The sequence below is a fragment of the Pelobates fuscus genome, chromosome 3, assembly GCF_036172605.1.
Source record: "Pelobates fuscus isolate aPelFus1 chromosome 3, aPelFus1.pri, whole genome shotgun sequence".
Taxonomy (NCBI): Eukaryota; Metazoa; Chordata; class Amphibia; order Anura; family Pelobatidae; genus Pelobates; species Pelobates fuscus.
Window position 1 is genome coordinate 316,560,184 of NC_086319.1, and position 124,609 is coordinate 316,684,792.

Here is a 124,609-nt window from a genome sequence, read left to right on the forward strand (position 1 = left end):
GAAACTAGTCGATCATTTTCAACTGGGTTTTGCCAATGGTTTGGAATTGAAGCTAGCGAGAGAAGATAGCTCTCTTCTAAGTTCCAAGCCTCCCTCTCATACATGATTATTGTGAAAGGGTGTCTTGGAGTGCAATGTACACAAAGTTTCTAACACTGTGTGTTTGCTTAGAGTTTCCAGGCATGTGATTTAGTGGATAAATGTCATGTAAGGGACTGATACTAATGCTACTGGAGCAGCCAGTATCAACATTTCCTTATTTGCATTCACTGACTTGACAGGGCTATTACTCATCCTTTTAGGACTATTCCAGCATAGCCCACATAGTGACTGGGTTATGGGGAGTACAGTAAATCATTCATACCACCAGTATAAGAGGTATAGAGGACTGTGCCCAAATCCTAGCTCACAAACACTATTACACATGAAGGTAAGCACCACAACAATGATATCACACCTAAAAGGAAATAATGAGGTCCAACACAAAATGTATAAGGAAGGAAATTAATCTGATGGCTGAAAAGCTCAGATCAGGTCAGATGTAGTGTGGAATTTGTAAAGTTACCCTTGGCCACATTTTGTCCGAGTGGTCTTCCATTCTTTTTTTTTTGAGTGGCAAAATAGATACAGTAAGGGTTGCAGTAAACGGGGTAGTCATAAATACAAGTCAAGATCAGGAAACCAGAGGTTATGTTGGCCAGAATTCATATTGCAGATGGTCAATACTGCAATGCAATATGTAGCAGGCCTGAATCTATCCAGGTTGAGACAAAATACAAGTGTGCGATCAGTAAATGTAAGCTCAGGGATTGGCTGAGATATCTCCTCTGTTTTCTTAGACTAGGTATTTGCTGCAGAATAAATAACTTTATTGCCCAATATCCTCCATATACATACATATGTACAGAAATATATATGTAACCCATACAGAACCTCAGATTTCAGTGGCAGGAGCAGTAGTGACAGTACTGTTATTAAGAATAGCATTTGTGAGGAAGCACACATCATCTCTGGTGGGATGATCTAGACAACCCTGCAGATCTTCAACTGGGTAATGTGTACATTTCCAGTGACGAATGGTTTAGTATACTCTGAGGTGAAGAAGAACATCATGGGGTCTCATGTTTTAATCCAATAGCTGTAACTTCATCAGGTGTATACTCTAAGATTCGTAGAGATCCATAACTCCCTCTTCTGCCATGCCTTGTTTTGGTATTTACTATTTTCTTTTGTTACAATGCATGCATATTACAAATGCCATAGATTAAGTAGATACTTAATTTCTTATGAGTTGTATGTGGAGCAGGGATATGGGACGATAGTTGGAAGGGTAGCTGGGTCAAGACAATGTGTACCATTGGTGCACTGGCGATGCTCTATGAGATATTGGTGCCATGCATTTGCTATCTGTTATGTAGGTGATGTCTGCGATGTGTATACTATATGGGTGCTGTTTGCTATATTGTTATCAGGTGGATCACACAAGCAAGCTAGGCAGAGCCCAGTCTTACACTAGAGCCTCAGAATAAAGAAAAAACACAAAATAAAAACAATTATATAAGAGGTCCCATTCATTTACCTACCAGTTTCCTGAGAGGAGGACCTTGGTCCTTAGTGGTCTGGTGGATTTCTTGCTCGGTGTGCATATTTATTTGGTACACTCACGTCTCTCTCTCTAAGACAATGATACTCTATACCTGTCTTCACCCTGTGCCAACCATCATTCCAGCACACTGCAGTACTGAAAGAAAGGTGAGCGGACCACAGAAATGCATTTATTCATCTTCAACCATTATACCATCCAATAATACACAACCCCTTGATATAGAAACTCACAAGGAGATGTATAATACAAAAAAATGTAAAGCCTAAGGTGGCTGTCCTACTTGCTTCTCCGAATTTAAAAGCTATGCAAAGGCATATAACAGGTCATACTGAAATTTGTCTCTCTCCCTCTGACACAGCTATTAATTAATTAATTAATTAATTCTCCCACACATGTAACTGGCAATTAATTTTTCCTGTGGAACCCTTTGACATAGTGTATCAACATTGATGAACCGCCACTCCCCCCAGTGTGTGTATCTGTGTGTCAAAGTTGTGTATCTGTGTGTCAAAGTGTGTGCATCTGTGTTTGTATGTGCCAGTGTGTGTATCTGTGTGTCAAAGTGTGTGTATCTGTGTTTTTATGTGCCAATGTGTGTGTGTGTGTGTATCTGTGTTTGTATGTTCCACTGTGTGTATTTGTGTGTCAGTGTGTATGAATCTGACACACAGATACACACACACACACACACACACACAGGCACATAGTGGCACACAGATACACACACACACACCTTGACACACAGTGTGCAACTATGTGTGTGTATATATCTGTGTGTCAAAGTGTGTGTATCTGTGTTTGTATGTGCAAGTGTGTGTATCTGTGTATCTGTGTGTGTGTATGTATGTGTGTGTATGTGTGTATGTATCTGACACACAGATACACACACTGGCACATAGTGGCACACTTGCACACAGACACACACTCAGATACACATACACACACACTCACACATACACACACACTTGACTCACAAATACACACACACTCGGATACACCCACTTGCACCCACAGATACACACACTGGCACATACATACACTCACATACACACATTAACACATATACACAGTGTCATATACACACACTGACATATACACATAGGCATGTGTGAATGGAGAGAAACAACATTGTATTTGTATACCATAAAACCAGCATTATGTTTAGGGGACTTAACCTATTGTGGAAGAAAGTCTGTTTTCCCAAACAGGAGTATGCAGGAGAGCTCTTACAGCAAGTATAACACCCACTGAAAACAAGACTGATGCTTTCAGCAGGAGAAAACAGTAATGGAAATAAATTAAAATATTAACATTTAATAGTATCAAGGGAAGAAACACTTAATTGTAGTTAGTTAGAAAACTGTAAACTTATCTGTCATGACCGGTTTGCGTTAATTACCCATGTAGGACATTAACCCTGCAATTCAATTACTTCCAGTAGAAATCAATCTCCATAATAAGATTCTCATATAATTATTAGTAATTTGTAGAAATGTTATGTTGAACATAATATTATCTTTTACTTCTGTAAAGTGAGCGTGATGAAATTACCTCTCTAAATGGTGAATTCAAAGACATAATGGAGTTCCTACCGTCTGCCATAAAAGAAGTGTGATTGATTTGATAAGGAGCACAAAGGACCCCATTAAGGTTCCATTTGGGGTATTACTCCTACAGTAACTCCCTGTGTAACCGTGGGAAGTAGAAATTCACCCATGGTACATATTCTATGGGCGCCCCCAGACTTGCAGTGAAAAAAAGGCCTGGCTAGGAGCACAGGATTTGAAATTTTAAGTCCTGTGCTCAAACTCCCATCGCTCCTGGGTGGCAGCAACGATCATAGTACACATCAGCCCCAATAAATACAGTAAAAACAAACTAAAAAAGTTACCAGCGCTCTTCACAAATCCCTATGAATATTTAAACAAGTGGAGGTTATTTAGCTTCTCCAATGGCCATAAGAGAGTTTAGCCCACCTGCCACGTCAAGGCAAACCTTCAGGTGGGTCCTACACTAACCTTTGACCTTGCTTCCTTGAGCTTCTGGCAAAAATATCTCTAATGAGGCAGAAAGGGGTATTTTTTATTTCCACCTCTACATGCTTATTAAACCATCATGGCCATTGGAGAAACGAAATAACCTCCATTTTTTAAAAATATGCATAGGGATTTGGGAAGAGCACAGGTAACTTTTTTCTTTGGTTTTGACTGTTTGAAATTTTAAGGCCTGATTACAATTATTCATGTAGTACCAACATACTCCACAGAACAGTACAATAGGTAAAACGAGAGAAACAATTTAACAAAACACGTTTCACAAACAGAAACAGCTGGTAAAGAGGGCCCAAACAAGCTTATCATCTAACGCTTCATTGCTGAGGCTCTGCAGAAGGGGTTCATACACAAATCCTGTTCTCCTGTCTTCTTTATTTGAACATATCTTTTATGTAGCTAAACTCTACCGTAGAAGCCTGAAACATAGTACAGCATATCCTCTGCCTCATATTATTGAACTATTTAACAAGTTGCAAGGTTCCACATGTTGCAGGGTTACTATATGGATTTCACAGAGGATTATTATAAAGCTTTGAGACATGAGAGGGATTAAATGTAAAGACACTGTCATCTTCCAGGGTATTATCGATGACGTGTTTTGACACATGCTGCATACCTTGATGACATTGTAATCCATTCCTACTGTAACTGCCTATAGCTAGCGTCTTAACTGTCTTATTTTTCTAATAGAGTCTCTGAGGAAGAGACAAATTATGTCAACTTTGACAACTGGTAGCTTCTTATATTAGTTTCAAAGCCACATTCCCATGTTTTCAACTTCAGAGTACCGTACATATTTTGCCACATTTATCAGAAGCTAAGACAGAACCCTTGACAAGAGCTCAGGGCAATGTTTAATTACTGTGAAGGAATGCCCCATCACTGTTGTGCTATTTCCCTTCGTTTCTAATCATGTTCCAGCTGGTTCGTTATTTTGTTCGGTTCCCGAACCGAGACCACCCAAGAGACTAATTAGAACATATAATGTTATGTATCTTGTTCGAAAACCACAGAGGAAATCATTAATAGAATGCTTCACTGGGTGGCCGCCATTTCGTACATACGAATACACGTGGTTGGAACAATGGATGGCGGCCATCATGTCTCCCAAACGCTGTCAGCAGGACCTGGTCATCGAGTGCCTGGAACTCATTTTGGCCAGGCATTCTCACGAACACCAGTCTCTATGGATCTACTCCTCGTTCTCATTCTCATTCACCTAGACGAATGGCATTCGGGAGTTGCAGAATACCGAATACAGGGAGCATTCCCCATGAACCAGCTTGACTATATCTTATGTGGTTTTCATGCAAAACCTCACAAACGGAGACCGGCTCTTGCCACCCTTTTCATGGAACTATTTCTGGGCTTCAACCTCGTGGCAGACCGGTCAGATCTTCCCTGTGGTGCCGATCGCAAACTACCAAACAGATCTGGGTGATTTTCGGATATATTGTTAACTGCCTATGAACTGCCTATGAACTGGTGCTTTGTTCCCCAGTCTGGCTCTAAAACCTCATTAGTATGAATATCATAAAATTCTATGTTTAATATCTTACTGTGTGTATCGACAATTCGTTATATGTATTCTATATCTTTTAAGTGTGTAACCAGACTGTGGCTTATTACAGTGGCGTCGCTAGGGGGGCCAGAGGGGACCACGGCCCCCCTACATCATGCAGTACCCCCTCCCACTTGTGCCCCCCCAATTGAAATTGAAGCAGGAGCACTGAGTCTTCCTTCACAAGCTGCAGCAGCAGTGCTGTCAGTTCCCACTTGCCTGATGGGCCCTGCGCACTGTTGGCAGTGTAAAGAGGTGGCAGGTCCATCGGGGCCCCTACCTCCATCTTTCTTTGAAGGATCAAATCATAGATGGAAGTTCCCACGTGCGGCCAGTGGGGGCACTGTGCTGTGAGGACTTCCTCCTGGGTCACAGAGAGCAGCGCAGGGGAGAGAGAGGGAGAGGAAGCTCAGCTCTGCACAGAGGCATCCAGGCAACTGGTAAGTGTGAGTCAGTGTGTGTGTGGTTCACTAGATGCTATGTAACATCACAGGGAGTGACATAAGAGAAAAAAAAATGTGTTTGAAAGACGAAGGTTCCCTAAATCGCTAAAATACTAGTTACAATGTGTACTATGTCTGACTGTGTGTGTAGCATTGTGTATGTGTAGCAGTGAGTGTAAGTGTGCATACTGTGTTAGAGTGTAGGTGTAGTATTGTGTGTGTATACCATATCTGATTGTGTATGATGTGTGTGTGTTTGTGGCAGTCTGTCATTATGTGTATACCGTGTCTGATTGCAGGTGTAATCATACAGACACAAAGACACAGTGATGCAGACAGTCATACAGTGACATACAGACACTGTCATACCGTGACATACAGACACTGTCCTACACAAGCATACACTCATACAATGACATACAGACACACAGTCATAAAGACACAGGCATACACAGACTGTCGTACACATACATGAAGGGAAATACAGACAGTCATAAAGATACAGATATACAATCATGCACAGAAATAAACCAGGTCCAGGCACTCAAGGATCTCAAAATAGCCATTTTATGGGAGCAAAAAAAGAGCAAACCTGTATAAGAAGGAAAAGTTGCTGCTCTTTTTTGCCCCAATAAAACTACTATTTTGAGATCATTGAGTGCCTGGATCTGGTTTATTTATACTACACTGGGGTTTGCCAACCCGGGCTCTGGAGCAACGGGATCTTGAGGCAAGACACTGTCATACACAGCCATACATACACTGTCATGCAGAGACATACAGACTCAGGCATACAGAGACATACGGACACTGTCATACAGAGACATACTGCCATACCCAAACATACATACATATCCATAGATACATACAGACTCAGACAGACACTGTCAAAAAGAGACATACAGTCCTACACAGACATTCAGACTCAGGCATACAGAGACACACAGACACTGCAATACACAGACATACAGACACTGCCATACTCAGGCATCCAGACACAGACATTCAGATACAGATATACAGACACTGCCATTCTCAGGCATACATACACAGACATACAGATACTGACATTCACAGTCATACGGACACTGTCTTACAGAAGCATACAGACACTGCCATAAACAGACATACAGAAACTGCCATACTCGGGCATACAGAGACAGATATACAGACACTGTCATACAGAGACATACTGCCATACACAAGCAGTCTGTGTGTGTGTGTATTCAGCAACCTGTGTGCATTCAGCAGTCTGCGTATATATTCAGCATTCTGTGTGTATTCAGCAGTCTCTGTCTGTGTGTGTTTGTGTGTGTATTCAGTGTACTGTGTGTACACTCAGCAGTCTGTGTGTGCGTGTATTTGGCAGTCGGTGTGTGCGTGTATTCAGCAGTCTGCGTGTTAATGTGTCAAGCAGTCTGTGTGTATGTATGTATGTATTGCATTTGTTTGAGGTACCAATAAATATAAGCTTAATTTTATCGATAATTTATCAACAATACAGGTCTGTGTGCATAATATCCCGGTACAGTCAGTGCTCCCTGTATAGGGTTCCTTTCTGTATAATACAGGTCTCTGTATAATATCATGGGACAGTCAGCGCTTCCTGTATAGTGCTGCTCTCAGTATAATACAGGTCTATGTGTGTATAATATCACGGGACAGTCAGTGCTCCCTGAATAGTGCTGCTCTCTGTATAGTACACGTCTGTGTGTATAATATGCGGGGACAGTCAGTGCTCCCTGAATAGTGCTGCTCTCTGTATAGTACACGCAGGCCCGTCGCTAGCGGGCAGGCAAACCAAGCAATTGCTTGGGGCTCCGAGCTGGCCCGGGTCCCAAGCAGAGCTGGTGCTTCCTAGCAGCCGCCTGAGCACTCTATAGAGAGCCTGAGGCAACTGCAGCACTCCTCTCTCGTCACCTCCGTCCTCCCCCTCCCTGTAGCGTGGCCGACCTCCTCTTCCTCCTGGCTGTCAGTCCGGCCGGGTACCGCGCGGTACAGGAGATTCAGTTTCCTGTTTCCAGCCGGACTGACAGGAAGTGCACACTGAGTGCTCCTGGCCTTTCAGTCCGGCCAGGAACAGGAAACTGAATCTCCTGTACCGCGTGGTACCCGGCCGGACTGACAGCCAGGAGGAAGAGGAGCTCGGCCACGCTACAGGGAAGGGGAGGTTAGAAGAACATGGGGGGGGGGGGGGGAGTAAAAGAAAACATGTCCATTTTGCTTGGGGCCCCCAAATTCCTTCAAACGGCCCTGAGTACACGTCTGTGTATATAATATACTGGTACAGTCAGTGCTCTCTGTATAGTGTATAGTGCTGCTCTCTGTATAACACAGGTATGTGTATAATATCCTGGGACAGTCAGTGCTCCCTGTTTAGGGCTGCTCTCTGTATAATACAGGTCTGTGTATAATATCCTGGGTCAGTCAGTGCTCCCAGTATAGTGCTGCTCTCTGTAGAATACAGGTCTGTGTTTAAAATACAAAATATAAAAAAGTGTAGAGGATTAGCACCACTCTAAAAAGACACTGGTGAGGATAACATAACCAGCATAAGATGCCTTAAAGCCAAATAAATATAAAATGAGATATATAGAAAATTAAATATAAAATATTAAATACATGTCCAATATAGAAAGTCCAATAAAAGATAAAGGTATAGAAGGTATAAATATACCTTCTGGAGGAGCAATCACAAACTTGTTAAAGGAACATTTTCTTGTTGGGATATCAGATGTGGTCCGTGTGTGGAGAGAAGGAGAGGATAATGGTGCAGTATATCCAGAAACTATACAAATAAGAATAAAAATATATATGGTCCTACTCACGTTTTTTAGAGCATTTAACAAGCTCCAGTATGAAAAGCGTACAGTGGTACAATCCCCACTTATAGGATACATGAAGAATGGTTTCAATGATGTGTGGACCAAAAAATAAAAAGAAACAACAATAGTGCTCACTGTATAAAATCAACCAGAAGAATAAATAGGAGAATATTACTCACATTTACCAGAGCTGACAAACTGCTCTATGGATTGGGGCAGGTGGAATAATCCCCACCTAAGGATTTCTTGAATCGTTCTTACTAGGAGTAAAATCATGATACAAGGCAATAAAATAATAAAAGAATAATAACAGAGTAAAAAGAGTAAAATGGCACACTCAATGTAAAAGTAGCCAAAATACCTTTATTAACACAGTAGTAAAACAAATTAAAAGTCCACAACCATGCTGGCATGCATGGTTCCTTCAATGAACTGTAGCTCCCCAGTGCTGGCAGCACTCATGTAGGCCCAGACCTTGACACTCCCACCCCCATGCTTGACTGTAGGCAAGACACACTTGCCTTTGTACTCCTTACCTGGTTGCCACCACACACGCTTAACACCATCTGAACCAAATAAGTTTATCGTGGTCTCATTGGACCACAGGACATGGTTCCAGTAATCCATGTCCTTGGTCTGCTTGTCTTCAGAAAACTGTTTGCGAGTTTTCTTGTGCATCATCTTTAGAAGAGGCTTCCTTCTGGGACGACAGCCATGCAGACTGATTTGATGCTGTGTGCGGCATATGGTCTGAGCACTGACAGGCTGACCTCCCACCCCTTCAACCTCTGCAGCAATGCTGGCAGCACTCATACGTCTATTTCCCAAAGACAACCTCTGCATATGACGCTGAGCATGTGCACACAACTTCTTTGGTCAACCATCGCGAGGCCTGTTCTGAGTGGAACCTGTCATGTGAACATATCAACATATCCAAAAATCACCCAGAACAATGAAGATTTAGACTGGAAACGAATCCCGAAAGGAGGGTTTTCGTAGAGTGTGAAGATGATCCCATAAATTGATCAATGAAGTTGAATCAAACAGAAAAGAAACAAAAAGACATGAAAGATACTTGGAAATTAACTGTTTGCCTTATATATATAGAGAGAGATATATTCAAAATATATCTAAAATGTCATCTTAACAAGTAAAAGTAACTGAAAATCTCAATATGTGTGATAGTAATTAAAATCACATAATATCACAATAAACACACTTACAATGTACTCAAATCTTTATTGAAGTTAAAATAATGAACAATAGAAACAGGGAGGGGAGAAAAAGAGGGTGGGAAAATATTTGCCTCCTGTCTTTAATAAAATTAAGATTATAGGTACACCGCCTTAGAATAATCTACAATTTTATAACGTGACAGGAGGCTTCATATTTAGCATTAATTAAAGCTGTGGAAGAAAAGAAAGAGAAGCATGAGAAACCTGACGAAAAAAAAACATGGAATGTACTTTCTCTAGTCCAGTCCGCAGACCGCAATATGTCGCCAAAAAAGCCCTCGCCGCTGCTGCACCCCGGACCGAGTGTGCTCCAAAATAAGAGTCTACACTGTCTAAAGACAACAACCAGCGAACCCATCTTGCTAGAGTGGTGGATGTGACTGGATGATGAAGAGTAGCAAATGAAACTGATGTAGATTAATTTAGAAATAAACAAATATGTTTAAATGTCTATCTGTTCCTGTCCAAATCTGAGATGATTAAATTGCGTATACGCAGAAGTTCACACTGACACACAGAGTTCAGGTTAAAAGCACTTCGAGAAAATTTAATGGCATCTGATTAAAAACGGGCTCGCAGACCCTTATAAGAGCGAAATTACATCATCATTGAATATCAAGATTACAGTAAATAAACATCATTAGGGGGCGGAGCCTGACCTGCAAGCGAGCCAGAAGCAGAAAGCGGGAGCTCCCGACTTCATCGCTAAATTAAGCTACATAACTCGGCGGGCACGGCTTTTAATCGAACCCGACAGGGTAATTAAGGTCAGGGGGACCCAGGGAAGCTAAACAACACCTCACCCGTGCGCTTACCCTGCCCAAACCCTGTGTTCCTTGCTGCGGCCTACCTGGAACGGAGCTGAGGGGAAGCGGCCGATCCCCTTGGGCTACGAGAAGGGACTCGGAACAGTGGCACTCCAACCCCCCCCCTCTGGACCGGCGGGGGTCATCCCGGTCCCCCACAGAGACAGTACGCTGTACTCACGCTCACCATACAGCAAGAAGACTCTGCATCAACCCCGACACTCAAAGATGGCGGAGGTCGGACGCCCACGAGGCAAGGATCTGGAGCAGGGGCGGCCATACGACTATGCCGCAGATACCCAAGCGAAGCTAGAGAAAATATTTGATCGCTTCTGGCGGAGACTGCAGCAGCGATGCACCGCACACACGGTCAGTCCCCAGCCGGGAGGCGAGACCGCTCAATCACAAGCGGTGAAAGGGCCTGCCAAGAGCCGGGCAGAGAAGGGGACGCCTGCACGCAACACGCCACACCCGATACCAGGGTCGCCGCAGTCCGCAGGTCCCAGCACACGCCACCAATGGATGAGGGGTCCCAGGCCCCCCAGGGGACTACCCCCAAGGGACACACAGAGAGCTGTAAAGCACCAACCTAAACCCACGCGACGGATCTACAGTGCCTATCAGTCGAACTCACCGGGCTCAACCCAGAAACCCACCAGACCACAGACCTTTGACAAGCCGATGCAGAACCTCTCCCAAGCACGAGACAGGGCTGACTACTCCACCAAACTCCACGATGTGACCTTGGCAGCCAACGAGTCAAGTTACCAGGTCTGGGTCAGGAGGGGAGCCTTACTGGGGACTTTGGGACTCTTAACTCTCCTCTGCCAGGGCTGCCAAGCACCCCTAACTGTGTTCCCTGTGCTGGGCATAGGCTGACAGGGCACACACATGCCAGGACTCACAGAGGCTCATACTCATAACCTCTGCCATAAGGGACACTGTCCAGGCCACACTGCAGCCTCATATACAGTGAATCACCAAAGTGAAGAACTTTATAAAAAAAACTCATGGTTTGACCGCTCTTACTTAATTGGCAATCTCACAACACTATTGACAGGGGTAATATCTCACTACATATGACACACATGCTCTCAAAAGGCCTGTCACTCACTCACTTAACGAGACCAAGCCTGTCTGCCTGCCTGGCAGTTTTTCATGAATATCTCACCCTATATACACTTCAGACATCCACACTGCCTGCATGTTTCTCCTTCTCTTTTAGACTTAGCACCCTTATAACAATGCTCTTCCAATCACATAATGCTGCGCTACACACATGGGTCATGTCACCTGACGGCCTTCCACATGCCACTCATGTTAATAAGCCTGTCTGCCTGGCACCATCCTGAGATACACAACCTTTATTACACTCTTGTATTATAAGCATGTAACATTAACCACGCAGTAACGCCTGACTTACTAATGTTAAACCTGTTTTTGCTTAAACCTATACTATAAAAATGTGCATGTTCTTCATATGTCACTCAATGCTTTAAACATGTTTTATTGATGCTTGATCAAGCTAATGTGATATATAGTAAGCCTGTCTGTATTTTTTCCTATATGCACAACCAAAATAAAGAATTAAAAAAAAAAAAAAAAAAAAAAAAACATCATTAATTGGATTAACCCCTTCAGGACGGAGTCAATAGTGCACGTTCTGATCAAAACAAAACGTAAACAAAAACTGGAATTTGCGCTATATGTCTGTTCACCCGTAGTTCCCCTCTTTCAAATTATATGCACCCACACTTATTATATATCATTTTGTTCAGGAGAAACAGGGCTTTAATCTATCATTAACTATTCATATATGGAACATAATTTATTATGAATAAAATTAAAAAAAATGTGAGAAAATTAGATTTTTTTTTAAAATGTGCATTTCCGTCTGACATTTTAACTGTGAATGTCATAACACTGTTAGGTTTTACTGCAAAAAAATGCACAGATTTGTAATCAGCAATGTCTCACGAGTACAACAGTACCCCCCATTAACAGGTTTTATGTTGTTTTGGAAAGTTACAGGGTCAAATATAGAACATTCCATTTTTAAATTGAAATTTTCCAGATTAGTAATGTTACCTTTGAGACGGTGTGGTAGCCAGGAATGAGCATTACCCCCATAATGGCATAGCATTTGAAAAAGTAGACAAGCCAAGGTATTGAAAGTGGGGTATGTTTAGTCTTTTTTAGTAGCCACTTAGTCACAAACACTGGCCAAAGTTAGCGTTCATATTTGTTTTTGTGTGAAAAAAGCAAAAAACGAATATTTGGCCAGTGTTTGTGACTAAGTGGCTACTAAGAAAGACTGGACATACCCCACTTGCAATACCTCGGGTTGTCTACTTTTGCAAATGGTATGCCATCATGGGGGTAATTCTCATTCCTGGGCTACCATACGCTCTCAAAGGCAACATAACCAATCTGGCAAATTTCAATGTGAAAAAAATGAAATGCAAGCCTTATATGTGACTCTCTAGCTTTCCAAAACACCATAAAACCTGTACATGGGGGGTACTGTTATTCTCGGGAGACTTCACTAAACACAAATATTAGTGTTTTAAAACAGTAAAAAATATTACAACAATAATATAGACCATAAAAGTGCCGTTCGCTTGTAAAAAATGCGAAAAACTTCACTTTTACTTAAAATATCATCGTTGTAATACAATTTACCAGTTTGAAACACTAATATTTGAGTTCAGCGAAGTCTCCCGAGTAAAACAGTACCCCCTATGTACAGGTTTTATGGTGTCTTGGAGAGTTACAGGGTCAAATATAGTGCTTGCGAATTAAATTCTCTGCACTTTCTCCCTGTGTTGTCAGGCATGTCAATCAAATTTTAATTAATCAAATCACATAATTACATTAAAAGATTATTTAAATATACACGTAGAATTTTAATATATATGCATTTATAGGTATTTAAATTCTACGCGTATACTAATGTAATCTTTTATGTAATTATATGTATTTATCTATATATATATATTTGCGTTTTTTTGTATTTTATATATAGATAGATATATATAGAATGTCATTCTAAGTGTATTTTGTTACCGATATATATATATTAATAACAAAATACAGTTAGAATGAAATTACATATGCATATATAATTTATATTAAATTTTGTTTCAATATTTTATTTATTTATTTTATCATTTTATTTATTTATTATTTTAATTAGACGTATTTATATATCATATATATATGTACATATATTATATATATAATATATATACATATATAATATATATATATATATATATATATATGTAACATCATTCTAAGTGTATTTTAATATTAATATATGTACTTATATTAATATTAAAATACACTTTGTATGACGTTACATATATATAATATGTATATATATTATATATATATAATATATATACATATTATATATATATATAAATATATTTATTTTATTTTTACACATGTCTAATTTATTTTTTTTACACCTCCTACCAGCAGGGGGACTGTCTGATATTTCAGACAGTCCCCCTGCTGGCAGATCCACAGCCAGCTATAGGAGGCCATGTGATCGCTCTTTGAGAGCGATCACATGGCCCCCGGGGGCCTCATTTGCCGGAAGGGGACTGCCTGGGCTCTCAGGCAGCCCCCAGAAGAGGATCGCGGCGGAGGTAAGTACACCTCTCTTCTTGGGGGCTTAAGCCGTTACGGCGTACCATGCCGTCGCAACGGCTTTAAAGCCCATTTAATGCGTGACGGCATGGTACGCCATAACGGCGTTAAGGGGTTAAGTGTTAAGTGGTTATGTCAATGTCCACCCATCAATATTATTAATTGGCTCAAGAACTAAGTGGTTAGCTAGGTGTCCTCCCACCAGGAGGTGGCGTCATTCTAGACACGGGTGTGGATAGATGGTTCAAGCGCCATCTTACCCAGCACGAGGCTTACTCGGTGGGAAGGGGGGCTTGGGCGTCATTTTGGGTAGTTAGTGATGTCAGACTCGTGATCAGGCTCAGGGTTCTTTTTTATAAAAGAACATTTCATTAGTACAGCGTTCTCATGGCCTTGGCTATACTTTGTTGCATGTTACAGGAGCTCAATAATTCCGGGGTTAGTCATATCCTTCTAGAAAATACAGTCTCTATTCATTATGCTAAATGCTGTTAGGAAATTCTGTCATGTAATGTAGTTAAAATGGAGGATCTGTCATAAAAAGAAGTTAAAATGGAGTTAGTACAAAAATTCAATACAGGTTTTTTAATAATTCTACATCAGTACAAGATGTTGCCCTGACAGAGATGCCCATAGAGGAGCGGTACAGTCTACATATCTCTGTAACGTGTTCACCACACAGAAAGAAGGACAACCCGAAAAAAGGGATACGAAACGTCCAGCGCAAGATAGAAAACGACACTCCTTCTGGAGTGAAGGAAAAACCGTCCAAATCAAACACTCGAACAACCGCAATCTATCAAAAAGAAATGAGGCACAACAAAAGTGTATGCTTCACTGAGAGTTGGTGCAGAGACAATTCTGTACAAAAATTCAATACAGGTTTTTTAATAATTCTACATCAGTCCCCCCTATGAAATGTTAGATTCTAAAAAATATAAACTTTATTTGTTAATACCAGAAGACGTGTTAGCCCAAAGGCACAGAAACCCCGTGGCCGCTAGCTAGGTGTTATTGCAAAGTGCAATTCTGTCCCTTCCTTTCCCTGACAGGCTGCAGCACATCCGTCAATACGGTCAGGAAATCTCTTCACTCCGCTGGTGGCCCATGGTGGCTAGTCCACCACTTCTCCGCACGGCAGTCAGTTCCATAGAGACGGACGCTGTCCCTAAGCTGGTTCCCTACCTAAAACTCTTGCACTTTATCAGTGAAAGGGATAGTTTGCAGCGGTATACAGGGTGAGTTGATATCTTGGAAATCTTGGTCATCAACTGTCAGATGTGCAAAAGTTGGTGTTGCTTGGTCTACAGTCTTCTGTAGGAATTTTCTCAGACAAGGGAGGACACAACAAACGAGAAGAGCAAAAATAAAAAGAGAAATTAGTATTGCCATACCAATATGCATTAAAGCTTTTTGCCATCCTGTCATCCAACCAAACCATCTTTCCCAGGGATCTTTTATCCCAGAATTCATTTTTAACTCTTCAGAGAGCTCATTTAATTTCTCTATGGCCAAAGTGACTTTACCATTAGGACCTGTGTTTTATGGGATGTAAGTACAACAGGTCATGGTGTCCGGCAATATTTTACATACACCCACTTTTTCAGCTAGAATCATGTCTAAGGCCATTCTGTTCTGGAACGACATTTGAGATGTAGCCTGCAGCTGTTCGGCTAAACCCTGGAGGGCATCCCTGGTGTAGTTAACAAAGCGTTGTTGGTTGTAATAAATGTAATTTATCCAATTTAAATTCTTGTTTGCAGTGACTATGGTAAAAAGTGATTCAAACCCCGCAGCAACCTCATCTCTTGCTTTAAATTCATTAGGCACCCCCCTAGGCACCCCAATGGCATCAATGTAAATGTGGGGGTCAAAACTGCCCCTTACTGGGGCTTCACGCTTAACCTTGGCTGGTGTGTGTATGGACTCATGTATGTCAGGGTGTGTGTCAGAGATAATATGTATAGGCATAATGGCTTTAGCCAGAGTACACTCCCCCCACCATTCCTTGTCCATCCTGGATCTTAGCTGTAAATCCCCACACAACCAGTAAATATCCCCCAATGACCTAGTATGGAATTGTAACAGGTGCATAGGGACAGTTCTGTAGGTGGCACAATACCCTTTGGAGAAGTTACCCAAGAATTTACCAATTCCATCATAATTAGCATAACAGTTGTAGTTACCTTTATAAACTGTAACACCATCTGGGGGTTTGACATCCTTGGTTAGAAGAGGGTATTCTACTGTCCATGCCTTGCAGAGGGACCTATTGAAGTTGTAGTGGTAGGCAAAAAGACTCAAAACACATTCTTCTATGCAGTGGCGTACTAAGGGGGGTGCGGGGGGGGCGGCCCGCCCCGGGTGCCACTGACTAGGGGGGTGCCATGACTTCCAGTGTCATGTGTCACCCCCCATCATTACGCTGTGCACAGCCGCAGCACCTTTGCGGCCAAACACCGGCGGGACTTCCTTCTTTATGAGGAGGAGGGGGAGGAGCGTTGCGGGCCGCGGCGTCGCGCAACGTGATGACGACGTGCGCAGCGCCGTCAGTCCGCCTTCACGGATCTTCAGCGGAAGGATCCATTTCCGGGCGGTGAGGCACCCAGTGGTCGGATTCGGCGGGCAAGCAAGGCATCATCAAAATATAAGTATAAAGTAGTTATTTTATGTCTGGGGCTGAATTAATTAAAGGGGGGGGTGTATTAATTAGAGGGGGGGTGGATTCATTAAAGGGGGGGTGTATTAATTAGAGGGGGTGGATTCATTAAAGGGGGGTGTATTAATTAGAGGGGGTGGATTCATTAAAGGGGGGTGTATTAATTAGAGGGGGGTGGATTAATTAAAGGGGGGGTGTATTAATTAGAGGGGGGTGGATTAGAGGGGGTGGATTAATTAGAGGGGGGTGTATTAATTAGAGGGGGGTGTATTAATTAGAGGGGGGGTGTATTAATTAGAGGGGGGTGGATTAATTAGAGGGGGTGGATTAATTAGAGGGGGTGGATTAATTAGAACGGGTGGATTAATTATAGGGGGGTGTATTAATTAAAGGGGGGTGGGTGTATTAATTAGAGGGGGTGGATTAATTAGAGGGGGTGGATTAATTAAAGGGAGGTGTATTAATTAGAGGGAGGTGTATTCATTAAAGGGGGGTGTATTAATTAAAGGGGGGTGTATTAATTAGAGGGGGTGTATTAATTAGAGGGGGTGGATTAATTAGAGGGGTGTATTAATTAGAGGGGGTGTATTAATTAGAGGGGGTGTATTAATTAGAGGGGGTGTATTAATTAGAGGGGGTGTATTAATTAGAGGGGTGTATTAATTAGAGGGGGGTGTATTAATTAGAGGGGGTGGATTAATTATAGGGGGTGTATTAATTAAAGGGGGGTGTATTAATTAGAGGGGGTGGATTAATTAAAGGGGGGTGTATTAATTAGAGGGGGTGGATTCATTAAAGGGGGGTGTATTAATTAGAGGGGGGTGGATTAATTAAAGGGGGGTGTATTAATTAGAGGGGGTGGATTAATTAGAGGGGTGTATTAATTAGAGGGGGGTGTATTAATTAGAGGGGTGTATTAATTAGAGGGGGTGGATTAATTAGAGGGGTGGATTAATTAGAGGGGTGTATTAATTAGAGGGGGTGTATTAATTAGAGGGGGCTGAATTAATTAAAGGGGGGTGTATTAATTAGAGGGGGTGGATTCATTAAAGGGGGGTGTATTAATTAGAGGGGGGTGGATTAATTAGAGGGGGGTGTATTAATTAGAGGGGGTGGATTAATTAGAGGGGTGTATTAATTAGAGGGGGGTGTATTAATTAGAGGGGTGTATTAATTAGAGGGGGGTGTATTAATTAGAGGGGGTGTATTAGAGGGGGTGTATTAATTAGAGGGGGTGGATTAATTAGAGGGGGTGTATTAATTAGAGGGGGGTGTATTAATTAGAGGGGGGTGTATTAATTAGAGGGGGTGGATTAATTAGAGGGGTGTATTAATTAGAGGGGGTGTATTAATTAGAGGGGGTGGATTAATTAGAGGGGTGTATTAATTAAAGGGGGGTGTATTAATTAAAGGGGGGTGGATTAATTAGAGGGGGGTGTATTAATTAGAGGGGGTGTATTAATTAGAGGGGGTGGATTAATTAAGGGGGGTGTATTAATTAGAGGGGGTGGATTAATTAGAGGGGGTGGATTAATTAGAGGGGTGTATTAATTAGAGGGGTGTATTAATTAGAGGGGGTGTATTAATTATAGGGGGTGTATTAATTAAAGGGGGGTGTATTAATTAGAGGGGGTGGATTAATTAAAGGGGGGTGTATTAATTAGAGGGGGTGGATTCATTAAAGGGGGGTGTATTAATTAGAGGGGGGTGGATTAATTAAAGGGGGGTGTATTAATTAGAGGGGGTGGATTAATTAGAGGGGTGTATTAATTAGAGGGGGGTGTATTAATTAGAGGGGTGTATTAATTAGAGGGGGTGGATTAATTAGAGGGGTGGATTAATTAGAGGGGTGTATTAATTAGAGGGGGTGTATTAATTAGAGGGGGCTGAATTAATTAAAGGGGGGTGTATTAATTAGAGGGGGTGGATTCATTAAAGGGGGGTGTATTAATTAGAGGGGGGTGGATTAATTAGAGGGGGGTGTATTAATTAGAGGGGGTGGATTAATTAGAGGGGTGTATTAATTAGAGGGGGGTGTATTAATTAGAGGGGTGTATTAATTAGAGGGGGGTGTATTAATTAGAGGGGGTGTATTAGAGGGGGTGTATTAATTAGAGGGGGTGGATTAATTAGAGGGGGTGTATTAATTAGAGGGGGGTGTATTAATTAGAGGGGGGGTGTATTAATTAGAGGGGGTGGATTAATTAGAGGGGTGTATTAATTAGAGGGGGTGTATTAATTAGAGGGGGTGGATTAATTAGAGGGGTGTATTAATTAAAGGGGGGTGTATTAATTAAAGGGGGGTGGATTAATTAGAGGGGGGTGTATTAATTAGAGGGGGTGTATTAATTAGAGGGGGTGGATTAATTAAGGGGGGTGTATTAATTAGAGGGGGTGGATTAATTAGAGGGGGTGGATTAATTAGAGGGGTGTATTAATTAGAGGGGTGTATTAATTAGAGGGGGTGTATTAATTAGAGGGGGTGTATTAATTAGAGGGGGCTGAATTAATTAAAGGGGGGTGTATTAATTAGAGGGGTTGGATTCATTAGAGGGGGGTGTATTAATTAGAGGGGGGTGTATTAATTAGAGGGGGGTGTATTAATTAGAGGGGTGTATTAATTAGAGGGGGGTGTATTAATTAGAGGGGGTGGATTAATTAGAGGGGGTGGATTAATTAGAGGGGGTGGATTAATTAAGGGGGGTGTATTATTTAGAGGGGGGTGTATTAATTAGAGGGGGTGGATTAATTAGAGGGGTGGATTAATTAGAGGGGGTGGATTAATTAGAGGGGTGTATTAATTAAAGGGGGGTGTATTAATTAAAGGGGGGTGTTTTAATTAGAGGGGGTGTATTAATTAGAGGGGGTGGATTAATTAGAGGGGGTGGATTAATTAGAGGGGGTGGATTAATTAAGGGGGGTGTATTAATTAGAGGGGGGTGTATTAATTAGAGGGGGTGGATTAATTAGAGGGGTGTATTAATTAGAGGGGTGTATTAATTAGAGGGGGTGGATTAATTAGAGGGGTGTATTAATTAAAGGGGGGTGTATTAATTAAAGGGGGGTGTATTAATTAGAGGGGGGTGTATTAATTAGAGGGGGTGTATTAATTAGAGGGGGTGGATTAATTAGAGGGTGGTGGATTAATTAAGGGGGGTGGATTAATTAGAGGGGGGTGGATTAATTAGAGGGGGTGTATTAATTAGAGGGGGTGGATTAATTAGAGGGGGTGGATTAATTAAGGGGGGTGTATTATTTAGAGGGGGGTGTATTAATTAGAGGGGGTGGATTAATTAGAGGGGTGTATTAATTAGAGGGGGTGGATTAATTAGAGGGGTGTATTAATTAAAGGGGGGGTGTATTAATTAATGGGGGGTGGATTAATTAGAGGGGGTGGATTAATTAGAGGGGGTGTATTAATTAGAGGGGGTGGATTAATTAGAGGGTGGTGGATTAATTAAGGGGGGTGTATTAATTAGAGGGGGGTGTATTAATTAGAGGGGGTGTATTAATTAGAGGGGGTGGATTAATTAGAGGGGGTGGATTAATTAAAGGGGGGTGGATTAATTAAAGGGGGGTGGATTAATTAGAGGGGGGTGTATTAATTAGAGGGGGTGTATTAATTAGAGGGGGTGGATTAATTAGAGGGGGGTGGATTAATTAGAGGGGGTGGATTAATTAGAGGGGGTGGATTAATTAAGGGGGGTGTATTAATTAAAGGGGGGTGTATTAATTAGAGGGGGTGTATTAATTAGAGGGGGTGTATTAATTAGAGGGGGTGTATTAATTAGAGGGGGTGGATTAATTAGAGGGGAGTGCATTAATTAGAGGGGGGTGGATTAATTAGAGGGGAGTGTATTAATTAGAGGGGGGTGCATTAATTAGAGGGGGGTGCATTAATTAGAGGGGGGTGTATTATTTAGAGGGGGGTGTATTATTTAGAGGGGGGTGTATTAATTAGAGGGGGTGGATTAATTAGAGGGGGTGGATTAATTAGAGGGGGTGGATTAATTAAAGAGGGGTTGTGTATTAATTAAAGGGGATGTGGATTAATTAAAGGGGGTGCAGCACGGGGGAAGTTTATTTAGAGGGGGTATGTTTAATTAAAGGGGGGTGCAGGTTGTTTTTTTAATTAAGGGGGTTGCAGTATTTTATTTATTAAGGGAGGATGTGCACTGCAGATTTTTGTTTTTTATTAAGGGGGTGTGCAGGGTTTTTATTAAGGGGGGGGGCATGTTTTTTTGTTAGGGGGTTGTGAAAGTTTTTGTTTTTTATTAAGGGGGTGTGCAGGGTTTTTATTAAGGGTTTGCATGATTTTTTTAATTAAGGTGGGTTGTGCAGGTTTTTGGTTTTTTTAAGGGGGTGTGCAGCTTTTTTTTTTAATTAAGGGGGATGTGCAGGGTTTTTTATGTGTAGGGAGTGTATGAAATTTATGTGATCAGTGTGCAGGGTTTTTATATGAAGGGCGAAGGGCAGGGGTTTTCTAGAAGGGGCGAGACCAGGGGCTTTGTAGAAAGGGGCAGGGAAGGAGTTTTCTAGAAGTTTCTCACCAGCCCCTTTCTACAAAAGCACTGGTCTTCCCCCTTCTACAAAAATGGCGCATTTATACAAAACCCCTGCCCTGGCCCCCTTCTACAAAACCTCTGCCCTAGCCGCTACATCTTTTGAACTCAAATCCCTTTCCTATGCTATTTCTAAGGATCCGCTCAATAAAGTGGTATGGGTGCCAGGTCCCTCTAGTTTTAACCCTGCAGCTGAAAACATATGTTTCACTGAGGGTTAATCCAGCCTCTAGTGGCTGTCTCACTGACAGCCGCTAGAGGCGCTTCCGCAATTCTCACTGTAAAACTTACCGTGAGAAGACGCTGGACGTCCATAGGAAAGCATTGAGTAATGCTTTCCTATGGGCAGTTTGAATGCACTTGCCGCGCATGCGCATTCGGATCTAACGTCGGCAGGGGGAGGGAGGGAGCCCGACGTTGGAGAAAGGTAAGTGGCTGAATGGGTTTTAAGGGGTGACCTCTTCTCCCCCGCCGATGTCAGCTCCCGAGTGGAGCCGAATGCACATGCGCGGCAAGAGGTGCGCGCACATTCAAACAGTCAATAGGAAAGCAAAAAATTGTGGGTGTTTTCTTACATTTTTATTAGGGGGGGGGGGGTGCCACACTCAGGGTCCGCCCCGGGTGCCAAATGCTCTAGGTACGCCCCTGCTTCTATGTCTACTGGCAAGGTTAAAGGTACAGTGCCGAGGTGAGGCCGGGCACCACCACACACATAGCATGCAGTTCTGTTATGTTTGTTGGCATTATATTTCATCCATTCTAACCATAAATTAACATCATTAAAACCTGTTTCAGCGGCCATGGTATCTTCAAAGGTGGGGTTAGCAATGGCCATCATGTCTTTAAAGGACTGGATGTGTGGTTTTAATGGATTTGAGACCATATGGGTGGCCCCTTGCCACTCTGGGGAGTGGCACATATCTTTCAGGTAGAAGTGCCCTAACTTGTTATAGGAACCTTTCTTCCAATACATTCCCATAACATACTGATCTGCATCTGTTGGGCTGGGATGCTCAATATTTAGAATTAATTTCATGGGTGTACCTCCTCCAGGCTTCCTTAGGGTCATTCTTTGGAGGAGGGATCTACCATGGTCATCTACCTTAGATAGGGCACTTCTGGGTTTGTAACCCCAGGCAGGCCCAGCATTCCACCCTGCAGCCCCCCAATGGTTACAGTTATGCCCCCATTGTTTATCAACTACACAAACATAGGGGTCTTTTACATGTGGGATATCTCTATAGATATTTTGAATTTGTGTCGTAGGGAATTGGCAGTCTACAATGTCACAGTAATCAAAAGTGTAAGTAGCCACACGGGTACATGAAGAATTGTACCAGAAGGTATACCCATTGGCATCTTTAGTAATGGCTACTTGTTGGGCCTTAATTAAGCTAATTAAGGAGATGATGTACCAGAGGCACATGGTTGTGCGGTATCTGCTTCCTCTGGGGCAGGAGTCTTCTTGCAATGGGAAGCGTGGATCCAATGTGGCCTGCCGGCCAACTTGACGGAGGTTGAGGTGATCAGGAGGACTTGGAATGGTCCGTCAAATCTTGGTTCCAGGGTATGTTTCCGCACAAATTTCTTGACCAGAACCCAATCTCCGGGAAGCAGGTTGTGGGTACCTGTGTCAAAATCGGGATCTGGAATTGAAGAGAAAACTTGGGCATGTATTTTGTTCAAGGCACTTGCAAGTTCAGTTACATAGTCTACTAAAACATCAGTTTGAAGCTGTAACTGTTGCGGGTAATAACAACCTAGTCTGGGTGCAGTCCCAAATAGAATCTCATATGGGGATAATGAGTGCTTCCCTCTAGGTGTGTGCCTAACGCTGAATAAAGCTATTGACAAGCTTTCTGGCCAGGGCATCTTTGTTTCTTGTGACATTTTTAACATTCTGGCTTTTAGGGTGCCATTCATGCGTTCCCCTTTGCCACTACTTTGTGGGTGGTAAGGGGTGTGAAAAGCTAGGGTCACTCCCAGAGCAGTCCAAATCTCTTTAGTCACTGTTGCTGTAAAGGCTGGGCCCTGGTCACTTTCAATAACTTCTGGAAGTCCAAATCTACATACAATATCTGTAAGTAGGCGTCTTGCTGTTGTTTTTGCAGTGATATTGGTTACTGGGTAGGCTTCAGGCCAGCCTGAAAACATGTCCACTATTACTAGTGCATATTCATGGGGCCCACTCTTGGGCATTTGTATGTGATCAATCTGAATTCTCTGGAATGGGTACATAGGCTTAGCCAGATGTTTCAAGGGCACTTTAGTTGGTTTTCCTGGGTTGCATTTTGCGCAAATGACACAGGCCCTACAGAAGCTGTTGATCAATGTTGTGATTCCAGGCGCTTCATAATACTTCTGTATAAGGGCAGCCATTAAGTCTTTTGACAGATGTGCAGGTCCATGTGCCCATTGGACAACTGCTGGATATAAATTCTTAGGAAGGCAGAATCTAAAGTTGTTGTAGTATACTCCATCCTTTAGGACTGCTCCTTTCTTCTTCCATTTCTGTATTTCTTCGGGGGCAGTTGTAGCTTGCTGTTCCTGTAAGATTCTTAGGTCAGTAGGAAGAGTCTGCAAGGTAAAAATAGGAATTTCTTCGTGTCCGGACACTTCTTCATCCACTTCCTGCAATTTTCTTGCTGCTTGCTTAACAGCCTGATCAGCTAAGTGGTTGCCCTTTGCTTCATCTGTATCCAACTTCCCATGTGCCTTCACTTTCAAAATGGCCACTTCTTCAGGGAGTAGGAGGGCGTCCATTAGTTCCTTGATTGCAGAGCTGTGTTTGACTGGTGTACCGGCAGTGGTAAGAAATCCTCTTGTTTTCCAAATTAGTCCGAAGTCATGTGCCACACCCAGAGCGTATCTTGAATCTGTGTAGATGTTGGCACGTTTTCCCTCGGAGATCTTGCATGCTGAAGTCAGGGCTTGCAATTCAGCTTCTTGTGCAGACATTGCTGGTGGTAAAGATGATGATTTGATAACTTCATCTGTTGTGGTTACGGCATATCCTGTGTGGTATTTTCCTTCTTCATCAGCATACCTTGAACCGTCCACAAACAGAGTAAGATCAGGATTTGTTAATGGATTCTCATGTACAGTTGGTAGATGTATTGTCTCCATTTTCATTTGTTCAAAACAGTCATGAGGTGTCTCTGGGTCATATTCATTCACCATGACTAGATCTTGAAATTCATTTTCCAGGAAGTGGCGTGGCCATGCTTCAAGATGGTCAGTTGTTGGGTATTTGGCAATGCCATTTTCCAGTAGCTGTGGTTCATCCATGGTGGCCCACAATTTTGCCATGGGCCCAAGATCATGCCATGATTTTGTTTTCAACTTGGTGACAGGGACATGTGGAAAAGCAGTATCCCAATGATGGTACAAGTATTTGAGTTCTGAAGGCAGTTGAATCAAGACCATGCTGTTGCCTTCAGAGTCACAGTAGAAGTCTTGTGCAGTGAGTTTCACCTCCACCAGATGATAGAGTTCATCATCATAGCAAGGTTCAGGAGTGATGTTTGGCTTGTACCACATGGTACAGAAGGCATATCCTGCTCCCTCGCAGAGAGGTGTTTGTCCATCATGAAAGGATAAATCAGGATGCATTTTCTTAATGGTACCAGTAAGAAGGTAGATGTAGGTTTCATCCATGATAAACCCATAGTGGATACCTCCCTCAGGTAGTGGGAGAAGAGTGGACGGATTGAGAACTTGACATCTTTGTATGGTAATATTGTCAGGTAACAGGAGATGACATTGAAGACGTAGGTGCCTTGCAGGAGACACATGTTTGAGTTGTACTTGGTTGATGATGGCAGAAATATCATGAGGGGCCAAGACAACTAAAGGGTGGCCAAGGACCAGGTCTGCAGTTCTTTCAATAAGTTCTCTTGCTGCAAAAACGGCCCGGAGGCAAGAAGGGGTCCCTCTGGCCACGATATCCAGCTGGCAGGAGAAAAATCCAATAGGCCTTTGACGGCCTCTTAAGTCATTTGTTTGAGTAAGGACTCCTGTAGCATGGCCTTGTCTTTCAGAGACAAATAACTTGAAGGGTTTGGAATAGTCTGGTAGGCCTAGAGCAGGAGCAGATGCAATGGCACGTTTTAGTGTACCGAAATTGTCTAGTGCCTCATTGGTCAGGCAGAATGGGTCTGACTTGAGAGCATCATAGAGTGGTTGCATGAGCAGAGAGGCTTCTGGGATCCATGCTCGGCAGTAAGAAATGAGGCCTAAGAAGGCATGTAGAGATTTTGATGTCCTTGGGGGTGGAATATCCAGTACTGCTCTAACTCGGTCACGGGTGAGATGTCTAGTACCTTGGGATAGACAATGGCCAAGGAAGATGACAGTAGGTTGACAAAATTGAAGCTTGAGAAGTGAAGCTTTGCATCCTTGTTCTGCTAAATAGCAAAGGAGACTAATTGAACATTCTTCTGTTGTGGGGAATGTCATCTCCACAGAGCAGCATATCATCCACATACTGGAGTAGGACAACTTTTGGATGGTCTGCTTGCCATGGGTCCAGGATGGAGCACATGGCCTTTGCAAATTGACTTGGAGAGTTTTGTGCCCCTTGGGGCATGACAGTCCATGTATACTGTTGCATTTCATGGGTGAAGGCAAACAGGTATTGGCAAATTGGATCCAGTGGAACACTGAAGAAGGCATTAGCCAGATCAATGACTGTGAAGTATTTTGCAGATGGTGGGACTCCAGAGAGCAGAGTGTGAGGGTTTGGCACAATAGGGGTGTCCAGGACAGTTGCTTCATTCACTGCACGGAGATCCTGGACCATTCTGTACTTCTCTGGTTCACCTTTTGGAGTCTTCTTCTTCACAGGAAACAATGGGGTGTTGCACTTTGATTCACATTTCACGAGAGCACCCTTCTCCAAGAGTGCTTTGATTTGAATTGAAATAGCTGCAGCTTGAGCTGGTTTTAAAGGATATTGTGGTTTCCTTGGTAGCTTTGCTCCTGGAATGAGTTTCACCACCACAGGTGGAACCTTTAGGTGACCAATGTCCTCTGGGCCTGAGGACCACAGTTTTGCAGGTACTTGTGTCTTCAGTGAATCAGGGAAATTGGACCTCAGTTCCTTTGCTTCCCCATGGGGTTCTTCTAAATGGAGCATCAAAGGCAGGGAGCACAAGGCTGAGGTGTCTGACACACACAGAGGGGTAGATAACTCTACTTGTCCATCTGGGGTGAAAATGAGAGATGCCTGCAGGCGTGAGAGGACATCAGCGCCTAACAGGTTAATGGGGCATGTGGAGGATACCACAAAACGAGCAAGCAAACTAGGGTAGTTGCCAACTCGTAATGGAGTTGTTAAAGGACTGTGTCTTGGTAGGCCATCCACTCCTACACAAGAGACATCAATATTTGACAGAAATGATGGGTCTGGCAGATCTTGTTCTCACAGAACACTTCGGGCTGCACCTATGTCAACAAGAAATGTAGTAGGTTGTCCTTCAATGGGTAGAGTCACAGTGGCAAGTGGCCCCCCTTTATCCCCTGAAGACACTGCCATGACAGGGGTTAATGACACAGGCTTGCCAATTTCCTAATCATCTGGTTCCTCAACAATTGGAACTGTTTTTGGGGCTTTGGGGACATGTGCAGCCTTTGTCACTTTCTTGGGCTCCGGGCATTCACCTCTGAAATGTCCTTTAGCACCACAATTAAAGCAATGTCCATCCTCGGGTTTGGTGCCTTTTGGGACAGGTCCGGTGCGGGACACCATGAGAGGAGCTGAATTTGGCCTTCTAGGAGTCTGGGCAGATTCCAGACCTCTAGCAACTAAGAGTAAGGTATCCAGAGGGACTACCTTATATTCAGGGCGTGCAGCAATGATTCCCTTGCGTATGGAGTCTTTGACACCTTGGACAAATGCACCAGACAGCATTTGAGAATGGATCTTGTCTGTGAGATCAAATCCCAAATCTGTAAACAGTTGAAACAGTCTTGCATGAAACCTTTCCACTGATTCTCCTTTGTCTTGTACAATATCAGTAAGGCCAGCAGCTTGATCTGCAAGTTTGTCCTTAGCCCATTCCTTTAGCTGGTTGCAGAATGCTACTCCGGAGGGGTAATCAATATCACTTATGAGCAAATCTGTGCTGAGGTGGCGGGCTATGCTGGGCCAGTATGCATCTCCGGCTTTAATAGCACAAATGCTCAACAAATCACGCCATGCAGCGGAATAAGTCTTTTGGATTTGAACTATCCCTCGGTAAAAAGGCATAGGTTGCTTTTCTGGGTCAGGGAGTGATTTCATCAGAGTACTAGCCTGGGTAGGATTAAAAGCGACATATTTAGGAGGGGCCCGATCCCCCCGGCCCGTATGTCCGAAAGGATCATCGAGGGAACGGCGAGGCAGAGGCCCCGTGGCATCCTGTGAACCCTGGGATCCCTCCTCATACTCATCTTCGTCTGTGACCTGGACCCCTCTGAGTAATGGGGCCATTTGAGGTGGGGGAAATGAGGGAATCCCAGATGCTGGGGTGGCCAGTGGATTATGAGCTTGGGTTGAGTAGTCACCGGGAAGCACCGGCATTAGGGGTGCTAGATGACTGGGGGCCGCCATATTGGAGGCGTGAAAGGAAGCTGCGTTAGGGTTAAGGGAGGTAGTGGCGGCCATGTTGGATGTGGGCACATCCGGGGCAGACTGTACCGGATTGGGCGTGACCGGGGTCTGGGGAGTGGCTTGGGAAAGGAAGTAGGCTTGGTTTGGATAGGGCAGGGCCATGGGGTAGGGGAAGGTGGGATTGACAGCAGCAGGTGAGGCGGGGTTAGAGAGCTGGGTGGATGCAAGTGGGAGGGTAGGATTATTGACGGAGAGAGAGCGCAGGGAAGGAATGGCGGATGAAATGTTAGGATTAGGCAGAGAAGGTAGTGCAGGGATGGATGAGGATGATGGGAATGTTAGGGATGATGATGGGGAAAATAATGATCCATCAGAATTCAGGACCGGACAAACAGGGGAAATGACGGGATGGGTGTTGGGAGGATTGGGAGTGGGGAACATGGTCAGTTGGCTGTCACTTATTGCTGACTGAACCTTGGGAATGGACATCCCCTGGGCGCCATTTTGGGGCGCTGGCTGAGGGAATGCCCCAGCAACACAATTATTATGATACACAAACAATTTCACACCTTTGTGATCTATTTCTTCCTCAACCCAACCTTCCTGCTGAATAGCCTTTGCTACTCTATACCATGCTTCTGCAGTACGTAATAAATCATTATCTGTAAGCTTGCCTTTCTTCTCTGTCAGTAATCTACGCCAGCTTTCTGGCTGCAATCTACCACATGAAGGCACAGCAATTTTACACACTTTAGCAATCTTTTCAACTCCCTTAACCATCTCTTCACCCTCTCTATCTTCAACTAGATCACACGCTAACCAGCCCTTACCGGGCTTACCCAATCCCTGTCCCATATCCCCCTATAAAAGGCATCCCAGATATAGGGAAAGGAAGATGAAACAGAGTGTCTACAATGCTCGACTGCCACTGGGAAGGGTGGGTCCCCCCAAGTGCGTCTTCCCAAAACGTAGACTAGTCACTAATTTCCGCCTACCCAAGGTAGCCACGGATTGAAACGAGGTGAGAAGTGTGTGACCAATCACTTCTCTCACAAGAGAAATAGGAGTGTAAAGTGTAAATAACACAGGAAGTAGAGTAAAAAGTAAAAGTAAAGTGAAAGTAGAGACAGACACAGGAGTTTGAATGACTCCCAATTAAGACAACAATTCAATTGAAATACAGTGCATGCATCACAGTTCAAATAAATTCAACAGTAATCCCTTTCCTTTACTCATGTGACCAAAGCCACCTCCCTCAACCTCGTAGTGTCCCCGCTCGGAGAATGACTTCCTCAAGTCTCACTACCAGCGGCCACAGGAAACAGCAACCATCTCCGACCCGAATCCTGTATAGCCTCCCTTGTTACAGCAGTCCACTAAGTGTGGCCACCACTATCCTCACCCCCGTAGCGCCCCTACGGACCCACCCGTAAGTCTCACTACCACGTGGTGCTGGAGACAGCAATGCCTGCTTGAATCCACCCGCCACAAATAAAATTGGAATTCCACCAGCCTCAGCGCTCGAAGCTGGAGGGTACCACCTCTCTGCAAGCAGAGTTATGTGCACAATGAGGCTAGCTAGGCTATCAAAGTGACACCATGGGGAATCCCCAGGAAGCAATGAGTCTACACCCCTCCACAGATTCCCCCTCCTCTTTTTCCTTACTGCTGCAGCTACCCAGCACCTAAAAGAGGTAAACAGGCAAAGAAGACCCCCAGGAAAACTTCCACAGGTCCATCCCCTTTTTCCCTACAGCCACAGCCACGTGGCTCCTAAAAGGAGTAAACAGGCAACAAAGGACCCCCAGGCAAACACCCACAGGTCCACCCCCCTTTATCCCAAAAGGGGTAAACAGACAAACAGAGGACCCCCAGGCAAACTACCACAGGTCCACCCCCCCTTTATCCCAAAAGGGGTACACAGATAAGCACTCTACCCGGGCACTTAAGCTAAAGACAGGCCAATACAAACACACCCAGGCAACAGATAGACTAAATGCAGGTAAACAAGTGGGTAACAACAATAAGACACCGGGCAAGATATTACCTGTCTTTGATGTCCTCCCGGTAGCAGTCACAGACACTTGGACGGGTCAATCAAAGGGGCCGGGACATACCGGATAGGCTCTGCAGTAGACTCTACCGTGTATTCAGAGGTGATCAGTCTCTTATCCTTCCCCCAGGATTCCTCCGTCCAACAGCGTCTTCCTTAGGACAGAGGCCATAGCCCGGTGCCCCACGTTGGGCGCCAAATTGATGTAGATTAATTTAGAAATAAACAAATATGTTTAAATGTCTATCTGTTCCTGTCCAAATCTGAGATGATTAAATTGCGTATACACAGAAGTAAGTTCACACTGACACACGGAGTTCAGGTTAAAAGCACTTCGAGAAAATTTAATGGCATCTGATTAAAAACGGGCTCGCAGACCCTTATAAGAGTTTCTTACATCATCATTGAATATCAAGATTACAGTAAATAAACATCATTAATTGGATTAAGTGTTAAGTGGTTATGTCAATATCCACCCATCAATATTATTAATTGGCTCAAGAACTAAGTGGTTAGCTAGGTGTCCTCCCACCAGGAGGTGGCGTCATTCTAGACACGGGTGTGGATAGATGGTTCAAGCGCCATCTTACCCAGCACGAGGCTTACTCGGTGGGAAGGGGGGCTTGGGCGTCATTTTGGGTAGTTAGTGATGTCAGACTCGTGATCAGGCTCAGGGTTCTTTTTTATAAAAGAACATTTCATTAGTACAGCGTTCTCATGGCCTTGGCTATACTTTGTTGCATGTTACAGGAGCTCAATAATTCCGGGGTTAGTCATATCCTTCTAGAAAATACAGTCTCTATTCATTATGCTAAATGCTGTTAGGAAATTCTGTCATGTAATGTAGTTAAAATGGAGGATCTGTCATAAAAATAAGTTAAAATGGAGTTAGTACAAAAATTCAATACAGGTTTTTTAATAATTCTACATCAGTACAAGATGTTGCCCTGACAGAGATGCCCATAGAGGAGCGGTACAGTCTACATATCTCTGTAACGTGTTCACCACACAGAAAGAAGGACAACCCGAAAAAAGGGATACGAAACGTCCAGCGCAAGATAGAAAACGACACTCCTTCTGGAGTGAAGGAAAAACCGTCCAAATCAAACACTCGAACAACCGCAATCTATCAAAAAGAAATGAGGCACAACAAAAGTGTATGCTTCACTGAGAGTTGGTGCAGAGACAATTCTGTATTGTCTGGCCACTCTCAAAGAGAACTTGAAGCTAGATCCACGTCCCACCTCCCAGTCCCACTCCCTCCCCTGCACCCTTACAGACCCCATGTCTGTGCAACCCCCTGTCTCCCTGAACAGATTTCCTCTCTACCTCCCAGACCCTCTCACTCCATGCACTTCCTTCCTCCCTCTCCCTGCACAGTCCCCCCTTTCTTCACAGATCCCCTCTCTCTGTGCACAATCCCCCTCCCTCTCTGCACTGTCCCCCTCCCTCCCATGCACAGACCCCCTCTCTGCATGCACCCACAGACACCCTATTAGATACCATGTGTAGCTCCCCATTGGTCTTTAATTAGGGGTGTTATTGCCCTAGAGGACCAACAAGTGTAACATCCTTCCAGCTATTGTGTAGCACCCTGACTTTAGTGATGATTATGGTAAACAGTAAAAAATTAAACGGGGTCCATAGGTATATGACGCTTGATATGCTTCACTTAACTATTCCTCTTTATATCTAAGTTATTATGGGATTTGGTTTACGTCAGTTGACCCCTCTTTAACTACTACAACAGAAGTGCTATTGATGCAATAAGTGCATAGTCTCAGTTATTATTGACCTTGATCAACTTTTCATTGTAATGATAATGAATATACTTCATGAATGCTTTTCTGCACTCTAAAAATTTCAATAAAAAGAGGATTATATATATATATTATTTTAGAACTATAAAATTGCCAAAAAAAACTTACGTGACACACTAATCTTCTAAACCCAATTTATTACATTGTCATGGCACACTCATCTTCTAAGCCCGATCCTCTTCTGATGAAGAAATTGTCAATTCTCATAGAGAAGCAATGAAGACACATAGTGCCTGCACAGAATTTGCCAAAAAATTTAAAATCCATTGCTATTCATAGTAAAATCTTATTGAATGATTCTCTATGACAGTGGTTCCCAACCCAGTCCTCAAGTACCCCCTACCAGTCCAGGATTTAGGGATTACCCTGTTGTGTTTAAAGTGTTTTTTGTTTTTTTTCTAAAAACACCTTACACACAACAGAGTAATCCCTAAATCCTGGACTGGTAGGGGGTACCTGAGGACTGGGTTGGGAACCACTGCTCTATGAGAATAATTAGCTGTGTTCAGAGATATCATCATGCGGTGCGTGATGACATCAAAAGTGAAGACTTTTGAAAGATGAAAATAATCAAAAGGAAAACCCTCTTGCGGCTGTCTGTTTGACAGTCACTTGAGGCATTTGTTTGGACAAATGCAGAAATTTTCTTTCAAAAATTGCAATATTTAACATTGTCCAGGAAAAGGATTATCATTGATGCACCAAAGAATTACACAAAGAATAGGGGTTTAGTATTTAGAGTGTCCCTTTAAGCTCCTAAGTGCTATTTCACTTAGTGTCTCTTTCACATATTCTTAGCTGTAGACAGCAGGCAATGACACATTTGGGGTTTATTCACTAAACAGTATATTGTGCTGAACTGAAAGTTTAATTGCAAAATGTAGTGTCAAATTGGTCTCTAACTCATCTAGAGTCACTGTTTTGCTATTTCAGCCTGAATTGTGCAATTGAATTTCCTATGCACTTCAATTTGATGTTTACTAAATATGCCATATTGCCTTTCCTTTTGTTTCCCCTCCTTGAGAGGTGTGTGTGGTTCCGAAGGATAGTTACTGCAGACACACAGACACACCTCCTGAACTCCGCTATATAGAATGGAGCAATTTGTTTCAAATGTCACTGTGAAGCTTTGGAATTTTCATCACATTTACCTGTGAGACTAGAGCAGGGCTTAAAGGTGAATGCAGCCTGCATCTCAGTTTACATTGTCTTAGGAGCTAGTAGAAAGCAGCCAAGATGATGAAAAATACCTTAATGCGAATTAAACTACCTATAATTTGCTTCATATGGGAAATTGCTATGATCATTCTATTTGGAGTTTTTGTACGGTACAAGAAGGAAGCTGATCCTCACTGGGCAGCATTTTTGAAGCAAGAAAATCTAACAAGTGACATAGAAAATGACTTTTACTTCAGATATCCAAGTAAGTATATTTATTTGTCATGATTAACACACTGTACTAACACGCTGTATATGTCAAAATGTCACTTACACTTTCATATTTACTGAGAATAGAAATACTGTTTTAGAAGATCTTTATCTTGAAACTGCGCCAAACCACCTGCAGAATTCTTTATCTTTGTAGAATTTGTTACCGAACACTGGCCTTGATTTTACATTGTTAGATTAGCTCTGTGAATTATTTAATATTTTTGGATAGACTTTTAAAATGATTTAATATTATCAATATATACGCAGTATATATTTACAGTTTTTTAAGATTTTGATATCTTCTGATATATTGATTGTTTATATATATATATATATTTATATATATATATGATATATGTTTTTATATTTTAATGTGTTGAAAAGGTAATTTGAAAAGTTTTTTCAAAAATATCAAATAATTTGGAGTAACGAACTACGGTATATGTGATGTTTAGGGAGAAAAGACTTGTTAGGACTAAAGGTTTTGTCTATTAAAGGGATTTGTCCATCAGAGATAAAAGTAGACACATAGGAAAGTATCATATATATATATATATATATATATATAGACCCATAAGTGTATTTGCGATACATAGATTTTTTAAAACTATTATTTCATGTAGGTAAATAATGTTAACATTAAGAGAAAATAAAATGTTATTTTGGGGTTCCGTATACATTTATAAATCACATGACCTTTAGTTTTGTCGTGTGTTTTGATGTCTCCAGAGACCCTTAATTTAGTTTTTGTTCCATGATACACAGCTCACTTTTATCATATGGAATATCCTGCCTACCGCCATCAGACTCTCCCCTAGTCTTCAATCATTTAAGAAGTGCCTTAAAACCCACCTCTTTAGGGTTATGGCCTCCTAGAGTAACCTCTACCTCACATACCTGTCTCTTGCTCTCTCCTAAAGGGCAGCACTCTATTATCTCCTCCAGCTCTGCCTCACTCCACCTTATTTGATTGCTATTTCCTGTCCTGATATGTTTTATACTCCACCTCCTAGAGACTGTATGCTCCTTTGAGCCCACTTCAACCTATCGTTCCTGTAAGTTTGAGCATAGCAGACTGCTTGAGCATAGCAGAAAAGTTTGTTTAGACCAGAACACTTTGTCAAAAAAAAAATATATATATATATATATATATATATATATATATATATTGTTTTTTTCCGGTAAGACCGAACATCATGCATGTGGTGGTTTGACTTTTCAGAGTATTGACCACAAAAAAGGATTCTGGGAAATAATTCATATGAAAAAAAAGGGTGCAAAAATTGGCAAATCAATGTATTGTAAAAGATATATAATATAAATATTATAGTTCCATCTTCCTTGCACCCCAGCTTCAGTTTCCCAATATTTTAATGCTGGGTGCTAGACTGTGGTATATAATATAAATATTATGTATATATTTTGCGGTACACTGATAGGTCCATTTTCCTGGCATTTGGCTTACAGATCAAGTGAGAAAAAGTAATTAATAGATGGAAAAAGAAGAGGAGCAGTAAAAGTTTGTATATTTTATTTGTGACGTAGCTTCCATACTTTGGCTAAGTACCTCTGCCAGAGGTCTATGAGGACCTCTTCCACCGGACCAGGCTGCAGTGATTACAGCTCAGGAGACCTTCTCTAATGTGTGGGGGAAAAACAGAGACTATGGCATTTTCCCCACACATTAGACTGAATATACAGGGTAGAATGATTTTACGCAATGCCCTTACGCAGTGCGCCCAGTTATACCAGGTATCTGTGCTATACTGGGTGTTGCAATCTCCTATTGAAGTCAACAAAGAGTGTCCTACCTTCTCCCTGGGTTAGGAGTAGGTAACATTTGGCATTCCAGTGTATGGACTACATCACCCCTAATGCTTTGCCGGCACTACGGCATTATGAGAGATGTAGTCCATATAGCGTGCTTAAGGATTCCTACTCCTGACCTAGGGAGGACACTTTTTGTTGACTACAATATCAGACTGCAACACCCTGTATAGCACAGATACCTGGTATAACTGTACTGGTGCTAGAAGGAAGTCAGTTGCTTTGAAGTTTCAGATTCAGGAGGGGAGATCTTGGTTTATAGCATTATAGTCCCTCTGCATAGATGCACGAGATCAGAGCCCAGGAAGAGAAATGCATATTTGGAGGCAAGTGGCTAATGTGGAAACATTTCCTTGAAACACAAGCAAATCTGGTTGTTCTGGTATTCCGTATAAAACTTTTGTCACTCATTACAATGATAATAATACTAATCTCTTTTAAAGCACATGTATTAAAATGTGCATTATCAGCAAGTTAATGCAGAAAAAAACTTATTTTTTTTGTTTTTTATAAGCAACATGACCCATGATTATGTACATCATGGGCGATACTTTGTGTAATTCATTATTTCAATAGTACCATGCTACGGTAGCAGTAAATAGAGGAGGACTGGCTACTTTTGGCCCGGGGGCATAACCAGTGGATGGCCTTTTTTGCACAAAGCTAAAAAATCTCGGCATGGATCGTCCTGTATCTGACACATATAGATTGTACAGATGGAGGCTGCTGGAGTTGCGAGATGTTTTGTCATATGTCTATACATCATCCATCAGTTTAACCTGCACAGCATGAAGGAGCCTTCACAGAGAACAACCTCTGATCTCACTGACTCCATTACTACCAATGACAACACGCGTGTGTTATAAATGTTGTGTTCACTGTCAAATCTCTCCCTGTGGTTACTAGTAAACATTTCCAGCCATATCGCACTTATTTATTGTAGTCTGACGTTGTAGTGATGCATTGTAGTCTGTGTACAAAGACATTCCAACACACCTCCCACTATTCTATTTTTCGGGGATGGTTTGAGGCTGCAGCCCACAATCCCCTTTGCCTGTTCTCTAATGCACCCTGCACCCATTGTCAGCTCTCCCTTGGCAGTAATGCTGGGGTTTGTCAAATAGGTAGCTTTACTGCAGCTTCAACTGCTGGTATTTATTCATCTGAGCTCGGGTACATTGCTCCTGAGGATCATGGCTGTTATATATGTATGTGTTTATAAAATACATTTTATGAGGTTTTCATGACACTGGAAAAGCAAAGGGCTAGAAAGTAAAACAAATAAAACAGCTGGTATATTTAGTAAATTCCTCCCTACAATGTAAAGGACTGTGGAAGCTACAAACAATCCTGTGACAGATGACCTGTAGAAAGAAGTTGTTTATTTTTTAATGTTTTACAATAGTCTTACTGTGAAAATTATTTGATGTTTTATAGATTTGTTTTGTTCCTTTTGTTATAGCTGCTGGTTTGTCTGGTTTTCTTTAAATTGTACAAATATAGTTTGTTGGATAGATATTCCAAGAACGTCCAATACCCAAGTCAATAGTAATTGTTTGAAAAGCAGCAAGCAGATCACCATCTAGATAAAACTTGGGGATCACAATATTTAGATTCGTAATGGAATCAGCGTAGCTCTCTATGAAGAGAACTAAGTGAGTGGAAATCCTTCTTAATGGGAGCTTTTTCTATACATTGTCACAGCAACTGCAGTGCATGTTTTATAGAAAATGAGTTAGGGGGTGATTAGGATTAAGGTGGATTTATACGGTACCAACATTTAAACGGTGGTGGACTTTAACTCAGAACACAATCAACAAGGCAAAGTTACAGTCCGGTCCAGCCCAGTCAGGAGCATGTTCTCGGTCAGTTATGAATCTTGCTCTAGCATTCTTGTCTTGTGTTGGAAAATGATGCATAACATTGCAGAGTGAATTTCCAAACAACCGGGGCTCACAGCATCTACCCAAGTGACCAAAATGTTCCCTGGAGGTAGTATACATCTATACAAGTGACATAAAAATAGAATTTTTTTATTTGTATTTTTTTTTTTTTTTTTAATACTCGTAAAATGTGTATTCTGGGTAAAATACATTCTTATATTCCACTTCTTAATAGGCATAGCCATCAACAAAATAAAATGATACTACAGGTTTTTCCCTCTATTTACGGGTTAAGTATGTTGTTAGGAGTAACCTGGCACTGTTCCCCAGTAACAGGGCAAACCATTTAGCAATGGTTTGACTCTTATGTGGGTAGCTCTGGGTAAGCCTCTTCTGATGGCGACTTAATGAAATCAGACTTCTTGCCAGTCTTGGATTAACTGAGTGCTGTCAGTCAATGAGCGAAGGTTTGTTCTGTGCAAAATGCACCGAAATGACATTAGTCAGCCTGTAACTCTCATTCTGGGCTGATTTATGATAATGCCAGAAGAGTTACACCTGCAGCAGCAAAGCTAAATATATCAGTATGCACAGTGCTTCATTCTAAAACATTGTACATGCATACAGGCTGCAAGCACCATGACCACTTCAAATCACTGCTTGGAGTAACCCTTTAATTTAAAGGGACACCTTTTGTTGGTTTGTGATCATTTAAAAGTGCAAAAACAACTAAAAACAACAGTTACGTTTTCACCATTTACTTTTCAGTGGGTACTGCCTACAAGTGTCTCAGCCAATGTTTCCATTATTATTTCCAGGGAGCTGAGTATGTACATATTGTAGCACTTGGTGGCAATTCCATTGAATAGAGAGCTATAGTCTTTAATTATTCTTAACATGGGAAATAAATATGCCGAATACAATACTTACTGCTTAGACAACTTGCAGAGGTTCTCCTCAAAATCATGTTTTCCTGTGCTCCCTTGAAAAGGACACATGAAAGTAGCATACTTTTTTGGATGCGCTACTCCGCCCAATCACCTTTTATCTTTGTATATTTAGAATACAAACCAAATAAATTTTGGGTTGAGCACCAAACCCCTCCACTCAAAGTGCCCCTTTGGAGGTGAAAGCATACATTTAAGGAGTGTCTCTGAAGCAGTTTAAGCAGTAAATGTGTATATTCCAGGTTAAAGGGAACCCATCAACCCCTAAATCACTCATGCTATTTGGGAAGCGCATGAAATTTAATTTCTACATTGTGCTAGCAGGTTTGCTAGAAAATGTATAGTTTGGAAGAAAAACCTTTTTACCCCTAAAGGACGGAGGCAATTGTACACGTTCTGACCAAAACAAAACCTGGAATTTGAGCTGCATGTCTGTTTGATCATAATGTGCTACCACTTTCATATTAAGTGAACATCATTTTGTTAATTTTTATAATTTACCAGGATTCAGGGTTTGTGATTAGTGAGACAGAGGAGATGATTGCTGTGGGGGTAAGATGGACAGATAGATTTGGTTAAGAGATGAAAATGAACATTAACATAGAGTGATTCTTATAAATGCATCCTGTAAATTTTCCTCTGGCACCACGTCCACCAGATACAAGATACTTAGGAGGTATGATTGTATAGAGTTTTCTGTCTATAATATTATGTAATTAGACCCATCATGTTAGTTAGCACCAGTCCCAATAATCTCTTAATCTAGCCCCAGTTGGAGCACCAACCAGCAAACTCAATCACTGATTTGTTCTCCAGTGTCCTGATAATTCAAGAATCTGAAGGGTGGCAGTGGGACATCTCAGGGTTGGCCAAAGGTAGATGCCTACAGGGCTATCCACTAAAGTGAGAAATGCCAGGAATTTGGAGTGTTCTAAATAGCTCAGCTGGAAGCATTGTTGATTTGGAGAAAATTTCCAATTTGGTTAATTTGTCCTTAAATTTTAAATTCACTTAGAATTTCTGACAATTTCCACTTTAGTGAATTACCCTGCCATTTCTTGTGGAACTACACCTTATTACGATGCTTCGCCACAATTAAGGAAAAAAGTTTAATGAGAGGTGTAGTTCAAGAATAATATCTGAGGATCTACAATTGGTCATGCCTTTTCTAAATAAAGCTTTACTTGCCATCTTAGTCTGCTGGTTTATGAAAACATTATCTCAGTGGGGCTCAGGATGGAAGAAACAATGTTTACTTATGTTAAAAAGAAATACATTTGTACGGATGTACTAAATGACTGCTGGTGGGGGATTATATGCTAACAATAAAAATTTACACAGTAGCAGCATACCATGTTCACAAAGGTCAATATTATAATTGGGCTCATGTGTCCCACAGGTTTAGTGGTGGGGGGGAGCCAAGACTGGGGCTCCCTTGCAAAATCATAACGTGGAATTGCTAATTCGGCAATATACTAAGTAAATTACCACAGGGAGCACTTTAAGTCAACTCCACACTCAATCACACTCAGCCAAACACCCACACATTCAATCACACTCAGCTAGACCTGACACACCTGCACACTCAGCCAAACACCCACACAATCACACTTAGACAGCTCCACACACAATCACACTCAGTCAGACCTGACACACCAGCACACTCAGCCAAATCCCCACACAATCACACTCAGACAGCTCCAAACACAATCACAGTCAACCAGTCCTCACACACAATCACAACATTCAGCCAGTCCCATAAACAGCATCTGACTCAGCTAGCTCTCACACACAATTATATTCAGCCAGACCCTCCTACACAACCACACTCAGTCAACTCCACACATATATATCACACTTAGCCACCATGCACATCATACTCAGGTGTAATGCTTAGGGGGAGCCCCTGGTACACAGTATAACAGGGTGTGAGTAAAGATGTTTTAAAGTGCATATAGACATAGTAAATGATTTATTAGATTGCATAGTTTATTCCTAAAACAAGCTCTCCACTCCTGCATGTGTCATAATATGCACATAAACATAACCATTATATAATTAAGAACAAAAAAAAATCAACAATGTTAAACAGCCCTCATATGAGAAATGTAATTGCAATATGTAAATAATAGCTTACACAAACATTTAGCAAACAACCCAGTGTCCCTAATTTGTGCATCTGCTCTTGTTGATGCTGTGGGATTTGTTGCGATTATAGGTGAGGCTTCCCACTGTACATTGGGTCAACATTTGCTGGCTTACATTTAGCATACTCTAAATGGTATTATACTATATATGGACACCTGTACTAATTTATTGAGTTCAGATGCTTCGACCTCACTCATTGCAAACAGGTGCAGAAAACCCAACACATAACCATGGCTTCTCCATAGCCAAAACATTGGCAGTACAACGGGTCACATTGAAAAGATCTAAATGACTATAACCGTGGTCAATGGGTACCATCTTTTGCCACAAGTCAGTTCATGACATTTTTGATTTACTAAATCTGTCCTAGACTCCCAGTGCTATTTTTGTAAATGAAATCATCTAAAAGCATCAGCACAAATAGTCGACCACACATACGCACAGAGCAGGGACTTCTAGTGCTGATTTATGTAGCACGGAAAAATCTATTGCATCACTTACGACAGTGTTCCAAACAGCCTCTGGAAGCAACATCAGCACACAAACATTGCAGCAGGAGCTTATTAAAACGGGTTTCTATGACCGAACTTTTAAACAAAAAAAAATAAAAAAAAATCCAGATACTAAAATGAATGGGTTCTCCAAATGTAATGCAACTTTTAGGACATTAGTACATAACAGCCGTGAAAGTTCCAGCTTAATTGTGTAAACAAAACAAAAAGCAGTTTTATTGGAAAAAATACTAATAGTAAAGCACAAATGGGGTGGGCAGGTGCAAAATCATGGCTGAACATTTGGACACGAGCTTCACATCAAAATGTGTTATTATCAAGCATGCTACCACCAGACTCTGGAGTTAAGAGAAACTAGGGGTGAAGTAGTAAGAAAGAAGAGACACACAAGAATTAAGGGAGTTCATAGAAAACACATAAGGGGTGAGATGGTGCAGAGACAATTTTTTAAAATCCGGGGGGAGCGGGTACCAACAAACAATTACCCTGATTACATCTCAAGTTTCTCTCTATTATTTGTGTGAGGATGGATGTTTTTTCTTCTATTTCATATTTGTTGTGTCTGAGTCTTTATGGTTGTTTTTTTTTTTTTTTTATTTGTATTTATTTTATTGTCTGTTTTACTGGGTTCAAGAAAATTAAGACTTCAAATGTTTGTATTTTAACTTCAGTTTTACCAGCCTACTCCATAATAATATGATATTAGACGAACGGGGTTGGTAGGGTAAGCATTGTTATAATTGGAGGTTTGGGTAATCACTGATTCCCTGGAATTCATTTTGGGAAGGGAGTATCCCAAGAGGGCTTGGTGACTCCCTAGCTGACAAGTAAATATTCCTCTCCATCCCACAAGCCGCAGGAATAGGGGAAGGAGGAGGACCAATCGTCAGGCCATTACTAGCTTTCATTATCTTCCACCACATTTGGCTCCAGGAAGGAGATCAGTTTCGTAATTAGGACTTGATTACTTAAAATCTATATGGGAAGAACTTTTCATTTGCTATCTATCGTGTGTCAAGGGAAACATAATGGATATGTCACTCAAGCCTATACAATGATTGACAAAAAAAAACACAAAACAAATACAAGACATATCAATTTACAAACATCACAAAGCTTTTTTGACCTAATAGCTGCAATAAATAACAAAAAAACATCACAGAGTGCATTTCAAGTGATCTTAGAAAAAAAGTGAAGTTTCAGGTCAATACAAGACCTTTCAATTAATAAGCCTGTAGAACTTGTAGAACGAGTTGTATGCTCAGCTGAATAAAAAAAATAAAAAAAGTAAAATTAATTACACGTGTTTTATCATCTCCTCCCTTCTAAGTTAAGTTTTGGAAATGGACAAAATTCCATAAGTCACACCCTTAATATCCACCTATATATATATATATATGTAAAGACACAACAGCATTTGTAAGCAGTTTTCTTATATGTTTATATACGTAGATAACTGCCCCGTGTTGGATTTCCAAATAGTTTAGATAACTCAACTTTAAAAAAATGTCAAGAAACACTGATATGCGATGGAAACTACCATTGATATGCTTTGTGTGGCAGATTGCCATGATTGTTTTGTTTGGTGTATTTGTACGCTATGATGCTGAAGCAAGCCCATATTGGGACATTTACAAAAAAGAAAAAAAAATCATCAGTGACAGTGAAAATGAATATTACTTCAGATATCCAAGTAAGTACTTGTTTCTAAAGCAATAACTAGCATTTTCTAATTTATTTTGATTATTGTAGAACATGAATTAATGAGTTCTTAAGTAAATAAATTTAAAGTTGTCTATATTAATTTCAACTTAGCATTTGCAACATTTTAGCAGATTTAGTTTATGCACGGTTTAATTTCAAATTAATAGTGTGCTATGGCAGCAAAGTGTATGTAAAAAAAAAAAGCAAAAAGTATATTTACTAGAATTATTTACTAAATCCTGTTTATTTATCTAACTCTGACCCCAACACTGAGTTATTCACTAAACTGAGAATTGTGTAAAATTGAGAAGAGAATTAGAAATAGTTAAATTTACCTTTTTGGAGATTACAAGTGTGTTTGTTGATGTGCAAATGTGTTTCTCTTCCTGAATATCAATCAGTTCATTCTAATCTTCATAAGATGAATGACGTGTATTTTAAGAAATGTGATATGTTGATGTCATATATAGTATATAGTGTGTACTTTTGTATCACAAGAATTTCATCTTTTAGTTTATTTTTGTCAATGTAAAGTTTAGAGAACAATCTGTTGCAAATAAAGTAATTAGATTGCATTAACTATATATTGGCATATATCTGCTTGGGCCGCAGAGTTTTTAGTAAATCATGACTTGTCAGGAATTCATTGAAGATTTAAAGATTTAGCTGAATTAGGAAAATCTTTCTCAAATCACAATATTTAGGCAGCAGAAGCTAATTAGGAAAAAAATTATACTCCGCAATAGTCACAGCTTGACTGTTTCAGCCTGAATTTTGAAACTTGTTTTAAAATAAACTTGTGCATGGTGGAAAAATTTGGTTTGGCTAAAAAATTATTTTCTGAAAATTACGTAAGTAGCGGGTTGGCTAGTCCAAATATATTTATGAAAACAAATTGGGCAAAACAAATGCACATGGGAACAGGCCAATCGGTGTAATGCAAAATATATACATAAAACAAATATTATGTAAATATTTTGCAGTACACTGATAGGCCAAATAAAGATGATTGATGGGAAAAAGTTAATGGATGATGGTTAGGGGGCAGTCACTAAGCTGATTTTAGTATCAGATCTAGTGAGAAAAAAACATTAGAGGGGAAAAAGAGGAAAACAGTCAAAAAGATCTATATTTACACATTATTAATGCTCCTCATTTTTCCCCTTGATTGTTCATTTCTCACTTGACCTGTTAATACAATTACATTTCAGTGTCTGTCCCCTAGGTATTAATAATGTTCCCCCATCAATTATCTAATTTTTTCTCTCCACGAGAGGACTCTGTCACAGAACTCCTATTCTCCGTCCTTGGAGTACCTCCAAGTCAGATTCCTAGCTGCTATTAGGGATGCTGGATTGCTTCAGCCCCAGAAACCGCAGCTTGAATGGGTTTGCAGAGGACTTCTTCCACACTGGACCAGGCTGTAGCTCTCTCCTTCCAGTCAGCATGGGTGTAGGAACCCAAAAAAATCTGGGGGGATAGCATTTTTACTCGCCGGGTATATTCTTATTCCGTAAACTAGAAGTTGTTTATCCCATTGTACCGCGCTACGGAATTTGCAGTCGCTATATAAATGATTAAATAATAACATTAAAGGGTCACTACAGGGAAGGGGTTTTACTTACCTGGATACAGCGCCAGGATCCTCCTGATTAGAACCACCCCTACCCTTCCCATGAATATTAGAACCACCCCTACCCCTTCCATGCACAAAAGAACCCCACCTACCCCTTCCACGCATATTAACCCCCTACCCCTTCCATGCCTATTAGTACCCCCCTAACCCCTTCCATGCATATTAGAACCCACCCTACCCCTTCCATTCATATAAGTACTCCCCTAATCCCTTCCAATAATTTTTCTACCTCTCCCATCCATATTAGTAGCCCCCCAAACCCTTCCAATTATTTTTCTACCTACCCCTCTCCCCCTATCCTTATTAGTAGCCCCCCTAACCCTTTCCAATTATTTTTCTGCCATTTTAACTAACACCAGTGCTGGAGTGCCGCCGTGTTTACATTAAAAGGCCTATAGACACCAGAACCACTACATTAAGCTGCAGTGGTTCTGGGGACTATAATGTTTCTTTAATGTGAGGTAAATTAGAGATTAGTGCCACGAATAATATGCTAGATTGCCTACTTACAACCAGATGAGGATGATGATGGGCTCTAGCTGCAGTCTGGCTCCACAGGTGTAGGCTCTCTGGAGGCTGTTTGTAACTGTGGTCACAAAAATCAATGTTCTGGGAGAACGGGAATCAGCTCCATTTTTGGGGGGCCCTTTACACAGCTCAAGGTCTGGGTCCCAGGGTCCACCTTCATGTTCCACCAATGCGTTTGTTCACAGGGGGTGGAGTGTGTAGGGGATGTCCTGATATGTGTGTAAGGAATGCATTGTGTGAATCTGTGCTTGTATGTGTAAGGGCTGCAAGGTGTGTTTCTGTGTATGTACGGGATGCAGTGTGTGTGTCTGTAAAGGGTGCATTGAGTGTCTGTAAAGGGTGCATTGAGTGTGTGTACAGGGTGCATTGAGTGTGTGTACAGGGTGCATTGTGTGTTTCTGTGTGTGTAAGGGTTGCATGATTGTGTGAGTGTGTGTGTGTGTGCGCGCACAGGGTGCATTGAGTGTGTGTAAGGAATGCATTGTGTGTTTCTGTGTGTGTAAGGGTTGCATGATTGTGTGTGTTATGAATGTCAATCTCTCTCCCTCCTTCTCCCCCTCCCTCCCTCCCTTGTCACTCTTTCTCCCCCTCCCTCCCTCCCTTGTCACTCTCTTTCTCCCCCTCCCTCCCTCCCTCCCTCCCTTGTCACTCTCTTTCTCCCCCTCCCTCCCTTGTCACTCTCTTTCTCCCCCTCCCTCCCTTGTCACTCTCTTTCTCCCCCTCCCTCCCTTGTCACTCTCTTTCTCCCCTCCCTCCCTTGTCACTTTCTTTATCCCCCTCCCTCCCTTGTCACTCTTTCTCTCCTCCCTCCCTTCCTTGTCACTCTCTCCCCCTCCCTTGTCACTCTTTCTCCCCCTCCCTTGTCACTCTTTCTCCCCCTCCCTTGTCACTCTTTCTCCCCCTCCCTTGTCACTCTTTCTCCCCCTCCCTTGTCACTCTTTCTCCCCCCTCCCTCCCTTGTCACTCTTTCTCCCCCCTCCCTCCCTTGTCACTCTTTCTCCCCCCTCCCTCCCTTGTCACTCTTTCTCCCCCCTCCCTCCCTTGTCACTCTTTCTCCCCCCTCCCTCCCTTGTCACTCTTTCTCCCCCCTCCCTCCCTTGTCACTCTTTCTCCCCCCTCCCTCCCTTGTCACTCTTTCTCCCCCCCTCCCTCCCTTGTCACTCTTTCTCCCCCTCCCTCCCTTGTCACTCTCTCTCCCCCTACGTCCCCCCTTGTCACTCTCTTTCTCCCCCTCCCTCCCTTGTCACTCTTTTTCCCCCTCCCTTGTCACTCTTTTCCCCCCTCCCTTGTCACTCTTTTCCCCCCTCCCTCGTCACTCTCTTTCTCCCCCTCCCTTGTCACTCTTTTCCCCCTCCCTTGTCACTCTCTTTTTTATCCCCCTCCCTCCCTTGTCACTCTCTTTATTCTCCCCCTCCCTCCCTCCATTGTCACTCTCTTTATTCTCCCCCTCCCTCCCTCCCTTGTCACTCTTTCTCCCCCACCCTCCCTCCCTTGTCACTCTTTCTCCCCCACCCTCCCTCCCTTGTCACTCTTTCTCCCCCACCCTCCCTCCCTTGTCACTCTTTCTCCCCCACCCTCCCTCCCTTGTCACTCTTTCTCCCCCACCCTCCCTCCCTTGTCACTCTTTCTCCCCCACCCTCCCTCCCTTGTCACTCTTTCTCCCCCACCCTCCCTCCCTTGTCACTCTTTCTCCCCCACCCTCCCTCCCTTGTCACTCTCTTTTTTTTCTCCCCCCTCCCTCCCTTGTCACTCTCTTTTTTTTCTCCCCCCTCCCTCCCTTGTCACTCTCTTTTTTTTCTCCCCCCTCCCTCCCTTGTCACTCTCTTTTTTTCTCCCCCCTCCCTCCCTCCCTACTCTCTTTCCCCCCTCCCTGTTTCTTCCCCCCTCCCTGTTTCTTCCCCCCCTCCCTCCCTCCCTCCCTGTTTCTTCCCCCCCTCCCTCCCTCCCTGTTTCTTCCCCCCTCCCTCCCTCCCTGTTTCTTCCCCCCTCCCCCCCCTACCTATGATGTAGCGTGGCCTAGCTCTGTATGGTCCGCGGGTACAGGGAGCTTTTGTTTCCTGTACCCGGCCAGACTAAAAGGAAGTGCACACTCAGTGTGCACTTCCTGTTAGTCCGGCCGGGTACAGGAGACAGATGCTCCCTGTACCCGGCCGGACCATACAGCGCTCGGCCACGCTACAGTGAGGGAGTGACAGGAGGGAGCGCTGAGCGCTTCCCTCCTGTCAGCCCCTCTCCTCATGCTGCACCCGGGCGGTGCGCCCTCATGGACGCACCAGCCCGGGCAAAGCTGCAGCCGCCTGAGGCTCTTTACAGAGCGCTCGGGCGGCTGCAGCATGAGGGGGGCCGGCGGAGCTGGGGGGGATTTCCCCATAACCAGTCCCCCCCGCATGATTTGCTGGGGGGGATGCATCCACCCCATCCCCCCGGTTCCTACGCCCATGCCGGTCAGGTATTATCCCTTCTACCTTTGCCTCTTCGGCTTCTATCCCAGGCAGGTATCAACACCTCTGCCTACACTTTGACCAGCTATGCCTTTACAAATGCACTTGTGGCTCTCAGGCCTAACTCTTTTTAACTTCTCCCAGAATCCATATGGTACTGGAACATATCCTGAAGCAATCCACATAGGACACACTTTTCAAATTAACTCAGGACAAGCCCATATGCGCATTACATCAAACATGATCTATTCTAAGGAAAAGTGTCCCTGGGGTTTGAGGACAACTTTGATAAGATAAATATATTGACTATATAATGTGCTTTCACAAAAACCATGCAATTCCTTTTCTTGATCCTAAAAGCTTCTCAACATTTATTCAAGGGGAAGGATTGACGTTACAGCTTTATTGAAAACTGAACATTAAATTGTAGCATTGCACCATCCATTGCTTGCTGGAGGATACTGGTTCCATAGGCAAGTACAGAAACTCCAGAATTAGTTTTTTCTACTGCACCTGCACTGTGAGCATGAATCTCTTTTGCCACTTCTCTACCTTCACAAGAGTTTCTAGATAGATGATATTTATATGTACATCATCATAGTAACAGTTCTTGATTTTTTTATGTTCGTTCTAATTTTTTTCAGTTTAATAGAAACATGGAATGTGACGGCAGATAAGAACCATTCGGCCCATCTAGTCTGCCCAATTTTCTAAATACTTTCATTAATCCCTGGCCTTATCTTATAGTTAGGATAGCCTTATGCCTATCCCACGCATGCTTAAACTCCTTTACTGTGTTAACCTCTACCACTTCAGCTGGAAGGCTATTCCATGCATCCACTGCCCTCTCAGTAAAGTAATATTATTAAACCTTTTAAACTTTACCCTCTCAGTAAAGTAATATTTTTAAACCTTTGCCCCTCTAATTTAAGACAATGTCCTCTTGATGTGGTAGTTTTTCTTCTTTTAAATATATTCTCCTCCTTTACTGTGCTACATAGAAACATAGAATGTGACGGCAGATAAGAACCATTCGGCCAATCTAGTCTGCCCAATTTTCTAAATACTTTCATTAGTCCCTGGCCTTATCTTATAGTTAGGATAGCCTTATGCCTATCCCACGCATGCTTAAACTCCTTTACTGTGGTAACCTCTACCACTTCAGCTGGAAGACTATTCCATGCATCCACTACCCTCTCAGTAAAGTAATACTTCCTGTTATTATTTTTAAACCTTTGCCCCTCTAATTTAAGACTATGTCCTCTTATTGTGGTAGTTTTTCTTCTTTTAAATATGTTCTCCTCCTTTACTGTGTTGATTCCCTTTATGTATTTAAATGTTTCTATCATTTCCCCCCTGTCTCGTCTTTCCTCCAAGCTGTACATGTTAAGATCCTTTAACCTTTCCTGGTAAGTTTTATCCTGCAATCCATGAACCAGTTTAGTAGCCCTTCTCTGAACTCTCTCTAAGGTATCAATATCCTTCTGAAGATATGGTCTCCAGCAGGGCCGGATTAAGAGCCCAGTGGGCCTGGTGCTGATAATTATGATGGGCCTAATTACAAAATCTTATTGACCAAAAACACTAAAACAGTTCTACCTCCTAAGCGTCATGTATCTGATGGAGATGATGCTGTAGGGAAACTTATAGGATGAGAAAACACATACCCTTTGCTAATCTCATGCTTTCACAGCATTTTCATTTAGATAAAGTTGTTATGGTGACCAGAATGTTCTTGTAATTTGATGAAAGGAATACTATAGTGTCAGGAATACAAACATATATTCCTGACACCATAGTTGTGAAAACGCTATTCATCCTTGCTTTATGTGAAAATGACTATGCTCCTTCCCTTTCATGACACTGTCAAAAGGGGGCCAAGCATGGATGTCATTACAATTATGCCCCCCCCCCCCCCGGAAAAATTCCTGCGGACGTCCATGCTCAGGGTCCCCATGTTCCCCAGTGTCACAATGTCTCAGGCGTCCCCATGTCTCGGAGCTGCTGTCTGGACTCTCTGTGCAGAGCTGCTCCCCCGCGGATCAGTGAGTAGAGAGAGGCAGGGAGGGAGATGCCGTAACTTCTTATCACTGCCTCTCTCCACACAAACAGCGACCCCTACTGGCCGGCGCTGGTATTGCAGAATAATCTATGTTTATACTGAGACAGACATTTGTATTGCCGGTATTACTACAATTCCCGGCACCGGCTAGGCAGCCTCAAATACCTGAGAAATACTTCTGAGATATACCTGGCAACCCTAAGAAATACATGAGAAATACCTGGCAACCCTAAAAGTAGTGTGTAAAAAAAAAAAAAAAAAAATTTTTTTTTTTTTTTAAACCAATGGGCCTATTCTATGGGCCTGGGCCTGGAGCTGCAGCTCCATCAGCCCCTATGTTAATCCGGCCCTGGTCTCCAGTACTGCGTACAATACTCCAAGTGAGGTCTCACCAGTGTTCTGTACAATGGCATGAGCACTTCCCTCTTTCTACTGCTAATACATCTCCCTATACAACCAAGCTTTCTGCTAGCATTTCCTGCTGCTCTATTACCATTTTTCTAGTTTACCTAAAATCATTCGCCATTTGGATTATCCCTCCTGTTATGTATTCTTTGTGTGCACGTAAATGTAAAGAATTGCAAATGATGTTTGAGAGACACAATGTTGCCTTTATAGTGTTGCAATAAATGTCATTAAGATGAACCATGGCTGCCTGGTTTCCTCTAAACATGATATCCCTGCTGTAAGGCATCAAACCATCTTTCTCCTGTTATATATGCCCTTTCCCTTATCAATGTCTGTGTTTTTTTGTCTTTCTAAATCTTGCAATCATGTTCTCCTTGTTTTGGTGATGTCTATGTGCTATACCAGTGCTATTGCATTATCTTTCATTCAAGCTTTTCATGGCCACATAGATAGAGGAAACCGCACTCACCAGGCTGCCAAGGTACACCGGATCGAGGAAGACCAGACCCCACGTTAGATATATGAAATAAAGTATTGGTCCGGGCACTCAAGGTAATGGCAAAAAAGCAGCTTTATTGGAGCAAAAATACCATAAGGTTGAAACATTGCTGTTTTTGCTCAAATAAAGCTGCTTTTTGGCTATTACCTTGAGTGCTTGGACCAATACTTTATTTCAACACTCTACCTTTAGACACTTATAGGGCATTACCCACACCTTTGCCAATAAACCGAAAGACTAAAAGCAACAACAACATTAAAAAAAAAAGAGGGAAAATCAAGGAGTGAGATACAAAAAACGCTCGAAAAAGGACAGGTTCAGGTAAGTAAACTCCCTTTACTTTCCTCCAGTCCCCGGCCACTGGACCACCAGCAGTAATGTCACCAGCAGCGGACTTTGCAAATTTGGCAAAGTCCCCAAACGGTGATGGCGCTGCTTTAAGTTGTATTGGGTAGATTTCTCCATGTTCAGCGAGATGCGATTAAACGGAGCACAACTGACTGGAGTCAAACTATTCCCATAACAGAGTAACTGGTAGTATGGGTCTCACCCCCTACTTCCTTTAGATATGAAACAGAAACACTTTTCTGTAGTTTCCCGCACTTCTTCTCTTCTCTTTTTTTTTTTTAATTCATTTTTTCTCCAGGCTTTTTTTCCACTCCTTACCCAGAAACGTGGACTATGATCTTATTACTCAGTTAACAATGGTATGCTGTAATGGATAATAGTAGATTGTAGATTTACTTATACCGAACAAACATGATGTGATATCCACGCTGTCACTTTGTCTCAATCTTGTCTCGTACCTATTGTACTCTGTTTATACATCTAAGTCTACTTAAATAATGATTGTCAAAACAAAAAGAGGGCAAACCATTGTGAACAGTTTGCCGATATCAGGGCTGAGTGTCGGAATACTCTTGGCATCATAACCACTGCAGGGGATTGTACTGGTTATGACGTTGGGAGTAACCCTGTGAGACAGCCATGAAGATGTAAGCAGAAAACGTAGACATTTACAGGTTTATTCACTAAGTCCAAAAGGCCCTGTACTGACATCAGGCTGTGTACTGAGCCATTCAGACTGCAACATACCAATATTGTTAACACAATTTTAAAATGTCCAGATTTTGCGAACCAGGTTCTGAGCAAGCCCGAATTTGGTCTGGAATATATCCAGACAGAATACTGCAGGACAGTTTAAATTACCCAAATCCTTAAAATCCAAACCATTTGCTGGCTTGCAACATTAGCAGTCAGTGTGCAAATAGTAAAAAAATTACATTCAAATGTTGGAAAATGAGCCAATGGGGGTCAATATGACCCACAATATTACTATAATGGGGGTTTGGGTGGGGGCATATCTACTAAACAGCAAAAGCAACCAACAACTGCACACGGTAACTAAACACTAGAAACTTGGCAGCCAATGTAAAGTTCTCATCCAATGGGGATAGAGCCTGCAAAATAACAGGGGGGGGGCATGATCCCACCATCGTACACCTTCCCATGGATGGGGCCTTGAAATAAAATAATGGATGGAGGACAGCACACCCCCTGTCCCCAACCATGGCTAGTGGGTGAGAGGTAAAAAATATGGAAATTGGGGGGGGAGGGACATCTTAGTGAGAAGCCGCTGACTTCTCAATGTTGAGCATGGCAGGAGGGGGCATAATGGAGATTTAAAATCTCACATGTACATGCTCATTGAGATAACCATACTCAGAAAAGCAGAGGCGGCTCTATTTGGCTGTGTGTATTTCTGAGTGTCTCTGGCATTGCCTACCTGTATGTGCTTGAGAGTGTGTGTTTGGCAGTTAGTGTTTGTGTATGTGAATGTGAATGTATGTTTCTGTGAGCATGTCTAGCATGACAGTGTGTGTGTGTATATGGGGGTGACAGTGGGCGTGGGGATGGAAGGGGTTATAGTGTGTGTGTGTGTGTGTGTGCGCGCGCGCGTGCCCCGCTTGTGTGCAAGCAGGCAAATAGTTTTTAAATTATCATTTGTTTGCAAAATGTAAGTGAATGATAATTATCACAAAGAGTTCAGTTTTTCTCTATTTAGCTTTTTAAAATAAGTAGTAGTCCTTTATTCAACTGAAATTTTTTTTTGGTATCTTTATAAATGTTGTTACTGTTGGCCTAACAGCAGGGTCACAAATAAAGTGATTTTTTTAATGATTTAATATCTAACTAACTCAACCCAAATATGCTTGATCACTATCAGATGCAAGAGCAAAATACAATTAAGATGCAAGATGACCTTCAATTAGTCATTATGTGTACAGTCATTCCTGAGAACGTTTTAAGTTATCTGAACAAGCTGTGGAATTAAGTGGACAATTTTAAAAAGTTGGAGGCTGTAAGTGTAAAATTAGTTCTGCAAAAGGGTAGTAGCCCCTCTCATATTTGTAATGTTGTATCTTACTTAATTTTCCATTTACTAGTTAGTTGCTTGCTAAATTTGTTAGTTTGTTTAATTGTTTTTTTAATTAGTGTGTCCATTTAGAGATAGAATTGGTTGCAAAATTCTTGACCCCCCCTCCCCCCAACCATTGTGATGGGTACTGTGAGAGCACATGCATGCCAATGACATAGCTACCTAATCCTGAATTCCAGTCTGTGCCCTCAAACCTTGTTTTTTTTTTGTGTGTGTGTTTTTTTAATGTCCGACAGGGACACAAGAAAAAAAAGCAAATGAAAGCAAAATGCAATAGCATTATTAACATTTATTTTGCTCCATGATTATTTGCAAAGCCTTCCTACCCAGACAACCACATTTTAGCACCGCCCTGAGAATGGGCAGCCGAGGATGACATACCTTTCACAAGAACTCAAGTGTCACCAAGGAACGCAGGCTATGTTGATGTCCCCCTCAGTCCTGGGTTAATTTTTGAAAATGTTGTCAAGAAAGATATGAGGACTTGGAAAACAAATTCTGCCCTTAAATAACACTTTATAAGAAGCTACATAAGTGTATTTGAACGTACTCAGAGGATCAAGTAAAGATAAACATAAACAGAGAAATGCAGCAATACGGGTGGCGGGGCCTGACCTCGAAGCAGAAAGGACACAAATCATAGCAGCTCCTGCTAAATAAAGCAATTACAGCAAATTTTAAGGGCCAACACGGCTAATAAGCGAGACAGAAAAGCTACCCAGAGTGCGGGGACATCGGGGTGCATAAGTAGACACCAAACAAGCGACGAACAAAGCCCCATACACCCCATGGTGAGGCCTACAAGCATGGCGGGCGCAGGAGGGACGGACGCTTTCCTGCAGCCACGACCGGCCAAGAATCAGGCTTTGGGCCCTCGTCCCCCGCCCTCTGGACCGGCCGGGGTTTATCCTGGTATACCCCTACAAAGCGGTGGACAAACGACCACGATACAGAGACCCGCACCTACCATTACAAAGGCCCCCAAAATGGCGGATGCCGTCCATACAGCCTACCCACAAGATGCATGGCTCACAACAGAGCTCCGGCTAAACCTAATCTTTTCCTCCTTCTGGAAGCAATTGAAGGCTCGCATGCGGACTCCGAAACACAAGCCACTGACGGCATGCACTGCATCACGAGGCACCCGACGGAGTGAAGCAGAAGCTCCCCCTAACCCTGTACCCGCAACATTTCATCTCCGGCAAGAGACCACCTCGGGACCACACCTGAGCACCAGGGTGGGCAGCAAAATAAAACGGGGCCTGGAGCCCTGGGGATACCCAAGAGAGGACCCCCACGGCACCCTCATCGAAGACCTGCACCAAGACTCAAGCCTCAACGGGGCAAGACCGGCCCGACAAAGTGACTGAAATGGAGGGGCACAACACTCAGAGAGGTGAATGCGCTGAGAACGCACACAGGGAGCTGTCACAGCCCAAGACAGGTGAACCCAGCCGGCACACATATTGGAGGGCACTATACTCACTAGCCAACACACCCCCACATGGCTCAGGGGCTCTAAGCTGCCTCGCACCAGCTGCAACTATCAACACTGGGGGCATGCATCCAGCCCTGACTAGGCATCGGCTGACCCCAACGGGACTTGGACTCCAAGTCAGGCAAAATGCCCATTTTCACTCCGTTTCCTATGCCCCAACTGAACTTCCACGTATGTCGGCTGGCATCTCTATTTTATGTATGACTTTGTTTTTTGGTCTGCTCGCACGGGGGATCACAGGGGGTATTATCCGTAGTCCATCGATTAAACGCTAAGTATACCTATGCTTAGACTAGCCCATGTTCAAGCGAATATTATACTCTTATGTTATATATATTTTTTTTTTTTAGTGCGATCTTATCAATATGCTGTTTAGCAGTTAGGTTTCCAGGGTTATGTTTAATCTTTTCCCCACAAGCACTGCTAGAGCACTATTACAGTCTTGATCATAGAATGATTGCATTTGTCATGTTTCACCACTGTCACTATGTCACTCCTCTGAATAATCTTCTCTAACATGACCATACGTTTTACCAGCATGAATACTCTAATGTTAAATGCAAATCTTTAAACAAAAAGAAAAAAGTGCTGTGAAGCTGACATATTATGTGCGCTATTAGATAATCTTTCGTGATGCCCAGCGCAATGTCTCTGTTAATGTGTATATCCTGCAAAGCACTACAAAAATAAAGAATTAAAAAAAAAAAAAGAAATGCTGCAACACCAAGTCTCTCATCTGCCAGATTTTAGGGGGACAGTCCAGATTTTAGGGTCCTGTCCTGTCATCCCTCTTTTGGGGACCCCAGGGAATTGTCGCCAAAAGTGTAGCACAAGCGCATCACTAGACGGTCTCACGCTATATTCAGGCCACTAGGAACATGCAGTGATTGCTGAAACAGTGCTCCTTGAATGACCTGCCCTTGGTGGCCTGGCCTGCTTGATTGGTAGGCAGCCTGGCGTGCATTTATGTCAGGATGACTTGTCAGTTCTTTAGGCAGAAGCGACCGCTTTCAAGATGGGTCCTTCCCATTGGGCAGCAAAACTGATTCACATCACTGGCCAAATGAAGGCAGGCAAGGGGATGCAGAAGAGCTACAGCTTCACACACTTATTCTGTAGGTTAAAATATCAGGAGGTGTGCTGTGATGTCTGTTGACCCAGTACTGCAGGAGTAAGGCAGCAGGCAGTTGAGTAGGCTGCCAAATTATGATGACTAAGTATGGTACCCCTGTAGGTGTTTGCAAGTGACTGCAGCATGAGATGAGACAGTGCTCGTATCCTCTGCACAAACAGCCAACATGTCATCATTCATAAATATCAAGTTCATGGCATCTGATTGGGTTTGTACCTCCTCGATTGATCATAAAACCTATACTCGAAAAACTCATAGAGTCCATGTGATTACATTGGTAGCATCATCTAATTATTGATTTATTAATATTTTACTAAAAAAAAGAGAGCAAAAGTCTTTGCATATTATTAGTCTAAGTTGCTGAGGCAATCAATAAAAAAAATTAGGCATATAACATTATTGATTGACGTGGGTTGCTGACCTGATTTCTACAGAAATGAGTCAGGTAGTTAAGTCCTTAGTAAGTTACAGTATGCAATGAATAATTTAACTCGAGATAATCCATATCTGTGTATTTGCACTGTCTTCGTCTTTGACTTTGCTCTGTGGATTTAGAAAGATCAAATGTTGGATAGAGTTCTAAAAGTGGTGCAATCGCCATAGAAACTAATGGAATGTTCACACTAATTACCCAACTTTGCCACAAAATTAGTCTTTGAAGATGTTCCTTATTTTTCATTTGACCCAGAAATTGGTGATCTCTTTCTATTATAAATATTTTGGTATTCAAACCTTGCAAACAATGTGTTGTTACTTCACTTATAATGTAAAGGGTGCGGGAATCCCGTGACATTAATTTATTCATTGCAGTTATGTGTTTTGTAATGTTTTTGTACATTTAAGATGTCAATAGAAAACGACCACAGTTAGGTTACACTTATGCACGTAAATTTACCATTTGAAATATTCTTCTTTGTTTCCGATTTCAGGTTTTCAAGATGTCCATGTGATGATCTTTGTGGGATTTGGTTTCCTAATGACATTTCTGCAGCGATATGGCTTCGGTGGTGTTGGGTTTAACTTTTTGCTGGCTGCCTTTGGAGTACAATGGGCTATTTTGATGCAAGGCTGGTTGCACTCTTTTGAAGAGGGGAAGATACTCATTGGTGTAACAAAGTGAGTAAACACAAAAACAATGTATAAGGACATATCTGTTCACAATATTGTGGCTTGTAGCACCCAACCAGAAATCCAATATATCATCAGCGGACCACGTGATTTTTCACTCAAATTACAATTTCATGGAATTTCCATGGCAAAGCCCCTGAGACATATATAATCAAGGGCGTAACTGGGGAGCTAACAGGGGCTGGGGCTCGAATGGAGTCCTAAAAAACTGCGGGTCTAATTTTGTCCCCATTTCCTTGTTAGCCCTGAATCCCTTCTAATAATGAGAGATAAATAACATCTCTAGTTATATCATTTGTGACAGTTACACTGTAATGTACCTTGTTTGACATAAATTATAGGCATCTCTTCTTGAGTTGTATTTTAAAGCTGTTGTATACAGCAAACACAAACTCCAAGGAATCAATGTTTAAAATTGAATAATGAGGCAAAAATGTGATTCTTTGTTGAACTAATTTGCATTTGCCCACCCAGAATCCCTTGCCATAATAACATCACTGCAAATTTGAGATTTCTATGGGAAAAGCAAGTCTTATGGCTTGACTAGTGTGTGTGCAGGTCTGTGTTTAACAATATATAGACTATCTATATATATATATATATATTAGGCATATTACATTATTGATTGACGTGGGTTGCTGACCTGATCAATCTACAATATATACATATATATTGTAGATTGGATTAGCCGTATTAGTGTATTTGTCTAGTAGGCAAGATGCCAAAAAGTATGTGTGTGTGTGTGTGTGTTTTATAAATATATATAAAATTATATTTTAACATTTTGAAAAAAATCTTTTCAAAAGTGTATCTAAAAATATTCAATTATTTGAAAAGCCTAGGCAAAAATATTGAAATCGAGGCCTATTTACAGTCTATTTACAGCCCATTAAAGTATTTTAGGTAATGCTTTCTTGTAACATTTCAACAAATATGTGCATTGGTTGCGCTACAGGCTCTACATTCACTACAGACTCAGTCACAATAGTTTCCGTCATAAAAAAGTCATAACTGAAACTACTTTAATAGACACTTATACCATTTTTCCATTCTATAATTGTAAAGTGCCGCAGAATACATTGGTGCTATATATAAGCTGTATAGAATATCCCATACAATCCTGTCCAATCCCAAAATGAAAGCACTGAAGAACAGAACTCTTGGGGACTTACTGCCAAAAAAAGGACATTTAAAAGGAAGTGTATTATTAATTTGTTCTATTTTAAAAAAAAAATATTATCTGCGAGATACAATTACAAAAAGTGGCAGTTTGTGGTGTCTTTTAATATATTCTAAGTATATTAAATTTACACATTTATGCCACATGGATATTATTGTGGAAAATGCTGAAATCTGATCCTAAAATACTAATTATTTATTGATACAGTGACAGCACTGTCTTCAATGCTTTACAAAAGTAAACAGAACCTGAAAGTGATTTATGACACAGCAAGTTAGGCAAATGGGAATAGAATAAGGAGCCCGGTCAAACAGGTTGCCAGTACACATGAAACCGTATCCAATTACAAACAAGGGTGTCAGGGTACCTGTGGTCTCTACCTCCGAAAGAGGTAGAGACTTAGCAGTTCCTTCATCCGGACGGTCTGATGGCTTCCTTCCTCGCGGTCTATCCGGTCGTGCAAAGCCGGCCGCGAGGGAGTGACTGCCTTTTACAGCATCACGTCCGGAAGTCGTCAGGACACTACCGGAACGACCTGTCAGTCAAGTGCTGCAGGACCAATCAGGACGCCTCAGAGGCGTGGTTACTTTTCGGAACAGGGTATTTAACGGAGCTTCTCTCGTCAGCTCATTGCCCTGTCGTGGTTCTAGCTTGTTCTAGTCACTCAGTGCTTGTGTTCTGCTTATCCCCTTTGGTTTTGACCCGGCTTGTTTATTCTACTCTGCTTACCTCTGTATCCTTGATTCGGCTTGTCTCTCGCTCTCCTGTCTTCTGTTACCCTCGACCTCGGCTTGTCTTTGACTATTCTCTCAGTACTACTTACGTTAGTCCGGCCATTCTAAGGTCCGGTATACGTATCTGGCTACTGTTTGTACGCTGCGTGTTGGATCCCTGTCCCGATCCTGACAAAGGGAAAGTGCCAAGTGGAATGTATGCAGATATATATCACACATACTATACACACACAAACACAAGACTACATCCAGGTGCAATCTTCAGCCCCAAAAAACTATGAACAAAGTAAAAGAGCACTCATGTATTCATTAGTTCAGCAATTCCTTTAAAGGAACACTATAGTGCCAGGAAACCAAAGTTGTTTTGCTGATACTATAGCACCCCCCCTCCCACCCCATGTTGCAGAGGGGGTTAAATACCCCTTCTGTCAATTACCTGAGTCCAGCACCAATGTCCCTCAGTGCTGGCTTGGGGGTCGCCTTCGCTTCTCCCCCGCTGACGTCAGGCGGTGGGGGAGAACTAATGCGCATATGGCCACGCTCGCACTAGAACAGCCTCATAGGAAGGCATTATACAATGCTTTCCTGTGAGGTTTCAGGTGATACTGGATGTTCTCATGCATAGGGTGAGGACATCCAGTGTCAGTTAGGTGACCAAAAGTCTCCTAAAAACCTGGATGTCCCTCTAGTAGCTGTCTGGTAGATCTATACTGCTTCCCTTAGTAAACAGATCAGGTCCTTTGGCTTCCAATATCACTTCTATGCAGATGACACGCAAATTCTTGCTTTCAAATCTCTACATAATGCTACTCCCACCTAACTATCCTCCCTAATACACAAGTATGCCCCGTCTAGGCCCTTACGCTCTGCCGAAGACTTGCGTCTATCCTCTGTTCATACTCGCACCCATGATGCTCATATCCAAGACTTCTCTATGGCTGCACCGTTCCTGTGGAACTCCCTTCCCTTTTCCGTTAGATGCTCACCCAGTCTCCACTGCTTCAAAAAATCATTACAAACTCACTTTTTCACAAAAGCATATCAATTAAACTGTTATTGGCGTCAAAAACCCCACACTAAGTCATCATTGAATACTATTCTACCAATCTACTCCCCTTATACTTCCTTTACCTTTTGTTTCATTTTACCCCACTCCCTCTAGCATGTAAGCTCATTGAGCAGGGCCCTCAACCCCTCTGTTTGTGTGCGTCAAACTTGTCTGGTTACAATTACGTTTGTTAGTCCATCCATTGTAAAGTGCTACGGAATTTGTTGGCGCTATAGAAATGTAATATTAATAAAAATAACACATAAATGTAATTATTGCAGTTAATTAAAAACTGCAATAATTACGTGCTCGGATAAGGGACCTGGAATATACACCCAGACCCCTTCAATAAGCTGAACTGGTTTGGATGTCTTTACTGTCCCTTTAAAAAAAGGTAACAGAATATTTCAATCCTTCACATGGGACTTTCATAAGGTCCTGTCTTTTACCTTTATTTTGAATTAAATTGGCCATATTACCTGGTGAATAACTATGTGTGCTCTTTACTTTTTTTTTATAATTTGGGGGTGAGGGGGGCTGAAGATTTCACCTCATTGTGCATGTGTGTGTTTATAATATGTGTGCACTGTATAGATTGTTACAAATAACTAAGTATTACATATAGAGGTCTTGTTCAGCGTGAGATTACACCTAGAGCCCAGGACACACTCAAAGCAGCAAAATGTAACTTTTTAAATATTGTGATATTAAAATAATCAATTACAAAGTTTCCAATGCAGTTTTAAATTCAGTGAAAAGTCCTGCGTCCTTTGAAGTAACTCTGTCCGAGAATAACTTCCAATTATAAAACACAGAGAGTGCTCAAATTTTACAATACAAGTTACTGTGTAATTTTATTACATATTTTTCATTCCTAAAACCTTTATAGAACAATGCATAGCTTGTTATCCTGACTATCCTGGCACACATTATGATAAAAAAAAAAAAAACAGTGGCAACTGGTGACATTTCAAGTCGGTTTAGGGAATAAACCATATAGACAGGTTACTATTATTGGGTTAAATACGTTTTTTGAGACTAAATTCAAATTACAAATGTAATTCAGAATTTAGGCACAAGATATTGTAAAGTATTAGAATTTCTCTAGCAAAAAAAAGAGAAATAAAATAAATTAGCAGCCTGTCACTATGTGACAGGGGTGCTGGGCTCAGGGCAGCGTCTGAAAGGCATTTTAAGCTGAAGAAAGGCAGGCACCACTTGCAACACTGGGCACTTGCCTTACATTAGTGGGTAGGTGGAGGGCCAAGTGGCAGGTACGACTGTGCGGTGCCTGTCTAACAGAGTAAGGACCTGGGGGAGCCAAATGGAAGGTACTAGTGTCAGAACAGTGCCTGGCTTCACAATATGGGGGGGGGGGGGGGGAGCTCGGAGACAATGCACCGCTGTCTGTATTATAAGGAAGCGAGCCAGAAGGAGGGAATCTTTGTGTCCTGCTGGCCACCCTCCATTTCGGTCCCCTTTAATGGTGACAGGCATGGCTGTAACATGAGGTGCCTGCCGCTGGTCTGCCTCTTGGTATTCACCAGCCTACTGCCTATAGATCTAATTATAGAGACATACTGGACACCGCACTCACCAAGTAACCAATGTGCTGGCCAGGCCCCCCTTCCAAGATATGCAGATAAATAACGGTTCAGGAACTCTGGGATCACAAAAATAGCAGTTTTAGTGGGGCAAAAACAGCAATGTTTCAACCGAACTGGTCTTTATAAAGCTCCTCAAGCTTGATAAAAACCCGGTAGGGTCAAACGTTGCTGTTTTTGCCCCAATAAAGCTGCAATGTTTTGTTATCCTGGAGTGTCTGAACAGTTATTTATTTTGCATGTAGATCTAATTATGGCAAGCACCCAATGTGTGAAGTGCTGCCCGCCTTAATTAGCCTTACATTCAGGGGAGCTGGTGCTGTAGCTGTGCTGTGACGGAAGGAGCTGGTGCTGTAGCTGTGCTGGGACGTAAGGAGCTGGTGCTGTAGCTGTGCTGGGACGGAAGGAGCTGGTGCTGTAGCTGTGCTGGGAGGGAAGGGGCTGGTGCTGTAGCTGTGCTGGGGAGCTGGGCGGGAAGGACCTGGTGCTGTAGCTGTGCTGGGAGGGAAGGGGCTGGTGCTGTAGCAGTGCTGGGGAGCTGGAAGGGAAGTGGCTGGTGCTGTAGCAGTGCTGGGGAGCTGGGTGGGAAGGAGCTGGTGCTATAGCTGTGCTGGGAGGGAAGGGGCTGATGCTGTAGCAGTGCTGGGGAGCTGGGCGGGAAGGAGCTGGTGCTGTAGTAGTGCTGGTTAGCCTGGGACGGAAGAAGCTGGTGCTTTAGCTGTGCTGGGGATCTAGGAGGGAAGGAGCTGGTGCTGTAGCTGTGCTGGGGAGCTGGGAGGGAAGGAGCTGGGATTGAAGGAGAGAGCCAGGGCTGGATTAACATAGGGGCTGATGGAGCTCAGGCCCATTAAAAAAATATTTTTTACACACTTCTCTTAGGTTTGCCACCTGACTGGTATTTTACTGGCACAGCCGGTATTTGAGGCTGCCTGGCCGTGCCGGTATTGCAGTAATAAGTAATACCGGCAATACAAATACGCTGCAATACCAGCACCGGCCAGTAGGGTCACTGTGTGTGGAGAGAGGCAGAGATAGAAAGTTACAGCATATCCCTGCCTCTCTCTACTACTCACTGATCCATGGGGGAGCAGCAACACAGCACAGAGTCCAGACAGCAGCTCTACAGCTCAGGTAAGTGAGGGATGGGGGGGGAAGGCAGCAGGGACACATGGGGACACTGAGACACTAGGGGACACAGACACATGGGGACACATACACTGGGAGGCCTGGGATCACTGAGACACTTGGGGACACTGGAAAACATGGGGACACTGAGACACTAGGTGACACTAGCGGACATATGGGGACACAGACACTAGGGGACACAGACACTAGGGGACACATGGGGACACAGGCACTAGGGGACACTGAGACACAAGGACACATGGGGACACAGACACTGGGAGACCTGGGAACACTGAGACACTTGGGGACACTGGAAAACATGGGGATGCTGAGACACATGGGGACACTGTGAGACATAGGGACATTGGGAGACACTGAGACATGGCTGGGTCTCGCCATGTCTCCCAGTGTCCCCATGTCCCCCAGCCAGTGTCCCTAGTGTCTGTGTCCCCAAGACTCCCAGTGTCTGTGTCCCATGTCTCTCAGTGTGCCTAGTGACCATGTGTCCCCAAATGTGTATGTGTGTCCCTATATGTCCCTGTGTCCACATGTCTATGTCCACAACTGTCCCCATGTCTCCCAGTGTCCCCAAGTGTCTGTCTCCCAGCCAGTGTCCCCTAGTCTCCTAGTGTCTGTGTTCCCATGCCTCTGTGTCCCTAGTGTCTGTGTCCCCAAATGTGTATGTGTGTCTCAGTGTGCCTAGTGTCCCCATGTCTCCCAGTGTCCCTATATGTCCCAGTGTCCCCATGTCTATGTCCACAACTGTCCCCATGTCTCCCAGTGTCCCCAAGTGTCTGTCTCCCAGCCAGTGTCCCCAGGGTCCCCTAGTCTCCCAGTGTCCCCAAGTGTCTGTCTCCCAGCCAGTGTCCCCAGGGTCCCCTAGTCTCCCAGTGTTCCCATGTCTCTGTGTCCCTAGTGTCGTAGTGTCCCCAAATGTTTCAGTGTCCCCATGTCTCCCAGTGTCTGTGTCCCTAGTGTCTCAGTGTCCCCATTTCTCCCATTTCCCCAAAATGTATCAGTGTCCCCATGTCTCCCAGTGTCCCCATGTCTCCCAGTGTCCCCATGTCTCCCATGTCTCCCATGTCTCCCATGTCTCCCATGTCTCCCATGTCTCCCATGTCTCCCATGTCTCCCGGGTCTCCCATGTCTCCCAGTGTCCCTGGGTCTCTCAGTGTCCCCGTGTTTCACTGGGAGAAATGGGGACACTGAGACACTTGGAGACACTTGGAGACTAGGGGACTGGGCAACATGGGGACACTGACACTGTGATACATAGGGACACTGAGACACTGGGTGACTTGCGAGACACTGGGAGCAATCCATCTATACAGCAGAATCAAACTGTGAGTAGTTTGTTGGTGATTTTACAGAATTTTCTTTGATGTCACTCCTTGTGATTTACATCATGTGATGTCACGCATAACTAATTAATTAAACAAATTATTAAGGCTGGTATTTTTTTCCAAGAAAGGTGGCAACCTAAACTACTCTTCACATACTCTTGCTTAAAGGAGCACTATAGGGTCAGGAACACAATCATGTATTTCTGACCCTATTATGTTAAAACCACCACCCTGGCCCCTTCTTGCCTCCCTAAATATAGTAAGATATTACTTGTATTCAAGTCTGCAGCTGCTGGCTCTGCCTCTCTACTGACTGTCTGCTGACATCATCATAAGTGGTGGTCTGAGCAAATTACAATACTTCCCCATAGGATTGGCTGAGACTGTCAACTCGGCAGATCAGGGGCAGAGCCAGCACAAGTCCAACATAGCCCTGGCCAATCAGCATCTCCTCATAAAGATAAATTGAATCAATGCATCTCTATGAGGAAAGTTCAGTGTTTGCATCCAGAGGGTGGAGACACTGAATGGCAGTGCTGCACACTAGGCAGTACTGCCCCAGGAAGCACCTTTAGCAGCCATCTAAGGAGCGGCCAGTGGAGTTATTTTCTCTGAAAAGACGGTGTTTACTGCAAAATGCCTGAATGGAATGATTTACCAGACAAATACAATAAACTGTAGTTGTTCTGGTGACTATAGTGTCCCTTTAAGTTTGGAAGCTTAAGAGGGATGTATGGGAACAAAACTTGTGTTGATTGACTGACAATAAAATTAGTTTAGGTAATGCAGACGTTGGTCTCTCTAACACTGTGGCATGTCCCCTTTCTTTTACACTTACTACATACACCTTTTCTCTGTCTCAGACTATATACCAGGAACTTCTGCCTGCTAGTAAGAAGGTAAGGAGACTAGTGGACCAGCGAGTGCTAGGGGACAGTCCTTAGAAAGCATGGAGTGAGCGCATCATTAGACGCATTTATGTCAAGCTCAGGGTGCTGTCTGCATAGTATGCCCTTAGTTGGACAGCCTGTAGGATTGGCAGGCAGCCTGACATGCATTCATGCCAGGCTGACCTTCCAATTCTTTGGACAAACATGCCCCCCTTTTGGGCATGTTCACCCCTTTTGGCAGGTGTGGTCACGTGATTCGCGCCAGGGGCACACCCTTTTACTGCGCCCATTGACTTCCTGCTTCACTGGACACTACTATTAGGGGTTATGGATTTACTTGAAAGATGAAAGCATAAATTAGAGAGAGATTAGCATAGAGTATGTGTTTTCTTATCGCTGCATCCTATGAGTTTCCCTCCAGCACCATCTCCATCAGATACATGATGCTTGGGAGGTATGACTGTTTTAGTGTTTTTGGTCGATAAGATTCCGTAATTAGGCCCATCATAATTGTCAACACCAGGCCCACTGTGCTCTTAATCCGGCCCTGGAGAGAGCGACTCAGACATAAACCTCAGGCGCCAGGGGAAGTGGAGTTTTGACAACTCTACCACTGGTATGAACAGCTAATCGAATCCAAGAAGCCTAACCTGTCTACTAAGGGCTATATTTGTCTTGCCTATTCGCCACCCTAATGAACTTCATTAGGAAACAATAGTGACTGCCAGGAAGCCAATGATGGTGAAGTAGGAAATTTACGATATAGATTAATCTGATTAGGCTTTTTTTAATTTTACTCTATCAAACAACAGCAGAGGGGAATAACCAGGAGGAACTGCAGTACTAATATCTAAAGGGACAGAAGACACGTTTATAACAGAGACACCTATTGACCCCTTAAGGACACATGATATGTCATGATTCCCTTTTATTCCAGAAGTTTGGTCCTTAAGGGGTTAAAGATGTACGTTAACACAAAAAAGGTTAAAATCCAACAGAAAAAAAAGAATTAAATCGTTTTTTTTTGTTTTGTTTTATGCAAGAAAGGTTGGGTGCTGCCCTTATGGGCGAGCCTCCGCTGATACAAAAAACAGATTACTACTTAACTTCTTAAGCAGTAGTTTGGTTCAATCAATAACTTTAATAAGATTTTAGAGTAGAGCCTTGATTGTTTCACAGGAGCATAAACACATGTGGCCAATTACATATGACATTTTGACATTGAGTTCCACTACACCAAATGTGTCTTCATAACGTGCAGCTAATGATTTACTATATGTTTTAATAGCAACAAAGTCTACTTGTTGTACCAATACATTCAATTAGATATAATGTAATGGTATAACTTGGCATATGCTCAACATAATTAACTCTCCACATTCCAGGGATTAAAAAAATATATTTTACACTTCCCATTCCCATTAACACAAAATGTAATTTTCATAATTCAAAATACTGGGGCATAAGGGGGTACAGCTGGCAAATAAAGGACAATTTCCATCCAGCTCAAATATATTCTGCTGTTAACTTTACCGGGCACTGGCTGTTGCTACTTTTTACAGTGATTGTGAATACGTTTTGGAGTAAACTAGCTTTTTACCATCTGCAAAATTGCACAAGTAGCAACAGGGAGTTACTTGCTGCCACTACTATTTGTTCCTCAATTAAGATTCTGCAGCTTTTAGAATCATAAATAGATAATCATAGAAGCAGCTAACACTAGTCACTCACTACTGGACTTAACAGAGCGGTTTGAATCTAGAACAGGACGGGCCTTACTGCAGTATGGAGCCCATCACTAGGACATCTAATTGTTATGACAGTGCTCTGACTGAAATTGTAGGATTATCATCCAGCATTAATTTGGGCTGCAAATTTCAATTTAGTTTTAGTCACAGTCTTTTGACTAAAATGCCATTTTAGTTTTAGTCATCTGAATTGTTTTAGTTTTAGTCGACTAAATCTCAAACATTTTAGTCGACTACAATTTGACTGAAATTGTTAGTCAACAAAATGAACACTCTGGACCTTATCGATCTGGAGCTACTTTCACCTAGCTCAGGGGTGGGGAACCTTCGGCTCTCCAGATGTTTTGGACTACACCTCCCATGATGCTTTGCCAGCATTATGTGTGTAAGAGCATTATGGGGGATGTAGTCCACAACATCTGGAGAGCCGAAGGTTGCCTATCCCTGACCTAGCTCTAAACAAGAACACTGTATCTTATTTACACAGACTGATTTCTGAACACATTTATTCTAGTTCAAAGACACATTACTGGGAGTATTATTGCTGCAGAGCTCTGTTATACACTAAGACACCGACAATATGGAGCTGCTAGAAAAGAGGGACAATAGGATAGAAAATTGGGACAGAAGGATTTTGGCCCAAAAAAAGACCTGTTCCTCCTAAACAGGTACATTTGGGAGGGATGCGCTTATCAGTCCTTCCAACCCTAAGCCTTTAAATGTAAAAGTAAAGTTTGAAAACTATCATATGCGTACCCATAATCCACCTCTGTAACCTCAAATAAAACACATTAGAAGTCTGTGGGGTATACAATGCAGCATGTGCAGGAAAAATCCATTACTTTCATTTGCAGCAAAATTTGTGGAAACATGGTCACATAAAACTGGACTTTTTTCTTTTTAAATAGGAGATTGTCAAAGAAAATTATTTTGGAATTTTACAATATCTTTATTTTTGAAAACTGATATGGTACGTTCTAATTCTGTAACAACAACAAAAACCAGTCAGAACTATGTATTGCTGTTCTACGGGTGTAGCTGAACACAAATAATTTACATTTTCTAGTACAGCACACATGAGGCTTACAGAGTTCACAGCGTGAATGCAATGCTGTGTGCGAGAAAGACAGATTTGCCCTTAAGTAAACACATTGGGGGGTGTACACATCAAAATGTATATCATTTTAGGGGCCACTTTGGGTCCATGACTGCTGATAAGGGCAATATCCCAGAATTCCAAACATTTAAAAAAGAAAATAAACAATAATATATTCTCTGTAGTAATACATAGAAAGATATACGGAAGTAAATCTTATAGTACATTTGAGGTCCCCAAATCCCCAAATCAGGACAACTTAATGTATTTACTTTGAAGGATTTGTCTTTAGTTGCACCAGATGCTTTACAATTATTTTAGACAAAATATTAATGTGTGTGTAGCTAGAAAGGATACGGAAAGTGACGGTAGTGGTAGTCCCAGTTGTGATAGGAAAACTCAGGGCTGTAACCCCCAGGTTAGTAGTGGTTTCAGAAGCTTCCAGGTAGGACATGAGATCTCTGTCCGAAATAATGCACTTCTATGAACTGCTAAGATACTGCGCAGGACCCTTCCAAATGTCTGGTAGAGGAGTCGAAAATGAGGAATACACTACCACCCAGTGCGGTTAAAAAAATCAAGATAGATAGATATTCAATATAAGCCTTGTATGTCTTTTTAAAAATCAGTATATAGTTACAGGTGAATTTCACCCAGTGTTTCAGTAAAATTACTTAACCCCTTAAGGACACATGACATATGTGACATGTCATGATTCCCTTTTATTCCAGAAGTTTGGTCCTTAAGGGGTTAAGGACACTTGTGTGACATGTCATGATTCCCTTTTATTCCAGAAGTTTAGTCCTTAAGGGGTTAAAGGACCACTATAGGCACCCAGACCACTTCAGCTCAATTAAGTGGTCTGGGTGCCAGGTCCCTCTAGTGAAAATCACAGTGAGAAGACGCTGGACGTCCATAGGAAAGCATTGAGAAATGCTTTCCTATGGGCGGTTTGAATGCGCATTCGGAGCGGATGTCGACAGAGGGAGGAGAATTCACCAGCGCCGAGGGAGCCCGGCGCTGGAGAAAGGTAAGTGGCTGAAGGGGTTTTAACCACTTCAACCCAGCGGGAGTGGGACCCTGAGGGTGGCGGGGGGTAGGGAGGGGGGGGGGATACTAAAGACCCTATAGTGCCAGGAAAACAAGTTGGTCCTTTAACCCAAAATATAGCAAATTGCTCAGAATTGGGCCTTGTGAATCTTAAAACTTCTATATATCATGGAAATGGTCAAATTCGTCATGGTGCTGATTAGTTGTCAAGTATCGCTTGTTGTTGCTTACTTAAAATACCTAAAATAACCTCTACTTGATACTTTAGCAAAACGGGGTGTGATCCAGAAATGTCATAGTGTCACGAGACACTATACTGTTCAATAGTGATGTCCCGAACGGTTCGCTGGCAAATAGTTCCTGGCGAACATAGCATGTTCGCGTTCACCACCGCGGGCGAACACATGCAATGTTCGGTCCACCCCCTATTCTTTATCATTGAGTAAACTTTGACCCTGTACCTCACAGTCAGCAGACACATTCCAGCCAATCAGCAGCACACCCTCCCTAGCAGACCCTCCAACCTACTGGACAGCATCCATTTTAGATTCATTCGGAAGCTGCAACCATTTTATTTTATTTTTTCAATTTATTTTTATTATTTTTTTAGTGCAGGGATCCTTAGGATAGGTGTCAATCCATATCTGCCAAGTAACCCTATGTAGGGGGAATTGTCCCTATTCTGCTCTGTGTCAGTGTGTATCAGGGATCCTTAGGATAGGTGTCAATCCATATCTGCCAAGTGACCCTATATAGGGGGAATAGTCCCTATTCTGCTCTGTGTCAGTGTGTATCAGGGTCTCTGAGGACAGGTGTCAATCCATATGTCAAGGTGTCAATATGTCATATGTCAGGTGTCAATCCATATCCATTGTGATTTAGGAATGTTAGGTGATTTCTGCCCTTTATGGATTAAAACCAGACTCTGCATCAACTGTGTAATTTTCCATGGGAGTTTTGCCATGGATCCCCCTCCGGCATGCCACAGTCCAGGTGGTAGTCCCCTTGAAACAACTTTTCCATCACTTTTGTGGCCAGAAAGAGTCCCTGTTGGTTTTAAAATTCACCTGCCCATTGAAGTCAATGGCGGTTCGCGACATTTTGTGTTTGCGACATCACTACTGTTGAATAATACTTTACTACTTGAAAGGGAAATGGAATTCTTGTTAGCCTCTGGGAAACTTGCTTAATTCTGAACAAAATTCTTGTGGGCGTTACATGTATTTAAACCTTACATTGATAGCAAACATTGACAATAGATCTGTATGATTGCTGCTTATATAGCTTACAGTTTGTCAACAGCTTAAAAATTAAGCTTCAGGCACATACTCATGTCACAGAGCAATTTCTTTTGTATCGTAAACTTAACAAATGGAACTACTGATGCTAAAAGATCTTACGTTTCATGGATAATATATGTCAGGAAAGGGCTGATAACTTGTGGCCTGGGGAGCAAAAACTATTTAGTGGCCAATAGTGCAATTATACTAACCCACCTGTTAACATCAGTGCTAGACACAAATATGCAAACAAAATAGATGTGTTGATAGACATACAAGATAATTAAATATAAAGAATTAAAATTCTATGCACTTGGATATCATTAATCAATAAGATAGATCTCTCCAATTAAGCAAGCATTTAGTAAAAGTTCTGTAGGATTTTCCAGCAAGGTAATGCTATTAAAGGACCACTCTAGGCACCCAGACCACTTCAGCTTAATGAAGTGGTCTGGGTGCCAGGTCCAGCTAGGGTTAACCCAATTTTTTATAAACATAGCAGTTTCAGAGAAACTGCTATGTTTATAAATTGGTTACGCCTTCCCCCTAATCCTCTAGTGGCTGTCTCATTGACAGGCGCTAGAGGCGCTTGCGTGATTCTCACTGTGAAAATCACAGTGAGAGGGGGCGGAGAGGAGGAGGAGAGCTCCCCGCCCAGCGCTGGAAAAAGGTAAGTTTTACCCCTTTTACCCTTTCCATAGCCGGGCGGGAGGGGGTCCCTGAGGGTGGGGGCACCCTCAGGGCACTCTAGTGCCAGGAAAATGAGTATGTTTTCCTGGCACTAGAGTGGTCCTTTAATGCATTAAATGCAAAAACCTTGTATGTCATGACAAATGGGCAGTGAATATCCTAAACTTGACATATCATGCCAATGAGCAGTAAATGCATAACATTTGTATATCCCGTCAATAGGTTATGTGTGCTTCCAAATAACCTGTCAGTGCCATCTGTTCCCTTAAACAATATGTCAGTGCCATCTAATTTCCACCAGCCTGTTTGTGCCATCTCTCTGCCCCAGCTTCTCTGTGACATCTTTTTGCCCTCAGTCTCACTGTGCCACTGCTTTGCCCACAGCACCTCTGTGCCATCTCCCTGCCCCCAGAAGCGCCGTGCCATCTCTCTGCCCCAGCAACTAGCTCAGGCACGTTAACTGCATCCCCAGCACTTGCTCTGCATCCAGATAGCATTGCCTGCACTTACCCCAGGACCCATATGGCATCCTCAGGATCTCCCTGTTGTCTAGTGGGAGGCAGCACTGTGCATGTGCATTGTGTATGTGCACAGACATCCTGTCTGTCTGCTTCTTGTGCTCTCTGCATGTTTGGTAAAGTCATGGGTCACAACCTCTGAACTTCCAAGACAAAAGGGGAGTGCGAGAGGCAGACAGACAGGATGGCTTGCACATACACAGTGCAAAAGCATCACACTGCCTGACTCCCCCTCTCTGCAGTGGCAGCTGCCTGGCTGGCTGCCAGACTCAAAAAATATACTGGCAGTGATGCAAATATATTCCTAATTTCAGCACCAACCGCATAACCAGACAAGTCGATAAAATACAGACCAGGTGGAAGCATATGGCTACATATTTGGTATATGTAGTCTTTATTAATGAGCACTAGCAATAACAGCCATTATGGTATCCCACACCACTAACACACCACGCTGATGACACCAGACATATCTCTCCTCCCCAGACCTCTTCCCTGACATCCTGCAACGTGTCACTGCTTGCCTATCTTTCATCTCTGACTGGATGTCCTCTCTCTAAAACTGAGCTCCTTGTCTTTCCTCCTCCTAATACTGATCATCCTTTTTCACTCTCCCTTCAAGTTAGTGGTATCCACATAAGTCCATCCTTGCAAGCGTGCTGTCTTGGCGTCATTCTTGATTCTGGGCTCACCTTTGAACCTCACATCCAATATGTTGCTGTTGCGGTCGCCGGCCCGCCGAGCCTCACGGTCGTGCCCGACCGGCACGACCGCTCCGACTACACGAGCTTACCTGCTCGTCGGCGAGCCGGGAACCGCGCACATAGTTCTTCCGGGCATCGCGCCCGGATCCAAGATGGCGCCGACCGCGTGGTCGCGTCTATTACCAGCCCCGCCCCCGAGAATTATACCAACGTGTGCGTGACGTCACGACGTCAACGCACACGCACGTTTTGGGGTCAGAGGTCGCCCTCTGACCAATCATAGCCTAGAGAGGGGTATTTAAACCCCTAGCTTTCCCCATTACTTTGCCATGTCGTGGTTTCAGTTTCCTGGTTTCCTGAAAGTGCTATTCTCGTGTTTCTGATTTCCTGGTATCCTGATCCTTGGCGTTTCCCTGGTTATTCTGATCTCTGGTTTCCCTGACTTGGCTTGTTTATCGGTATTGAGTATTTTCTGGCTTCCTTGACCTCGGCTTTCCCTTTGACCATTCTCTGTCTCTAGCGTATTAGTCCGGCCATTCTAAGGACCGGTTTACGCTCTTTCCTATTATTTTCCTTTTCTTACTTATGTATATGTTTAAATAGTTTCTGCGTGCTGGACCACATTACTAGTCGTGACATTACGACATGGCCATGGATCCTGCAGAACTATGCAAGCATATGATCGCATGTGAGAGTAGGGTGGAGGATATGGACCACAGGTTAGACCAATTTGCCCAGGCATTTCAGACCTTGCTCCAGAGGACTGCCTATTTAGAGGTCCCTCCGGTACCACCTGTGGTTCCGCCACCTGTAGTGGTTCCCGTACCACATAAACCACCATCCATAACCTTGTCACCGCCCCCACGCTATGGAGGTGATTCTAAGGAATTCAGAGGTTTTTTAAACCAAATTGAATACCACTTTGAGGCCTCTCCAGGTTCATTCCCAACAGATAGATCTAAAATAGGCTATCTGATGAACCAATTATCTGGAAAAGCTTTGACCTGGGCTAACCCCTTATGGGAAAGTGGTGACGCAGTAGCTCGTGATTACAATACTTTTCTTACGGCTTTTAAAGCTACATTTGAACCCAAAGGCAGGGAGAAGAACGCTGCCAAAGCCCTTATGCGAATCAAGCAAGGCAGTCGTTCTGTAGCCGATTATGCTATAGAGTTCAGGACATTAGCGTCTGAGGTTGATTGGACCAATAGCGGTCTGGTGGCTGCTTTCTCTGAAGGTTTAGCTGAGAATATACAAGATGAGACTGCAGCTAGAGACCTTCCGGTTAGTCTAAATGAGTTTATTGCCTACATGATAGACATTGACAACCGGCTCAGAGAGAGAGAGAAAAACAAACAACGTAACAGACGCTCTAATTTGTCCATAGCTCCTCGTTTCTCTAACCCAGTGGTGAGTAGCCAGACGCCTCTTCCAGAACCAGAACCCATGCAATTGGGTAGTGCTAAACTCACTGAGGCAGAGAGACAACACAGACGTAACGAGGGGTTATGTATGTATTGTGGCAAGAAAGGGCATCTAAGGTCATCATGCCCGGTTCGGCCGGAAACCTTGCACACCTAAGGCACGTACGGGGACCGACCTTAGGTGTGATGTATATGTCCCCTAAATTGACTAAGAACCGTTTCCTTATCAAAGTAACCTTATCTTTCGAGAACACTACTATTCCATGTGAGGCTATGATTGACTCTGGGGCAGCAGAGAATTTCCTAGACAAGGAATTCTCTGCAAAACATCTCCTGCCCTTAAGACATAAAGAGAAACCTATAGCAGTCGAGGCCATTGATGGGAGGCCTCTTACCCAGCCTTTCATCACACACGAAACTCTGCCAATCACTGTTTCAGTGGGTGTTCTCCATTCTGAAGAAATGACCTTTCAAGTTATCTCTTCACCTACAGTTCCGATAATACTCGGTTTCCCTTGGCTCCTTAAACACAATCCGCGTTTGGATTGGATTGAAGGAGAAATTGTGAGTTGGGGTGAGAGATGCAAAGATGTCTGCTTTAAACAAATCCCACAACCTATTGGCACCATTAATGTTCCTGTTACACCTCCCTTGACCACACAAATTCCACAACAGTATATGGATTTGAAAGAGGTATTTAACAAGGTCCAGTCAAAAGGGTTACCTCCTCATAGACCTTATGACTGTACCATAAACTTATTACCAGGGACTATGCCTCCCAAGGGAGGAATCTATGCCTTGTCCCCCCAGGAAAATCTTTGTTTAGAAGAATACATTAAGGAGGCTCTCAGAAAGGGTCATATCCGTAGGTCCTCCGGGGCTGGATTCTTCTTTGTCTCTAAAAAAGAAGGAGACCTACGCCCTTGTATTGATTATAGGGGATTGAATAGGATTACCATTAAAAACGCCTACCCTATTCCCCTTATATCAGAACTATTTGACAGATTGAAGGGAGCTCGAGTCTTTACCAAGCTCGATCTCCGAAGTGCATACAATCTAGTCAGGATTAAGGACGGTCACGAATGGAAGACCGCATTTAACACAAGAATGGGACATTACGAATACCTGGTTATGCCGTTTGGATTATGTAACGCTCCAGCGGTATTCCAGGATTTTATTAACGATGTCCTAAGAGAGTACCTTCACATGTTCGTTCTAGTGTATTTGGACGACATTCTCATCTATTCCCCAAACCTAGAGACACATCACGAACATGTGAGAATTGTACTGAAAACCCTGTTACGAAACGGCCTTTACTGTAAACTGGAGAAATGCCAGTTTGACCAAACGGAGATACAATTCCTTGGATACGTTATATCTCCGTCTGGTTTCCAGATGGATCCTCGTAAACTGGAGGCAGTCTTACAGTGGCCATTACCCAAGGGCCTTAAAGCTACTCAACGCTTTATAGGTTTTGCGAATTACTACCGCAAATTCATAAGGGGATTTTCCTCCGTGATTTCCCCTATAACCAATTTAACAAAAAAAGGAACAAATTGTATATCTTGGCCCAAAGAAGCAAGAGAGGCATTTGAACAATTAAAATTTTTATTTTCCTCAGCACCTGTCCTGACCCATCCTGATCCATCCAAACCATTTATCCTAGAGGTGGATGCATCAGAAACAGGAGTTGGAGCCATTCTGTCTCAAAGAGAAAGTCCTGATACGCCTTTACATCCCTGTGGATTTTACTCTCGCAAACTCACACCTGCAGAGAGGAATTACGACATAGGGAATAGGGAACTTTTGGCCATTGTACTTGCCCTTAAGGAATGGAGGCATCTCTTAGAAGGTTCCAAAGAGCCACTTTTGATCTTTACTGATCATAAGAATTTGGCTTATATTGGGGACGCTAAGAGACTGTCCTCTCGTCAGGCTAGGTGGTCATTGTTTCTCTCCCGATTCAATTTCGTAATTACGTACCGGCCTGGTACTAAAAACATCAAGGCAGATGCACTTTCTCGGCAGTTTGAGACAGATGAAGTACCAGAACAGGAGATATATCCTATTGTACCTGCTGAATGCCTCATTGCCACTACTGTTTCCGAAGTGTCTTCTCCACTCTTCTGTGCCATAATAGCAGATCAAACTCAGGCACCTGTGGGAAAACCTCCGGACAAACTATATGTGTCACCTCAGTTTCAAAAGAAGATACTAGATTTGTTCCATGACAACCTTACAGCGGGCCATCCTGGAGTCCATAAAACTCTCTCAGCTGTCTCCAGGAGATTTTGGTGGCCTGCTCTCAGAAACAACATCAAAGATTATGTTGGGGCATGTCAAATATGTGCAGTTTCTAAAGTTCCTCCTAGATCACCTCCTGGACTGTTACAACCACTGCCCATACCTAATGCTCCATGGACCCATTTAGCCATGGATTTTATTGTGGATCTACCCAGTTCAAACGGGTTTAATACAGTCCTTATGGTTATTGATAGATTCACGAAGATGGCACATTTCGTCCCACTTAAGAAATTACCATCTGCTCAAGATCTTGTTCAAATATTCTTGAGAGAGATCTTTCGGCTGCACGGTGTACCCAAAAACATAGTATCTGACAGAGGTACCCAGTTTGTTTCTAGGTTTTGGCGTTCCTTTTGCAAACAATTGGGCATCGAACTCTCCTTTTCATCAGCATATCACCCTCAAACAAATGGAGCAGCAGAGAGGGCGAATCAGTCTTTAGAAGCCTATTTACGTTGCTTTATAAATGCCAATCAATCTAACTGGTATGAGCTCTTACCCATGGCTGAGTTTGCCAGAAACAACGCCACTCATGAATCTTCTAATCACAGTCCATTCTTTGTTAATCAGGGTTATCACCCCGCTGTTTTACCTTCTGCATTCTCAGACACAGAAATCCCCGCTTTGGACACCCGTTTAGAATCGATTCATGATACCTGGGATTCCGTCCATTCAGCTCTGCAAAAAGCCTCATTCCGAGCAAAGGTCCAAGCTGACAAGAAACGGGGCGCTAATCCTGTCTATCTTCCAGGTGACAGGGTGTGGCTCTCCACGAGACATATCAAGCTTAAGGTCCCATCCATGAAATTTGCCCCTCGGTACATAGGTCCCTTTCGAGTTACCCAACGTATTAATCCAGTGACCTATTCTTTGGCACTACCGGCTCATATGAGAATAGCGAATACTTTCCATGTGTCTCTGCTCAAGCCCCTTACTTGCAATCGCTACACCAGGGTATCCACTCCTCCTCCGCCCTTGGTAGTGGGTGATCAAGAAGAATACGAAGTCCATTCTATCATGGACTCCAAATTATCCAGAGGTGTCTTGTCCTATCTCGTTGACTGGAAGGGTTATGGTCCCGAGGAACGTTGTTGGGTTCCTGCTGACCGGGTCCATGCGCCCCGTCTTATCCGGTCGTTTCACAACCGCTTTCCTCTTAAGCCGGGTCCTTCCCGCCCGGTGCGCGGTCTTCGAGTGGGGGGTACTGTTGCGGTCGCCGGCCCGCCGAGCCTCACGGTCGTGCCCGACCGGCACGACCGCTCCGACTACACGAGCTTACCTGCTCGTCGGCGAGCCGGGAACCGCGCACATAGTTCTTCCGGGCATCGCGCCCGGATCCAAGATGGCGCCGACCGCGTGGTCGCGTCTATTACCAGCCCCGCCCCCGAGAATTATACCAACGTGTGCGTGACGTCACGACGTCAACGCACACGCACGTTTTGGGGTCAGAGGTCGCCCTCTGACCAATCATAGCCTAGAGAGGGGTATTTAAACCCCTAGCTTTCCCCATTACTTTGCCATGTCGTGGTTTCAGTTTCCTGGTTTCCTGAAAGTGCTATTCTCGTGTTTCTGATTTCCTGGTATCCTGATCCTTGGCGTTTCCCTGGTTATTCTGATCTCTGGTTTCCCTGACTTGGCTTGTTTATCGGTATTGAGTATTTTCTGGCTTCCTTGACCTCGGCTTTCCCTTTGACCATTCTTTGTCTCTAGCGTATTAGTCCGGCCATTCTAAGGACCGGTTTACGCTCTTTCCTATTATTTTCCTTTTCTTACTTATGTATATGTTTACATAGTTTCTGCGTGCTGGACCACATTACTAGTCGTGACAGTTGCCAAATCCTGTAGATTCCATCTTAAAAACATAGCCCGCATCCGTCCCTTTCTTACGAGAGATGCTACCAAGGAGCTTGTCCATGCTCTAGTAATTTCCCATATGGATTATTGTAACCCTCTCCTAATTGGTCTTCCCAAAAGCCATATTGCCCCTCTACAGTCTGTAATGAATGCTTCCGCCTGCCTAGTCAGTCCTCTCACACCTCACTCCTCTGTCAGTCCTTACTTTGGCTTCCTGTATCCTATAGGAGTCAATTCAAAGTGCTAACCCATACCCATAAAGCACTGAACCACTCTAGCCCCTCTTATATCTCCTCACAGATCCATAGGTATGCCCCTTCTCGGTCTCTCCGATCTGCCCATGACCTTCTCCTGTCCGCTGCTCGCACCCGTACGGCCAACTCACGCTGGCAGGACCTCTCGCAGGCGGCTCCCTTCCTATAGAATAGCCTGTCTACCGCCATCAGACTCTCCCCTAGTCTTCAATCATTTAAGAAGTAATAAAACCCATCTCTTTAGGAAAGCTTATGGCCTCCCAGAGTAACCTCTACCTCACATACCTGTCTCTTGCTCTCTCCTAAAGGGCAGCACTCTACTCTCATCTCCAGCTCTGCTTGTCTCCCACTTTATTTGATTTCTATTTCCTGTCCCAATGTGTTTTATACTCCACCTGTAAGCTCGTTTGAGCAGTGCCCTCTTCAACCTATTTTTCCTGTAGGTTTTCTGGTAATTGTCCTATTTATAGTTACATCTCCCTCTCATAATATTGTAAAGCTCTACGGAGCTTTATAAATGGCGATAATAATAATATCCATTGCTTAACTATTGTTCTTTTAAAACCCCATCATTGGTGTTCAAATTCCTCAAAGTCTGTACAGTTTCTTCTTATACTGGGGAATTGTCCATTACGTATACTTTCCAGCCTGGGTTTCAAATGGCAACTTTTAAGATCTATAAAACTGTTCACAACTACTTGTTTAAAAATAAATTTTATTCTATTATTGTCTACATAAATTTACACATTTTAATAAGTTGAGACTAAGGTCACTGATTTTGTGAGTAATGACTGGAATGTCATTATCATTAATCTCTTTTAAAAAGTCTAAAAGGGATTCTTTACCTCCTTTAGCCTCATTCTTGGGTGCCAACTGTCTGAATGTGCCAGGACTGTCCCACATTTTGGGGTATTCTCCCTGCAAAACTGGGAATGGGGACGTGTCTCCTATTTTGAAATCTTTTGGACTAATTTCAGGATGCAGAAGGGGACTGGGAACATGGGGACCCTGCACAGAGCACTGCACCAGCACTTTGTGCATGGTTTGCCTTGACATAACAGGATGTCAGTCAGCCTAGGTGCCTTCTTTAGGGGTAGGCTTACCCCCAACATGGGCATAATATACCCATGCTCTATGCCCTTGGCAGCCTGCACTATTGATTCCCCACCTCTTTTCTGGAAGGTGGGAATGCTAGAATTGCAGGTATGGCATGGCTCACTGTGTGCTGCACCAGAGCCCACACATTGGATATTGCATGCCATAGAGATGAAATTAAAAGTATTCTTGCTCACTTTTACAATAGATAACTACAATAGAGCTGTTTATTTCGTCTTCGAATATTCTATGTACCAAATTTATGACAGTCATGTATCCATACAATTACTCAGTCAATAGGAGACAGGGCATGGATACCATGTAGCATTGGCAAAGAAGACTCTGCAGTGGTTCTCAAACAAATAATCAAGGACACTAACAACCCTTTGTTTTATCAATATCTGCTTTTAGCATGGAATTGAGTGATCAATAATCAATACACCATTAACCATTCCTAGTGGTGTATTGATTTTAATTAGACTATCAAATTCCTTTTGAAATTTTGAGTCATAAAAATTAATAAAATGACACATTTTCAGATCTTTTATATTATAAAAGTAAAAGACTATGGTAAAGAGAAGGAGTTTGACAACATGATATGAGCTAAAGCCTTCACTAACTCCACTATTCACTACATTTCCTCTTTACTTCACAAGCACACCCATTTTCATTCACTTTGCTCTGCAAATTAACTTCTCCTAACATCTGCTCATTCCCATACTGCAAAGTCTCATCTGGAGAATATTTTCGAGGACGGGCCCTTGCCTTTGAAATTCTCTGCCCCATGCCATCAGACTTTCTCCTAGCCCCCAGTCCTTCAAGAAGTCACTGAAAACACACCTGTTTAAAAAAAAAAAGCATACAATCCTCCTGGGTGACATTTATCTCATTTCACTGCCCACTTCCATAGCCCAGCTCGCTCTCTCTCCTGCCACTGTTGGGTTCTTCCACTCGCCACTTTTGCTTGCTTATTTCAGCACATGCATCTTATCCCTGAATTTATACCCCCTTTGGGTGTCTTTACCCCTTCTTCATAGATTGTATATGTATAAAGTATTCAGACCCATTAACTTCTTCACATCTGTTTGATGTTGCAGCCTTATGCTACAATTGTTTCAATTATTTTTTTTCCAATCTACACTCAGTACCCTATAATGACAAAGCAAGACAGTTTTTTATAAAACTTTGCAAATGTATTAAAAATAAAAAACTGAAATATCACATTGACATAAGTATTCGGATCCTTTGTCATAATACTTGAAATTTAGCTTAGATGTGTCCCATTTTTCTGCATCATCTTTGAGATGTTACTAAATGTTTTATGGAGCGCACCTGTGTCGTTTTCAATGGATTGGACATGGCACAAACCTGTCTATAAAATGTATCACAACTCTTAATGTATCTCAGAGCAAAAACTAAGACATGCCGTTAAAATAATTCCCTATGAGGTGCAGAGATAGGACTGTGTCAAGGCACATATCTGGTGAAGGCTACAAAAAAGTTTTGGCTGTGTTGAAGGTTCCCAAGAGCACAGTGGCCTCCATAATTCTTAAATAAAAAAAAGTTTGGAACAACTAGGACTCTTCTTAGAGCTGGCCATCTGGCTAAACTGAGCAATTAGTGGAGAAGGGCCTTCATACAAGAGGTGACCCAATGAGATCAAAGGGTGAGCCCCATAAATCATGTGTGGTAATTACAGAAAGGTGCGAAGGACAGCTGTTACGACAACAACAAACCTATCTGGCCTTAATGGCAAACTGGCCAAACAGAACCAGAATACCATTCCATGGTGGTGGTAGCATCATGCTTTGGGGGTATTTTTGAGACTCAGGGACTGGGAGACAAGTCAGAGTCAGGGAAAGCTGACCGCAGCAAAATACAGAGATGTCCCGAAATCCTGGCCTGGAACATTCAAGACCTTAGACTGGGACAAAGGTTCACCTTTCAACAGGACAATGACCCTAAGCACGCAGACAAGACTACACTAGAATTACTTATGGACAACTCTGTGAATGTCCTTAAGTGGCCCAGTTAGAGCCTGGACTTGAACACAATCTAACATCTCTATAGAGACCTGAAAATGTCTGTACACCGACCGTTCCCATCCGAGTTGACAGAGCTTGAGAAGACCTCGAGATGAATGGCAGAAATGAGACAAATACAGGTGTGCAAAGCTTGTTGAACCATAACCAGAAAATAAATCCTTATTTTTTATTTTTCATTATGGGGTATTGAGTGTAGTTTGATTTGAAAAAAAAAAAAAAGAAACAATTGTAGCATAAGGCTGCAACATAGAATGTGAACAAAGGAAGGGGTGTGAATATTTCTGAGTGTGGTGTATGTATGCATGGCAAGCCCTTTCTGTTTTAAATGTCAAAAATGTATTGTATGTACAACTTGCATTCATTGTTAAATAATGCTTTATACGTTGTGATATCTTTTTGCAAATTTACTCCCTCAGCTCTTGGACTTTCTTAGTGATATTAATTTGTTTTGTTATTTACCTTACTATAGATTATGCTAGGGTGTGAGATTTTATTTTATTACAGTTTCTTAATTTTTGTGCTTAGCCTTTAGATTTATTATGAATAATAGGTAACAGACAGTCCAACCCAATGCTGTTTAACTGGTTAATCTGCTTGTTTTAGGTGCTGGCACTGACTGATTTTAATCTCTCTTGAAATGACTCACTAAGGAGAGGACAATGTCTGTTTGATCTCGTTTGGAATCTTTTAGTCACATGCTGTGCAGTCTTTGCACACTTGGGAGGTGTAACTTTAAGGGGGAATTGTCACTGCTCAGAATTTTTAACATGATGCTAATTTATCCCTATAATTAACAATTACACATTTGTATTGTGAGAAAAAGAAAACTAAATGTAGAAATCGACACCTCTTTAACCTACAATTGGGTGCCTCCATCTTGCACCCTCTCAATCACTGTTATAAACTCTGTCCTTTGCACCTGGCAATAAGCATGGAGAAAGCATACAGAGAAGAATGCTACTACTACCTAACTTTGACCGATAGATCTAAAATCAATGTCATGTTACAGTGAGAAAGTGAGCTTTCTGTTATCTTTAATTTGGCAAGCTGGTACAATATTTAGAATTTTCTTCCGTGACCACTTATTGTGCCAATCATCTAGAAAACCCCACAATTTGTATCTATAGGTGTATCTTGTGCCTTCCAGATTGGCCAACATATACCCAAGCACTTTGCATAGATGTTGGAGTGGATGTGGAATGCTGGGTACTGTGGCACGTGGCATATATGGTGAACTTGCCTGAGGATGCAATCATATTAAGAGCTTAATATACCAAATATATACAGGAAATCAGCTGTTCCTAATACAAAAACTGACATAACAAAATGTAATACAATTAAAGTAAATTAAATTGTGCCAAATAGGATTGCCCTCACAAGATATTTAGATGTTTTTGTGCCCAATGGGAGGCTAACATGACATTTGGAGGGCCCAATTTCCTTCCATGTCCTTTCCCAATTTGTTTGCTGCAAAGGCTGGTCTGCTGAGTGGAAACAAGTGATTCCTGCAAGTTACAGGGGCAAGAAATGGCTTTTTTATTTAAATCCTCGTCTCTGAAAACGTCCTCAGTGACCAAACATTAAAATCAAAATCAAACATAAAATACCCAGGAAATAGGAGAAAGTGATGTATAGAGTCCCACAATGGGAAACTAACATCAGGAGAGCTCCACTGGTATAAGAAATTAGGAAGGGGGGGCCCTACCTTTAATCAATCTAAGGATGAAAAGGGATATGCAAAAAAAATTATAACTTGAAAAAAATGGAGATCTACTAAACTGTGCCCAAGGGATCCATAACTGGAGTACTAACTTGCATCTAAGTTCCAGTTCCCCTAGTGTCCGACTGACGGGAAGGTAGATAAACAAGGTTAGGGAGAGAGAATTAACACAGGGTCCACAGAGAACAAGGGACCAGATAATCTGGTCTAAATGCAGATGAAAAACTATCCCTACAAAAGTTATAAATAAATTAAAAAAACACCTAAAAATCAATAGTGCAGTGATTAAAGAAAACTGTAGTCCCAGTTTGAAATTCTTATACCGTTATTTGCACATGAGTAGTCTTTTCTGAAATAATGACCAAAGTCCTGTTTCTAAGCATTTTATCATTTCTAAAATAGAGTGGTATTTATTAAACTAGCATTCTTCTTTCAGTACATCACAATAGTCATTTAGATTAGGGTTTTTTTGTGGTATTTTCTTTTTTAGTTCTGAGCATTTTGATTATTAATCCTTTCCACTGCTGAGTGTTATATAATTCAAAAGTAAGCTGTGTTAGATGAATGAATGAATAAGCACGGAGCTTACAACTTAATAAACACGTATGACAGTAGTAACAAAATAAAACATGTGGTAACAAAGTAGAATTCTTGACGAACGTAGCTTTCATTGGGCATGGTCATGTCTTTTCTCAGCTGTCCAGATTATAATCAAATTGTGAGCAAATTTTATAAAATCTTTAATACTACTCGGCCATTGGCCATAACAACTAACTTTGCACTCTCCTTTTGTGAATAAGTTTAATTCTTAAAGGGACACTATAACCATTTTATCTCTGAATTCATTATAGTGCCTGGAGACCCCTGACACTGTCCCTTCATTCACTGTTAAACCGTTTTAGAGCAGTTTAACACTTTATAAGGGACCCTGGCCACCTATAGCCCAGTTTATACTGGATGTATGGCTAAGAGAGAGATTCCTTGTAGTCATACCCATTCATAATGGCAAATGACACTCTCAGCCAATCACAGCTGCCCATTGCTGCTCAGGTTAATACTTTCTTTTTAGCCCAAACAGCACAGAGGGGATGGAGACTCTTGTTTAACACTAAAACATAAAAACATAAAAAATATTTACTACCCAATGAAAGTATGGCTCCAGACAATATAACCACTTCAATGAGATCAAGCATATACAGTTCCTCTAGCGTTTCTTTAATAAACCATCTCCCTTCTTTCACATTAATGTTCACCATTTTATCCATTGTTGGTTTTATCTCTTACAGCCTTATCAATGCTGACTTCTGCGTGGGTTCAGTTTGCATCGCCTTCGGGGGAGTTCTGGGCAAAGTGAGCCCTGCTCAAGTGATGATCATGACCTTGTTTCAAGTCACGCTCTTTTCAGTTAATGAATATGTCCTCCTAAACCAGCTCCAAGTAAGATTTTACTTTAAATGTTTCTAATAGGAACAGGAAAAAGGCTCATTAAGATCATGAGTTATATTTTGTTCTAATGTGCAATGACCGTTCTGATGACAATTTGCCTATCTCTGGTCCAGAAGGGTTTCCAAATATTGTCAACCCATAAAATGTGCAAACAACATCGGTCAAATTCAAACTGTGATAGGCTAAACGCCTTCATCTGCCACTTTCAACCAATCATTGCTGCCCATTGCTGCTTGGGCTAATGCTTCCTCATTAGCCAGAGCATTACAGAGGGGATGGGCTGCTGGGATCTCTTGTTTAGTATTAAACCATTCAAAAACAAATCAACACTCAACAGAAAGATGGCACCAGGGGACTCTGGACTCTATCTCAATTAGATGAAGCAGATAAAGAGATAAAGTGCCTAGAGTGTCCCTCCCGTTTTTTTTTTTTTTGGGGGGGGGGGGGGGGGGGTTGGTCTATGAAGTGTTCCCTAGCTGTCTAGATCCTGGTTGGTTGATTTTGTTAGTACTCCAGAACAAGCTTTATACACTGCCATACAATGCAATCTGAGTAGAAAGTAGATAGATATAATTAATGTTTTATGAAACAGGAGTGTAAGCTGTCCTTAAATGACCCAGGATACATTTTAACATTAGACAGTTCATGCCCGTTAATGAATAAAATTAAGCCTATCAGTATAATTAACATGTTGCCGTAGCTACATGGGGAGTAACCAATTTTTTATTTTGGTATTACCAACAGACATTTTAATTAATTAAAATGTTGCATCAAGTAGCTTCTTAATATGGGTAGGGATACTCATTCTTTATACTCGTATGTAGGTGAGACTTTTATGCCAAACCCCAAATTACAAATTATTTCATAATTGCATGATGGTGAAATGCAATTCAAGTTTGAACTTGAAAATGTTTTACATAAATCATATAACAAGTAAAGATACAGTAAATGGGATTCCTACTTTTTAATATAATTCCTTAAAGGGTTACTCCAACCACCATGATCACTTATGTGCAAAACGTCTGTTGTCAGTGCACACTGCATGGAGATGTAATCAACTTCTACCCTTGCAGGCAAGTTTCAAAGTCCACTCCTCGCCTCCCTCCAAGCTCTCGTTACCTCTCTCCATTTAGTATAAGGCCGTCTTTTAAAACAAAATGTTTAAATCCAACCCTATTAGCACTCCCTCCCCATGATTGCTTTAGTGGTTATCCTGCCAGGAGTGCCTAGACACACTTCCATTATAAGTTTTTAAATAATGTTTTAATGTCATGACTTCTTACCTGGGGTCCTCTAAGTCCCTGCATAGCAAAGCTTCACTCCCTGCCTCCACATCAGCCAATCGTTCTCAGCCATTGAGGTAAGCCATGCACAGCCAACTACACTCCCTAGCTCCATATCATCCAACCTCTCTTAGACATTGAGCTAAGCCCTTCATAGCTGAGCTCCGCTTCCCACCTCCACATCGGCCAGTTGCTCTTAGTCATTGAGCTAAGCCCTGCACTGCAGAACCTAGCTTGGAGAGCTAGTGGAAGCTGCAATGGTTATGGGGCTTGTAGTATTAAAGGGACACTATAGTCACCTGAACAACTTTAGCTTAATGAAGCAGTTTTGGTGTATAGAACATGCCCCTGCAGCCTCACTGCTCAATCCTCTGCCATTTAGGAGTTAAATCCCTTTGTTTATGAACCCTAGTCACACCTCCCTGCATGTGACTTGCACAGCCTTCCATAAACACTTCCTGTAAAGAGAGCCCTATTTAGGCTTTCTTTATTGCAAGTTCTGTTTAATTAAGATTTTCTTATCCCCTGCTATGTTACTAGCTTGCTAGACCCTGCAAGAGCCTCCTGTATGTGATTAAAGCTCAATTTAGATATTGAGATACAATTATTTAAGGTAAATTACATCTGTTTGAAAGTGAAACCAGTTTTTTTTTCATGCAGGCTCTGTCAATCATAGCCAGGGGAGGTGTGGCTAGGGCTGCATCAACAGAAACAAAGTGATTGAACTCCTAAATGACAGTGAATTGAGCAGTGAAATTGCAGGGGAATAATCTATACACTAAAACTGCTTTATTTAGCTAAAGTAATTTAGGTGACTATAGTGTTCCTTTAATTTAATATTGTCTGCCTGGTGCCACTTCCTGGTTGGAGGAGGATTTATGAAGCCCATCATGCATTAAAACAGTGTGAGGAAATAATTAGTGCTTGCTGAACCTCATACATTCTTATTATGTTCCTGTAATATATACACTGCCATGATAATTGTTCTGTGATGGGTCATGACACACAGGAGCGCGCAATTGAACTCATGGTACAGCCATTAATAATCTCTTTATGGAACAAATACAATCATGGAACGCTTAAAATATTTCTCAATTTTAAAATAGTATATATTGCATTTCCTGGTGAAGTGATTTAAAGGTATTCCTAACACTATGGTTTTGGACTACCCATTGGAAACATTGGAAGGCTGTTGCACATTCGCAGGAAAACGGGTCACTGCACCACTAAGCATCTCATGGAGACGCTGGCCTTGGTGTTGCACACTGTGCAGGTCTGGACTAGGAAGCACCTCTAATGGCTTTTTGAGTGACTGCCACGAGATGTGTTAATAGGGAGCAATATAAACATTGCCATTTCTCTGAAAAGGCAGTGTTCACAGTGCTAACACTACTGGGAAAAACTGTAGACGCCACCACCATTAACCCCTTAAGGACCAAACTTCTGGAATAAAAGGGAATCATGACATGTCACACATGTCATGTGTCATTAAGGGGTTAAGCTCTAGTGGTTCTGGTGACTAGAGATTATGGAAAGCAAACTGTCTTGTAATGTGAGCCAAAACTGCATTCATTCATTAATGAATTAATCTGGTTTGTAGGGCAATAATCAATCACGTGTCACTGCATGTTCTCTTACAGGTGATTGATGCAGGTGGATCCATGACTATTCATACATTTGGGGCATATTTTGGTTTGACTGTATGTTTTATACTTAATCGCCCACACTTGAGTGAAAAAAACAACAAGGAGGGTTCGGTGTATCATTCTGATCTCTTCTCTATGATCGGTGAGTGAAACTGTGAACATTTCTCAGATATCACGAGCATTATATTTCTGTTTAAAACTTTTTATTGTGTATGTAAATATTTACTGTGTGTGAAACTGTGACAAACTGCTTTTTGTCACTGGGTTTTTATGGGACCAAATGCCCTTTGCCCCTGGCTTTTGGAGGAGCCTGATTGCCAGCCTCCTGCCTCATGACTATGGCCCTGGGGTGTATGGCCCTTTAAAAACTATATGTGGGCATATTGAGACTTTTAAAAGACTGTTTCTGCCCCTTTGATTCCATGGGAGAATGTGCCCCTTCCCCTCCCCCTTTAATACCTATCCCATTGTTCTCCATCAAGGTGTTGTCCCAGGGACACTGCCAGACCAGTTTAAACTGGCTGCTTTGTCCCTCCTCAATCTCTCATCAGCCCTTGCAAAACTTTAACCCCATGGCAAATTTTCTCTGTTCGTGGGATCTGAGCGCTGTTCACCTATATTGGGCGCTCAGATGCGAGCTATCTGGGGATAGGTTAAATGTGGGGGTTCTGTGTGATATAATAGAAATTATGTATTTTTATGTATTTTACTGTTAGTGTAAAATGGAGATATTTTCTGTGCCTGGAGATAATTGAGTTTACTGCAGTGCCTTAAGCCAATTATCTCCAGGATAGAGAGGAGGGATTTCATTGTGTGTGTGGGAGTGTTATTTTGTTAATTAGTGTTCCCATTGGTTTGTGTCCCTTTTGTCACAGTTTACCACCAGGTCCAGGGGGTGTGCCTCTGGCCTGAAAACTTGCACAAAAGAAAGCCCTTTGGTGCTGATTAAACAGATCATCTTGTACCTTCATGAAGTTTCGGCTCATGTTTGGGGGATTGGAGAACTACACTCTGGGGATTGCTATAATCACTTTACTCCCCAGGGTATAATCACTAAGCTCTGCTAAGAGCTTGTTCCTGTTCCTGCTCTCTGGAATTCGGAGAGGTCGACCTACTGGAAGCTAGACCCTGGTCTTGGGTCCAGAGTGGGTGGAGACGGCGAGTCCCTAACCAAGCTGCGGCGGTTAGTGGGTGTCTTCAGTGGTTATGGTATCTGGGGGAGTGCTTAGAGGCCTCAGGAAGCACTAGGAACATCCATCAACGGAAGGTACCTGGTCGGGGTGCAAGAAGTTCTGTTACAGAAACCATCAACAAGGGTTTTTTCACGAATTTTAAGAATACTCACTATGCCGGGACATTCTAATCACATCCTATAAAAAAGCATGGTATTGGCTGAGATCATTAGAGAGAAGCAGACCGGTAGTGCAGAGAGTGATTAAAGGTACATAAACCTTTATTTTACTCTTAGAGTAAAATATGTTTTTAATCAAAAAATTGTTGCTCCATTACTACAGTATTCTACTATGTGTGCATGTTAAAAGTTAAAATGTTAAATATACAAATATCACTTTTGAGAGTGATATTGAGTGATATCTGGTGTATCAGATATTCAGCCCATCATTACAGACGCACAAAACACAGGAAAATGTGTCACGTATAAAAAATGTGCTTAATGGCATTTACTTTCCTGACAGGAAAAGTTGTGCCAAGCAACATTACTGTCCTGACAAGAAAAGTTGTGCCGAGCAACATTACTGTCCTGACAGGAAAAGTTGTGCCGAGCAGCAATCAAATCCACAGGAGGGTTTGTGCTGAGCAGCAATCATGCAAATGGGAACCTGGTAATTGCCTTTAGGGTCAAAGGCCGGTTACAGCCAATCAGATCCACAGGAGGGGTCTTTAGGCCCAGTTCTCCTCTTGCTCAGTGCCCTGTCATGGTTTCATGCGTATGGTTATCCGAGAGTGCGTTCCTGATCTTGATTTTCTGGTATTTGACTTTGGCTTTGTTTTGACTTCCCTGATATCTGGTATCCTTGACTTTTGGCTTTCCCTCATCTTTGTGTCTGATTCTGTGTCCCTGACCTTGGCAAGTATTTTGACTATTCTTGGAGACGTTAAGTCCAGCCATTCTAAGGTCCGGTTATACTTAATCCTTAGTCCTAGGTGTGACACAGTACTGCGTGCTTGATCAACTTGTAATCCTGACAATATGCCATAACAAACCTTTGGGGACAGAGGTAAGAGATCTTGAGAGAGAGATTTCTGAGAACGAGTGGAGAGATGCATTTGAGGTCTTCATAAAGATAATTAAATTAACTTGTTTCTGTCATTATTGGACTGGTCTGAAACTGAGAATTATGGGTAAGAAGGGGGGAGATGAGAAAACATTATTATTTGTGTTACAATGTCTGTATAGTTTTGTGCAGTAAATTAAACCAAAACAGAAAATCAGGATCTGGTCAATAGAGCTACTTCTTGTGCTGATCAATTCTCTTTTTGTATTCCCAGGAACACTATTTTTATGGATGTTTTGGCCTAGCTTTAATTCAGCTGTTTCCTACCATGGAGATGGCCAACACAGAGCTGCAATTAACACCTACTGTTCTTTGGCTTCCTCCGTCTTAACAACTGTAGCCATCTCCAGTCTAGTAGATAAAAAAGGCAAACTTTCTATGGTGAGTGTCTACTATGCTCTCGGGAACAACATAATATTGCAAGAGCCCATTGGGGTAACTGTGCGGTATATTTCTCTATTAATCATGCTAAGCAGAGACTGTTGGCCAGTAGCCATGGGTTGTAACGTTGGCACCCTTATTGCACGAATAAAACATAACTTTGCAAACACCACCATCTGGGATGGTCATGAGGATAGGGGCATGCATAAGTATAGGCCTAACACAAAAAAAGGGGTTATGTAAAATGTGCTGGAACTGGGCAGCAGATCCAAGGCATTACATTTCCATTGCATGAACAATATGCAGGAAACATCATAGAACAATAACATAAATCAAAATAAAGGTGTACAGAATGGTAACAATGGGACTGTAAATGGTCATAGCATTACTTAAAGGTTTGAGAGTCATTGCACATAACCATTCACCAAAGAAACCGTAACCAGATTGGATAAATAGCACATAACAACATTAAAACCATGCCGAAAAGCATACTATCTAGCCTGAGAGCCAGATCGTTATCTTTCCACCTTCATCCACCCCCCACAATTGGAGACAATTTTATGCCTTCACCTAAAACCTGCGACAAATAATTGGGATGGTAGGGTGCACGTCCCATTAAGGGAAGAGGTCTAGCCTACAAAAATTCTCTACTATTTAAGCTTCAAGAATGGCAGGTTCTCTAATGGTGATTCTAGCCAATCATGTTATTAGATTTTTGCGCCAATGTTGCAGTGCAAATCTGGTAAAAAAAAAAAAAGTCCTATATATATATGCCTGTACCTAAACTACCTGTCCTACCTTGACCTAAACTTGACCCCCTTGACTTAACTGTGTCCAGCAATGGACACTTACAAGCTGTCTATAGCAAGAGCGCTTTACAAGTCTGGTGAGACAGCAAATTAGACAGGACTGGGGACAGAAAACCAGAGAATATGTACAGCTGGGAATGGAAGTAGGTACAGGATGGTTCCCAGGAGGGCTGAAATGTGCTGGTGATTATCCTGGGATGGCTGATGCAGGTCCAAGTCATACATATTCCTTAATGAGAAGAAAATAACACAATGTCCTGGCACTGCAGATGTCAGTGAACAATATTTTACGGAATGCAAGGTTATAATTTAAGTTGGATGAGCATCTAAAGAAACATCTGCAGTGAGATGAACCATTATTTTTGCATCAAAAATTCTTATAGAGTTGAAACGTTGCCAGTGTGGCTGCAGTAAAGGCAGGTTAACTTGGAATAAGATTTGAGATTTAAATCCTAGTCTTACATGCATTGACACATTAACCCTGGTGGCTGTGATCAGGCTCTGTGTGAGAGGAGAGTACAGGAAGTGATGTCACTTCCTGGCCCCGCCTCTCCCCATCACACAGCGCCGCATGGGACAGGAAGCAGGAGACCTGGCAGAGAGGAGGTGAAGCTGCCAGGTCTCATTAAGTGGGAGGGAGGAGGGGGTAATTTGCTGAGCGGTAGGTTGCTGGGGCCCCGCGCTCCATCAGGGGCCCCAGCAACCTAATAAAGAAAAATATATTTGTTATTTATTTTTTGCCGTTCCAGTTGGAGATGGCTGTGCGGCCGGGCCCCTGACTGCCTCGGTCGATGTGCCCGAGTGGTCAGTCCGCCCCTGCATGGCACTATAAAAAGTGCAGAGATGAGCTACAAAATTGATAAGTGGAATGGAGCATTTTAGTTTTATGAAGAAAGGTTAAAAAAATTAAATCTCTTTAGTTTGGAAAAAAGGCGCCTCAGTGGGGATATAATAACATTATACAAATATATTCGGGGCCAGTACAAACCATTATCTGGAAATCTTTTCATAAACAGAGCTATAAATAGGATACGAAGCCACACATTTAGCCTGGAAGAAAGGAGATTTCATCTAAGGCAAAGAAAAGGTTTTTTTACAGTAAAAGCAATAAGGATATGGAATTCTTTGCCTGAAGAGGTTGTTTTATCAGAGTCCATACAGATGTTTAAACAGCAACTGGATAAATACTTGCAAAAACATAACATACAGGGATAAAAAATTTAATTAGTGGGGTAATAGCTGCTTGATCCAAGGAGACATCTGACTGCTGTTTTGGGGTCAAGAAGGATTTTTTTCCTAGTTTGTTGCAAAATTGAAGCGACTGGGTTTTTTGCCTTCTTTTGGATCAACAGCAAAAACAAATGTGAGGAAGACTGAACTTGATGGACCCAAGTCTCTTTTCAGCTATGTACGTATGTAACTATGTAACTTGCATTTGGTGGCTTGAGAGCTGGATTAAGGATACTCATGAAGGAAGGGATCATGTCTGAGCAGGAAATCTATACTTCTCCTAACACACTTGCAGGTTTATTCAATGAAATAAAAATTCAAGGTGACTTTCAAACATAAGGTCTAAATAGCTAAATTCACTTTAATGGGATTGTATAGTGACAGGTAGACATGTGCAATTAGTTTCGGTCCGAATATGAATTCGGATGAATTTCGGGCAATTCGGACATTCGGGTACAATTTAGGTCTTTCAGTCTTTTGGTAGATAACTCCCTAATACCGTGGGAATTAGGGAGTTATCTACCAAGCAGCTGCAAGAGAAGTCCCGAGGTGCCGAAGTTCTGAAGTGCCGAAGTTGCCGAATTTCCGAAGTGCCAAAGTTCCGAAGTCTTGAAGTGCCGGATTGCCGAAGTCCCGAATTGCGAAAATCCCGAATTTCGGAATGCCGAACCGAACATGCCTAGTGACAGGAAAACAAAGCTTTTTTTCCTGGCACTATAGAATCTTATAGTGCCCCAGTATAGTAACTATTAGCCTACAGATTAATTTGAACCATTCACACTGCTGCAGTGTAAGATAAACATTACTCATCTGAAACTTATTCTACAGGTTCACATTCAAAATGCAACCCTGGCCGGAGGTGTGGCGGTCGGAACAGCAGGTGAAATGATGCTAACCCCGTATGGATCTCTTATAGTTGGATTTATTTGCGGCATTGTATCCACTTTGGGATTTAAATACCTTACTGTAAGTAACATGTGATGAAGATTTAAAGGAACACTATAGATTTAAAGGAACACCATAGTGTTCCTGTTTCTCTGATTTGTGAATTGTTTGTGTTATATTTAACATGACATTTTTCCTCCTATTTCTAGCCTATTTTGGCATCAAAGATGCGTATCCAAGACACATGTGGAATACATAACCTTCACGGCATTCCAGGGATCATCGGGGGAATAGTTGGTGCAGTCACAGCCGCAGCGGCCACTGAAGCTGTTTATACTCCGACAGGGTAAGATATCTACGAGTACAGCAGAAACTGCCACATTATCACCAACAATATGAACATTTAAGGGATCCATTATTAGGATAAAGTTACCAAAAATAAATTAAATAAATGTTTTTTGTGCCAAGGCAATGTGGGTTGTTTCATTCCTTTTTAAGCCTCCAATACACTCCCAATTGATAACGTTTGTAGGTTCATTTTATCTGTCGAAATTAATTAAATTCCCTTCTTTTAAGCCTTATCAACAGTTGCTAAATATCACTTTTAATAATTTAGAAAGATATGGAAAATCAATCTTATACTTAGCATTGAAAATATCAGAATCACATATATAATGGCATAATCCTTAATGAATGGCCTTCATAATACAGACAGCAAAAGAACTGTCAATAAATTATTTTTTTCACTATTTGCCCTCTGACAGCACTCATAAGTGCTTTTCTCACTATGCACACTCAGTCTGCACTTGATGAGAGCACTCGATGAATGAAGTTTGATAATTATTTTGTCACCAATAGATGGGGCTAGGGTGACCATTGGGTTCCCCCGCATTATTGTGCTTGGGTACCAGCTCTGCTGGACATTAGGTCTCCTCACTTATTATTAAACCCCCCCACCCACTGTATATGGGTAGGGAATGGGTGAAACACTATGTCTCCCTGAGTATTATTATTACAGCCCCCACTCACAACTGATGGGTGTGGGATGGGGGGCACTATGTCCCCCTGGGTTATTATTAATAGATCCACCACCCACTAACCAACCACATTTATTATAATTATAATAGGTTCTATTTTAATTAGATCCCAAAAGTGAGGAGACGGGGGTGGACAGTTTTCTGTCCACTCCCTATTCTTCATTTTGTAGCCCTCAATTCCTCCCAATTCATCTACGTTACTAGTGACCTTTGGTCTAAATGTATGATTTCCATGTAATTTCTCCATGACCCTCAATTTAAATAAAAAAAGAAAGGCCAATGTCTAGATTCCATGTGTGGAACTCTGTGAGAACTCTGCATTCTGACTATACTTCAACTGTCAAATACTAGAAGAATGTCCAGTGAGTGATGTAACGGATTTCACAAGCCTCTGCCTTTCTGGAAACCCCTCCTCATGCTTCCACACTGACCATTAAATTCTTTTTCTATGCATTTACTTTTGCTTTTAAAATCTGGGATGATCTTAGTTTTGCATTTTTAAAGATAGAGAGGTAAGTTCATAGTTGTGCACATGGGGTGTGCCAAGGGTTTCTAGGCACACCCTAATGCAACTGGAGTGCCAGCTCTTAGATGGAGCTCCAGCTGCTGCAGAAACTGGCAAGAAGATCAAAAGATTTCCCCGATCGGCTCTGTGCTCCCTCATTCCTATGGAGGAGCTTGTGGTCTGACTGGACTTGAAGGAACATTTACAGTGATCTGCACCCACCAGAGGTGCAGACCACTAGATCTTCCTGTAGGACTAACATGAAGCCAAATCACAGGCTCCACTGGTCAACCAGGGACCTGAAAACGATCCCGACAGGGCCACAAGTTAATAGGTAACACTGCCCCTCTACCCAAGTTAAGGAAGGGAGAGGGGAAAAAATGATTGTATACATTTTTTTACATGTATTACTCAGTAAACAATAGGGAGGTTTTTACAAACCCAGCCTCCCCAAACCCAGCTACCCACACACAGCCACACACATTCTTTACTGATACACAGTCACACATCATTCACAGCTACCCACATAGAGAAACACACATCATTCACAATTACCCATACACAGAAACACATATTACTCACAACTATCCACACACATCAACACACATATGCCACAGCTACCCACACACAGTGGCACACATCACTCACAGCAATCCACACATAACCAAGCACATTACTCATTCCTACTCAAACACAAACCTCAGCACACACAGTCACCACAGACACACGTAAACACACATGGTCACCTCACACACACATGCAGTCAGCCTTACACAGTCACAACACACACAGCTATAACAGCTATAGCCAACCTACATCTAAACAACACACATGCTGTCACCCCATACACACAACCAGCCATACACACCCACAACACACAAGCAGCCATCCATGCAGAGTCACACAGTCACCACTCCATATACACAAAATATTTGAAACTAGCGACTGGGCAGCCATTGCCTACGGGGTTAGGAGCCTGTAAAATAACAGGAGGAGAGTGCATTGGGTTGGGGACATTAAATTAAGTAATGGGGGGTGAAAAGATCACTGTGGCCCAGGATTACCTGTGGTCAGCGAGTTGTATTTATGCCCCTCCAACTCTATAAAAACTTTAGCTTTCCATGTTACCCAAAGCCCACCCACCCACCCATTTCTGATCCATATAGTCTGATCCATACATGCATGTGTATAAAATGTATATGACATGGACACAGTATGCATATAGAATATATGTGACATACAAAGGATAGCAAATTAGAGAGCTATGTTCTAAACAGCTGAAAGATCAAAAATAAGGAAATACTTGTTTGTTGGGGGTTTTTTTTTGGGGGGGGGGGGGGGGGGGCGGGGAGTTAAAGGCAGTTGTGTAGCAGATTGCTCCATATTGCTACCCTTATGGGAGATTGCCATATAAAGAATACTAAATTAGGGAGTTATCTACTAAACACATCTGCTCCCTAATTTGGAACCCTTAATTTTGTTATTCCCAGGTAAGGATAACAAATTAGGGAGCTATTTACTAAACATTTGAAAGGTGAACATTAAGAAAAAAATAAGCCCTTTTATTAATTTTGCAATTTTAGGCAGCTGTTTAGTAGATAGATCCCTAACCTTATATGGGTCACTATTTTTACCAAATCAGGGAGATATCTGCTCAACAGCTTGCTAATGTGGTATCCATGGTAATCGTAGGGTCCAAATTTTGTTTCAGTTCCGAAATTAGTCGAAATTTTCAAATTGTGATTCAATCATTTCCAAACTTTGGACAAAACAAATCGAAAATTAATGAAACAAAAGAAAAGCATTTTTTTCCCATGCACATGTCTGTCTACCTGTCATATAGTAAAGGTAGAGATAAGTTTTTTAAATAAAAAAAAAATACAGAAAATTTATTAGTGTACTCCGTTTTTAAAAAGAAATTTCAAAGTGTGCCCACATCTAGTGAACTAGACACTCTCCATGGGTATTGAGGGGCATAAAGAGCTGTAATGCATTATTAAGCAAACAGACTTAAATACACATAAACTACCCACTTATACATCCCCACTACTCAAATTCTCACACGCACATAACTAGCCTCTCACGTTGCAGAAGTAATATTAGATAGTTAGATGACACACACTAACTAACCAGACACGCACACTAAGTACTCAGACATACACGACACACCTGCAACCCAGACACAAACCACACACACTAAGTATCCAGACACACATCACATACACAAACTATCTAGACACACACACTTACTACCCAGAACACTAACTTTCCAGAATAAAAATTAAAAGGGAGATGTCAGCCACCACCCCCATCTCCCTGGATGGTGCCTCAACCTGTAATTGACTCCCAGCGAAGGCCACGCCATCCAGTTGCTTATTTCCTTTCCTGGTGGTGTGGTGGCGGGAATGTGGAGAGGAATGTATGCGCTCTCAATGTTGCAGGCATCCATCTCCCTGCTCCATTATGCTTGAACCAAGCTATTCTCCTGCAGTTCATTAAGGAATTTCTCTGCACAGTGAACTGTTTATCATTTCAAATAACGTTTCATTTTTTTTTTCTCCCTTTTGTAGACTGACAAAAATGTTTCCACTCGTACCTAAGTTCAGAACACCAAGTATGCAAGGAGGGTATCAGGCGGCTGGCATCTGTGTGTCCCTTGCTTTTGCCTTTGTGGGAGGCACTATTGTGGGTAAGGAACATGGCATATCATGTCTGCTTTGTTGGGTCCTCCTATAGGAAATGTGTGTATTTAAATAAATTAGTAAGGAATACCTAATATTAGCTGAATTTTGGATAAGCTAATATTGGTATGTGGATTGGTTAAACAGAGTGTGCCTTATTTTATCCTAAGTAGTATACACTGATCAGCCACAACAACCACGTGCCCTATATCATGTAGGTCTCCATAAAAAAAAAAAAAAGTTCTCATGCATCTATTCATGGACTTCACAAGACATCTGAATGTTTCTTGTGGTATCTGGCACCAAGACATTAGCAGCAGATCCTAAAAAGTCCTGCAAGTTGAGAGGTGGATCTTCCACTGATGGGATTTTTTGTTTAAACATATCTCACAATCATATTGAGATCTGTGGAATTTACATATCTGTGGAATATACAAGGAACAAGAATCCCCCCTCCCCACATAAAGTAAGAAGGGAGGGGGGATATTAAGTAATGTACCCCCACCTGCACCCCCCACAATCACCCACACACACACACACATACACAGCACCCACACACATACACAGCACCCACACACATACACAGCACCCACACACATACACAGCACCCACACACATACACAGCACCCACACACATACACAGCACCCACACACATACACAGCACCCACAGACATACACAGCACCCACAGACATACACAGCACCCACAGACATACACAGCACCCACAGACATACACAGCACCCACAGACATACACAGCACCCACAGACATACACAGCACCCACAGACATACACAGCACCCACAGACATACACAGCACCCACAGACATACACAGCACCCACAGACATACACAGCACCCACAGACATACACAGCACCCACAGACATACACAGCACCCACAGACATACACAGCACCCACAGACATACACAGCACCCACAGACATACACAGCACCCACAGACATACACAGCACCCACAGACATACACAGCACCCACAGACATACACAGCACCCACAGACATACACAGCACCCACAGACATACACTGCACCCACAGACATACACAGCACCCACAGACATACACAGCACCCACAGACATACACTGCACCCACAGACATACACTGCACCCATACACTGCACCCACACACATACACTGCACCCACACACATACACTGCACCCACACACATACACTGCACACCCCCAGACATACACTGCACACCCCCAGACATACACTGCACACCCCCAGACATACACTGCACACCCCCAGACATACACTGCACACCCCCAGACATACACTGCACACCCCCAGACATACACTGCACACCCCCAGACATACACTGCACACCCCCAGACATACACTGCACACCCCCAGACATACACTGCACACCCCCAGACATACACTGCACACCCCCAGACATACACTGCACACCCCCAGACATACACAGCACACCCCCAGACATACACAGCACACCCCCAGACATACACAGCACACCCCCAGACATACACAGCACACCCCCAGACATACACAGCACCCACACACAGCACCCACACACAGCACCCACACACAGCACCCACACACAGCACCCACACACAGCACCCACAGACATACAGCACCCACACACACAGCACCCTCACAAACACACACACACAAAACACTACCAGTACCCTCACACACAAACAGCACCCTGACACACAGTACATTTACAGCACCCTCACAAGTGCGCACACACACAAACAGCACCCTGACACACAGTACATTTACAGCACCCTCACAAGTGCGCACACACACACACAGCACCCTGACACACAGTACATTTACAGCACCCTCACAAGTGCGCACACACACACACACACACACACACACAGCACCCTGACACACAGTACATTTACAGCACCCTCACAAGTGCGCACACACACACACACACACACACAGCACCCTGACACACAGTACATTTACAGCACCCTCACAAGTGCGCACACACACACACACACACACACACAGCACCCTGACACACAGTACATTTACAGCACCCTCACAAGTGCGCACACACACACACACACAGTACATTTACAGCACCCTCACAAGTGCGCACACACACACACACACACACACACACAGCACCCTGACACACAGTACATTTACAGCACCCTCACAAGTGCGCACACACACACACACACACACACACAGCACCCTGACACACAGTACATTTACAGCACCCTCACAAGTGCGCACACACACACACACACACACACACACAGAGCACCCTGACACACAGTACATTCACAGCACCCTCACAAGTGCGCACACACACACACACACACACACAGCACCCTGACACACAGTACATTCACAGCACCCTCACAAGCACGCACACACAAACACCCTCACCCACATAGTACACTACCAGCACACACACATCACACTAACAGCACCCTCACACAGCACACACACAGCTTTGTGTGTGTATATATATATATATATACATATATATACATATATATAAATATATATATTTATATATATACACGCAGCGTGTGCTTGTGCTTGAGGGTGCACACCCTAATGCAATAGGCTGCGCACGCCTATGTTTGCAGTGTGGTATGGTGCATTATGATGATGAAATAGGCCCCTGTTATCAGGGAACACACAGTTGCTGTAAGGGGTGTAAATGGTCTGCAACAATCTCTAGGTAGGTGATATGTGTCAAAGTAACATCCACACGACCCAAGGTTTTCAAGCAGAACATTGCCCAGACCATAACATTGTCTCCCTGGGACTGCCTTTTTCTCATAGTGCATCCTGCTGCCATCTCAATCCCCAGGTAAACAACGCAAACAAAATGTTATTAATTAACCAGGCACTCTTCTTCCATTGCTCCCTGGTCCAGTTCTGATGTTCATGTCCCCATTGAAGATGCTTTTGGCGTTGAACAGGGGTCATCGTGTGTACTCTGACTGGTCTGCTATGCAGGCCCATACACAGCAAACTGAAGTGCACTGTGGGTTATGACAACTTTCTATGATGGCGAGCATTAAGTGTTTCAGCACTTTGAGCTACAGTAGTTCTTCCTTGTTATCATACAAGTTGGGTTAGCCTTCACTCCCATGTGCATCAATCAGCCTTGGGTGTCCATGACCCTGACGCTGATTTACCGGTTATCTTTCCTTGCACCACTTTTGGTAGGTACTAATTACTGCATACAAGCAACACCCACAAGGCGTGCCGTTTTGGAGATGCTCTGACCCAGTCGTCTAGCCATCACTATTTGGTCCTTGTCAAAGTCATGCAGATTCGCTTGCCCATTTTTCCTGCTTCCGACACACTGACTATTTACTTGCTAATATATCCCACCCCTTCACCTGTCAGTGATTTTAATGTTGTGGATGATCAGTATATAACTATCAATGTAATCGGGACAATGATCCAAAGAGGGAACAAACTAGACTCACAGAGGTTTACCCATGCTGTAATCAGCACCGGCACTACTGCTAGACAAGCTAGACAGCCACCTAGGGAGCAGCCACTGGCAGAACTACAAGGGTCGCTGAGGTCGCAAGTGTGACCGTGACCCGTGTGTTCAGCCTGTAAGGGAGGCCCATAAGCTGACTGGCTATTCACTAAGGCAGGTTAGGCACCTGCTTGCCTAAACAGCAGGTGCCTGCTCTGATGAAATACAGTGTCTCTGGGAGAGCTGAGCATGGGCGTTGAGGGAACGCCGCATTTTCTCCATGCTCCCTCACGCACCCTCTGAGGTTATGCTGGGAGCCAGAATATGATGTCTCTCCAGCCCAGCATTACTAAATGGTGAGCGAGGGAGCAATGAAAAAGAGCAAGAAAATTCAAGCAACCCCATGCTGGATCCCAGGTGGAGGACACACATAGTGTAAGAATAATTACAAAAGTGTCATTATAAAAAGAAGAAAAAAATAATGGTTTAGAAACTATTTAGCAAGGGTATTTTTTGGCGGTTGTAGATGCGTAACAAATTTTGGGGGTCAAAGTTAGCAAAAGTTAATTTTTTTTAATTCTTTCATCATATTTTATAAAAAAAATTTATAGTAAATTATGTGATATGATGAAAATAGTGGTATATTTTAATGGTGAGAAAAACAGTATATAATATGTGTAGGTACAGTAAATGAATAAGAAGAAAATTACAGGTAAACACAAACACCACAGAAATGTAAAAACAGCCCACTGTAAGAAAATTGAAAAACTGTCTGGTTACTAAGGGGTTAAAGGACCATTCCAGGAACCATAATGACTTCATTGAGATGAAGCCATCATGGTGCCTAGAGTGTCTCTTTAACCCCTTAAGAACACATGACATGTGTGACATGTCATGATTCCCTTTTATTCCAGAAGTTTGGTCCTTAAGGGGTTAAGGAAGCACTAATCAAATAACGGATCAGGCATGACGATAGACAATTCTCTCCCCCGCTCTCTCAGTGGATATTGCCACTGTCACCTCTCTGTGCAGCTGATGTGCCACAAACACATTTCACATTTTGTCACTGACCCTGTAAGATCCAGTAGCAAGCTTGAAGCGGATTAACCGTTCTTGCTATATTATATCAAATATTATGTTAAAACAATGGTAGATACAAGTATCACAGCTTTACATACAATAGCAGACCAGCACATTGGGGAGGCACACTAATGGAAAATGTCATACCTTTACTAGCACCAAATTTACGTACCTGTGTTGATATATACAGAATTTGTACCTATATGTCAAATTCTTTTGAGCTATAAAACCTGTCAATATACCTAGCAGAAACTGTGGGTTCATGTAATAAAAATTGTATAATGTCTCTTTAGGAATTATCTTAAGATTGCCATTTTGGGGAGATCCTTCTGATGAAAATTGCTTTGAAGATGCTATATACTGGGAGGTAAGGACAGACAGACAGACTGACAGACTACGTAATCATAGTAACAGTTCTTGATTTTTTATGTTAGTTCTAATCTTTTTCAGTTTCCTGTTATGTATTCTTTGTGTGCACATAAAAGTAAAGACTTGTAAATTATGTTTTAGAGACACGGTGTTACAATACATTTCATTAAGACAAACCATGGCTGCCTGGTTTCCTCTATACATTATATCCCTGCTGTAAGGCATCAGACCATCTTTCTCCTGTTATATGTGCCCTTTCCCTTGTCAATGTCTGTGGTTTTTTGATTTTCTAAACCAGGGATAGGCAACCTTCAGCAGTCCAGATGTTGTGGACTACATCCCCCATAATGCTTTTACACCCATAATGCTGGCAAAGTATCATGGGAGGTGTAGTCCAAAACATCTGCAGTGCCAAAGGTTGCCTATGCCTGTTCTAAACCTTGCAATCATGTTCTCCTTGTTTTGGTGATGTCTATGCGCTATACCAGTGCTGTCGCATTATCCTTCATTCAAGCTTTCCATGGCCACATTCCTGAGACCCATTCAGACATTGTGCATTTTGAAAGGGATCAAACCTGATTTTAACTCTGAAATCAGCCTGCATTATATGTGTTAAGTTTTCAAATTGCATCATGTAGTCGTCACACCATCCGGTGCACTATTTTCAAAATCCGACAAAATAGGAAATACATCAGTAGTTGTCCTTATGAACAATGTAGCCTATAATGTTTCAGGACTCCTTATTTCATTCCCTAAAAAAACAAAATGTTGCAAAACAGAAACTGAATTGCAATTTATGTGAAATAATGTGATTACAACTCAGTTTTCGCAAATCAGTTATTTGGCTAAAGTGGGCCGTTCAAAGGGCCATTAATACATCTTTCTGTCCGCGTCTTGGCATTCTGTGTTGGCTAGTTGGCTTTTATGCCAGTACCTTGTGAGCTAGCGGCTGGTACAATGCTTCTAAGCTCCTAGTCAACAAGGGGAAATAGCGGAGAACACCTGCAGGGCTTTATATTATCCAAAACTTATGTTTATTAGACTACTGGATAGCAGAACTGTTAAGGAAGCAGAGTCAAACTGTTCTTGTTCACATTAATATTGTAAAGCGCTACGGAATCTGTTGGCTGTATACAAATGGCAATAATAATAATAATTGAGGCCAATGAGTATTTTGGTATCAGTATCTTTTGAAAGTGACAAATCACAACTGCTGTTTTCATTCTTGCCACTAGATGGCAGTAAAACACAACTAAATTATTGCTTTTTATTTGTAAGGGCATCTTTAGAATATGGTTGAGTCCAAATTAAACCTGCTGATGGTTTGATCAAGACATTGCAGGTTATTCATTACCAATGTTATTCACTAAAGTGAGAATTATCAGGAATGCAGAGTGAATTTCAAATTTAAGGCCAGCATAGCCAAGCTGGTACAAGTTAGCTATTCTTCCAGTTCAACTAATTTAGTCTTTAATCTAAACTTCCTGACAATTATCACATTAGTGAATAACTGTGTAAGCATTGAATTGTGAATAGAGTAAGGAGCACAACCATAAATATTTATGTACAAGAAAAATCTTTATTAAATGGGTATATACTATAAGAATGTCTCTTTAAATTTTAAACACAAGATACAAAGTCATAATGCTGTAAAACATCTACCAGAAAAAATTCTGGAGATATATAAACGCACAATGCGTAACATATGGGTGAAAGAAAACTGTAATATAAGCAAACAACTATAATGCTAGTAAAATCAAGGAGCTATCAAAGAACCCCCAAAAAAGATATAACATATACAAATAATACAAAAACCATACCAGACTAAGTGAGAAGCAGGGACAGAGTCAATCAAAAAGCCCCCAACGTTTCGTCGAGAAGCCTTTATCAAGGGAGCCTGAATTGTGTCTGTAAGAACTACATTTCCAGATTTCAACTGTATTTGGTAATTTCATAAATAGTACCAGCAAATACAGTCAAATTCTGTCTTATGGGGGATGGAGGCTGACAGCCATACTAACAGGTCACACATTGTAAGAGCTCAACAAAGAAACACTCTAATGTTGCACTGATACCCAATTCATACACTGGAAATCGACTGCTATGTTTCCCGGGCACTGGAAAAGTTTGCGGTGGCTGATTTGTCAGTGCCTCTGAACGAGATCAACGGCATGAACCTGGGGCAGACCTATGAGGAACCGGGAACTACAAGAGGCCTACTCAATGTTGGTGAGAGGGAGACGGCTGACCCCTCAACATACCCCTTCATACTACTTCAGAGGTCTCCCTTCAATCTCCTGCTGGTGAGGGATGTCCCAGTACTTTCTATCCATGCTGCGGTGGCAATGTTCCAGCTGTCTATATCACCGGTAACATCAATCCCGTTGCTTGCACAATGGCGGACACCATATGCAGGTCTTGAGACCTGCTATCCTATGTACTGGATAAATTGAATGGACTGTTTGCCGACTTTTGGCTTAACCAGCCAGTTGCCTGGATGCTAGAGAGGTAGTCCCACTGGCACCTACCTGGCTACCAACCACTCGGCGGACCAAATCTTCTGCCCAGAATGGAGGTACCCACAAGAGACCCTGAAAGTAACTAAGTGGTAAGTGCAGAGGATGCCACGATCTCACCTGCGGAGACGTGCTGAGAGCCAAGCTCCTATCAACCTTTAAATTTCTGAGCCGAATCCTTATGCCAGCTGGACATGGTTGCAGGGCTTGCCAGTGCCGCAATTCCAGTTGCCTGTGCGCTGTCTCTTGCACACCTCCAGATCAGAAATCTCTCCTCTAATTGGGCTAGTGCTCTGATGGCGGACCATTAGCATGCTTGACTGTGCTGTGTGTCCGGAGCGCAGAGGGTGACCCAGGGTAGATTAATGACGATGCTTGCCTGGTTTTACATCTATCCACTTTCTCTCATACGCAGCGTGATCAGATCCACCATGTTTACAGCGACACATATAATTTTTACATCTTGAAAATGCATGAAAAGGATTGCCCTGCAGTATGTATATTGCATATTATGCAGGATTCTTCATTGCCTAATTGCTTAATCTTATATACCTTCTTCTGAATTCTACATACTAAAGGGCTACCCTTTTCATGTGCTCTATATGTATATATGATATGTTTCCCAGAAAACATGGTGGATTTGGTCACCCTGCTCATAAGGGACATTGTCACTATCTTCACCTGTCTAACCTCTGCTATTGACATCAAGACCCCTAGCATGTGTTCAACTCATATTGTATGTTCCTCTGCCAATGATTGGCACCATACTATCCGTTAGATTTTCAGAGCACTAAATATTCATCTTGACATACTGCTATTTTAATAGTGCAGTGATTCAGACATGTATCATACTCTTCTTTTTACCACTGGATAATGCTACCATTTATTATGTTTTCTTTCTTCTGTAACAATAACCATGCATATTTGGCTGATCTGAGGGAGCTAAGACAGTGACTAAAGTGGGCTACATTGGTCAGAGAATCCCAGACATACTGTCAAAGACATTTCCCGTGTCTTAACTCCACCGCGAACCCGAGAACTCTTGTTGAGGCCTGTTGCGGACGGAGTGGGGGAGAAGCGGCCTAGGTTCCCACTCAGTATTTGCCGACAGGGACATGCTGTGGTCCTATCCTCCCTTTGGACTGGACGGGGATATCCCGGTCTTCACTGGACTGTCTTTCGCTGTATTAGCTTCACATATAAGCTCTTAAAGGGTTATTACTATCCCAGACTCCTGCCACTACCACTCGAAATGGTGGCGAACAGCCTGCATGGCATGCAAGGCCTGGATCTGCCTAGACTGCCTCTGGACAGTCACTTACTGACCAAGGCAAACCTGCTGCAGGCACAGGCAACTCCTGCCGACTTTGTTGAGCAGTCCCTCTTAAAACTGGATGCAATATTTGATCGGTTCTGGGCAACACTGTAGGCACGTGTGGCAGCGACATCACCTAAACCTCTGATGGCTGTTCGGAGGAGCAAGCAGCAGAGTGAGAGGGGACTTTCACTGCTTATGGGTCTCAAGCCTCAATATTGAAACTCTCTAACTTTGGTGAAAAACCATCTCACTATTCTAATTTTGATAACTTTTGGCACATTGTCTTATCTTTTAGCATGTATTCTTTACTACTTATTAATTGCGACTAGCTAGCTATCGCTGAGGCAAGCTTGTACTAACATTCATGTTTTGCTAGTCCTTAGTACTCTTGTTTAACACATGAGAGAATTATCATATATGGCTAGCCTGTATTTCTTGGTTATCGATAACCAATGGCATTAAAGCTACTCTTTTACAAGTTAACTTGATCAACATGTTTAATCCCTGTCACATCTAGTTTATTTCACACAGATCTGGGGTGCAATTGAAGTATATGAGCTAAATTCCTGTTTTTGTTTCTTACCGCAACATGTAAGCCTAGCCTAACCCGTTAAGCCTACTCACATACTCTATATGTCTAGACCAGTGATGGATAACCTTGACACCATAAATTGTTTCTGGACTACATTTCCCATGATGCTCAGCTAGCTTTTAGATTTTTCCCATACAAATATTATATAAAATAAAGGATGTATATATTTACCTGATTTCTGCCCAGTCTTACCCAGATACGGCCAAATTTGGCAAATAATAACTTGCTTTTTTCACCTGGATTTACTGAAATCTGGACTATTCGCCCTATGGATCCAAATCTACTCTTTGTGATATTACATTACCTAATGGCAGCATCTCAACTGTGAGCAGCTTCATTTATTAACTTTTCACCAATGGCAGTGAGTACGAGTCTTGGGGGCACCAGGTCCCCATCATTTAAAAAAAAATTGAACAATAATCCCCAGGCACACCAAAATCTGCACATAGAAAAAGTTTATTCATGCATTAAAGTAATATGACAAGTAGCTTTAACAGAAGAAAGTGCATAATATAGTACACCAATAGTACCAAAACCACTAAGAGTAGCAATAAAGTGCTAATTTATCTACATACACCCATAAAAATGGTATACTAACCAGGAGCAGGAGAACTAAAAACCCAGACGTTTCGGGTCCCCCAGAGGAAGGCTTAAGGGCCGAAACGTCTGGGTTTTTAGTTCTCCTGCTCCTGGTTAGTATACCATTTTTATGGGTGTATGTAGATAAATTAGCACTTTATTGCTACTCTTAGTGGTTTTGGTACTATTGGTGTACTATATTATGCACTTTTTTCTGCTAAAGCTACTTGTCATATTACTTTAATGCATGAATAAACTTTTTCTATGTGCAGATTTTGGTGTGCCTTGGGTTTATTTTTCTATTTTTTGTATATGTGTGTGTGTGTGTGTATATGTATATGTATGTGTATATATATATATATATATATATATATATATATATATATATACACATACATATACATATACACACACACACACACATATCTATATCCAGTGTGGGAATGGATTTTCCCTTAAGAGTACCCAGTACCTTCTATACCAGGTACCAGGTACCCATTTTCAGTTTGAGCTTTTCTTACAATTATATTAGCGAATATTATCTTTTCCCCACCATATTAAACCAACCCCCCACAATTTCAGAGGCTATGGGATTGAGGTAGGAAAATTCAAATTAAGAAATAAATTCCGGTCTGCTTAATTGGCTTGTTTTAGTTGGACAAACTGAATTTTATTGCCCATGCACAAGTCTGCATTTGATTGAGTTTATCCACTAGGTGGTGCACGAAGCCTATTATTAAATAAATTCAGTTTGGTTAAATGCTTCGTTATGATGGAGTCATTCCGAAGCCCAAACAACTCTGTTTACTGTATAGATTTTATAAATCTTTCAAAGCAGGTTTCTCTTACCAGCCATGCGTCAACAAGGATGTACGTTTTTGACTCATGACTTTCATTTTTGCGCATGCAGGACCACAATGGTGATCATTCCACCACAGTATGCCATAAAGAGCATGGAGATTGGACATTGGCAGGCAGCCGCTGCTATAATGTGTGCACTCTTCTTACAAAACGTACCTGGGAAATTGTAAATCCCCTTTACCTGGATATCTCTCCGGGGATAGGGAAAGGACAGGATTGGTGGCATCCCCTGATGAGACCTATCTTTACACTACTGACCACAGATTGATAGTGATATATTTGCAGTGTGCATCAATTGAGTATGTTTTTGTTTTGTCTCCACAGGTTCCCAATGAGATTGATGAAGAAGAAGGTGCCATGAACCAGACACCTCATTACCCAGAAACTCTCAAAGAAGTTTGAAACAACTGAATATTCCATTCAATCCGAATAACTGGTTCTGGTTTGTTAAACAATTTGCAATAATTATTTCCACAAACTGGATTTATGCAGGGTTATATCCATTTAAAATGTTTGTGCAAAAGGAACAGAGTCGGTATTTAGTGAATGCCTATGAATATGAATTCAAAGAAGATTTGTTCCTGTGTGATTCCTGTAGTGATACATGTACTGAACACCCCGTGATCTCCCATATACCATCGTCCACACTTAGGATCCATCATCTGATCAACATTCCGTTTAATATACAGCTTAAACCAAAGCAACACAGCTAAGAAAATTTGACTTTTATTTCTGTTCTATAGAAAGGGTGTTGCATTATAACAATCTGGACTCTGGCGCTATATTTTCTGCTGAATTTTTATTTCTACAAATTTGTACATGTCAACTACTCTAACAGAACTGTGTGTTACTGGTAGCCAAGCAGTGAACTCTTCATATTTGTTTTAAAGTACACCTGTCACATCGAGAACATTTTACAGCAATGAAAGAAGAATAAACTGAATGCAATGATTTTTTAAAACCGGTTTAACTGTTTTATAAAGTGGTTTGGTATTGGTGATTTTTTTTTTTTTTTTTACATCAAGAAATTGACCTTTTAGAAATTGTCTGCTATGTGTGTAATGGGGAAATGATTTTGGATAATTATTAATATTGTAATAGTGTTAATCTAGGGCTCATAGTATTATATATTAATGTTGATCTATATCTCTTTCTCAGTAGCAAAAAATACTATATTATGTCGGCATGATTATTAAAGCACTTTAATGCGTGTCACATCCCTTCTACAAAACATGAAGCTTCAAGATACTGGAAACGTGTATAATATAAAATTTATATAAAATAACTAAAATGTGAAACTATTAATCCATGGCATATAAACATATCCAATAAAACAAAGTGTCAAATTTTATATCCAATATAACCGGTAACTCCAAATGGGTCAACTTAGTGATATTAAAGCCATATTCTGTACTTTTTTCCCAGCTTGATTTGAGCTATATTTTAACAATCTACATTGAACACTAGATTTAATTTGTTATGCTTTGTGAAGGGTTCTGGCACTTCGAAGTTTGTTCTTCTAAAAATATCCACCTCTTATTCTCTGCATATTCTCTACAACATATTTTTCTGGAGTAAAGTCTGTTTCCAAGACACAATTATTTATTTTTATCTTTTACACCTTCATCGGCAGCTTACAAGTGTCACTTTTACTTAAAGACTTACTACAGAGATATGCACACTTCTAGAAAAAATTTGACATTCATTTTAATTAATTGTCAGATGTCAATCCCAGTTTTAATGCTGGCACTTATTATATATATATATATATATATATATATATATATTGTGTGTGTGTGTGTGTGTATATATATATATATATATATATATATATATATGTGCGTGTGTGTATATATATGTGTGTGTGTGTATATATATATATATATAAAAACAATTAACAGTTATATACATAACAATTTACAGCACTCAGAGAACTTTCAAAAAAGAGACTTTACTAATAAATGTGGAACAAAATCGATGTTTCAATTCTTGATATTGACCATATGGGGTCGATTTTTGGACATGTATTAGTAAAGACTCTTTACTAATTGCCAATTGTTATGCTTATTCATATTTGTGTGGGTTAGCAACTAGGCATATTGCAGATTATGGCATTGTTTGTTGAGTGATGTTGTTTTAAATATACACAAACTAAGAAAGTTTTTCAATGCCACACTGCGGTGATCAAGCTTGATGATGTCCAATCCAATCCAATTATTTCCCATAGGAAAGCGTTGGGAGGCTATTGCACATGCACGGTAAAACTCCCCGCTGAGATCAAAGACCCATGAATGTGCACAAATTAAAATTTGCTTCCTATGTAGAACACATATGTATGGTATACCAAACTAATTCAAATACATCACAGTGGAAGTTTTTGATAGAACCAAAATACTTGGGTCGGTCTTCTAATACATGGAGGTATCTGCTATGGATCAGTTTGGTCTCAGTATACCAACTATACTCCATTGTGGAACCCACATAACAAATATCCACAAGTGAAGATCAGCCAAAATGAATAGCAAAGTTCCTTCCTCTGTGTCTATCTCATCAATTTAAATTTGGGGGGGGAGGAAAGAAAATTGATCTGAGACATTCCGTTTGTTGAAATATATCTCACTTGATATTGAAGATTACTCAAAATCCATGACCTAAACAGAAATGATTGGGAACTCAGAATGTCTGGCCTCATTCAAGTCAATTACAGCCAATAACCGTCTTTGTATTCTTTGTTTCTAATATTGTTGCCAGTAGACTTGTGTACTGCACAAAATATGGTCATCCAAACTGATACTTTAAAAAAAAAAAAATATTGTCCATGCAATCATTTCAAGAGAAACAATTTGGAGGAACCAAAATTACACCAAACGGCTCATAAATGAGGTACAGTGAGCAGTCAGCTGCTATTGCTGCTCATTCACTACAGAAATACCAGGAGGGACCTGTCACTTCTCCTCCTGTGCCCCCACCTGTGGATAGCAGGTGGGGTCTCTATTTAAAAAAACTTTGGAGACACTTTCAAAGTTCTCCCTGGTAAGAGCAGTTGTTGAGGGCTAATGTAAAAAATAAGGGGGAGGCCTCCCATTGCACTTCCAGTTCCCACCCTTGGAATCTGGGTGGAGGATATTAACATAGTAATGTGGGACATTCCATTGTCCATGGGCCACCTCTATTTTAAAAGTAAAGAAGGTAGTAGACAAACCTTTGCCCACCTCCCCACTGTTTGGCTTTCTAATGGGGAGGGGGGGTGGTTAATAACATATGGGGTGTTAGACATGCCATTATCCACTTCCACAACCAGAATGTTGCCTCCTCCCTCCCACCACCAAAATGTTTCCAAGGGTTTCCATGCCCCTTACCAAGGGTTTCCAAGTCCCTTAATAGAAAGCAGTTGTTGTTGGGGGATTACATCATAAGAGGTGTGGAGATGGACAATGGTGGTCTTGTGAGATGTCTTCCTTGAGCTATTGCTCAAAGAGAAAGGAGACGTATTTGTAATATTGTTATGCGAGCAAAGCAGGAAGGGGAATTGGATGCACTTGTCCATCTTGGGACAAATGACTTGGCTTGCAAAGATGTTTCAGAGGTAAGGGAAGTTTTTTGTGTTTTTGCCACTGGTTATATATGGCAGGTTGCTTCCACACTGTCACTCTCTGAAGTTCTGCCTGTGCATAACACTCAGAATGACAGGCGGATACGTATTAGGGCTTGTGGCTTGGTGAATGGTGTCAGAAGAAAGGATTTGGCTTCATTTCTCATGGTAGCTCTGTTTGGAATGGAAATAAACTGTACAAAAAATATGGTTTGCATCTTTCTCAAAAGGGAAAAAAAATTATCAGTGAACAGTTCAGAGGTTTTGCTAGGATGTATTTAAACTAGAAGGGGGAGGGGGCAAAAGGGTGATAAAAACATCAATCCAATTGCCCCCAAAACAAGAACAGAAGGTGCCTGTAGCAAATGTGTTAAAAAATGATAAGCTTAGAGTCATGTCTACAAATGCTCGCAGTTTAGGGAATAAGATCCATGAACTTGTGGCAATAATGGAACTGATAATGTAGATTTAGTTGCTGTTACTGAGACATGGTATAATGAGAAAAATGACTGGGACATAGCAATACCAGGGTACTCTTTAGAAAAGACATGCAAGGCAAGAAAGGGGAGGAGTGGCCCTGCATGTGAAAGATAGCATAAAATCTAGCCTAATAAAAGTTAGTAAGGTAAACATAGAGTCCGTTTGGGTTACGTTAGAATTTGGTAATCACACAGTAACTCGTGTAGGTGTGATTTATAGGCCCCAGGCCAGGACAAATAGAAGAGTTAGATAATCTATTAGTTGAGGAAATAGCTCAAATGACAATGAAGTGGGGGAAGTTATCATCATGGGTGACTTTAATCTTCCTGATGTGAACTGGAAAACCAAAATATCTGATGGAATACACCCAAAGTTATTAAAAGAGCTTAGTGGTGTACTAGCAAAACCATTAACAGATTTATTTAACCAATCATTGTCAACAGTATTAGTCCCAGAAGGTTGGAAGTTAGCGAATATTGTGCCCATTCACAAGAAAGGTAGTAGGGAGGAGTCGGGCTACTATAATCCAGTAAGCCTTACTTCAGTAGTGGGGAAAGATTGTTGAACATCTAAAATCACATGGCTTTCAAGATCAGAGACAACATGGGTTGCACATAGAAGGCTTATCAATAAACTGCAATCTTTAAGTTTGGATTCCAATATTGTTGAATGGGTAAGGCAGTGGCTGAGTGACAGGCAACAGAGGGTTGTAGTCAATGGAGTATATTCGAAGCATGGGCTTGTCACCAGTGGGGTACCTCAGGGATCTGTACTTGGACCCATTCTCTTTAATATGTTTATTAGTGACATTGCAGAAGGTCTTGCTGGTAAGGTATGTCATTTTGCTGATGATACTAAGATATGTAACAGGGTTGATATTCCAGGAGGGATAAGCCAAATGGCAAATTATTTAGGTAAACTAGAAAAATGGTCAGAGTTGGGGAAATTGACATGTAATGGGGATAGGTGCAAGATAATGCATCTTGGGTGTAAAAACCCAAGGGCAGCAGGGACATATTAGCCGTGAGGCAAACAAGGCATTTGCCTTGGGCGGCATTTTCCAGGGGTCGGCCAAAAAAGCCGCACCCAAATGCCCAGGGCAAATGTCTTGTTAGCCTTGCGGCTAACTGACAAGCCGGGCGGGCAGCGCTGGCGAGGGAGCACTTTCCCCTGAGCTGTCTGCTCAGCTCCCTTGCGCACCACAGAGTGAGGCCAGTCACCTGGAGCTGGAATATGACATCACATTCCGGCACCCAGCATCACTCTGCAGTGCGCGAGGGAGCTGAGCAGACAGCTCAGGGGAAAGTGCTCCCTCGCCAGCGCTGCCTGCCCGCCCAGCAGCCCCACTAGACCCCAGGGAGAGGGAGAACTCCCCCCTCTCCCCCAGCATTCCCAAAGGTAAGAAGGCGGGGTGGGGGGTTAAATTAAAAAAATAAAGTGAGTGTGTTAATGTGAGTGACTGTGTGTGTCTGTTAGTGTGTGTGTGTCTGTTAGTGAGTGAGTGTGTGTCTGTTAGTGTGTGTGTGTGTGTGTGTGTCTTAGTGTGTGTGTGTGTGTGTCTCTTAGTGAGTGAGTGTGTCTGTTAGTGTGTGTGTTTGTCTGTTAGTGAGTGAGTGTGTGTCTGTTAGTGTGAGCGTGTGTGTCTGGTAGTGTGTGTGTTTGTCTGTTAGTGTGTGTGTGTGTGTGTTTGTGTGTTTGTGTGTGTGTGTGTCTGTTAGTGAATGTGTATGTCTGTTAGCTAGTGTATGCGTAACTGTCAGTGAATGTGTGTGTGTATTTAGAAGGCGGGGCAGGGCCGGATTTTCTTAGAGGCTAACTAGGCTTAAGCCTAGGGCCTCAAGATCAAGAGGGGCCTACATTCAAATTGTTAGCAAAATTAAAATTACACTATTCTAAAAACAGTGAACACTAAAACACTGAACCGAAAATAAGGAAAAATTCTACGCATATGATATGACCAGTGGCGTACTAAGGAGGGGGCGGGGGGCGGTCCGCCCTGGGTGCCACTTTCTAGGGGGTTGCCCGGGGCAGACTGCAATGCCCCTCCTGCAGCGATCGCCAAGACCGTGTCATGCCTTAACTATGGTATCCTCTTACTTCCTGGTTCCACGGAGCCTAGCCACACCCCTTTATGACACGGTCTGCCTATTTAATCTGACTGCACCAGCTGATCTAGGCTGGATTATTGAACTACGTTCCGTACTCACGAACTGGCTACAACTTCGTTGTGAAAACCTCTGTTACCAGACCGGACTGAAAGACTCTGCAAGTTCCCTTCACCTCTCCTCATCAACAACTAAAAGCTTAACACTCTCCATCCAGGATAAACGCCTCTGAGGAGATCTCGGGAACCAGTGTTCTATGTGCCGGAAGCAAAGTAAAACCTCTGTGATAAGCATTGCATCTCAAGCTGTTATTTCCTGTCTCCAAAATCCTTCGATAATACAAAACCGTTACAGCTAACTTCAACTCATACTTTATCTCAGTTAGCTGCATCTGTCTTGCTTCGGTTAAAGTCTATGGAACAGCTATTGTGACTGCTTATCACCTAAACCGTTGATTCTACTAAGAGACTCTTTATTGATTCAGTGTCTGCAATTTACTATTGTTTACTCCTTAAAGCTACAGTGCCTGTAATTGTGGACTTCAGTTATCATTTACTACTTAAAGCTACAGTGCCTGTAATTGTGGACTTCAGTTATCATTTATTACTTAAAACAACAGTACCTGTAAATTGGAATTAAAGTCATTACCTTTTACTTTTTATAATAAATATTCAAACTATACGAAATCTGCAGTTGTGTTCCTTCATAACAAATGTTTAGACGTGACAGAATAATCCAGCCATTGTAATGGATCCAGCAGATTTCGATTCTACTATAACTACGCTGAATCAAAGAGTTAATGCACTAGCCCAAAGTGTGCAAGACCTGCAAGTTACTAACGAAAGACTTCTCACTTATATCAGAGATTTACAAACTCATACTCCTCATACTACTCTGCACTCGGCTAGTGATCCTGCTGTGTGTAACCCTGAAAAGTTCTACGGAGATCGTTCAAAATACAGGGAGTTCCTCAACTCTTGCAAACTTTTAATTGCTTTGAAACCTAGATCCTATCCTACAGAAAGAACTAAAGTTTGTTTGGTTATTTCCTTTCTAAGAGGTGAACCTATGTCATGGGCTCATTCCTTTCTGGAAAACGATGACCCCATTTTAAATTCACTAGATGAATTTTTTGAAGCCATGTCTCTTCTCTATGAAGATCCTAACAAACAAGCTACAGCTGATTTAACAATCAGAACACTACAGCAAAGAAATAGACCCGTTGAAGATTACATTGCTGAATTCAAAAGATGGGCTATAGAAACGCAATGGAATGACATCACATTGCGCAACCAGTTTCGAATTGGTTTATCGGAAGCTGTAAAAGATGAATTATCTAGAACAGAACTCCCTACTAATTTGAACGCTCTAATTCGCCTATCAATCAGCATTGACAGAAGATTAAGAGAAAGAAAGGCCGAAAAAGCCCTTTCACATTCAAAAGACCGCAAACCTTTCACTCCCTCAAAAGCTCCAGATAAGAATTCCATACCAAGTGAACCTATGGAAATAGGGGCTCCAAAGCCTCCTGACAACCCATCTGAACCAATCGAACCTATGGAAATAGGGATAATAAGAAGTCCCCTCACTCCTGAAGAGAAAAATCGAAGACGTATGTTAAACCTCTGCATGTATTGTGCCTCTCAAGTTCATTTAGTCTCTGATTGTCCTTCATTAAAACGGATAAAAGGCAGAAGGCAGTCTCATGCCTCTTCCATCCTAAGTGTACTTCCCTCTACAGCAAATACTCAAATGTCCCCTATCGTTCTTGTATTACAGTGGGACAATAAAAGAATCATAACCAAGGCTGTTATCGATTCCGGTGCAAATGGAGTATTCATCGACTCAGCCTTTGTAACAAAGAATAAAATTCCTTGTGTTCGTAAAAGAACTTCTGTACCTGTTAAAGTGATTGACGGGTCCCTCATCTCATCGGGACCAATACTTCATGAATCCGTCCCTCTAAAAGTAACCATCAATCATACTCATACGGAAAGTCTTATATTTGATGTTATCTCATCACCATTTTTTCCTATTATATTAGGGATCAACTGGTTAAGGAACCACAACCCTCAAATCTCATGGTTTCCTTTCTCTCTCACCTTTAACTCACATTATTGTAAAGAAACATGTTTACAGCAAATTCCAATTCTTCAGTCTACGAAAGAACCAGCTAAAACCTCATGTTGTTCTGACACCGAACTGGAGTCTCCTCCTCCTACAGTCATTGGTGAATTAAAGAGAAAGTTTACAACAGCTCCTATCCTTCAACTTCCAAATCCTTCATATCCTTATGTCCTTGAAACGGATGCTTCGGAATTTGCAATTGGAGCTGTCCTTTCTCAACACAAAACTCCTCAAGAACCTCCTTTGCCTAAAGTCATTGGAATCTTATCTTCTCTTATTGACGACATTAAAGGTCTCAGTGAAGATGCTCTTGAACTTCCTAAATCAATGAAATTATCCAAGAAAAACGGTCTCTACTATTTTAAAGACCGGATTTATGTACCTCCCTCTTTCAGAATTAAAGTACTTGAATTTATTCATGATTCTCCTCTGGCAGGTCATCCAGGTATGAAAAGGACCCTTGAATTGTCTAAAAGATACTGTTGGTGGCCTCGTCAAGACCAAACTATCGAATCTTATGTCAAATCTTGTTCTGTATGCCAAAGATCCAATCAATTGTCCTTGTTGAAGCCTCATCATCCTGACCCTTTCCAAAGAAATGTCACTACTTCTCCTGATCCCATATTGGTCCAGGGTGAAGAAGAATACGAAATTCAAAGTATACTGGATTCAAGGATCCATCGTGGCTCCTTACAATACCTCATCAGATGGAAAGGATATGGAATTGATGAAGATACATGGGAAAACTCCTCTGTCGTTCATGCTGACATATTGATTTCCAAATTTCACAAGCGTTACCCTTCTAAACCAAGTCAATAGCACCCAGAGGTTGCTCATTAAAGAGGGGGTACTGTCATGCCTTAACTATGGTATCCTCTTACTTCCTGGTTCCACGGAGCCTAGCCACACCCCTTTATGACACGGTCTGCCTATTTAATCTGACTGCACCAGCTGATCTAGGCTGGATTATTGAACTACGTTCCGTACTCACGAACTGGCTACAACTTCGTTGTGAAAACCTCTGTTACCAGACCGGACTGAAAGACTCTGCAAGTTCCCTTCACCTCTCCTCATCAACAACTAAAAGCTTAACACTCTCCATCCAGGATAAACGCCTCTGAGGAGATCTCGGGAACCAGTGTTCTATGTGCCGGAAGCTAAGTAAAACCTCTGTGATAAGCATTGCATCTCAAGCTGTTATTTCCTGTCTCCAAAATCCTTCGATAATACAAAACCGTTACAGCTAACTTCAACTCATACTTTATCTCAGTTAGCTGCATCTGTCTTGCTTCGGTTAAAGTCTATGGAACAGCTATTGTGACTGCTTATCACCTAAACCGTTGATTCTACTAAGAGACTCTTTATTGATTCAGTGTCTGCAATTTACTATCGTTTACTCCTTAAAGCTACAGTGCCTGTAATTGTGGACTTCAGTTATCATTTACTACTTAAAGCTACAGTGCCTGTAATTGTGGACTTCAGTTATCATTTATTACTTAAAACAACAGTACCTGTAAATTGGAATTAAAGTCATTACCTTTTACTTTTTATAATAAATATTCAAACTATACGAAATCTGCAGTTGTGTTCCTTCATAACAAATGTTTAGACGTGACAGACCGGCGGTCTGCAGCTCCGCAATGTGCAGAGCTGCAGACCATGGATCTCGCGTGCACTGCCCAATCAGACCGTTGCCGCGGGTTACCACAGCCACTCTCTGATTGGATCTCGCGAGATCCATGGTCTGCAGCTCTGCGGAGCTGCAGATCGGAAATGAGGGCCACCGGACCACCAGGGACCCTGCCAGACCACCAGGCAGCCCCCACTGGACCACCAGGGATTTAAGGTAATTTTTTTGGTCACCCCCCCCTCCTCATCACCCCCCTCCCTCTCACAATCACCCCCCCTCTCCTCATCTCGACTTTTATTTTATTTATTATCCGTGCCACATTTTTTATAAAGGTTAGTACCAATCACAACATGTTTCATTTAACATATTGATATATATCACAGTAATGATGCATTTTATTGTCTCTCATGTAATTTACAAACTTAAAAATGGGAGGTGAAAGGGCCTCATAAGTGGAATAGCCTAGGGCCTCTTTTCATCTAAATCTGGCCCTGAGGCGGGGCAGGGGGGAAGGGTGGGGTCGCAGGTGGGGGGGCACCTGAGTTTTGTCCTGCCTAGGGCAGCACAAAATCAGGATACACCACTGAAGGGCAGAGTAGAGAATATTTGATATGGTCCTAACCTCAACATCTGCGAAAAGGGATTTAGTGGTAATTATTTCTTGATTATTATTATTATTGATTATTATTATGATGATATTTATATAGCGCCATCAAATTCCGCAGCGCTTTACAATGGGTGGACGAACAGACATGTAGTTGTAACCAGACAAGTTGGACACACAGGAACAGAGGGGTTGAGGGCCCTGCTCAATAATGACTTAAAGGTAGGTAGAGCAGCAGGAAATGCTAGCAGAATGCTTGGTTGTATAGGTAGAGGTATTAGCAGCAGAAAGAGGGAAGTGCTCATGCCATTGTAAAGAACACTGGTGAGACCTCACTTGGAGTATTGTACGCAGTACTGGAGACCGTATCTTCAGAAGGATATTGATACTTTAGAGAGAGTTCAGAGAAGGGCTCCTAAACTGGTTCATGGATTGCAGGATAAAACTTACAAGGAAAGGTTAAAGGAACTTAACATGTATAGCTTGGAGGAAAGACGGGACAGGGGGGATATGATAGAAACATTTAAATACATAAAGGGAATCAATACAGTAATGGAGGAGACTATTTTTAAAAGAAGAAAAGCTACCACAACAAAAGGACATAGTCTTAAATTAGAGGGGCAAAGGTTTGAAAATAATATCAGGAAGTATTACTTGAATGAGAGGGTAGTGGATGCATGGAATAGCCATCCAGCTGAAGTGGTAGAAGTTAACACAATAAAGGAGTTTAAGCATGTGTGGGATAGGCATAAGGCTATCCTAACTATAAGATAAGGCCAGGGACTAATTTAGAAAATTGGGCAGATTAGATGGGCCGAATGGTTCTTATCTGCCGTCACATTCTATGTTTCTGTGTTACAAGTCTCCAAAATGGTCTACCTACCCAATTCCTCCTAAAAACAGTGATAACAATGGGGTGGCAATAAATCCTACTTACTCAGAGGTCTTCTTTTTTTCTCAAGTTTTCTTTTATTCAGTCCACAAAAAAAGGCTAGATAAGGAAAACCACAATAGCCCAAAATAAAAATCACACAAATTACACACAAAAAAAAGTTCTGCAAAAATATATATATAATTCAAGAGAGCCCTGTGAGGGCTCCATGCAGGTTAAACTTCCCTCTCTCCCATCGGACCATAAGGGCTTGCAGGGCTTGTCCTCTCCCCCCTCCCTAGCAAAAGGTAAGAATATGAGGGGGTGAAAAGGCAAAATGAATTTAATATATTTATTTTTTTAAATAAAATTTCAATAAAATATGCATGTTTTTTCTTTCCCCCCTACAATCACACTACACCCCTCACACACTCTCACAATGCACCCCTCACACACTGCACCACACACATTGCACCCCCACACACACAAACTGCACTCCTCACACAACATTGCACCCCCACACATGCACACACACATTGCACCCAGGGCCGGATTAACATAGGGGTTGATGGAGATGCAGCTCCATGCCCAGGCCCATGAAATAGGCACACTACTCTTAGGATTACCAGGTATTTCTTATGTATTTCTTATGGTTGGCAGGCATTAGTATTTCTCAGGTATTTGAGGCTGCCTAGCTGGTGCTGATATTGCAGTAATACCGGCAATACAAATGTCTGGCTCAGTATAAACAGAGATTATTCTTCAATACCAGCGCCAGTCAGTAGGGGTCGCTGTTTGTGTAGAGAGAGGCAGGGATGAGAAGTTACAGCATCTCCCTCCCTGCCTCTCTCTACTCACTGATCCACGGAGAGCAGCTCTGCACAGAGAGTCCATACAGCAGCTCTGAGCCTGCAAGACATTGGGACAGTGGGAGACATAGGGACACTGGGGAACATGGGGACTCTGAGACACTAGGGACACAGTGGCCCCATGTCTCCCAGTGGCCCCTAGTCTCTCAGTGTCCCCATGTCTCCCAGTGTCCCTGGTGTCTCTCAGTGTCCCTAGTGTTTGTGTCCCTAGTCTCCCAGAGTCCCCTAGTCTCCCAGAGTTCCCTATTCTCTCAGTGTCCTTATGTATCTCAGTGTCCCCATGTCTCTCCCAGTGTCTCAGTATCCCCATGTCTCTCCCAGTGTCCCAATGTCTCTAAGTGTCCTAGGGACATTGGAACACTGGGAGACATGGGGACACAGACTCTAAGGGACACTGGGAGACATGGGGATACAAACACTAGGGGACACTGGGCGACATGGGGACACTGAGACACTAGTGGACACTGAGACACTAGGGTACACTGAGGGACATGGGGATACAGGGAGACATGGGGACACTGGGCAACTCCCAGTGTCCCCATGTCTCCCAGCCAGTGTCCCTAGTATCCCCATATCCCCATGTCTCCCAGTGTCCCTGGTGTCTCTCAATGTCCGTAGTGTGCCAGTGTCCCTAGTGTCTCAGTGTTTTCTAGTCTCCCAAAGTCCCCTAGTCTCCCAGTGTGTCAGTGTCCCAATGTCTCCCAGTGTCCCCATGTCTCCTAGTGTCTCAGTGTCCCCTAGTATAAAATAAAAAATATCAGGCACTCAACGTTTCGACCTGTCTCCAGTGTCACCTATGTTTCACAGTGTCTCAGTGCCCCATGTCTCCCAGTGTCCCTGGTGTCTCTCAGTGTCCATAGTATCTCAGTGTCCCCTAGTCTCTCAGAATCCCCTAGTCTCTCAGTGCCCCCATGTCTCACAGTGCCCCCAAGTGTCTCAGTGTCCCCCAGTATAGAAGAACAAAAAATCTCAGGCACTCACTGTGATAAATTTAATCAGGTTTATTGGACACCACAACGTTTTGACCTGTACGCAGGTCTTTATCAAGTCTCCAGTGTCCCCTATATATCACAGTGTCCCCTATGTATCACAATGTCCCAGTGTCCCCATTTCTCCATGTCTTCAAGTATTCCCAAGAGTCGGTGTCCCCAGGTCTCTCAGTGTTCCCTAGTATCTCAGTGTCCCCATGTCTACCAGTGTCCCAATGTCTCTCAATGTCCCCTAGTGTCCTAGTAACATGGGGACATTGGGAGACATGGGGACACAGACACTAAGGGACTGGGAGACATGGGGACACAGACATGCCCCCTTTTTGTGTATGTTCGCCCCTTCCGGCAGATTAGTGTCAGTGGCCCACCCTTTTACCCCATCCACAGACTTCCTGCTTTACTGGACACTGCTCTTAGGGAGTATCGGTTTCCTTGATGATGAAAGCATGAGATTAGCAAAGGGTATGTGTTTTCTCATAGCTGCATCCTACGAGTTTCCCTCCAGCACCATCTACATCAGATAAATGACGCTTAGGAGGTAGGACTGTTTTAGTGCTTTTGGTAAATAATATTTTGTAATTAGGCCCATCATAATTGTCAGCACCAGGCCCACTGGGCTCTTAATCTGGCCCTGATTGCACCCCTCACACATACACTGCACTCCTCACATACACACACTGCACCCCTAACACACATAAAGCATTTAATTTTTTTAATTAATTTACAATAAAATACACAGCAGTCTGTGTGTGTGTGTGTGTGTGTGTGTGTGTGTGTGCAGCAGTCTGAGTGTGGGTGTTTAACAGTATGTGTTTGTGTGTGTTCAGCAGTCTGTGTGTGTATATACACAAGTCTGTGTGTATTTAGCAGTCTGTCTGTGTATGTATTCAGAAGTCTGTGCATGTGTTCAGCAGTCTGTGTGTGTGTTCAGCAGTCTGGCTGTGTGTATTCAGCAGTCTGTGTGTATGTATATTTAGCAGTCTATGTGTGTGTTTTCAGCAGTCAGTGTGTATTCAGCAGTCTGTGCATGTTAAGCAGTATGTGTATGCATACAGTAGTCTGTGTGTATTAAGCAGTCTATGTATATTGAGTAGTCTGTGATTATGTATTTAGCAGTCTGTGTGTATTCAGCGCTCTGCGTGTATGTATTCAGCAGTCTGTGTGTGTGTGTATTTAGCAGTCTGTGTGTATTCAGTGCTCTGCGTGTATGTATTCAGCAGTGTGTGTGTGTGTGTGTGTGTGTGTATTTAGCAGTCTGTGTGTATTCAGCAGTGTCACGGGAGTCGTGCCCCCACACACAGGAAAGAGGAAACCCACAAAATGTGGTTCTAAAATGTGCATTAACGAGCCTTTGAATGTTCAAACTTAAAGGAACACTATAGGGTCAGGAACACAAACATGTATTAGGTGGCTTGCCCCCCCCCCCCCCCCCCAGCCCCTTTTAAAAGTTAATAAAAACTCACCTTATTTTCAGTGACGTGCGGGTCCGCCGGCGCTAGCCTCACCCCCGAGGTGACATCATCAGAATTGCCGATTTTTAGCCAATCTAATGCTTTCCCAAGGGGAGAGCAATATCATGCTGTTACCCTATCTAGGGGCTTTGCTAGATGGCAAAGTAACCAGGGGCTTCAATCCAGTAGTAAATGGTATGTCTCCTCATAAAGTCAGCCCTTCACCCCACTGCATTAAAACACAGCAATGCTCCCACTCTGTGCTGTATGATTAACTCCAACTAAATGTCACTGACCCACTAATTATAGCATTTCTAGCTCAGTATCACAGGGGGCTCAGGTGCAACAAGGAGATGGTGCCTTTTCAGGACCCCACTCAGGGCCCCAGCCATTGTTAGCCCTCCCAAAATAATAACCCTGCTCCTACTTGCGATAGCCCCCCACACAATACAGATGTGGCACTTTCCTCTCACATGTAGGTCTTTATTTCTGTGTGCCATAAACTCTTTAAAATGTGTGTGTGTGAGAGAGAGAGAGAGAGAGAGAGAGAGAGAGAGAGAGAAAGAGTGTGTGTGTGCGTGTGTTAGAGAGAGAAAGAGTGTGTGTGTGCGTGTGTTAGAGAGAGAAAGAGGTGTGTGTGTGTGTGTGTGTGTGTGTGTGTGTGTGTGTGTGTGTGTGTGTGTGTGTGTGTGTGTGTGTGTGAGAAGGAGTGTGTGCGTGCGTGTGTTTTTCCGTGTACGCTTCCACCATATTTTCATACACCTTGTCATTAGTCAGTCACATTCCCATCTACGTGTCATTTTGACAGAACAGGATTTACTTTAAAGTTAAATATTGTCCATACTCTGTGTGGGTTGATACATTCTTAACCCTACTATCAAGGTGCCTGGTCCCAAACAGCCCACAGAATTCAGAATATCAAGTTAACCCATAAGGCAGCTTGGGAATGTATAAAACATGAGGGCATTGTGTAAGTGGGGGAAATACATTGACTAAGATCTGGGGAATACATAACGCTTAGAGCAGAGTCAATGTACTAACAAGTACAGAAACATAATAATATACATTATACATTGTACATAGGGTGAATTTATAGCCAATGTAACCCACTGCATTTAAAAGGAATCATTGTGTACAACTAAAGGTATCTAGGTATGAAAGTGTGTATTTGTGTTTTCAATTTCAATAGCTCATTAACAGATGAGTGTTAGTGTTTAGGATTCTAGTATATACAAATAGTATATTTATTTATATACTAGTGATGTTACTGTGACATATTTCCTATCAATATTTTTGCCAACGAATTTACGTTGTTTTTTTTCATTTCTTATAATTTCTTAACGTGTGCGTCGAATCAAAATACTTCTTAAGCACAGAAGTACATTTCAGAAGCTATCTGTGTATAGGATATATTTTATACTAAATAAATAATGGACGTGAATCTCCTTCAGTTTTATAAAATCAATGTTCCACGTACAATGTAGCAGTTTCATCGTCATCACGTTAAATAGGAGATTACACAACATTACGACGTGCATTTTGGTATAAAGTATGAAGTCAGTATATGGTGTGTACTAATAAACGTATGTAATATAATCAATAGGGATTTTTATTCTAGTGACATTATTAAATATTCAACCCCTATAATGTAAGACAGTCTAATTAAATTAAATGGAAATATACTTGGCTAGTTTGGTTTAAAAAAATATATACTTATTTGTATACTATATTATTGTGTTTTTCTTTCACGAAATACTATATGTATATTATAATTACATATGGTGGTCTGATTCCTAATGTGATAACATAATAATGGAACATTAACAGAGATGTGCACAATATTAATTCCACTCAGATTTTCTGATACAGAACTGATGCATATATATGTATGGTTACTAGTTTACTAAGAAAATTAGAATTAGAAAAGTGAAAATATAACAATATATATGATTTAAAGAGAATATGAATATACTGGATGTCTTAATGACCACCTAATCTCAGAACATTGGATTTCAAGCATCTGTAGTGGGTAAATTCAATACTGCCTGCACAATGAGATGTAATAATGAGCTGGGGCAACTTTTAACCAACAAGTACTCAATCTGATTTTATAACAAAATAAATATAAATAATCTTACGATTGTATTGCAAAATATTGAGAATCGACACGGATAGTGATTTATTCTTGCTCTCCACTAGAGGTCGCTGCTGTATTCTAGCTCATTATCATACTTGTCAATGGATGGAACAAGTCGTGAACAAAACAGTAGAAATGTGGTAATATTTTCTAAATGTCTGTTCATATATATATATATAGTATGCTAGCTTAATTTTAAACAATAAAAATGCCGTAATAACTAGGTGACACACTCCAATAAATATGTACATCCATATGTTGCAAAAATACAGGCACCTTCATTTTAAAAACTATCTATTCTAACACTGAAATACATACATATTGATGTATACGTATGTATGTGATTGTGTATATGTTTGTGTGCATATGTGAATACTGTTTTTAGTTTACTTGTATTTAAAAAAACAAAAACAAAAAAAAAACAAATTAGGGAGCAGTTATTAAAAAAAAAACCGAAGTAATCAATCATAACTGAGCTATTGCATTATATGTAAAGTGAAATTATAACAATATATGATTTCATTTATATATATTTTATTTTTTTAATTTTTTTTTTCAATGTACTGTCCAGAGAGAGCTGATCTCAATCTCAATGTTTCTTTCCTAATAAACATACATAAAAAACCCGCGTGTAGTAGAACAATAAATATTGATTTCTAATTATGTCTAGTTTATGTTCCTTCAAATAAACTGTTTAATGTGCAATTCACACACACACACACACACACACACACATGTTTTGTCTATGAGGGGGTTTGCAGTAGACAGATAATAGAGACACTGGCGCTTTGTTGGAGGCCTCCTGCTTGCCATTCTGAAGAAAAAGTGGACCCTCGTTATTATCTCAACACTTCCTAGTAAAATGACAAAGGCCTGGGTCAGAGGTTAAGGAGTCCTCCATTACCCCCCTTTATGTGGCTGCCCTCTGCACTCCACGGATCATAAAGAGCTTGTCCTTTCGCCTGGATGATCTCTGGTGAATTCCAATACTTCTT

The 124,609-nt window shown here is 42.2% G+C and overlaps 1 protein-coding gene across 2 annotated transcripts; it reads left to right on the forward strand.

The window, feature by feature from the left end:
* Positions 1-32,979: 32,979 nt before the first annotated feature.
* On the forward strand, positions 32,980-108,110 carry RHCG (Rh family C glycoprotein). 2 transcript variants are annotated; one of them, XM_063448892.1, is made up of 10 exons: positions 32,980-33,296; positions 55,899-56,085; positions 83,090-83,240; positions 86,173-86,320; positions 88,687-88,853; positions 91,721-91,858; positions 91,987-92,123; positions 95,890-96,008; positions 100,818-100,891; positions 107,084-108,110. In XM_063448892.1, the coding sequence occupies exons 1-10, from the start codon at positions 33,110-33,112 to the stop codon at positions 107,159-107,161; spliced, it is 1,386 nt and encodes a 461-aa protein (XP_063304962.1). In that variant the 5' UTR covers positions 32,980-33,109; the 3' UTR covers positions 107,162-108,110. The 2 variants fall into 2 exon arrangements, with proteins under 2 accessions (XP_063304962.1, XP_063304963.1); XM_063448893.1 differs by lacking the exon at positions 32,980-33,296 and adding an exon at positions 42,113-42,314.
* Positions 108,111-124,609: the final 16,499 nt, after the last annotated feature.

Excerpts from the sequence above, each read along its gene's own strand:
- RHCG (XM_063448892.1), top strand. The coding sequence starts at position 33,110 with ATGATGAAAAATACCTTAATGCGAATTAAACTACCTATAATTTGCTTC. Across the intron at positions 91,859-91,986 it reads TGGGATTTAAATACCTTACT|CCTATTTTGGCATCAAAGAT; the intron begins GTAAGTAACATG and ends TCCTATTTCTAG. Across the intron at positions 96,009-100,817 it reads TGTGGGAGGCACTATTGTGG|GAATTATCTTAAGATTGCCA; the intron begins GTAAGGAACATG and ends ATGTCTCTTTAG.